We start from the raw sequence: 144,179 nt of genomic DNA on the forward strand, positions 1-144,179 counted from the left end.
TATATCCATAAGTTGTCGAACGAAGCCCCTAGTGGTATCTGCAGTACACAGTTAGGAACCACACCCTACAAAAGCACATGTTAGATCACAAAATCTTATAATGCTTACTAAGGAAGGTGATGAAATTTGTGGGTAGCTATATGCCTCCTTCTTTCAACTATTGGCTTGATGATGAGTGTAATGAATGACTTCATATGTTGTCATTGATGGAACATGTACACACACACATATGTTCACATTGTCTACCGATATTACTATAGATAGGAATTTGGAAATCATCAAAGCAATATAAAAATTAAACTAGCTCAATCACAAAACCAGATTGCAATGATAAGAATCCTAAAAACATTCAATAGAAAACATGAAGACAAGATATTTAAAATGAAATTAAAGCAAACCAAATGCAGATATCTCCTTCATAATTCTCCATTGTCCTTCTTTCTCCTTCAAATTTCTTTGTTTGTGGATCTCACCTACAAGTGCATAAGCATGAGATGAAAGCAAGATTGACAAGACAACATAAGGATACTAGAAGCGTGATTGATTGATCAGTCGGGGATCGATTCAAAAAAGTGATTAATTGGGATTGAAGAAATTCATCCAATTTATAGATAAATTGGAGAAAAGACAAGATTAGCATGAAGAGATTTGAAAGGAAATTTCAAATCAAGAATGACAAATATGACAAATTATGACAAAATTGACACTTTCTATGCGAAAATGAGTGATTGATAATTATGACAAATTATGACAAATTGCTATGTCAAAATTGATTGATTGACAATTATGACAAATTATGACAAATTTGCTATGTCATTCCCATGAAATTAGGAGAAATATTAGAGAAAATAGAAAATTAGATGAATTAGAAATTAGGAAATTAGAAAATTGATGAAAATTAGAAAATTAGGAATTAGGAGAAATTAGTAAATTGAAAAATTAGGTAAATTAATTAATAATTTTTCATTCATTAATTAATTCACAAAGAGAGGAGGAATTAGTTAGCCAATTAAATAAATATTTAATTGTGACAAGAAGACTTAGGATAAATAAATAAATTATTTAACCTAGAGGGAAAATGACAAACAAGGTTAAATGAATAAATCATAAAAACCCTAGAAGATGAATTAGAAATGCAAGGACGATAATTAGGTCTTGACAAAAGATAATTGATGTCGATTCGATCATGATCAGGACTAACAAAGGACCAATGCTGACAAATGATTTGATTGATAAATGCGCCAATTGATGAGGAACAATGACTAATTGATCCAAATTGACATGATTGAGAAGGACTATGATCGATGTCAAATCGATCGCAAAATGACAAGATTGAAAATGATAATGATCGATGACAAATCGATCGCAAAACGACAAGATTGAAAATGACAACGATCGATGACAAATCGATTGCAAGACAAAAAGATTGAAAATGACAACGATCGATGACAAATTGATCGCAAGACAACAAGATTGAAAATGACAATGATCGATGACAAATCGATCACAAAATGATAAGATTGATAAGAGGACAATGATTGACGACAAATCGATCACAAAATGATAAGATTGATAAGAGGACAAAACCCTAATTCCATCATCGATTAGGATTGATGATGTCCAAAATGAAATCAAATTGACGATGTCAAAATATGACAAATGAGAATGCACATTGATGCGACAGGATAAGATCGACCAAAATCATGACTGAAGATTGTTATCGACAAGACCAAATTTGAAAGCGAGACAAATGAAGAATGCAAAAGAAGGACTCGATCCTCACAAATGATAAAGACCAAGTGCACAACATAGAAGAAATGTTAATGTGATGCAAGAACCCTAAAATAAGGCAATGTGCCAATGTTAAAGTATGACTCCGCAAGCGTTGACCATTTTTAGACGTCTACATTTTGCCCCTCTTTGAGACAATGCGATTCTAAGCGTTGTTTCAAAGAACAATAATGAAAATGCCCTAGACACTGACAATGACATATGCATGCCCCCTCGAGGAATTGGCTGGAAACATCTAGAAAAGAGGCCAATTGATCGATAAGAATGATAGAAAATGATAGGAGCAAACAGGCTGCCAAGACTGACGGAAGAAATGCTAGTAAGAAGAAATTAGACAGAGGATAGTTAGAGATGAAGGAAAACTTGCCTTCACAAATGCACATAAGTAGGTAAGAACCTTTATTTAATGTAGCAAAGCAGATGTAGAGCATCATGGCATTGAAAGCCAGAGCTGGAACGCAACCCCTTTTGCAAAAGACAGACACATCGCACACAAAGAATGAGTGAAGCATCCTAGGGTGCATACATCAAGGGTCGAGGTATGTGCGGCGTTCACAAAGTGAACGTACTTATCACAGACACCCAATGATATAGTTGCCCCAGTTTGTGACAAACATTCAACAAACAACAAACATTAAAAAAAGGAAAGGGACCATGAACCATCCCGGTCACTCTAAATCACTCAGTGACATCCTCGAGCAACATAGGAACATGATCAAAGCCAAAAATAAATCAGTAAAAAGATAAGATGCACAAATTCAACCAAGTCAAACAAACAGTTTGATCACCATTATCAAAGGTGGAAAACAAGAATGATCATGCTGTCTGGTTTCAGGGAATGCGGTACCTCGTCTAAGACAGGACATAGTCTAGTTTCGAGTATACCACACCCTGTATAAGACCCATGATAATGTTGACAAGGACCAATGGTAATGATGTTGATGGATTGATATGACAATTTTAATCAGTTTAAATGTCTGGTTTGATTGAAAAGGTTCATCTGTGAATGCGTGATTTCATTAAAGCACAATGTGTGATTGCGTGTCATTGGAGGTATGCTCAACGATCTGCCTATGTACAAAGGGGATATTTTTGTTTTGTTTTTCGAGTTTTTTACAATTTTTTTTGTTCATTTTTTTCAAGACTTTATTTGACTTTTTAGGGATTTATTTCAGGACAGTTTTTGATTTTTAGGGATTATTTCATGACATTTTTTTGATTTTTTTTTGATTTTTTCAGGACATTATTTGATTTTTTTTGGATTTTTTCAGGACATTTTTCAATTTGAAAGTTCTAGTGATTGATCATGACAAGGGGCACGCACCCAATGCACATTTTAAAGACATATATAGAGACCAGGACTGAAACATATGCACAAGAAACCAGAGTATGCAAGACAATGATGTTTGACCAATCACAAGCCTGGAACAGAACATTGGGTCAGGACGAGGATAGGCACGATAAACTTGTAGAGAGAAAGCATAGCTAGAGGTCATGATAGATGACAGAGCAATGATCTTTTTACACATGTTGCCTATTTGTCAGGTTTTCACCATGGTGCTTGCCCAAAGCGCCTGTTTGCCAGGTTTTTACTAGAGGGCGAACCATTTTTCTTTACTTTTTGTTCTTTTTCTTTTTTTTCTTTTTCACTTTTTTTCTTGTATTTTTTGAGCTTTTTGATTTTTTTTGTAGTTTTTCAGGATCATATTTGAAGAACTGCTGATAGAAAATTATGCTGAGTACTTGCAAAGGTGCATACTATTGACTGGATCTGACAAAGGTTCACCTTCTGGGGTGGCAAGCTGATATGCCCCCGAGCCATAGGCTACAGTAACTATGAAAGGCCCAACCCAATTAGGTTCAAACTTGCCTTTGATGATGTCAGTAGATTGTGCATTCTTGGGGTTTGCCTTTAAAACCAGATCTCCCACTTTGAAGTGTCACCCTTTGACCTTCTTATTATAAGAGCGATGGAGACGGTTTTGATATGCTTGCAAATGTGTCAGGGCTGTCTGACGTTTCTCATCTAACATCTCAAGCTGATGCAAACGAGAGACTCTGTGCGTCTCATCATCAATCAGATGTTGCAAGGAAACATGCAAAGAAGGAATCTCCACTTCCAAGGGTAAAATGGCTTCCGTACCATACACCAAAGAATAAGGTGTTGCGCCAGTAGGTGTGCGGATAGAAGTGCGATAAGCCCATAGTGCTGGATTCAACTGTACATGCCAATCTCGACCAATGTTATTGACAACTTTTTTTAGGATCTTGATAATGGTTTTATTTGATGCTTCAGCTTGACCATTATCCTGTGGATAGTATGGACTGGAGAAATGGTGTTGGATGTGAAAATTTTCATAGAGTTCTTTGACATCTTTATTCTTGAATGGACGACCATTATCTGTGACTATGGCAAGGGGAACCCCATATCTACATATGATATAATTCAATAAGAATTTTGAAATTTGCACACCAGTGATATAGGTCATGGGGATAGCCTCGATCCATTTTGTAAAATACTCTGTGGCTATAATGATAAACTTGTGTCCATTTGCAGATGTCGGGTGAATCTTTCCAATAAGATCCAATCCCCATTGAGAAAAGGGCCACAGAGATATGACAGAATGAAGCTCTTGGGCTGGTGCATGAATGTAATTTCCATGGATTTGGCATTTGTAGCACTTCTTAACAAAATCATGAACATCCTTTTCCATAGTGGGCCAGTATTACCCAGCATGAATCAACTTTTTGGCTAAGCTCAGACCATTGAAATGGCCCCCACATATACCATCTTGAACCTCATGTAAAGCCATTTGTGCTTCGTCAGAATCCAAACACCTAAGGAGGGTATGGTCAAAGGAACGACGGTAAAGGGTGTCGTCAATGATGACATATTTGGCTATCTGTCAGATGAAGGCTCGACGTTGGTTAGCGAAAAGGTTAGGTGGTAAGGTTTGGGATTTCAAATATTGATAGACGTCATTATACCATGGGGAGTTAGGACCAACAAGAACACACATCACATCTATTGTCAAAATTTCAAAAGAAGGGACAAGCAACTATTCGACCAAAAATTCACATTTGTCCATATTGTGGGGCATATTTAACATGGAAGCAATCGTAGCCATCGCATCTGCCGACTTGTTTTGAATTCTTGGAACTTGACTAAAATGGATAGCCGTGAATTTTGTCTTGAAGAAATCTACCATATGCTTTTAGGGAATAAGCTTTTCATCTTTTTTTTCGTAGTCATCATTCACTTAACGGATGACTAACTGAGAATCTCCATAGACTTGTAAATGTGTGATGTTCCAGTGGACCACTACTCGGAGTCCTGTGACCAGAGCTTCATACTCTGCAATGTTATTGGTACAATGGAAAGTTATTCTGTAGGATTTGGGAATAGCATCACCTTGAGGGGTGACAAACAATATACCTGCTCCAGACCTGAATTTGTTATGGGATCCATCAAAATATAACTTCCATTCATTAGAAGAGGTGAGAGCAAAGACTGATTCATCTAGAAAATCCTTCAACATGGGATGGTCATCATAAATAGGAGCCTCTGCAAGTTGATCCGCTATGACTTGTCCTTTTATTGCCTTTCGCTCCATGTACTCAATATCAAACTCATTGAGGATCATAACCCACTTTGCTAGGCGACCCGTCAAAGCTGCCCTACTAAGCAAGTACTTCAAGGGATCAATTTTTGCAACTAGCAATGTCTGATGACTTAACATATAGTGTTGAAGCTTCTGTGTTGCAAAGACTACTGCTAAACATGCCCATTCAATAGTTGAATAATTCAGCTCATAGCCCACTAGTGTCCGATTGATATAATAAATAGCCCGCTCTTTGCCTTTCTCATCCTGTTGGGATAAGAGAACTCCTAGTGCCCTTTCGATTGCAGAAATATACAATATAAATGGCTTCCCTTCTATAGGAGGCATTAGAATAGGTGGCGACAACAGATAATCCTTGAGAGCTTGAAATGTTGATTGACATTGCTCAGTCCATTTAAAAGCGACACCTTTATGTAATAAATGCTGGAAAGGATGACATTTGTCTACTAATTAAGCTATAAACTGACAGATTGACTGTAGCTTTCCTTGTAGACTTCTTAGTTGACGGAGATTGGAAGGAGGAGGCATATCAATTATTGCTTTAACCTTGGCAGGGTCGACTTCGATGCCTCTATGAGAAGCAATGTACCCTAGTAATTTGCCGGCTCTGACACCAAAGACACACTTCTTTGGATTGAGTCTGAGCTTGTAGGTCTCCATTCGGTCAAAGATTGGGCCCAGGATGGCTAGATGACTATCTCTTGTGATAGATTTGCATAATAAGTCATCAACATAGTCCTCCATCAAAGTATGCATGAAATCATGGAAAATTGTCATCATAGCTCTTTGATATGTTGCTCCAGCATTTTTAAGACCAAAGGGCATCACATTCCAGCAGTAAGTACCCCAAGCACATGTGAATGCAGTCTTATGTTGATCTTCAGGAGCAATGTGAATTTGGTTATAGCCAGAGAAACCATCCATCAATGAGAGCATCTCATATCCAGCAGTCATGTCAACTATGATGTCTATATTTGGCAGTGGAAAATCATCTTTAGGGCATGCTTTATTGAGATCCCTAAAATCCATACAGATTCTGATGCCCCCAGTTACTTTGCTAACTAGTACCAAATTTGAAATCTAGTTTGCATAATCAATGGGTCTAATAAAGCCCACGTCTAGTAATTTTTTTAGTTCTACCTTGACCAAGAGAGCCACCTGGGGATGCATCTTTCTGAGTTTCTGTTTGATAGGCTTGGCATCTGCTTTTAATGGCAAGTGATGAAGGACTAATTCTGGATCAAGGCCAGGCATATCTGCATAGGACCACGAAAAACTGATCTTTTTCTCAAGAAAGAAATTGACAAAATCTATCTTTTCCTGTTTTGATAGAGAAGTAGTGAAATGAATGACCTTAGGGTTGTCAGGTGTACCCAAATTTATTTCTTCGGTCATTTCCAGAAGCAATGTTGATTTATCCTGACTTGATAGGGGTATGTCCAATCTTCCACCTTTGGGCGCCTCAGAGAGGTTTTCACCCGCAGGTACGTCTTTTATTTTTATTTTTTTATGATCAGAGACTACCTTATGGTTTTCACTCAAAGACCTATCTTTTTGATTTTGTACTTTTTCTTTTCTTTTTTCATTTTGATGACTGGAAGATGGAGTTGACTCCCCAAAATATGCTGTGGAATCCAGATCAATAGCAAATCCCGTGTTATGATCACCTTGTGGTTTGCCTTCTCGGAGTCCTAGAAATTCTGCAATTGCTTCGTCATTTTGAAAACAATCTAATGTGAGTGGTTCTTGTTGGTCATGTTGGATAAGCTGTGGATATACAAGGGGCATGTCATCATCGATTTTAAGGAGAGAGAGGGACGAGATGGTAAAGATGTAAATGTCCATGGTATCACTGTCCGAACTGCTTGCATTTGATTTGGAGCTTGGGTCCCAGAATGACTCTATCCAAGCATTAGGACATGTTTTAGGAGGGGGAGTTATTTCATGTTTGTCTTCCATGGGCAAATCATCAGGGTCAAGGAAAACATTGTCAAGGGCATAGGAGCTAGAAGAAAAAGAACTCCACTCCCATTCATTGGAATCAGTTTCAGGTCGAGTATCCTCAGGTGTTGTTTCATCATCAGAGTCATGCCCCTTTCTACACGTGGTCATTTTGGTAGACGAGGGTCCAATTCGCAATGGTACAAAACCTAACCCTAAAGTTGGAGGTTGCATCTTGGGTATAATAGGTTCTAGCCTTCCTTTCTTGTCAGGGCCTAAGCCACTGTAGCCGTCATATCCTTTCTTTTGCAGCATAGTAAATCCTTTGCCATACCACTCCACCGGCAACCTAACAGGTGGGGTCTCAGTTGGATCCTTATAAAGCCAATCTATGACATCATCATCCAAAGTTTCTTTGTCAAGTTCACCCCATCTTGTAAATGTAGTGGGGGGCTAATATTGAATGACCATCTTAGGTTCCTTTTGCAACAAATGTGGTTTGCCATATGATTTTGGAGATATTGGTAAATTCCCAATGAGGAATGTTTGAGCTATTGAATACTCTCCGCATCCTTGGTCCTGTATTTTCAATTTACCTTTGACAACTTCTAACAATTCATTAGGATCCACATAACTATGTGAGTGGGCCTCTCTATTAACTGGGACTTGCTGCTGCGGGGAATCCTTTAGGTTAGCACAAAATTGAAATGGATTAGGATCTCCTGGAATCGTTATCTCAGTTCCATTGTAAGGATATTTTAAACATTGATGATAAGTGGATGCAACTGCTTTCATTGCATGGATCCATGGACGGCCAAGAATCATATTGTAAGGGAGATCGAGGTCTAGGACCTATAGGAAATTATTTTCTGTCACTGGACCAACTCTGATAGGCAATGTAATTATCCCTTTAGATGGGCGCTCAACATCATCATATGCTTTGATTGTTATTCCTTTGGAAGAATCAATATCATTTTCTGTATAACCAAGACCAATGACCACTCTCAAGGTACAGATGTTAAGACCCACTCTGCCATCTATCAAGACTCATCGGATTTTGCAATTATGGAAAAATACTTCAAGATGTAAAGGATCATTATGAGGGAGCTTATTAGGTGAAATATCATTATCAGAAAATGCAATGTGTTGGGAAATAGCTAGATGTCCAATTCGGGCTTGAAACTGGTCAACATCAATGTCTGTCAGGACAGTGGACTCAATTAAAGCTTTATCTAGGACTGCGCGATGCATGGGGGACATTTTCAACAACTCAAGGATTGATATTTTTGCAGGTGTCTTTCCTAGATGATCTAGGAGATTATACTGACTTGTAGAAGTTGATTTGGGAGGAGTTGCAGGAGCTCCTTTCAGGACTATTTTGGATCGACAAGTGGTGACTGCGCAAGAAGGATCTTGTCCCTTTATTCTTAGGGTGGATACATACTCATTTGATGCTCAAAAACAATTGATGACATTGTTATAACTAGTATTTGCATAATTTTCTATTTGGGTACAGTTTGAAGAAGATGCTTTACCCTTGTCATGATCAAGCAAAGGAGTTTTGAAAATTGTATGATCAGTGTTAGAGGTCGCGTTGGGCGGATCTACCTCAATTACTCCTTGCTCTAACAAGTCTTGAATCATATGTTTCAATTGAAAACATGATGCAGTTTTATGTCCTTTTGACTGATGGTACTCACAATATGCATTATCATTCCACCAATGCGGCTTTACCAATGGTTCTGCCTTGATATCTAGTAACTTGATAAATTTTGCTTGTATTAATTGTTTCATTACTGACTCAATAGGCTCTCCCAATGGCATAAATTGTCGAGGAGGTCCATCCCTTGATTGGAGAGGTTTTCATTGCTGATTTTTCTCCATAGTTGATATATTAGGAGCACTCATTTTCTTGATTGTGAACGGGGGTTGATTTGCATTCACCGCTCTTGTGTTAACAACTCCATCATTAGTGACATTCTTGTTTTTGTACCAAAATCTATTTCTGTCCCTTGAATTGTTTGTGTTGTCACTATCTTTGTTGAGCTTAATGATTCCCTTAGCTACAAGAGCAGTTTCAATGTTCATCCCTTTCTTAATGAAATTCTCAATGGTACTGGGACTTTTCAATTTGAGTTCAAACATCATTTCTGGGACCAAATTTTGAATAAATAAGTTCACTTGTTGTTCTTTAGGTATATCTAGAGAAGAACGACTATACAAGCTTTGCCATCATTGCAAGAAAGTCACTAATGGTTCACCTTGCTTTTGCTTGGTGTTGTATAAATCTGACATGGTCACGTCATTGTCAATGTTGAATGCGAAGTGAGATATAAACTTTTGAGCCAATTCTGACCAAGTCTTTATATTCCCTGGCAAAAGCAAATACCAATCCATGGCTTGTCCCATGAGACTTCGTGCAAATAAGCGCATTAAATATGTTTCCTCATAACTCACTTCAGTACACGCCATGAAAAATGGTCAAATGTGATCTTTTGGATTGCCATTCCCTTTATATTTCTCAAAATTAGATGCCTCAAAATGCTTAGGGAAGGGAGGCATGTACAAGCTCTTGTCAAATGGATTAGGACATAAATCTTGATCTGTGTACAACTTCTTTGTTCCTTTGGTTTCCAAGGTGTTGACTTGTCATTGCAACTTCTCAAGCTCTTGTGCAAATGCGTTAGGTAGTGAAGATTTTCGAAGTTCATCATTTACTCTTGGGTGTATTCTTTGTCGATACATCCTATTTTCCATCAGTTGCTGATGCTCTGAAATTGCTGTCTTTGGTGTCTCTGGCATATAATGTTCTTGGTACACCTCTTGTTGTGGTGGTTGTGCCATGCCTTGATATTGACCTTGTTGCTATGCTTCTTGTGGTGGAACCATCATTTGTAACCTAGGTTGATATTGCAATTGAGGGTGTTGTTGATATTGCATAGACGTCAATTGCGGTTGTGAAGTATGATAACTTGTTTGTCTTGGCACATATTGAGGCATATGTTGTTGTTGATGCTGATGAATCAGAATTTTCTGACTTTGTGCCAATTGTTGTTGTCTCGGTGTAAATCCCATCATTTGCAAAAAACTTTGTTTGGGAGGTTTTTGTTGTTTCTCCTTAAGATGGGGTATGGCACTTGCATTGACTTGCTATGTTGTTTGTCAAATCCATTGTGGTGGTTGCAAGTTTGCATTAACTTGTAATGGGGCAGAAGGCGCTGCAACTTGTTGTCGAATGCGATATTGTTGTTGTTGTGCATTGTTTGTTTGCACATTCGATTGTACCTTTTGTGTATTACTCAATTGTTGCAACATTTGCTATTGGTGCAAACCACTATCTGTAGCTCTTTGTGTCACCAAAGGATCTGTCACAATAGTTTGCATAATAGGTACTTGAGTATTTGGCAAATATATTGAACTTAATGGGACATATGAACTTTGTTGCATTGTGGAATTATTTTGGACATTGGTGAGATCAGGCATTCCAGTCGTAAAGCTTTCTTGCATCTTAGATTTTGATCCAATTTTATGCATGCGAGGAACCACTTCTTGTTGAGGGACAACTCTCAATATTTGTGTGGTCCTCATTTGATCTTGTGTTACAGGTGTTGTGTTAAATAATGGATTATTTATTGTTTCAAATGGTGACTTTTGAGGAATAGTCACTGTCAATGCCTTTGAAGCACGTTTACTCATCAAGGTAGGTTGAGTTTCTTGTTGCACATTTTCTTCATTTCGATGCGGAGAGAAACTTAACAACTCACCACCTTGTTGTTTTTGCACATTGATTTTCTCACTTGAGGAGGTCAGATTGCTCACCATGTCAAGATATTTTGTGGGAACATCTTAAAGACCTTGTTCAAGAATTTATCCATCTTTTTCGTCAACTTTGGATCTTGAAGGAACATATCAACATCATCAGAAGCATCAAAATCTGATGAAGAATCTGGTAAAATATTTGGATTCATTTCTTGTTGAGTGCCTTGATCTGAACCAAATCCTTGTGAAAGAGTTTGTACCTCATATAATGTTTGAGTTTGAATGTCATGTTGCAGGTTTGGTTGATTCCAATCAAAAGGTGCATTTCCTCTTGGTGTTGGTGGAACACTCCCATGTCCAAGTTTCATGGGTACAAACACTGGTTCATATAATGGAGGTGGTCTGAGTTGAACCATTCCATATGGTGGTAATGATGTGCTTGATGAACCTTCAATTTGTACTATTTGACTAGTTTGAAACTGTGAGTCTGATATGTTGTCAATGGGTTGATACGTTGCTTCGCCCATCTTCTTAGATTTTGACCTTGTCTCAACAGGCATGTCACTATGCAAATGCAATATTTTTGGAATTTTTCAAAGATGATATATGATATGCAACTAAATGCAAACTAAAATAGATGAGAATGCAATCTATGGCAAGAATGCAACCTATGTTTTTGTTGTTTTTTCAAGATTTTAACAAACTTTTTAGAATGCAAATCTAAAAAGAGACCCTTAGGAAATTGAAATGGTGTCTAGACCTCAAAGGACAAAAGGACCAAGTGGCAAAAGGACAAAATGACAATGTCTCCCCTAATATGCTTGGATACTAAGCTAGGTTTGACCAAATGACAATGATGACAAAAAGACAAAAGTTTGATAAGGTCTAGACTTCCTAACAATAACTTAGGGTTTATCAAAGATATGGATTACTCAAGTATGACAAAACCTAGTTTTGAGACTATATGCAAAGAGACAATTACTATGCAAATGACCCTAATATGATATGATAATGACCTAAGCTTAATGAAGAGACCTAGGGTATGCAAATGTGACCTAATGTTATGTGGACAAAGATGCAAATGCAAATGTATGACAATGTCAACCAATGAAAAAACCTAAGGTTGAATTATGAAATGGTATTACTCTAATGCAAGAGGACACATGCAAATGGATGAACCTTATTGATATGCAAAGGATTATGACCTAGGTGAAACATAACCTTGGTAGTTGACAATGAATTTGCAAAATGCAAACCTAGGATGAACCTAAATCTAAGTGACATGAATGTTGAGACAAGATTTTGAAAAATGTTTGACAACCATGTTTGAAGGTGTTTTTAACTTTGTTGAATGAAATACTCTTGTGTTTAACCTTGTTTTGAATCAATTTGTCTTGTTTTTGAAATGAGACACAACTCAACTTTTGACAAGCAAAGAAGACAAGATATTTTAACTTAGGCTCAAGAGAATCATGCTCATTCACACATTTCTTATGGTAGGTAAGGATAGTAGGTACTTGAGAGGTAGACTCGTTATGAGATTCAAGGAGAATGCATAGATGCTTGACCCCACGGGCTCCCCTCCATGGCACTCACTTCTCAGGGCAGCTAAGCATCAGTCCCCATGGAAATCTCCCCATGGTGAACTTAGTATCTCTTCCAAGTATCTGAACTCCTCCTTCTCAAGCAACTAGAAGGATTTTTGGCCTCTAAATACAAGGTGTTTAGTAAGGATTTCTGTTAAGCGTTACTCCTTGGTGTCACGCAAGCATGATTGAGACATAAGTCCACCAAGATACCAAACAAATGTAGTCATGCAAGAATGATTTAGACCATGAGGCCCTACTTAGATGTTGATATGAGAAAGAGTCCAAGGGTCATCACTTCCCAAGTAACTACAATCCCCACGTAACCCTTCCTTCAAAGCTTTCGCCCATCAGGTATTTATTTATAGTGAGTTAGAATGCCAAGGTACTCTGGCTGTGCTCACTTTGGGTCGTTCCCTTCTCATGATTGTCACTTTCTTGCAAAAGAAAGCAAATGGTCGGGAAGGCAGGCCCTCTAAAGGTAACAAACAATCCAAGACATGAGAATGGTATCGAAGATCTGGATTTCTGATCACCCTAAGAAGGATGAGAGCATACTCGCCTACTCCAATGTCAAACTCGACAATCAAAGCAAACACATGTTCATTCCATCCTACTTAGCAAACATACTAGGTGCCTAATTATGAATCACAAACACAAAGTTCGGTTGGAATACAAGGCAAGCTGCAAAATCACTAAGTTAGAAGTTTGATTTGTTTGGTCTTTGACTAGCGAACCTGCATAAGATTTGTTAGTAGTTTCATTTTTGTCTTCTCCATGCGTAATGCCAAGGTGCTACACAGAGAATTAGTACCAAAGAAAACCAGAATACCAGAACAGAATGCAAAACAAAGTAATTTGCAAGTGAAAACACTGATTTTTACCTCTGTTTCTGGCCTTACATAGGCGCAAAATGTCTTGACACAGGCACAGAATGCATTGACACAGGTGCAGAATGCATTGACACAGGCACAGATCCCTTTGACATAGGCGTAGATCCCTTTGACATAGGTGCAAAATGCATTGACACAGGCGCAGATCCCTTGACACAGGCGTAGATCCCTCCTACACAAGCACAGAAGTGCCCAAAAAGCCCTGAATTGCCCTGTTTCTTGGGTTTTTCACCTGCAAATCAGCTCAAAAGGCACTCAAAACATGGTTAAATGGTTAGTTCATGTCAGGTTCACCAATTAATGTAGATAGGAATTTGGAAATCATCAAAGCAATATAAACATTAAACTAGCTCAATCACAAAACCAGATTGCAATGATAAGAATCCTAAAAACATTCAATAGAAAAAATGAAGACAAGATATTCAAAATGAAATTAAAGCAAACCAAATGTAGATATCTCCTTCATAATTCTCCATTGTCCTTCTTTCTCCTTCAAATTTCTTTGTTTGTGGATATCACCTAAAAGTGCATAAGCATGAGATGAAAGCAAGATTGACAAGACAACATAAGGATACTAGAAGTGTGATTGATTGATCGGTCGGGGATCGATTCGAAAAAGTGATTAATTGGGATTGAAGAAATTCATCCAATTTATAGATAAATTGGAGAAAAGACAAGATTAGCATGAAGAGATTTGAAAGGAAATTTCAAATCAAGAATGACAAATATGACAAATTATGACAAAATTGACACTTTCTATGCGAAATTGATTGATTGATAATTATGACAAATTATGACAAATTGCTATGTCAAAATTGATTGATTGACAATTATGGCAAATTATGACAAATTTTCTATGTCATTCCCATGAAATTAGGAGAAATATTAGAGAAAATAGAAAATTAGATGAATTAGAAATTAGGAAATTAGAAAATTGATGAAAATTAGAAAATTAGGAATTAGGAGAAATTAGTAAATTGAAAAATTAGGTAAATTAATTAATAATTTTTCATTCATTAATTAATTCACAAAGAGAGGAGGAACTAGTTAGCCAATTAAATAAATATTTAATTGTGACAAGAAGACTTAGGATAAATAAATAAATTATTTAACCTAGAGGGAAAATGACAAACAAGGTTAAATGAATAAATCATAAAAACCCTAGAAGATGAATTAGAAATGCAAGGACGATAATTAGGTCTTGACAAAAGATAATTGATGTCGATTCGATCATGATCACGACTAAAAAAGGACCAATGCTGACAAATGATTTGATTGATAAATGCGCCAATTGATGAGGAACAATGACTAATTGATCCAAATTGACATGATTGAGAAGGATGATGATCGATGTCAAATCGATCGCAAAATGACAACGATCGATGACAAATCGATCGCAAAATGACAAGATTGAAAATGACAACGATCGATGACAAATTGATCGCAAGACAACAAGATTTGAAATGACAACGATCGATGATAAATCATACGCAAGACAACAAGATTGAAAATGACAACGATCGATGACAAATCGATCGCAAAATGATAAGATTGATAAGAGGACAATGATCGACGACAAATCGATCACAAAATGATAAGATTGATAAGAGGACAAAACCCTAATTCCATCATCGATTAGGATTGATGATGTCCAAAATGAAATCAAATTGACGATGTCAAAATATGACAAATGAGCATGCACATTGATGCGACAGGATAAGATCGACCAAAATCATGACTGAAGATTGTTATCGACAAGACCAAATTCGAAAGTGAGACAAATGAAGAATGCAGAAGAAGGACTTGATGCTCACAAATGATAAAGACCAAGTGCGCAACATAGAAGAAATGTTAATGCGATTCAAGAACCCTTAAATAAGGCAATGCGCCAATGTTAAAGTATGACTCCACAAGCGTTGACCATTTTTAGACGTCTACAATTACTTTTCAAGTTACTTGCATTACAACTGGTTTTAGAAGTTTTGCTTATGATGGTTTAGAGAGTGTCAAACCGGTACATGGAGACAACTGATATATGCAGGAGATAACTTGACATCAACTTGAAGATCCAACAGAGGTTATCAAAGAAGGAATGGAGGACAATCGGTTTACATGTTGATATGGTTAGCTCTGACCGGTATCAGTGTTCTAACTGGTATTCATTGATTGTGTGATGAGTTATCACTGGTCATGATGAGTTATCCTAACCGACAAATTTTGGCGGTAATTTGTGATGAGTTTTGTTTGATTGTCCAGATACATTGTACCTAGGAAATTGTGATATAATTTCTAAGGCTGACTTGAAATCTAAATGTCTATATAATGGCATTATGATGAACTATTTTAGAGATATGATATGAGATGATTTGATGTGAAGATAGAAGTATTGCAGAGTATGTTGGTTATGCATTTTTGAGTGCACAAAAGAGGATGTACTCAAGAAAGTTGTGCTACTTCTAGATCACACCACCTGTTGTTTTCTAATCACTACAACAATCAAGTCCCCTAAATGGGTAAGCTCTAACGAGCTTCATTGTACAAATCCTTTAACAAGGTGATCCATTAGTTTGGATTCAGAAATACTCTACCAAGGTTACTCCTAATAGGATACTACCTTTAACAGGGTATAGCTCCTAATAGAGCTTTGGGATCTTTAACAGGATTCGCTCCTACCAGAGCACTTTTGTAGACCTTAACTGATCAGTTACCTATTACTGTATATAGTTAACTTGTGAGTCCCATCTCATTGGGGTTTTTCCCATTTGTGTTTTCCATGTATAAACACTTGTGTTATGGTGGATGTTTTACTTATTGTGGATTCTTTAATATCATTTTGGATTGCATGCATAGTGTTGAGTAAACTTGTTAAGTATATCTACCGGCTAGTGTTTAAAGTACTATTATTTTTGGTGTCATTGATTCATCCCCCCTCTCAGTTCTTTATAAGTCTATCAATTGGTATCAGAGCCTAACTATTTTAAGGCTTAATCTCTTGGAAGGGAACCCTAAAGCCACCATGGGGGATATGAGCTACTTTGAGATGGGTAGAGTGCTTGAAGCTACTAAGGATGAGCTTGAAAACCTAAGGGTTGGATTCAAAGCTTCACAAGTCAAAAGGAGAGAGCTAACTAAACAACTATTGGAAATATCTATTAATAGTTCTTTAGATGAAGCTAACATTGATGCATTAGCTAAAGAAGTTGAAAAACTGAATGGTGAAAAGTTAAATCTGAGAAGAGAGTTATAAGCCTTAACTATCTGCACGAGTCAAGAGCTGGAAGCTAGGAGGGTAGCTAAAGACCTTGTCAAAGAAAGAGATCATGAGATTACTAAGATCAAACGAGAGAATGCAACCTTGCATGAGCATGGCATGCAAAAAAGAAGAAAAAGAGGGCTTGCAGCTAGATCTTGAAATGGCATCATCTCTGAGAGAGACTCTTACAAAACACAATGAAGATCTTACCAAAGATCTCAGTGAGGATAATGGAAAGCTGGAAAAGTTTAACAAAAGTTCTACCATGCTATATGAGCAGATTCACTCACAAAGGATGAAAGGTGATACATTTGAGAAAGGAGAGTCTTCCGGTACAAAGATCAACATTCATAAGGAGAAAACTGCTCCTAAGGCTAACAAGCCTACCAGTAAGAAAGTTTTTAAACATGTTTTCTTTGTCTATCATAAACCTGGACATACTGCAAATGTGTGTAGAAACAAACCCAATGGGAATACAGGCTACAATGCAAATACTAGGTATGTATCTAAGAGATTTGAAGGTCATTGTTTCACATGCAAAATGTATGGACATAGATCAGTTGAATGCAGATATGGAGCAAATAATCTAGTACCTCACATAATCCAAGACCTAACGGTAACTAGATGAGAACCTATGACAACTGGGGTAACATGAACTGGAAAAGACCCTATGTCAACCGGTTTAGTCCATTTGAGATGGAAAAGGTAACTAATGTCATTTGCACCATTTGTAACAATTTTGGTCATGTGGCTATGAATTGCAGAAGAAGAACTGGAAGAGGCAATGCAGGACCTTGGAGATCATCTAAAATGGCTTGCTATAATTGTCATAAATCGGGACACATGGCAAAGTTCTGTAGATCTAGAAAGAACAAACTGGTTAATCATTCTGAAGATTAGAAAGGTAAGAAGAAGGTAAATGTTGAGGAAACCAACAAAGATATGAACCGAATCTAGAAAAAGAAGAGTGATGATATACCTGCAGAAGAATCTAATCCTTCACTTAGTGTTGAGAATCCTGCACCGGTGAACTGAGCCTTTTATAGGACTAAGGGGAGCATAGCGGTAAATCTACTTCCGGACCCTATGAAAGATGAGTGGTAAGAGAGTTTGAATTTTTGAGTTGTTATGTGTGAAACCTTGATATCTTTTGTCAATCGGTTTTTCAAAAGTTTATCAACCGGTTTTTACACCTGTTTATATTTTATGCATCGTTAAGTGGTGTATTAGGGTTTGTAACCCTAGTGGTCGAGCATTTAATGCAGTAGGTAAAAAGGATAAAAGCAAGTTTTACTATGTTATTTTTACCCTAAATTCATTTGAAAGAGAATTCTTGAGCACTTGCAGAGCGAAGAGAGAATTGCTAGCTAGTATTAGTCGTATTCATGCTCTGATTTGTGTGATTGAAGCCGATTCAAAGGTTAGTGAAGGTTGAACTGGTGTGCATTTGAGTAATCAACTGGTAATCGAGGCACCGAGTGAGAATTAAGGTATTTCTTTGTAAATCCCACTTTGAATCTGGTTTATTTGAATGGCTTCATCATCTAAGCAAGTAGAGAGGCTAATGATCACATCAGAACCTATGGAGGTTGTAGAATCAGAATGAATAGTGTATTATAATGCTTTGTCTCAAGTTCATGGTGGTGTCATTGTAAAAGGTGATTTGTCTAGCAACATTGATTGTAAAATTGAAGATTTAGGATCATTGTAAAATTTATTCTCATTTGAAATCCCTTTGCGATAAGAGTGGAAAGATTCAAACCCAGTATATTAGGGTTTATGAGAAGGGTTTTCATAATGCTGCTTATTTTCTCTTAGGATTTTGAAGAGGAACATATCCAAATCATTCTGAGTCATGTTCATGGTGAAAATATGTATTTGGAAAGGACACACACTATAACCAAGGAAGCTATCCAAGCCGTGACTGGTTTTTGGTCAACCGGTGAAGTTCCTAAGATGAGGTGAATTTCTAAAGAGACTGTAACCACTTTAACCTCATCTACCTCTGATGGGTGTGCATTTTCTGTTAATATTGTTAAGGACCCAATGGTTAAACTGACTACTATGGTTATAGGCTACCAAATCTTCTATTCTAGTAGAATGAATAATGTACCATCTGTAGTAGTGCATACTACCTATAAAATGATTATTGAGAATGTAGATTATGACCTTTGTGAGGGCATAAGGAGTCAATTGATGTTGAATCTAGAGTCAATCAAGAAGGACACCAGTCAAAAGTTCAAATTTGGTTAGTTATTGATTGGTTTATTCTTTTATTTTCAGAATTTCCTACCGGTTACTACTCATATCAAGAACAATATTAAGGGTGTTAAGAACACTTTCTCTACTGCAATGAACAAGTATTTCAATGAATTTCAGAAGAAAATGAGTATGAGGGTAAGGCTACCTAAGGATGTGGTGAAAAACTTTGCTAAGAACATCATTTTCATAGTCACCACTGATTTCTGTCTGATGGAAGCTATTGAGCCTAGAGAAGGTGGAATGGAAGACATGAGCTATGAAGTCAATTATGACTTATTGACTGGTTATGCCAATAACCTGTTGGCATCTCCAGTGGACAAGAAGAAGAAAAGACTAGATACTGTTGAGGAGCAAACTGCAAAAGCTGAAATGAGTAGTTCTCAACCCAGTAATGTGAAAGGAAAGAAGAAGAAAGTTGAGAAAGCACCTTCAACATTTTCTGTACCTACTAATATAAGAGTGACACAAAGTGTCCAAGTAAAAAAGGAACACGTACCCAAAGTAACTGCTACGAAGCAGACTGCAACCAAGAAGAGAGGTCAACAATTGATTCTCCAAGCAGAATATGATGATACTGATAATGAGGAGGAACCCAGGAAAATGAAAGCAACTGGTAAAGCAGCTAAACCAGTAAAAGAAGTACCAAAGGCAACTATTCCTATTAATGTTTTATCTTACAAACCCATGACTAATTTTGAGAAGACAATAAAAACATTGGGGAGAAACAAATTTGATAATGTCAAGAAATGTTTTGATTCATTTGATGAAAATCAGAAGGAACAAATTGTTCAATAGGTAATAAACTATTTATGTCAATATAATCAATTACCTTAGGATCTTAAAGATGATATTTCTGATTCTTTGTATTCCATTCTTGCAAATAAGTGGCAAATTATTGCTGACAAAGATCAAGAAATTATTGATAATGTATTTATTCAATATTTTCCTGACTTATCTAGAGATGAATTAGTTGCCTTACTTGATAATTACAAAGGATAGTTTATCTCTAAGGCAAGAAGATTTAAGTTAATGAATGGGAAAATTCAATCTATTGAAGTTGAGACTCATTAGATAGCTCAAAATGTTCAACACATGAATAAGCATTCAAAGTCTTATGATGATAAGCAATCTGAGCCCACAGAACAATCGAAAATGGATGAGGAAGAAATAGTGCAAGATGATGTTGTCTATCCTATCAAGAAGAAGGATGACACTACTTCCCCACTAGTAATTTTTTTTGATGACATACAAGATACTATAGATCTATCTGGAAACATTATTACACCCGATATGCAGCCACTGGAAATTACCGTTTCACAGGTTAATACAGTGTAGATACCAGCAACTCAACCAAGTGTGGATATTCCACCCCCATCGGTAAAATGATCAACAAGTAAAATCACAAATCCAATTGGTTTCACAGGCTACTTAGGAGGAACCTGGTGAAAAGGTTGCTGAACAGACCTTTGAACAAGAGAAGGAGAAAGAACAAAAGAAAATGAAAATTGAGAAGGAGAAATCTGCTGAACCGGAAAAGGCATTAGTCAAATAGTAGAATGTGTTAAGTCTCGGAGACAACTGGGAGGGGGGGGGGCTGAATCAGTTGTCAAATAAATTCGAACCAAAAAAAACTTAGCCAACCTTAATGCTTAATACCGGTAAACCAAACTTTATGTCGGTAGATAGTTTATCAGTTAATTACAGTACCGGTAAAGATTAATGCATTAAGCAGAAAGACAATAACATCCACAACACATAACACCAATATTTGTATGTGGAAACCTTGTAAGGGGAAAAATCAGGGTGGGAAACCTTACCCACAATCAGATGATACTACTACAGATAGTATGTGTATACAAATGGGGTCTGCACATGCAGAAAGGCCAAGCGCCTAGAGCTCACTGCTCAAACACAAATAGGAGTCACACTGACTACAACTGGATGGTTAAATCCAATAATGATGTACTGCTCAAAATAACACCTTCATATGCTGGATTCAGTACTGGTGTAGTTCTGATTGCCTTTAAAAAAACCTTCCTTCACCTTCAAATGATGTCTGCGTGTATAGCTCTACTTATTCTTGCAATTCCTTATCCTGATCGCATATCGATCTTACAAATAAGATCTTACATATATACCATAACCTAAGACCAATTTTAGTAGGTCGACTCTAAAAGATATTACAATAAAATAATTATAAGTAAATCAATAACCGATGCAATAGCTAATTCAACATGTCAGCGTAATGCATTTACAATAACAACAAAATCATCTCCAAAGTGTGCCGTGTTGATCTGGAATAGATAAGCCTGCCGGTGCTTATTCTGGACCTATTTGCCGGTAACAACAAATATGCAAATAAGAATATGCCAATGAATAAATCTCCAAGACAAGGTGACCAAACAATGTATTCAACATAACCAAGTGTTTTCGATGTCATTCCAAGTGCCAGTGAACAATATATCCTACTGGTGAACCAGATACCGGTGACTGTGCATAAAGTCACTTGCTTGCCTGTGAATATTGCCAATCCTCCAAAGTGCCAGAGTTGATAAGTGTTATAGGTGTTGACATAAATGACAAAACCATACCAAAATACCAACAATCTCCCCCTTTAGCATTGATGGCAACACAAGATGGAAAAACCATCAAAGTGCCAAAATAGAAATGCCAAAAACCAAAAACCAATAATCTCCCAAAAAAGATCATAACTAGAAATCAAAATTCAAATACAAAGAGTAATCAATCTCTCCCAAAGTAACAGTCTCTCCCCTTGAGAGTACATGTTTTCTCCTTGTGTTTTTCCATATCAATCTCTCCCCCTTTGACATCAAATGCCAAAGCCAATACAAAAGCCAGGTTCAAATACAAAATACCAACCAATTCAGTATGCCAACTACTCGCCCTGAGAAGTAGCTCTCCTCATCAAAGCCGGAGTAAAAGATTTCTCTATTAGTTCTGCCAGTTGATGACAAACATCAACTGTCTAAGTCTCTATCGGTGGGGGTATGACCCCAAAAAGTCTCCTTAGGCAAAGGCTTAGTATAAATATCTACAATCTGCTCTTTAGTATTCATATAAACCAGTTTTACTTCTTTTGATTCAACATTCTCTTTCAAAAAGTTCAATTTGATAGAAACATGTTTAGTTTTAGAATGTAGTACCGAATTCTTAGATATATCAATTGTTGTAGTGTTATCACAATAGATAGTTATAGGTTCCTTGCATTTTACCTTTATGTCCTTCAACATTTGCTTAAGCCATAATACCTGTGTATAGTTAGTTGCTGCTGCAACATATTCTAATTCTGTTGTTGATAAAGATGTACAACTTTGTTTCTTACTCAACTAAGAAATTAATCTGCTTCCAAGAAAAAATGCTCCGCCGGTGGTGCTTTTTCTGTCATCCACATCTCCTGCCCAATTTGCATCTATATATGCACATAATTCAAAGTTTTCATCTCTAGGATACCATAAACGAAGATTTGTAGTGCCTTGTAAGTACCGAAAAATCCTTTTTACTACTGATTCATGATTTTCTTTAGGATTACTCTGAAATTTTGAAACAATACATACTACATTCATAATATCAGGTCTTATTTGTGTCAAATACAGTAGGTTGCCTATCATAGACTTGTACCTAGTCGGATTAACAGGTGTAGATTCATCCCTTAGTGATAATTTGTCATTTGTAGTCATAGGTGTGCTTACTGGTTTAGAGTTCTCCATCCCAAATTTCTTTAGTAACTCCTTCAAGTACTTGGATTGAATTAAGAACATACCTTTATCAGCCTATGAAATATGCAATCCTAAAAAGAATTTTATCTTTCCAATCATAGACATTTCAAATTCATGTTGCATTTCAATAGAAAAGTCTTTACATAATCCATCTTCTCCTTCGAAGATTATATCATCAACAAAAACTTTGATAACCAAGATGTCATCATTTGTCACTTTATAGTATAAGTTGTTGTCAGCATTACCTTTAGAAAATCCAATCTTCAAAAGATATTTATCCAATCTAGCATACCAAGCTCTTGGAGCTTGCTTCAACCCATGCAAGGCCTTCCTTAACTTGCAAACCATATCTTTATTATCTGTCAAAGAAAATCCACCAGGTTGCTCAATGTAAACTTCTTCTTCAAGATCTCCATTCAAAAATACACATTTAATATCCATTTGATATACTTTGTAGTTCTAGTGTGCTACAAAAGCCAAGAATAATCCGACTGCCTCAATTCTAGCTACTGGTGCAAAGGTTTCATTATAATCAATTCCTTCTTTTTGAGAATATCTCTTACACACTAGTCTTTCTTTATTTCTGATTACCTTCCCATCTTCATTAAGTTTGTTCTGAATACCGATTTTGTTCCAATCACATTTTTGTCTTTAGGCCAGGGAACTAATGTCCATGTGTTATTCTTCTCAATTTGTTCTAGTTCCTCTTCCATAGCTTTAATCCAATGCTCCTCTTCACATGCCTCATTAATTGATGATGGTTCAATTTGAGAAATAAGGCATACCTCTTCATTTTCCAGTCTTCCTCTTGTCATAACTCCTTGATACTTGTTCCCAATTATCTGATTTTCAGAGTGGTTCAATCTTACATACCGGGGTGTCTTCATTTGCTATTGTTCCTCATTACAGTGGAATTTTCAGATGATACCGGTGTAACTAGATCTTTATTCTATACTAGTGGATTCAATGTAGGTTCATTTGTCAGTATCTCTGTTGCTGGTTCAGAGTCTATATACCTTGAAGTTCCTCTAAATTGTTCATCAATCTTCATATTTGTACTCTCAACAATTTTTTGCAATCTCTTGTTAAAACATCTATATGCTTTGCTCTTAGATGAATAACCAAGAAATATTCCTTCATCACTTCTAGGATCAAATTTTCCAATATACCCATCTCTTCTAATATAGCATTTACTTCCAAATATTCTAAAATATTTAAGAGTAGGAGTAATACCAAACCATAGTTCATGAGGGGTCTTACCAGTTTCTCCTTTGATGTGAACTTTGTTAAATGTATAGACCACTGTGCTTACTACCTCTCTCCAATATACATGTGGTAGATTTTCTTCAGATAACATACTTCTGGTTGCATCCAAGATAGTTCTGGTTTTCCTTTTTACAACTCCATTCTGCTGTGGTGTTTGGGGTGCTTATAACCGTCTTCTGATTCCATTCACTTCACAGAATGTATTAAATTCCTTAGATGTGAATTCACCTCCTTGATCTGATTTTAGACATTTGATTTTCTTATCGGTTTCATTTTCTACCATTGCTTTGAATAATTTGAACTTCCCAAGTGCTTCTGATTTTTCTCTAAGAAAAGTAACCCAACACATTCTAGAATAGTCATCAATGATTAGCATGAAATATCTATCACCTTGTAAGCTTTTAGTTCTAGCTGGACCACATAAATCACTGTGAATTAAGTCAAGAGCATTATTGGATTTTTCTGAAATACTTTTAAAAGATGCTCTAACTTGTTTTCCAAATTGACATTCCTTACATACCAGATTGTGAGGTTTAACAATCTTAGGTAAGTCTCTAACTGCCTTAGTAGTATTGATTTTTACCATGCAATCAAAATTTACATGACAAAGTCTCTTATGCCATAGCCAACTTTCATCAATGTGTGAAATCAAGCATGTCTTTTCACTATTATTTAAATGAAAGATATTACCTCTACTTTGATTACCGGTTGCAATTTCCAAACTAGTTCTGTTCATAATTTTGCATTTTCCATTCTTGACGTGTAACTAAAATCTGTTTTCAACCAATTGACCAACACTCAAAATATTATGCTTTAAACGTTCTATATAGTAAACATTGTCAGTATTATGCTTACCATCAAGAGATATAGTACCTTTTCCTTTGATCAAACAAGCTTTATCATCTCCAAATCTTACCAGACCTCCATTATATTCCTGAAAGTTCAAGAATTTACCTTTTTCACCAGTCATATGATGTGAACATCCTGAATCAATGATCCATTCAACCTTAATTTCAACGTTAGTTTCCATGGCCTCCTCTACCGGTTGAACAGTAGGTGCCAGTTGATCTTCTGTTATAGCAACAAAAACCCATCCATTGTCTGCTAGATCTTCATCAGAATCATTAGTGACTCCATCAACAAGATAACAAGATTTATCTTTATTCTTCTTAAATCTGTATCTCTGATATTCAGGGTTAGGCTTGTATGTTCTTCTAGCTTTTTCTCTTAGTCTAGCATGTCTATCAGGGCATCTTGAAGCCATATGACCAATCTTATTATAGTTAAAACATTTAAAGGGCGCTTTACCTTCATACTTACTTCCAACTGGACCTTTAGGCATTTTCCTTGCAAATAGTGCTTCAAGTTCTTCAAGTTCTTCATTTTCTCTCTTGCTTTCCTCAAGTTCTCTTGCATAAAAGGCTTTCCAATCAGATCTATCAAAAGATGGTGCAGATGATGTTGATGCTTTAAAGGCTAAATCTATCTTTATAGTAGCAATAGGACCAAATTCCTCAATTTCAAAAGCTAAAAGTTTTCCAATCAATGTATCCCTAGTTACTGATGTATTAGGCATTGTTCTCAATTCATTTATAGTAGTAACTTTCATTTTATATGCCGGTGGCAATCCTCTTAAAACTTTTGAAACAATTTCATCTTCACTTAAGGTTCCTCCACAAAATTTAATACCCAAAACAATTTCATTTATTCTTTCCATAAAAGCAGAAATCCTTTCATCTTCTTCCATTTTCAGATTTTCATACCTGACCCAGAAGCTTTCAAGTTTTGCAATTTTGATTGTGGAATCTTCTTCATTCAATGTTTCCAAATGATCCCAAATAGCTTTAGTAGTAGACCTATCTGATAATCCCATGATTTGCTGATCTGATAATGTGGTGAAAAGTGCTTCTCTTGCCTTGCAATCATTTTCTTCACCTTTTCATAAGGTAGGTGGATTAGGCTGACTTTGAGTAGGAGCAATATAGCCATTCTTTGTAACATCCTAGGTGTCCTTTCCAATGCAATTTAGATGTGTCTCCATTCTGATATTTCATATACCATAGTTGGTTCCATCATGTTTAGGACTGTCCTTCCTGAAATAGTTAGTAGACATTGGATCTCCTCAAGTTGTTAAACTTCTGCAAAAAGAGGACTAAGCTCTGATACCAATTGTTAGGTCCTAGAGACAACTGGGGGGGGGGGGTGAATCAGTTGTCAAATAAATTCAAACCAAAAAAAACTTAACCAACCTTAATGCTTAATACCGGTAAACCAAACTTTATGCCGGTAGACAGTTTATCAGTTAATTACAGTATCGATAAAGATTAATGCATGAAGCAGAAAGACAATAACATCCACAACACATAACACTAATATTTGTACATGGAAACCCTATAAGGGAAAAAACCACGGTGGCAAACCTTACCCACAATTAGATGATACCACTGCAGATAGTATGTGTATACAAATGGGGTCTGCACATGCAGAAAGGCCAAGCGCCTAGAGCTCACTGCTCAAACATAAATAGGAGTCACACTGACTACAGTTGGATGGTTAAATCCAATAATGATGTACTGCTCAAAATAGCATCTTGATATGCTTGATTCAATACCGATGTAGTTCTGATTGCCTTTACAAAAACCTTGCTTCACCTTCAAATGATGTCTGCGTGTATAGCTCTGCTTATTCTTGCAATTCCTTATCCTGATCGCATATCGATCTTACAAATAAGATCTTACATATATACCATAACCTATGACCAATTTTAGTAGGTCGGCTCTAAAAGATATTACAATAAAATATTTATAAGTAAATGAATAACTGATGCAATATTCGATTCAACATGTCGGCTTAATGCATTTACAATAACAACAAAATCATCTCCGAAGCGTATCGTGCTGATATGGAATAGATAAGCCTGTCGGTGCTTATTCTGGACCTATTTGCCAGTAACAACAAATATGCAAATACGAATATGCCAATGAACAAATCTCCAACACAAGGTGTCCAAATGATGTCTTCAACATAACCAAGTGTTTTCCATGTCATTCCAAGTGCCGGTGAACAATATATCCTGCCAGTGAACCAGATACCGGTGACTATGCATAAAGTCACATGCTTACCGGTGAATATTGCCAATCCTCCAAAGTGCCAGAGTTGATAAGTGTTATAGGTGTTAACATCAATGACAAAACCATACCAAAATAACAACAGAATGATGATGATGATGATGACTCATTTGGCATCAAAGGGCCTATAACTATTAATAATATGAGTGCATCGGAATTGTTGGAGTTTGCAAATGTGATGCAATCTAGAGCTTAGAAGAAGAGGCTTAAGGAACAAAAAATGGAAACTAAAATCATTCAAAATGCTATAGATATTCTGTCAAGCCTTCTACCAAAAACTGCTATAGGGAACTTGTCAACTCCCATTTTCAAGCTTGGCTAGTTGGTTGTTGATGCCTCTGACCAACTTAAGTCCCTTGAGGAAGCAACACAGACCTATGCAAAGAAGAGCTACATGAATAAGCGAGGAGAACAAATCATGAAGGATATTGATACAGGGAGAATTGCCCTATCCCTAAATAAAGATCTGTTAAGAAAAGACATTGAAATAGGGGGGAAAATTCTTGCACTTACATCCAATGTTTCATTCTTTTATCCTGATATCAATCAAAGTTGAATAGAGACCAAGAAAGAACTGCAAAAGATATGTAGTGCCTACATTCCTATACAAGATTCAATCTTAGCTTTTAGCAAATCTATGGATGATTTGCAAAACCGGTTAGATATCTATGATTGTGAACATGCAAAAAGACTCTGATCCCTGAAGGAGTTGAAGAATTTATTCAGACCAAAAGTGGACATGTTACAAAGAGCATACAAGAATGCAAAATCAATTTTGGCCACTCCAGAGATGTGTACACTTGATGCAATGGAAGAATTCTGTACATAGGTCATGACTACAATAGAGATCATTGAAACCTTGCTGGAGACATGGGAAAATGATTTTTCTCAATTGAAGCATACTTTTAGTCACATTTTTCTGAGAATTGCAATGAATACTCCTTGATTCAGATTTTCAAGTTTTTGTATATGTAAATATTTTGATACAAATTTTGCTATATACATATGTATTTGGCTTTTCAATTTGGCATTGTTGTCAAAGGGGGAGTAGAAATATGCATGTGTGGTGAAAATTTTGTATGTATTGTTAAGAGGGAGTAGGATTATATATATATATATGTGTGTGTGTGTGTGTGTGTGTGTGTGTGTGTACAATTTTTTCTTTTTTGTAAGCACACTTAGTTGTATAGTTGTAATTTTTTTTAAGTGTTTCCATCAATACCAAAGGGGGAGATTGTTGGCTTGATGATGAGTGTAATGAATGAATTCATATGTTGTCATTAATGGAACATGTACACACACATATATGTTCACATTGTCTACTAGTATTACTTCTAAAGTTACTTGTATTGCAACTGCTATTAGAAGTTTTGCTTATGATGGTTTAGAGAGTGTCAAACCGTTACATGGAGACAACCAATATATGCAGGAGATAACTTGACATCATCTTGAAGATCCAGTGGAGGTTATCAAAGAAGCAATGGAGGACTATCGGTTTACATGTTGATATGGTTAACTCTATCTGGTATCAGTGTTCCAACCGGTATTCATTGATTTTGTGATGAGTTATCCTAACTGACAAATTTTGGTGGTAATTTGTGATCAGTTATGTTTGACTGTCCAGATATACTACACCTAGGAAATTGTGATATAATTTCTAAGGCCGACATGAAATCTAAATGTCTATATAATGGCATTATGATGAACTATTTTAGAGATATGATATGAGATGATTTGATGCAAAGATAGAAGTATTGTAGAGTATGTTGGTTATGCGGTTTTGAGTACGTAGAAGAGGATCTACTCAAGCAAGTTGTGCTACTTCTAGATCACACCACCTGATGTTTTCTAATCACTACAACAATCAAATCGCCTAACTGGGTAAGCTCTAACAAGCTTCATTGTACAAATCCTTTAACAAGGTGATCCATTAGTTTGGATTCAAAAATCCTCTACCGAGGTTACTCCTAATAGGATACTACCTTTAATAGGGTATATCTCCTAACAGAGCTTTGGGATCTTTAATAGGATGTGCTCCTAGCAGAGCACTTTTGTAGACCTTAACCCGTTAGTTACCTATTACTACAGATAGTTAACTTGTGAGTCCCATCTCACCATGGTTTTTCCCATTTGGGTTTCCCACGTATAAACACTTGTGTTATGGTGGACGTTTTACTTATTGTGGATGCTTTAATATCATTTTGGATTGCATGCATAGTGTTGAGTAAACTTGTTAAGTACAATTACTGGTCAGTGTTTAAAGTAGTATTGTTTTTGGTGTCACTGATTCACCCTCCCCTCTTAGTGCTTTATAAGTCTATCATCAACTTTCTCATTAGTGAGGTGAAACAATGTATCATGTTTTCCACAATGATATGTTATAAAGATTTTGATGAAGCAAGTTCACAACAAGGCTTTATTACTTATCCAAGAATGATATGGAATTAATGCAGAGTGAGAGTGAAAACTCACGATTCCAACACCACCAATGGTGTGAGAATCAAAGATTCCTAGCTCAAGATATGATAGATTGAAGAAAATGTGCAGAAATTAGGGTTTTAACTTAAAAACATAAAGTGAAAAAGTGCATACCACATAAATATGAAAGTGACACCTTCATTTGTCACTTTCTACCTTTTTGGTACTATTCATTATAGACGAGCCCACATAAAAGCCATCATGCCTTGACGCTGACCTGAGCGACCTATGAGGATGGAGATCCTACACCAGTCTGTACTCACCGCTCGACCGCTCGATGAGGTGAGTTGACCTTCTATTGACTGCATTTGACTTTTTCATGTTTTCATAGTTTTTAGAAGTAATGATATCATCATCTAGTTTGGGCCCGGGCCCTCCCTTTGGACACCTAAGGGTCCTAGGGTGCCCTGGTCCTCCTAGGGCACCATGGTTCTAAGGGGGCACCATGGTTCCTTCTAGGAGCCATTGTCCCTTTTGGGCACCATGGTCCTAGTAGGGCACCCTGGTCCTCTTAGGGTGAGTTGTTTCATATTCGGGGTGACCAACGACAACACATGATCAGGTGATGAATGCTAGAACACATAGAATGATTGCATTGATTAGATGATGATTGATGATTGATCGATTATTGATGATAGATTTCTTTGCATTTTGCAGACTGTATCATATAGCTGTGAGTATACCGTCAGTCTCATCTTTTGGAGCCTTCGGGAGCAGATCCCGAGGCTGACAATGAGAGAGAGGGATTTGCTACATGTAGTGGGCTTGTGGGATGCAATGACCATGTTGACCATCCGATTCCATTCTCTGTTGCTAATGGTATTGATGGAGAGGTGGGATGCAGACACCTTGACATTCTTGCTACCTATGGGGGAGATGACAGTCACCCTTGAGGATATATACCACATTCTGTGCCTTCCCATTAGAGGAGAGACTGTGAGATATCAATCCAACTAGACAGAGGAGGATTATAGGAGAGAGCTGGTATATGCTCTGGGGAGAGTGATACACAGCAAGATGAGGGGCCACATCATGGTCAACTAGCTCCTACACCATACTCGTGAGGTTCCATTAGTGAGGAAACTCATGATTGCAACCCTTGCATTAGCTGTGTTCCCTAATGGGAACGACACACATATGCATGGAAGACTCATCTATGCCATATGAGATATGGAGAGACACATGAGAGTATAGTCTTAGGGTTAGAGCATGCTTGCGCATCTCTACCATGACCTTGGGGAGTATGTGTTTGGACAGGGATGTAGCCTGATGACATGCACACTACTACAGGTGTGGATGTTTGAGAATATTACCCGCATTAGGTCTGGTGGAGCCCCCATAGAGCTATTCCAGGAGAAACTTAGGGTATATGATTATCCTCTTACCCATGAGTGGTGATTCGATGATCTCCTGTAATGGAGGTTGAGCTTAGATATACTTACAGTGGAAAGGTCATATGGAAACCCTACCTCAGGATGAGACCCTACCTTAGGATGTACATGTGGGCAAGGATACATAGGCAAATGTTTAGCATGAAAATGAACCATCTACTAGAGTGACGATATAGCCACATAGTCATTCCCTTTTACTTTGACCAAGTTCGGCGGTAGTTCGCATTCGAGCAATGTGTTCCTACTGATGTGCCTATGTACATCCAACACTCATGCGTGATGTCAAGGCTAGGAGCCATTTCTAGGCCTACCTATGACGAGATCGATATCACAGATTCAGATAGGTTAGATTAGGACATAGCGATAGATTATAGAGATGATTCAGGTGGGTACCGATGGTAGATCACATGGTGGGGGAGGAAATACCCTGAAGCCATTTTACCAGTAGACTACCCCAGAGGGAACCCTGATCAATGGAGATAGTTAGGCGATGGAGAGGGATCTGATACATTTAAGGAGGGTTCAGATGATCAGGTTGACGACACAAAGGAGAAAGAGGCAGGCAGAGATGAAGACGATCCTGATACCAGAGAGGGAGATCAATATGGAGATGATGAGGAGGATGGAGAGGAGGAGGATGATGAGGATGACAAGGAGGAGGAGGACAAGGGGGAGGAAGATGAGGAGGAGGAGGAGGATGAGGAGGAGGAGGAGGAGGAGGAGGAGGATGAGTTAGATGCAGGGCCTCATCACTTTGGGGAGGATACCATAGCCCTAGATCAACCGAGTCTCCCACTATAGGCAGAGAGGGACCCGATAAGGGGTCCTAATCCTGGTCCTCATCGGCTCACACCTACTATACAAAGACAATAAAAGAACATAGAGCCTAGTGGGTCCCAGTCTCAGGCAGTGGTTGTCCACTATCCTTACTAGCAAGAGGAAGATCCAGGTAAGGTGTCCTATTATTGATTAATATATGTATCTTACATACTTAGATTTGATGATATAAGAATTGTATAACATGCTAGCACATATGAAATGTAAATCCATTACAATTTACATAAAAATAATCCAAGACAAACAATAAAGTAAGGAAACATGCTTGTCAAGAATGAAGTAATGTAGACCAAACAATATAACATCATTCCATCTTACATACTTTAATGAAGAAATGCTAACATATTACCCAATTTTGAAGAAAGAAAAGACATAGAAAGAGAATAGAAAATAGACTAGAAAGAAAGAGAGGGAAAGAAAAAAAGTAGAACTAGGCATAGTATCTACAAAGGTGCATAGCATTTATGGGTTCTTTGAGAGGCGTACCTTCCATATTTGCTATCCTGTAAGCACCCGATCCATAGACCTCCACAACAATGTATGGTCCAAGCCAATTAGGACTGAATTTTCCCTTCTCCTCAGGTAAGGCATTCACGTTGTACTGATTCTCATAAAGGACTAAATCCCCTATCGAGAAGGAACGTTGAATAACCTTATCATTGTAGCTTCGTTGCAAAGTTTTATGATACACTTGAATATGCTTCAGGGAATTTATACGCCATTTATTGAGAATCTCAGTTTGTTGAAGTCTTTGCTCTCTATAGGAATCATCATCCATTATACCCCTAAGAGAGACTCTCAAAGAAGGAATCTCTAACTCCAAAGCTGTAATTGCATCAGCACTATAAACAAGATTATAAGGAGTACAACCCGTAGCAACACATACACTCATGCGATAAGCCCACAGAGTGTAGGTTAATTGGGTATGCCAATCCTTACCATGCTTGTTTATAGTCTTTCAAAGAATTTGTTCAATTATCCTTTTAGAAGACTCAACTTGACCATTTGATTGGGGATAATAAGGTGTAGAAAATCTATGCTAAATATGATATTTCTCGAGAAACTTCTTCACATCCTTATTTTTGAATGACGTTCCATTATCTGAAACTAAGGAAGAAGGTATCCCAAATCGAGAAATAAGGTTTTACAAAATGAATTGACAAATTACTTCAGCGGTAGTAGATTGAAGAGGAACGATTTCCACCCACTTTGTAAAGTAATCAGTGGTAGTTATGATGAAGGTATGTCCTTGAGATGAAGGAGGAGATATTTTACTAACAAGATCCAAACCCCATGTAGAAAAAGGGCCAAGATTCTACCCGAGATCGAAACTCTTGGGCAAGGGCATGGATCAATTTGCTATGTTGTTGACACTGATGACATCTTTTAAGAAACACAAAGGAATCCTTTTCCATGGTTTGCCAATAATATCCCATTCAGAGCAATCTCTGAACTAAAGACCTACCCCCAAAATGCTCCCCGCAAGCACCTGAATGTGCCTCTTCAAGAGCAATAAGAACTTTAGCCTTGTTTAAGCATCAAAGAAGAAGACCATTACAACCCCTCCTATAAAGAACAATAGAAAGGATAATGTATCTAGCAAACAATTTACGAATCCTGGCCCTAACATTCTTATTCACAGAATCAGAAAAGGTACCATCACTCAAATATCTCATGATATGCGAGTACCATTCATTAGAATCTATAATGCAACAATATGCCACATCACTAGGATTATAAGTAATAGTCGGGGTAGTGAGGTTATGAATAGTGAATTTAAGATCTACCGTGGGTTTCTCTAGAGACACAAGAGAGGCAACACATGCCATCACGTCAATATGTCGATTATCTTTTTGAGGAACACGCTCCATGGTATAATAATTGAATTTTTGCAGCAAGGATAAAGTTAGATCTTTATATTGTGATAATTTGTCTTGCTTAGCTTGATAAACTCCTGTCACTTGTCTTATGATTAGTTGAGAATCTCCATAAATATGTATATGTTTGACACTCAACGCTTCATACTATAAGAGCTTCATACTCAACAATAGGCTTCTTTTTAGGAGAGATTAAGACCACCCCTGCCCTTGATCTTATATGACACTTAGAGCCATCAAAGTACAGTTCCCAAGTCTCATCAACCTCAATGGAAAGAAATAAGGTGGAGGAGCTCCTTAAGTCATTTTAGTTGTGTTGTGTTTTCTCTAGTTTTTCTGCTTTGCTGTTCCTTTCTTTTGCCGTCCTTTCGGTTGATTGGATTTTTGCTAGTCATTTTGTAAGCTGTTCCTAGTAGATCTGGATGCTTTTGATGAACTATTATATGCTCCTTTGTTATAGGTTTTGGGTCCTTAAAACTTATTTTTCTTATTAATCAGAACCTCAATGGAAAGAATATATTCATCTAGAAAAGACTCTAGATTAGGTAGGGAGAAGGGTGAAGGAGTATCAACTAAGTGATCAGTCAATACTTGACCCTTTATTGCCTTTTGTGAAATAAACTTAAGGTCAAACTCAGTCAACATCATAACCCACTTAGCTAAGCATCCGAAAAGGTTAGTTTTGGAGAAAAGATGTTTAAGAGGGTCAAATTTAATGATAACATAGATCTCAACATTTAAGAGATAATGCCTCAACTTTTGAGTTGCAAAAAATAAAGCAAGGCACTGTCTTTCTATCGCAAAACATCAGACTTCGTAATTGAGTAGAGTCTGACTTATGTAATAAACCGGCCATTCTCTACCATCCTTATCACATTGTGCCAATAAGGCCACAAGAGCTTGAGGGGAAGTAGTGGTGTATAGAAGAAAAGGCTTAGTAGGATCAACATGTTGAAGAATGGGAGGATTGGACAAATAGGTCTTTAGGTCTTTGAATGCTTGACAAAAATCCTCATTCCATTGGAAAGTGATATTCTTTTTAAGAAATTATGTGAAGGGAAAGGTACAATCCACAAGTTGAGAGACAAACCTAAGAATATCTTGGATCTTTCTTTGCAAACTTTTTAGTCGGGAAACATTCTTAGGAGGTGGCATGGTAACAATAGAATCTATCTTCTTCGCATCCACCTCAACACCACAATGTGAAACTATGAATCCTAATAGTTTTCCACTATCCACACCAATTTTTTTTTCGGGGGACTCAAATGCATGTCACACTTACAAATTCTCTCAAATATTTGACGAAGGATCTTAACATGATCTGTATGAAGAGTGGAATTGGCTAAGATTTCATCAATATAATATTCTAAAGTCTTATGCATATAATCATGGAAGATGAGAGTCATAGCACGCTGATAGGTTGCGCCTACGTTTTTCAATCCAAAAGGCATCACAATCCAACAAAATGTACCCCAAGGAGTGGTGAAAGAAGTTTTATATTGATCTTGAGGATTAATGAAGATACGATTATATCCTAAGAAACCACCCATAAAGGATAATAAAGCATGCCTAGCTACTGAATCCACTATCATATCGATATTTGGGAGAGGAAAGTCATCCTTTAAAGAGGCCTTGTTTAAATCATGAAAAATATGTACTCATCCTAATCTTGTTCTTAGCTTTAGCCACAACTACAATGTTTGAAATCCATGGGGAATAATCGATAGGACAAATGAATCCAGTATCCAACAATTTTTCAATTTCAGCTTTAAAAAGTAATGCCACTTTAGGGTGAATCTTTCGAATATTTTGCTTCATAGGTTTAGCATTAGGAATTAGGACAATATTATGAGTGATAATCTTAGTATATATGCCAGGCATGTCAAAATATATCCAAGCAAAGATCTCAAGGAATTCATGTAACAACTCAGCATACTATTTTTGCTCTTCTTCGTCAAGACATTTCCCTATCTTAATGATCTTATCTTGAACACAAGGATCCATCTTGATATCAATGGTGTCATTTTTTAGGAGATTGCTTTGTTGAGGAACATCTTTCAATTGAGGAAATTCTTTAACTATCTCATCATTACTTATTTCTTTCCCAAAGTAAGCTTCCACATTTAGACAATAGGGAAAACTACGATTATGGTGATAATGAGGAAGGTTGTCATAAGCTCCCAAGAATTCAGCTAAGGAATCATCGGTAGAAAAAAAATCCAAAGAAAATACACAAGAAGGGTCACAGTCAATATATTCTGGATATTTTAGTGAAAGAGAAGCAAAAATAACCTATACCTGAAGCTAAAAAAGAGGGTTTGGGGTGGCTATGTAGGGTTTTACCTTAGTCAAACTCCCGTGTTGGTGATTTCCACCTCCATGAATAGCCAACAATGTACTGAAAATGTGTGTGCAAGATCCTAAGAATGAAAGTAAACAACCTAGAGCAATCCTAAAGAGTAAACCCTAATTGCTTATAATTGATAAAGTAAATGCTCTAAATTCACAATGCAAAGTGATCTAAAGCATGAATATGAATCAAAATGAATCTTAAAAAAAGACATGAAAACAACATGAAACCATACCCAACCCCAAGGGAGAGGTACAAGCCAATCGTCAATCACTGATCTCCTATTGTTCTTCTACATCTTCAAAAGCTCCCAATTGATAAAATGATGCTTGATGAATATTTGATGGTGAATATTATTGATCACTTCAAAGATATACTCTTTCACTACAAAGAAGGCTCTAATGTTCCAAAAACCTGCTCCTAGATTCTTAGAAGAAGACCCCTTCCAATGAAGAAAGAGAGCTCTTAAGTATGAAACCCTAGATCTTAATTTCATGTTTAGGTTGACCTAGGATTTGAATTTCCTGTTGATATTTTGGGGTTAAGAATTATTATATCATAGGATTGTTCTCTCCAAATTTCGGGAAAAAGTCGCAGACCATGTGCATTTCCGCCACGGTCCGACCATCTTTTCACTAAATTTTTCAGGGCCGTTAGATATGATGATATTAAAAGGCATCCCAAAGTTACAACTGATTTTGAGATGTTTTGATATGCGAAATCAGACCTAAATGGTCAAAATAGGACATAATTAGGGTTTATGATTAAATGATTCATTGGAGGAATAAAATGAAAAGGGGCACGCTTAGGGTAAAGGGCCCAACTTTATGATATGTAAAGTGATGAGACATGACCTTATATTTAATTAAATTAATTAATTAAATTCTTAAGGGGGAAGGAGAAATGCAAGATGCAAGACACACTAAGGCAGGTGCTAACCTAAGTGTGAAATTGTACCACCCTAGCAAGGGTGTACAATTTACGACACTACATTATTAAAGTTTCAATTTCCTGAAAAATAAAAAAAATTCTTCCAAGTCAATTTTGAGGCATTAAATAGTGTCGAACAGGCCTAAAAAATGGCAAAAATCAGAAAAGCAAACTCTTACAATATTCTTTGCTCAGAGAGCTTTCTGATACTTCAAACGATTTATCAATCCGATTTCTGGATCAAAAGTTATGGCTGGTGGAAGTTGGACAATTCTTTGGAAAGTTTCAATTTCCGAATCTGGCTATATTTTCATATTTCCAATTTAATGTTTTGGCATTTTTTTGCCAAATGGTAAGTTACTATATTGTAATTTTGGCTCCAAGATGGGGAAAGGCTATTTAGGACTCATTGAGGAAACTCGTGAGTTAGTTTTTGGGATGTGAGTTTTTGAAGAGTGAGTTTGGGAGTTGTGTTTTTTATTGTAAGGGTTTTCCAGAAAACTTTGTAAGCTATTATATTGCAGCTTGTGAGGATTATTCCTATTATTTTCATGTATGCATGTATTGTAGATAGTTTTTAGATAATAATAATATCTCTTGTCTCTCTTTTATTTCAATTTGTTGTGTTTGTCTGTTTCTCGGGTTGTGGCCTCACCATACTCAAGGCAGGGGGAATGAGATAATTGACTTGGTTGACAATGCCACAAATGATGATGATGATGGTGATGAATGAAAGGGGAAAATAAAATCCAAATAAAAATCGGGTTTGGAGTGGGAGATGGCGAGGCATTTTCAAATTGATTGGGTATCAAAGTATCCATTCATTGAACCAGTGGAGAATCGAAAGAAAGGTGACCCTCTAATAGAATGCATGTGTAAGATTTGTAGTTGGAAATATAAAAAGGAGAAGAGGTTGTAGGTGGAGATTCACACCATAGAAAACCATATCGACAAATTTTACAAAAAATAAATCATAGATGAAATTGAAAAATCAGTGATAAGATGGAAAATAAAGGAGAAATATCAACATGCTAAGTGTGCTTTACAGTATGACACACATTTGAAAATATAGGCAAAACTTGCTAAATGTGGAGGTTCTCTTGAAGCTATTTTTGGAAAGGCAATGGAAGTGGCACAATTGGAAAAATTTGTTCAGTCAAGCGTTGTTTTTTATATTTTGACTAGAGGGCATCCCATGAAAGACTACCCATAAATTAGTACTTTATTATACATTTTGGGCATTCCTAACTTTCCTAATAGTCATTGGCTAGTAAATAGTGGATGTGAATGGGCGAGTTGTCTTGCTAAGGTTGAAAAATGAGATATAAGGGAAAAAATAATAGAGTCAGACTTTATTGCATTGTCTTTGGATGAAGTTACGACAATAGACAATATGTCTTGGGTATGTATGCAAGTTTATATAGGATATAATCATGTCCGCCAACCACATCTACTATATATTTTTAAATTGAAGCAGAGTACAACAACAAAACTCTATTTCAACTAGTTAAGAATTCTTATATTGAATATGGAGGTATTCATGACTTGAAAATTGCAAAAAAGTTGGGATGTGTAGGAGAGGATGGAGATTCAGAAATCCAAGGTCAAAGAAATGGTCTTTGCATAATGCTACGAACTTCATGTTCACCCTACATGACTGAAATTCATTGCATGGCCCAGAAAATGAATCTAGCTTTTAAAATTGCGAGAAAGTATCCCCTAATAACAAATGTTGAAGATTAGTCAGAGAGCTTTACTCATACTTCTATCAAAGTCCCAAACGGTTTTTAAAATTTCAAAATTTTATCGATGGAATAACTGATGAGAACAAGGTTCTTAAGGATGTTGATACCAGATGGATCTCCTTGTATGGACAATCAAATCAAGTTTATTTATTTAGAATATCGATCCTTGATTGGAGTAATGTACGCACATCGCCACACAACAGACAAAGCTCCTGACCTAGTTCATAGGTTAAGTGATATAGAGATAATCTTAACTTTAGTAGGTCTTCTCCCCATGCTAGAGGAAATGAATCTTCTTGCAAATAAAGCCTAAGAAAGAGCTATATATATTGTATAATATGCTAAGCTACGTAAAATGACATGCATGACCCTCAATAATCTGTATCAATCACAACAAACATTTGTAAATGAAGAATTTGCTAGCTAGAAGACAATGACAAATTTGAACAATCCTAACAATTTTTTTTAGTTTAATGTAAATGGGGAGTTATGTTTAAGTGCATGTCGATTTGAGATACCAATGCACTACGTTTCCACACTTAGAGAACCCAGAAAGTACCCTAAGAAGCAAGAAGTGTCACAAGGGAAATTTTTAGCAAGATCGTTGAGTCTATAACTACTAGTCTAAAGAAAATTGCCTCTTGTATTTTCTAAAAAACTAGAAAACAATTCCCTCATGATGAATTACTTGAAGCCATTTCTATTGTGTTTCCTCAGTATTGGGAATTCAACAATCCAACTGATTATCGTCAGAGGCTACTGAATTTGATAGGCCAATTTTGGAAATCTGTAGAATTCCATGGATAAAATATAGATGAAAATTTAAATGAAACTATTCTTAGAGAGCAATCAGCTCATTTTGCAATAACTATGAGGCACCATTTGGAACAATTGAAAAAAATGGATAACCCTTTGGAAGAGGTCAGTAACAAAGGTTTGAACAAACCTAGGTTAGAGAGAACTTTTGTTTGATTCAATATAAGAAATTTTTAAATTTTTTGATTTATGTCAAAACATGATATTGGGTTCGATGGAGGATGAGAGATTTTCTAGTGTTTTGGGGGTTTCAAAATCAAAGACAAGAAACAAACTAGACAAGAATTTGGAAAATTGCTTGCAGTTGTATACATCTAGGTATGATGTCCAAAGTTTTCCTTATGAAGGGCACTAGGAATCTAGAAGTCCAAATGTGAAATAAGAGAGTTGGGAAACACTTCAAACCAAAGTGGGACAATTGGCAGTGACATAATGAATGACATTCACACATGCACTAGTAGTTTTGAGATGCAGTTAAGCGTAGGTATGCAGAGTGAAGAAAACACAAATAGAATCAATGAATCTCTCAATTTGATGATCACAATGATGAGATGATTTGGAAAATTTCAGAGATTTAGCACTAGTAGTTACTGGGTATTTATTACACTTTTTCTGTATAATGTATTTCATCATTCATATTACAAAGTCCTAAATGTGGTTGATGATATTTTATGTTTTTGTCCATGCCATTTAATATTGATATGCAATTGCATTTTTTGAATTTCTATTTACAAGTTAATAAATTAATGTACTACTATTTTTTAGTGTTCAAGAATAAGGTTGCATTAGTAATTACATCATGGAGACATTAATAGTAATTACACATTCATAAAACAAAGTTAATTCAAGAGATGACAAACTACAATATGCTTTAAATTACAAACAAAGTAAAGTAGAAAACTTGAACGAATTTGGGAATACAAACTATACAATACATATTATGAAATCATTGTATCATCTTTTGTAGCATGCTCCACTCTCCATTTGATGGAAGTCCAATTTATTGTAACATATATTAAGTGACTTGCAAATTTATCAGCAATTCATAATTGGAAGTGGAACTTGACATCATTGTTTCATCCAAAGTTGCATTCAAGGTTATCAATGGTTTGGTGAAGCTCAAAAAATCAGCCTCATTTGTGTTCTTAGGAAACATGTTCAAATCAAACTTCATTTTCTCCTCCATCTTATCTTTGAAAGAAGAATTTCAAATGTATTTTTGTGTTGTGTCGAAACATTTTGGCAAACAAAGAGCTATCAATCTCTGTACCTTTCCATGTAGCTTCATCTTTTTTTGCAGCTTTACCCAGACATTCCTGTGCTCCCATAGTTTCATACATTTTGAATGATAGAAGATGCCTTTACTAAGGCATCAATGCATTTGTAAATTCTATTGGATGCCAAATATTTATCATTGTCTTTGTAGTCTATTTGTAAAATCTGTTTTGTAATTTTCTCTCTTGAATTCACGTTTTTGTTCTAAGCAAAATATTCAGAGGTAGATTTTTTTATCCTTTCTCTATAATTCACTACTCTTGTTATCTTCTTCTTTCCTCTTTTCTTTCTCATTTTCTAGATCTACCCGTAACTTTTGTATTTGTCTCTCCAAATTATTTCTATCTCTCTCTTTCTTGAGAAATGATGTATACATGACTTCTTTGGTCTTTCTTGACACATTAATTTTGTGCATATTTTTAACTTTAGAACAATCCATTTGGATGGTGGTAACATAAAATTGAGAGGGGTCCATCTGATTCTCTAATTTATTTTGATTTATAATTGGGGGCATAACAACCATGTACCCCATTTCTTTATTTGTGTCATATGTGGGAAGTACCTCGTTCAATGCAGGTTGTTCCTCTAAAGTTGTAGTACCTGGAAACTTCATCATTAGCTTCCTATTTTTATTTTATTTTATCTTCTCTCCCTCTAAATTGATCAACGAAAGTATTGTAATCAAATCTGGGGTTGCTGACACAATTGAATGTTTGAATGGTGAAATAGCACTTGCAATGATGTAGGCACCTCCACCTATTCCTGTGGCTCTAACTATTTCATTTTGAGGTTTAACAAAAACTACAAAATCCATTCCTAATCTTCTCCCACTCTCAATTATAGCTAGGGTTATTGGACTCGTTCGAGGGGTTTTCTCTAAAGCTAGAAACAACACCTTCATGGTGGAACTTGATGGAGTTGGACTTGTACTCATCATTGTTGTCATAACCTTTTTCTTCTTCAAAATGCCTTGATCATTGGGAATTCGTATAGAATCTTCTACTATTGGCCTCTTGTGAGTGATTTTTTGTTGTTTCACTTGTTGACCACAACTAGTACTAGTACCCATACCATCCCCACCAGTGGAAATAGTACTTGATTCACCACCATGTTCTAGTTGTGATTGAATCTAAGTGTCAAGATTTGAAGCTCTAACAAAATAAGGTTCAGGTGTATAAGTATTACCTTTCCCTATCTATTCAACTCTAATGCCTTGATGATCTGTAGTTTTTCTTGGTTCTACATCTAGTGGCATCCAAGGGCCTTGTCTTTTGGACCCCAGACCACCACCTTGATAACCCATTTTCTCTAGTATGGATTCTCCTAAAGTATATGTTTGTTTCATGGTCTCACTCAAAATAGATTTTTTGCAAAGTCCATAGTTGTTGTTGGAGTGGGGCCTGAGGGTATCCCATTATCAATATCAATATCTCTATCATTATCGCTATTAGTATATGCTTCAGAGGGGTTCTCTATATTTGACAATTCGCTAAACTCAAAATCCTCTGGGATATATTCAAAATCTGCAATAGTCTTTGTTTCACCTAGATTCTTCCTCATAGACCAAAAACCATTGATTTTGTTTCATGTCCAATTTTCCTCTACACAAGCTTTTAATAGAGAATTCAGGATACTTTTTTCTAGTAGTTGGAACATCAACTCTTTTACAAAAGTTGTCGAACCTCCTGATTTGGATCTATTTCTCTGTTGTTCTCTATGAGTGTAATGCCAGTATTTGTGTTGACAATTGTTCTAGAAAAATACTTTTTTTAGTAGTAGTTTCCTCCACCACTTTTTGACCTCATTCCAAGAATCCTTGTTTTTCAACATTTCTATCAAGGGTTTACTTTCAAAGTTCCTATTCGCCACAACCATTGTTTTGATGGTGTTGCATGGATCATATTGCTAGTAATTGTCACCATCAAAATTAATTTTATTCAAAAATTTTTGTAGCACACTGAATGCTTTTCTCTTAAATGTGAACCCTCCACATGAAAAAGGTAACGAAGGAAATATGCTCTTCTTTTGCTGACCAACAAAGTAGAGTTGATTTGTACTCCATCTGTTGTACATATTCCATTGCAAAAATCCTTGTTGTCACATGTATTGGAAGTTTGTAGGGTTCTACTTCCAATCCATAAAACCTTAACATAGTATATTATTCCACGAGGAACCAGTCAACCAATTGTATTTTGGGTCCGACATGAATGCAATCTCTACAAGACTCAGGCAATCTAGGCATTGGAGTGTTTATAATTGCATGATACATTGAAGCCAAAAAGAAGTCTACAAAATGGTTGTAGTTCCTTCTCTTATAATGCATCCTTATCTTAGTGGTCTATCATATATTAGACACATTGTTCTCATCTCATCATCCTTATACACCTGAATCTGAAGCTTGTTGGTCTTGAATGTTCCACGATATTTCACTACAAGAAGATGAAACAAGTAGGTTGTGAACCTACATGTCTCAGAGGAACCTCTTTTAATCATTATAAATTGTTAGTGCATGGATTGAACAACATGCTCAATGAAATTATATCTAATAGGTTGAATAACACAATGGGTATTATATACCATTTCAAGGAGGCTTCCACCCACTTCCCTATTATTTTCCAATCCGAGGCAAAATGTTAGCATGGCAATAGTATCCTCAACCCATGACACAAAATTATCAACTTTATAAGGAGGCTTATGATTTAGATCTAATTGGATACCATCCCTTGCTATAACTTTGAGATAATTAATTTATCCTCTTCATTGATTGCTTCATAATTACAGGAAAGATTTTTTAAGTCAATGTGGACGTTTGAGTTTCCAAAATCTTCTGCTCCAAAAACTAAGTCCAACTAACTTTTAAATTCTTCTTTGGTAATGGATAAAATTTTCTTTTGGATATTTTTATTAACAATTGATTTTCTATTTTCATCATAATTTTGGGCGTAGATCATGACAATTTTCAAGCAAGGTAAAACCTCATGTAACATCATGCATCCCAATCCAACATCCCACACTGCAGTTTTATTTATGTTTTGTCTTAATATTTTACTATAGAAAAATTTTCGTGCCCTGCCCCTTGCGACCTTATTCTCACATGAAAATATTTGTTTTATGCTTCGTCTACAATGGATTACAGGATCATAAATATCATGGTAGTCATCAGCGAAACCTAGGGTTTTAACCAGTTGGGCATAGTGTATTTTTTGTTTCTCTTTGTATTTCCCCATTGATGGTAGTCTTGTATAGTAGTGGTGATAGACAAGAAAGCAAATGTAAACCCTCAACCCTTGGTCCCCTAATTATAAAATCTAAACCACAAGATTGAAAAAATTAAAAACATGGATGTAGGTTTTATGTATTTCTGTCAGGAGCTTACCCGAAATTTGAATTTGAAAAGATGAATAAATAGACTGGTATGGATAGAATTTGTTGCATCCACAAATTTGGATTCTAAATCTCCCTAGTTAACTGGTTATTCCAAAGTCCAATCTTTCTTAATTTCAAGAGCTTCCTCAAAGGGAAAATCTGTGGTTATCTGTGGGTCCCATAAGCTATTTTGCCTCGTGGATGTTATTAAAAAATTTCATTCCTGACATGTGTCTCTATTCCAAAGAGTTTTTGTAGAACCTTGTGTCCTTCAAAACTTTGGCCCAAAATAGAGCTTATACCATTGATTTATGATCATCCAACGATCACTAAATTGATTATAATTAATTAAGTATACAATTTAGTATAGTTAATTAATCCTCCATATGGAGAGAGTCCTTTCAACCATTACCTCCAATCACCTCATTCCTCTCAATTTTTGAAGTTGGGGAATTCAAGTCATTTGCCACATCATTCTTGACACGTGTCTCTATTCTAGAGACTTTTTGTAGAACCTTGTGTCTTTCAAAACTTCGGCCCGAAATAGAGCTTGTGCAATTGATTTGAGATCATCCATCTATCATTAAATTGATTATATTTAATTAAGTATACAATTAAGTATAGTTAATTAATCCTTCATATGAAGATAGTCGTTTGAACTTTCAACCATTGCCTCTCGTTACCTCATTCCTCTTGATTTTTGAAGTTTGGGAATTTAAGTCATTTGCCACCTCATTCCTAACACATGTCTCTATTCTGGGGTTAGATTTAGAGTTATTATTAGTGTTAACAAACATAGGAGTGAGGTTACTGGGTCAAAATTATATGCATATTACTAACAATTATGTAACTCCATAGGTAATTTGGATGATCAATGAGATCAAATATGTGCAAGACATAAATTCAGAGGAACCAAAACCAAAATTGGGAAGGCTAATGAAAGGGACTAGTCAAAACAATGATATAAGTGTACATAGGTTATTATTAAAAAATTGGCAACCTGCTATAGGAAGTCAACACAATTTTTTTCTTTGATAGATAAGGAGAAATAACCAAGAAATTTTATTAATAAAAAATGTTTACATAACGTGGTTCAAAAGAGCATATCGACATGAAAGAATTGAGAAGAAAAACTTTGGTTGTAGCTCAAAAAACCTCAAATTAAATATAATTCCATCAAGCTGACATAGCCAAGCCTTGAACAAATGAGAATATGGATCCAATTGGACAAAGCAGCCCAAGACTAGGAGCCAAAACTCATACACATGTTACAAGAAACAAAGGCTATCATACTATTTTTCTAATTGACAATACATCTTCTTGAAGCTGTTTAGAACATTAAACATCATCCCTGATCCATGAGCTCCTATAATAAGTTCAACACACATCTAGAAATCATAGGTTAGTTAAGCATTAGTATAATTCAAAGCCTTAAGTAGCACCTTCCCCATCTGCAGAACCATCCATTACATCTTGGTACTAGATAAGAGAGATATGCACATACTGCTATAGGGATAGCTTTAAGACTTCTATACATTTAACTTCCAGATCCAAAATAAAGAAAAATACTGAGAATTTACAAATATCCCTACATCCTAGTCAATAGATAAATATTTGATGGAACCTCAAATAATGAACAAAATCATACCAAAATCTTAAACAACCAATTGCTATCATGATAGAAAGAACTAAACTGAAAGATAATGAGAACATCTTAGCCGGAATTTTTTAAAGAATGTCATACGAATTGATGTTGGAAATCAATAATTAAAAAACATAATATCAACTTCTAAAACCACCTAATTGCCCAAGGACTAACAAAAATACTTACTACAATCCCCACTTCAGACCAAGCAAAATGCCACCATTAGAGTAAAATAGTCCAGTTGTCAAAATAGAATAAGAATATGACCTCTGTTTATATATAAACCATTCATCCATGATCAAGAAAAACTAGGCGAATAAAGAAACTAAAAAGAAATAGAGGCAAACAATGATAAACCATAGAGAACCTCAGAAACAAAATACCATGCTAACAACCAAAACAAAGAATAGCTATATATATATATATATATATATATATAAAACAAAAAGGAGCGAAAAAAAGAAAATATATATATTAAAAAATAAAAGAAAATAAAAAAGAGAACAAAAAAAGAGAAAAAGGAAAACAACCATATGGAAGTGTGTAATGCCCCGCCAGGAACCCTAAAGGAAAACAACACAACTAGGCAACTAAAGAGTGTAATAATTTTTTTTTTGTTAAGACTAAGTGTACTAACTATAATCATTGCACGTTTAACAACACAACAGAAGTCTATCATAAGTTTTCCTAAGGGTAACCAACAAAGATTAATTTCATAGATTATATTAACACCACAGTTAATCCATTTAATTGGATAATTTGAATACTTAAGTTTAAAACTACACATACATCCAAATTTCACAATAAAGAAATAAAAGTATTCCAATGTATCCAATTTTCATAAACCATTTAAACACAAGATCAAAACAATAACATTCATTTCACTGACATAATAATATTACAATATCCATAAATACATGGCTTCCAATAATACCACTGGTTACAAAGATACAATATCAAGGTTACATAAAAATCTGATACAATGACCACAAGGTCTCAACTGAACAATGATCTCGAACAAGAGCTGGTACATAAACCACGATCCAAGAAACACTAGTGAAGCCTTTCCTTGCCTGAAGATACAATCCAGAACATCCGATGGGAAGTGGCACTACCACCTGACCATGTGATCCCGAAATGGAACCACCCCACCATGCTAGGAGATAGTAGAAAACCCTCAAGCAAGCAAAGCAAGACAAGTACAAAAGGACTACAAGACTCTGCAACCATCCATGTAACACAACTCACAAAACACTAGTGACTCTAAGAAGAGAGTGTCATTGCATAGCTTGATGGTTACCATGGTACAGCCTCCATAGGTCCCGGCCCCCATACTCGGGTTTCTCCTGGTAACCTCTCCCAAGCCTCTGGTTCCAACTAAGTCTCATGCGAACCCTACCAATCCTTTCGTGAAGACAAGGTGGTAAGTTTGCCATTCTAGGCCTTCTCGTAACATCATGAGCCCTGTACAAGCACTCATCTATGCACGAGGCACATTTATCTTAATTAGTATTTAAATCTACCCACCCCCTAATCAATTATTAGGTTATCACTTTTTAACTAACTTTCAATGGGTTATCCTGTCATCCACTTTGGGCACGGCCCCCGCTTGAAAGCCACTCTCTCTCTTAGGACACTAACAGGAAATGTTTCTCTCTACGAGAACTCTATGGTGAAACAGGCAACCATAAACAATCCTGACAAACACAGGTGATGGATACACAAATACCAACCCAAGAATGACCATTTGGACAAAGACACACAATGGCTCATATCAAATAGGTTATACAACAACACCTGGTCTAGGAGAAATAATAACATAGGACACAATGACAATTTAACCAAAATTGCAATGAAATAAAACTTGACTGAGTACACCATATATGCAAGATCCTATTACAGGCAATCTTTTATTAAAACAATCAAAGCATATATTAATTGCAAATATAGATTTTCCAAATAATAAGGAACTACAACCATTTAATACAAAAACATCCATCTTGTCATTTGTCCAATAAAGTTAAATAAATTCACACATGAATTAAACTCCTAATATATTTTCAATATGAATATTGAATTTTAAATTATAAGTTTTTTTTTTTTTAAATTACAAAATTCTAAATTCTTTATTCATATAACAAAAATATTTAAATTGACAAATAATCATTAAACAACTATATATATATATATATACATAAATATCTATTTAAATATATATATATATATATATATATATATATATATATATATATATATTAACACATTATAATTATTATAATATTATTTATTTATTATTTTTTTTTATATTAAAAAGAAACTAAATAACAAAAATAATAAATAAAATTTAAACTAAAATAACATTCAACACTAAATTACTACCCTAAGGTAGCGTTGCTGCCATATGGCAGTCAACGCTACCCTTGGGTAGCGCTGTTGCCCTATGGCAGCACATGCTACCTATGGGTAGTGCTGCTGCCCTAAGGCAACAGTCGCTACCCTTGGGTAGCGCTGCTGCCTTATGGCAGCAGCCACTACTATGGGTAGTGTGTGTGCGCGTGGGTAGACGCAATGCCTCCCCACTAAATAAATTATTAATTTTTTTTAAAATTTTTTATTTATTTAATTTTTATTTATTTATTTATTTTATTAAATTTTCATTTAAAACCTTAAAATTACTATTTATAAAAAAAACTGTTTCAACAGCATAAATACCCAGACTCAGAATTTTATTCAAACATTTTTATTATTTTAAAAAAAAAATTAGATACTCATAAATTTAATTCAAAATTAAATTTATTCCTTAAGTGATCAACAACTCTCACATAGGTACCATTATTTGAAAAACTATCATAACAAATCCAACAAGAGAGGATAATTTTCTCAGGTAAAATACCCTTTTTCCTAAATCGTGCAATTTCCATGCATTCTAAAATCCGACAAATTTTCTATAACAATTTTTCTAATTTCACAAATTACATTCTTTCCACAAACAAGAATACACATCAGGCATGAGTTTTCAAACAAAACTCGAATTCACCAGAAGAGAGTTTTGGATTTGAGAATTATTTTACACACACATCAAGCAGAGAAAAAATAGAAATATTTTTAATAAAACACAAAACTAAGAATTCATCCAACCTGGTATAGCTTTCCAGGAAGAATTTTGTAGAAGAGACCTAATCCCTTCAATAACTTCCAATAAATTTTCTTCACCTAAATTCTTGACCTGTTCCTGTGTGTTCCTGTCTGTGTTTCTAAAATAAATACCTAACCCCTATTTAAACTAAAATTCTAGGTTCAATAGCTTTTTCACAAAAAACCTAAATTTAGAATAATAGTAATGTATTTATTTTATTTTCTAAATTTATCACATGCAAAAATTTAAAACATTATTCTTTCATTACTTTTCTCATGCACATTAATTAATTTTCTAAATAAAAAATTAATACAATATTTTAATTCCAATTAATTAATTTTCTAAATAAAGAATTAAAACAATACTTTTAAGTCCAATTAATTAATTTTCTAAATAAAGAATTAAAACAATACTTTAATTCTAATTAATCCTTTTATTCATTTATTTAATTATAACTTTAGAATACAATTAATCTAATTTATTTTTAAAATAAAAATATATATATTTTTAATACCATGCAGCTTAATTTAATAATTTCTTTAATTAACTAAATTTATAATCTCAATGCATAAACAATACAATAATGAGATAATTTCATAAACTTAATTAATTAATTAATTAAATCCACTAAAACACTCAAATTAAACAATCTCAAGCAATTACCCATAAAAGATAAAATGACAAAACACGAAGACCGAACTAACTGGCAAAACGACTAATTGATGAAACTCATACGAGTGTAACTGAGTAAAAATAGGGTCAACTACTATCTCCTGCACTTCCATCGGAAAATATAAGGCACGCTCAAACCTATGAAGCTAGGTGGAGACGATACCCCGTACCTACCTGATACTTGTACCTGCAATATCCTGCATCACCGAACCACACATGCATACATATATATAATATAGGAAACACGACAAACACACCGATGAAGGAGAATCACGACGTTCCTTGTCTTACCGAAATGAGTGAAGGAAAATCATCCCCTTGCATCCAATACACTCGCAAACACACAACATATAATTCCACATTGCATAATTAAAGTAAAATGTCAGTACATAGCAATAATACATAAAATGCCATAAATCACAAGTACTGAAATACTGCAAATAAATTATACATCTCATCTCCAAATAAAGCATAATGTCATAAAAATCTGAATAATATGTCATGGTAATGTATCCACTGAAAAACAACCAATAATAAAATATGAGTCTAATGAGTTCAACTAGTAAGGGTACTACAAAGTGTATATATATATATATATATAGAGGAACAATAATAGCCAACGCAAATCAAAATAAGATCAACAATGAATATAAACTCAAACTAGCCATATTGATATCAAAATATAAGTCCCATAGATCACAAAGTCATTAAGATACCATATAGAGGTATATATTTGTCCCATGGAAAATATAAATAGCTATGATACCGACAACATAGCACTAAAGTACACCCCATATCTACATCACAACAACTCAAAATGAGGTGGCACTAGACCAGAACTGGCCAAACCCCAAATGTCTATATCTAAAAACAAGGGTGTGTAAATATTCTATTACATAACCTGAAAACACCCCATCTCACCCAAACTTGGTGATTTCCAAGACAAAAATCTTTGAAACAGTAAATACAATAACAAAAACAAGGAAAGGCAAATTATACTAATCTACAATTTTGACTCTCTTGCCTTTCCTGGTCCATAGGATTTCCCTGAGGCTTCTCTGCTGGGCGCTCCTCATCCAAGAAAGAAGCATTAGCAAATTCCATGTCACCTTCCTCCTCATCCACCCCTTCATCTTGCAGATATTTCCCAAACCATTCCTTTCAGTCTGACCTTTTTACATGCATCAACCACATGAGAAAATTCAAATTATGGGAAATAATGGGCTTCCTTTGCTCAAATCCCTCCCAATCTTCCACCTCTAGAATTGGGAACCTAGGAACCGACTTGTTTTTTGAGATTTTCCGGTCATAGTGATGCAACTTGGGAATGGTTAATTCATCATCAATATTAACCAAAACTCTATCTAAATTTACTAATATTGCATGTATAAAGATGCTCCTATTGAGCTTAGCCACAAACTCCCTATTACCCTCAAAATGCAAAGCTACTACTACAAACATTGAAGCTATGTCAGAATTATCCCTAGTTTGGTCATCATTGAAAATATATTCATCCTCAAGGATTCTCATCATGACCCTAATTACTAAATCGTGGGGAAAATTTATAATTCCCTACAACCTATCGACCTTGACTTCTCCGGAAATGGCGATTTGTCTTTTCTTTCCTCTCAATCTTATATGAGTATCCATTGCAACCCAAAATTAAGAGCTTGAAACCATAGACAATAATGGTGAAGACAAACAAAATAGAAATAAGACAAACTTTTGAGTGCTAGAACATTCCTACAGGATAATTAATAGTACCAATAGAGTTAAATTAACTCTAGCAATCACCAATTAATAATAAAAGAGGCATAATCTACAACCTTAACCAATCCATCATAGAAAAGCTCGAGATATAATCAATCATTAATAAATACTGCACAAGCCATCAACACATTTGGCAAAAAGAAAAACCATCATTACTAAGGCACTTTTCCCACAATGCCGCCAAATACAAATGAAGCCTTTATTCAGAGACAACCTAGCAAGCATGAGACAAAGGACACAAGGGAATATAGAACACCTTAAGAAAACAAAATCAATAAGGGGGAAAACCAAAACAACACACACACACACACACACACACACACACACACACACATACATATATATACATACACACATATATATATATACATATATATACACACACACAGATATATATATATATATATATATATACACATACATACATATATATATATACATATAGATATACATATACATATATATATATATACATATATATACATACATATATATATATATATACATATATATACATACACACACATATATATACATATATATACATATACATACATATACATATATACATATGTATATGTATATATATATACATATGTATATATGTATATAGATATATATATATATATATACACACACATATACATATATGTATATGTATGCGGGAAAAGTGGTCAAGTAAAACTAAACATGTGAAAATTATGTTATAATACTAGTCCACACATACACACAGGACTTCTTGATGCAAGCTATGGAGTAACGTAGTGTTACTCAGCTTCCCAAGGAGGGTCCCATGGTTCTCTATCTCACAATGTCCCTCAAACCAACGTTTTTGCTCTCAGATTACTGAGCAAAATGGTTTAGGGATGGCAAATATGAGAACGAGAGATGCTTTTGATTGATTTTAGTATGAGATGTGGTGTAAGCTATGTATGATGCTTAAAATGCAATAAACTAACTATAAGATGACAAGGTTAGTAAATAAACTATCCTAGCATACTATATTTAGTCTATGATTGAACTAAAATGATAAAGAAATTATTCTAAACATGCATATTTGATCTAAAAGAGGCTAAATGATGAGCATATATGAAATGAAAGCTTGAAAGAATTTGAGCATAAATGTGATGCTTCAAATTTGAAAGATGATTGTTTTGAATGGAGGAATGAGAGCTCTATTTATAGCAAAAACAGGGCAATGGATGGTCAGGATTGAAAGGTTTAATCAAGGGCCAGGTTTGAAAGTTGGGGATCCATGTGCACAATTGGCACCAATGAAATGGTGACAAGTGTCAACATAGGGTTGGGTTGAGAGAAGAAGTTGGAGGCATTAAAGGCCTGAGAAGACCTCATGGTTATCTAAAGGCTAAGGGTCAAGTCTAAGTTAGGCTTACCCACTGGATTAAGAGTTAATCCAAGGATAAACCTTTGTGCAAATGATTAAGAGATAATCATGGTCAAAGCATTAAAGGCCTGATGAGACCCTTGGGTTGGATAGAGGTTGAGTCAAAACAAATGTTTTAACCATGTGGGAAGGTTTGAATTAACCATTAATGGTTATTGGAGACTTTGGGGATTAAGTGGTTGAAGATTGGAAGCCTTTAATGGTTTTCAAAGACTTTAAGGGTTTTAGTGGTTGAAGGTTGAAAACCTTCAATGGTTATCAAAGACTTTAAGGTTTTTGAGAAGTGACTTCCCTTTGCTTAGGGATGTGACAAAATTTAGAGGAGGGTTAGGTTAATTAGAAGTAATTAGAAGATTCTAGAAGGGATTAGAAAGGGGTTTGGGATTTTGCAAGTGGATGGAGGGATAATAGGATTTAATTGAATTAAATGATTTTCATTCAATTTGGTTGCAATTTGGAGGAATTAAATAAATTAGATTTATTCAATTTGGGATAACTATTTAATTAAATTTGAATTTAATTAAAAGTGGCTAGGGGGATTTAATTGAATAAAATGATTTATTCATTAAATAGGTATAGTGAATTTAATTTAAATAAATTGAATAATTTATTTAATTAAATAGAAGAGTGTGGATAATTTAATTAAATTGAATTTAATCAAATAGAAAAATGAACATAAAATATTCATTTAGAAATGTGGTCATTTTTATATGTCTACATTTTGCCCCTCTTTGAAGTGACGTGTGTGCACATGTTATTTCAAAGAAAATGATGTGTTTTTGTGATTTTATGATCAAATGCAATTTTTGTGTCGCTTTTTTTATTTGCCAGTTGTGCCCTAGATTTAATGTGATGTGTGATGCCCCAGATTCGATATTTGTGTCGTGCTGTAGTTGTCCAATATGAGTGTCGGTATAACTTGTTTTGATGTGAGATATTTCAAGTTATGTAGATATCAATGTGTTGTTCTGATCAAAATATGATTTATTTGCGTGTTCTATTTCAAGTTCGATGTGGGAAGCCTGATGTGTATTACAAGCCGATATGGGTTGGAAACTTGAGTTGTTTTACAAGTTTATGTGATTTTGGTACTTGAGTTGTTTTACAAGTTTTGATATGGTTTTTGAGAACTTGAGTTGTTTTACAAGTTGATATGAAATGATAGGTTTTTGAACTTGATGTAGATGAACAAATTTGTTTCATGTTGTTGATGTGAGTTTGATTTTGATATCTTTGTTTTGATGTGGAAACTGATATTGGATTTGTTTTGAGATTTGATATGATAATGCCCCCTCGGGAGATCGTTCGTGCACACAAAGCATGAATGATCTCTCGAAAGAAGAAGAATGTTTTTTGAAAGATGGAAGAGTAGATAGTGATGGCATGCATGGGTTTGATAAGATTGATTAGATTGATTGGAATGAGAGCAAGTCTTGTTTCAGGTATGACACCTCCTGTATAAGACATGGATGATCGAGCATCTGGTTTCAGGAATGATACCGCCTGTATAAGACATGGATGATTGAGCATCTGGTTTCAAGAATGATACTACCTGTATAAGACATGGATGATCGAGTGTCTGGTTTCAAGAATGATACTGCCTGTATAAGAGCTGATCAAAACATCTGGTTTCAGGAACGATATATCTTGTATAAGACATGATAGAAGATAGTTTGGAAGAATGATGAAGATAGTTTAGAAGAATGATAGAAGATAGTTTGGAAGAATGATGAAGATAGTTTAGAAGAATGATAGAAGATAGTTTGGAAGAATGATGAAGATAGTTTAGAAGAATGATAGAAGATAGTTTAGAAGAATGATGGAAGATAGTTTGGAAGAATGATAGAATATATGAAAGTGAAGAAAGATTCCATGATGATGTGATAGATATGCATGCGAGGGATGCAATGATGAATGATATTTTGAAAATTAGATGTATGATATGATATGCAACTAATTGTAAAATGATATGCAACTATTTTTTTTATTTTTATTTTTATTTTTATTTTTTATTTTTTTTGGTTTTGATTTTTATTTTATTTTTGTCGATTTTTAGTTTTTGGATATTTTGATTTTTTTGAGTTTTTTTGGATATTTTGATTTTTTTGAGTTTTGGGATTAGAAGAAAGATGTATTTGGTTGCCCCAATGTATATCAAGATAAGGAATGGATGAATGAATGACTGAACCATTGAGGTGGAAATAGATTTGTTGTCCATAGTTTTGATCAAGATCAAGGATGAAAAAGGGGATATGGATAGAGATAGGATATAGATAGCACTGGATGATAGAAGAAATGAATATATAGGATAAGGGATATAGATTAGAGGATTTGGGAGATATGGTAGGAAGAATAGAGTAGATGAACTTTGCCCCCAAGCATAGAGGTTTTCATTTGAAAAAAGGTGATATGTAAGATTGTCATAGTATTTAGCACCATCTGAATAAGTGTTCTCAAACTTTTCAAAGATAGAGACCCAACCCACACTTAGAGCCTCTGGAAAATTCAACTGAACATTTCTAGCAACTAGGAAGCAGACTCAAAATGGAATAAGAATCTCAAACTGGATCAAGGTACTTAGTTCTTTGATTACCCATGTGTGTGCAAGTGGGTTCATTCTGGCTCATATGATCATTGTAATCTTCAGAATCCAACATGGCTAGCTACATGAGTTACCTTAACTTCAAAAGCATCCTGGATAGAGCCTCACTGCCAGCGAGCGTCCATAGCCCCGATGAAGTTATCGCTGTAATTTCACAAATATTGCTCCATTGCCAGCCAGGCGTCCATAGCCCCTGATGGAGTTACTTGCATGTTCCCATAGCCAATCATTTTGATATTGCATTTCATTGCATTTTGCTTTTCTTGATATTCATTTTCTTGCTCATGCTTTTGATATATATATATATATATTTTTCTCTTTATTTTTCTTGCATTGGCTTGTAAGTGATGAAACTTACATGGGTGTGATAATTACAGTGGCATTGAAGCAAGATTTTAGATTTTTCACTAGCCATGTCTTCAATTTAAGAGATCACAATGATTTTTAGAGCAATCGATTAAGTGTATGAGATATAGTAATCAAAAGATGTCGGTACCAAGATATGATAAGTGGTTCTTTTCTGGATTGAGTGTGTATCCCAACCAAAAGAAAAATGTTAAAGAGGAACAACCTCGGATTCTGAAGCATTTCATGAATAGATATCTAGGAAAAGGACTAAACATGAGATTCGAGCATGGGCAAGTATGTGACAAAACGACACAAATGCCTATTTCACAGATGAAAGATTTTATGTGAAGGATTGAATGAAAGGGATGGAAGGATAGAAAAGAGGTGTTGGATAATAGATAGAATGTTTGAAGATTTGTGCAAGGATAGATAGAAATGTTTTCAGGATGAGTGTTGGTACTTGAGAAGTGATGAAGAGATGGAGGAAAATTGAATTTTGGGACAGAAGGACCCAAAATAGATAGAGGAAATGATAGAAGAAGTTTTGGAAATATGTTTAGATAGAGGATTGAAAGAATTTCAAAGATGTGCTCCTCATTGATCTTTCTTATGGATCATTTGAGGTGATGGATTTGTGGATGGAGGGAAGTAAGGACCCAAGATGGATGGAAGGGATGGAGAATTCGATTGAGGAATGAAAGGACCTAAGATAGATTTGGAGGATGAAGAGATTCCTTGATCTTGATCTTGACTTGGAGTAGGATCATTTGAGTTTGTTCTTTTCTCTTGATTTTGAATTAGAATAGTGGAGGATATGGAAGGCCATCTCAAAAGATGTTTTGTTGGATATGGAAATCTTCTCCACTTTATGATTTTTCCTTGTTTGAACTGACTTTTGAGTTTGATTGTTGGATACTTTGCAAGATATTTTAACATTTGTGACAAGAATACATAGCACACATGAAGACAATGATCATCCTAATGCTAAACATTGAGTGTATGTTCTTTTGAGGATGTGTTCAAATCCTTGATGTTATCACTGGTTTGATTTACAACAAAAGACACATCAGATAAACTCCTTATTTAAAGGTCATTGACAATATCATAGCCCACTAGTCTCGATACTCCGTCAGCTCAAACAGCCTTGTCACCCCCTAGAGGGCGCCCGTTTTTTTGCCTTTTGCCAGAAATTAACTCAAAGTGAATTGCTTCACAATTGAGTAGTTATCTTGGGAGATATATGGTGAGTAATCTTGGGGGCGGATTCTTCCCCACCCTTGCACTATGATATTGCCAATGTTTGGCGACTGACTCGGTTCAAGGTTTCTATTTCTAAGGTTCGTAATCAGGCTTCCCATTCGGCTGTCAGTGATAAACTCCCTCAAGATGCTTCCCAACCTTTAGAACAAAGGCTTTACGTATCGTAAAGATACTGGGGGAAGGCTAATCGCTGCGCATAACCGTTGAAAGGGACTTTCGTCACTTTCCACTTTTGATTATAGTGGGTTGGAATACTTGGCGTCAAAGTCGTTCCCCACTTAGGTCATTCCCTTCACACCGGCTAAAGAATGGCTTTAAGAGTTTTTCAACCCCTCGGGAAGGCAGGCCTGCTAAAGGATTTAAATGCTTGAAGTATAGAAAGCTTAAGAGTGGCTTGGCTTTTTGGTCACCCAGTTATGGGGAGAGCATATACCTTCCACTTTCGAGACAAGGCAATCAATTTGTTCTTTTTAGCCTCCAAGACAATGATTTGCTAACTTCTATTTGGAGATGTTGCTCCAACAAGCATGATGTTCTTTTTAACCCTTCGTAGCAAAGTGTGTATTTTCAAAACTTTTGTAAAACAAGCTTGGTCAACAAAGTAAATCGTGATGTTTGGTCAACAAAATTAAAGTCGATAGGGGAAATTTTTCCCTCTTTGCCTTGCACAAAATGAAGATGAAGTTCTTTTACTTTGCAAAATGAAGTGGATCCTTTTAAACACCAAAGGATGATGAGGTTCATTTTAAAACTTTTGCCAAAGTAAAGATTGTTTGTCTTGTTCTTTTTAGAGCTTCCAAAATGAAGTGTTTTTCCTAACTTGCAGGAATGAAAGGTTTGTTTTGTTGTTCTTTTTACCATGCAATAAAGAAAAGATGAAGTTTCTTTTAAAACACCAAAAAGGAAGGCATGAAGTTCATTTTATGCATCCAAATGAAATGATGAGGTTTATTTTAACTTGTGCAAAAAAATGAGAGTGAGTTCTTTTTAACCAATTTTTGTTGAAAGAAAGTAAAAAAAAGAGACTTAAACCCTCTAAACTAACTCCTTCCCCTGCACAAAAAAGATTAGAACCTGCACACAGTCAGTGATCAAGTGTTAGTGTGGGCTTACACAAGCCTAAATTCTGATCTTGGTTACAAATTTTACAATCCTGATCCTGAAATGCCTTGAAATTTGACTAAGTCTGAAATTTGGAAGATCTTCCAAAAACTAGATTTTGCATTACAACTCCTAGAGGTCTGAAACCCCTCTCAAACATCCTGAAAGTATATATGGAATATAACTTAAAGTATAAGAAAGAGAAAAGAGAAGAGGAAATGTTATATTCCATATATATTATGCCTTTCACAAGCCTAATTTTTGACTCTGTCATAAATTTTTGGCTCTGCCAACTCTATGCGCTAAGAAATGATGTCTATGCGCTAAGAAAAAGCCCCTACGTGCTATTATGTGCCCCCAATGCGCTAAGCTATTTTCCTGATGCGCTATTCTATTTTTCTCCCGCGTTGATACCTACAGGAAAATAATAGTGTTTTGATGCGCTAAAAGATTGACTTCACGCGCTGGATGATAGACTCCATGCGCTAAACAGTGGACTAGATGCGCTAGGCTGTTAACCGGATGCGCTACTCTATTTTTTTTTGCCGCGTTGAGACCTATAGGAAAAACTTAGTGGAGGCCATGCGCTAATGTTTTAACTGCACGCGCTAGAGGATGGTCTCCACGCGTTGAACAGTGGATTGGATGCGCTAATCTGTTGGGTCGATGCGCTACTCTGTGTTATGCCCGCGTCGAGACCTACAGGAAAAATTGTTAAACAAAATCATGCGCCAAGAAAAGGTCTTCATGCGCTAAAACAGAGAGCCCACGCGCTAAACAGTAGGCTAGAAGCGCTAAACTGTTAAGCGGATGCGCCAATGTATGTTTTTGACACGCTGATTCCTGTTTCCTGCGGACCTGCAAAAGCCATCAATTTCAAAAAATGATGTGTTATTGGGGGTCGTGCCCCACGGTGGGCGCCAGAAATGTATGCGGGAAAAGTGGGCGAATAAAACTTAATATATGAAAATATGTTAGAATACTAGTCCACACACACACACAGAACTTCTTGATGCAAGCTATGTAGTAACGTAGTGTTACTCAGCTTCCCAAGGAGGGTCCCATGGTTCTCTATCTCACAATGTCCCTCAAACCAACGTTTTTGCTCTCAGATTACTGAGCAAAATGGTTTAGGGATGGCAAATATGAGAACAAGAGATGCTTTTGATTGATTTTAGTATGAGATGTGGTGTAAGCTATGTATGATGCTTAAAATGCAATAAACTAACTATAAGATGACAAGGTTAGTAAATAAACTATCCTAGCATACTATATTTAGTCTATGATTGAACTAAAATGATAAAGAAATTATTCTAAACATGCATATTTGATCTAAAAGAGGCTAAATGATGAGCATATATGAAATGAAAGCTTGAAAGAATTTGAGCATAAGTGTGATGCTTCAAATTTGAAAGATGATTGTTTTGAATGGAGGAATGAGAGCTCTATTTATAGGAAAAACAGGGCAATGGATGGTCAGGATTGAAAGGTTTAATCAAGGGCCAGGTTTGAAAGTTGGGGATCCATGTGCACAATTGACACCAATGAAATGGTGACAAGTGTCAACATAGGGTTGGTTTGAGAGAAGAAGTTGGAGGCATTAAAGGCCTGAGAAGACCTCATGGTTATCTAAAGGCTAAGGGTCAAGTCTAAGTTAGGCTTACCCACTGGATTAAGAGTTAATCCAAGGATAAACCTTTATGCAAATGATTAAGAGATAATCATGGTCAAAGCATTAAAGGCCTGATGAGACCCTTGGGTTGGATAGAGGTTGAGTCAAAACAAATGTTTTAACCATGTGAGAAGGTTTGAATTAACCATTAATGGTTATTGGAGACTTTGGGGATTAAGTGGTTGAAGATTGGAAGCCTTTAATGGTTTTCAAAGACTTTAAGGGTTTTAGTGGTTGAAGGTTGAAAACCTTCAATGGTTATCAAAGACTTTAAGGTTTTTGAGAAGTGACTTCCCTTTTCTTAGGGATGTGACAAAATTTAGAGGAGGGTTAGGTTAATTAGAAGTAATTAGAAGATTCTAGAAGGGATTAGAAAGGGGTTTGGGATTTTGCAAGTGGATGGAGGGATATAGGATTTAATTGAATTAAATGATTTTCATTCAATTTGGTTGCAATTTGGAGGAATTAAATAAATTAGATTTATTCAATTTGGGATAACTATTTAATTAAATTTGAATTTAATTAAAAGTGGCTAGGGGGATTTAATTGAATAAAATGATTTATTCATTAAATAGGTATAGTGAATTTAATTTAAATAAATTGAATAATTTATTTAATTAAATAGAAGAGTGTGGATAATTTAATTAAATTGAATTTAATCAAATAGAAAAATAAACATAAAATATTCATTTAGAAATGTGGTCATTTTTATACGTCTACAGTATATATATATACACGTATATATATAAGTGTATGCATATATGTATATGTATATATGTGTGTGCGCATACATACATACATACATACATACATACATACATACATACATACATACATACATACATACATACATACATACATACATATATATATATATATATATATATATATATATATTTGTGTGTGTGTGTGAGGCCCTACCCTGACTCATCCTAGCATTTTAGTGATTTTCATGTTGAGACTATTATGGATGCTTTATTTTTATGTATTATGGATTTAGAACTTATATGATTCCATGATTTGGATAACATTGATGTATATTGATGCTTCACTTCTATGCATTATAGATATAGAACTCTATATGATTCTAGAATAGGATAACTTTGAGATGATGTATGCCATTATTGGATTTGTAGGACTTTACTATGATGATAGAAATATAATGCATGTCTTATGTATGGATAAAAATTATGAGGATTATGATAATTACTTATGTGGATTTATTTGGATATATGAGATATTGATTTGTTTAATGTCAATTGTATGCAGAGTGTTTGATGTGTATTCTTATTCATGTGTTTAATATTTTATGAGGTTATTTGGAAGTACTTATGTGTAATTGAGTTGCGTAGGAAAATTATCCATGTGACCATGGAAATACTATGGAGAACCAAATCTAGACCTATGTACGTTCGTAAAACCAGGGGTTGTTTATTTGGAGAGACAACACCCCGTATGTATCATATTTTGTTTGTGAAAGTAAATGTTGCATGTGTGTTAAATTGAATTTATTAATTTGTGTAAATCCAACAAGAGACAAATTCCATGTGTAATTTTGTAATGTATTTTATTGCGTCACTTGACACGTGCTGATTTGTGTCTTGATTTTTGACTTGTCTCTTGGAGGGAGTTGTTTTAACCATAGCCTTTTCAAATATTTGAATGTGGTCTCAAATTTTCCTTGGGTAGAGAGTCTTTGGAGTGGTCAACTCAGATTTGACTCGAAAATTAACTTCAAATGGGTTTCTAAGGGGTCAAATGGACTCCTAGGGGTAGTTTAAAGGTTTTTCCTAAAGTCCATAAGGTATACCTATGGGTTAGGAGTATTTTTAGGCATGTGACTACTCCCATGTGACTGTTTAGTCACCTCAAAAAGTGGGTTTCCTAAGGTGAGCGAAAATTCAATTTAGAAGGTTCTATCTAGGTTAGATAACCTTCCTTTTTTGATGTGAGATCCTTTTTCCCACTTTCTCTTACTTTTTCCTTTTTCAGTTTTAGTAACCTGGTGAGAACTCTCACTGAGGTCTTTTTAGGTAAGGATTGGAGACTTTGTGGGTAATCACCCACTCTCCATTTTTGGAGATCATGCAATTTTGAAAAGGATAGTTTTGGGATAGAAATTTGGCTAAGTGTAGAAGAAAGGATTATGGAATTGGGCTGCTCATCCTCAAACTAGTTCTAGCAAACCTTTGGGCAGGTTGAAGGTTGGTTCATCTTCTCTCTTTCACGTTGCATGTTTATGTTGGAAAGATTGTTTGTATGTAAAAGTTGTTTTCTTGTATTTTTCTTTGTGAAATTATTATGTGACCTATCTGTTATTTCCTTTATTCATTTTCTTGTGATTTGGGAGTAACCAAGGCCTTCTACTCTTGGGAGAGTAGGATGGTCTTGTGGGTGGAAGGAGTTTGACAACCCTCGAGTGAGAGGCTCTCATTATGAGAGTGATCTCAAGGGTTGTAAATGTGACCCTTGCTACATAGCCTTGTTTATGCATTTGGGGGTCATAAGGAGAGAAAGTATGGCATGAATGCCTTGGGGGGCATAAATATGTGGGGTTAATGAACTTATGATATATCTTTGTTTTCCATGAGGTGGCTTTGTGATCTACCATTCTTGCAGTCTCCTCAGGGTATTTGGTCCACTTCCACCGATGTAAAAACATCACATTTTGTGATGAAGTGTAACCTTGGTTGGGAAAGTGTTTGTTGTATGTTTGTCCCTTGCTTGTTGTGTTTGCCTGAGTGTAGCCTGTCTAGGGCTTGGTTCTCCAAGCTCGGGGGTGGCTTCTAGTAAGCCTAGGCTGGGAGGTGAGCACTCCATGGTCAAAATCTTATGATTTATTTGTAGGTTGCTTGGAAAGAAAAGAAAAAAAACAAGCTAGGAGTTGTTGTTTGTACTTGATTTGCAGAAAGAGAATAAGAAATGGGATGCTATATTTTAGTTACAGAAATGTAAATGAAAAGTTGCATGTTGTATTTATTTTGGAAGAGAAATGTATTCATTTTGAAGTCCCCATTTAATAGGGATGAGGGACTAGTTGGGTATCGCACCCCTATGTAATGTTGACTATTTTGTATTCTAAATATTCTTTGAAAGAAAAGTATTATTTTGTCACAAAATGAAATATTTATTTTGGGTTTAAGTTATGTATTGTTCTTGAAATAATATTGGTTGTATACATGTTATTTTGAAAATAAAAGTTCATTTTATCTCCTTATGCATATTAAAATAATGGAAATGAGTAAAGTAATAAACTTGCAAGTTAGTAAGAAAATATTAAGCATTTAGTACTAATTATTTATTCCCAAATACAAATCATGCCTTAATAGATTTAACATGTCTATCTCTAAGGTTAATTTAAATGATTTTAAGACTATTATGTTGCTGCTGTAGTTTAAGTAAATCTGTCATTTTTTTTCCTTTATTTATTGCAGAATTAAAATCTAATATTTGCACTATACATTTATGCCTAGATTTAAAAGAAGAAATACAAATATTTGGCTAATGCTATGTTGCCATTTATTTTATTAATTTCCTGCAAGTAAAAATAAAATAAAATATTTAGCTATAAAAAAAAATCCATATTAAACCTACCCATGATTTAACCAATGATAGATTATATATATATATATATATATATGATTGTATATATATAAATAAATATAAATATATACATATATGTATATATATATACACTTATATAGAATCATATATATATATATATAAATATATATTTATATTTTTTTTATAACAAAAAAAGGAATTTTTTAATATTTAAAAAAAAAATATCGAGGGTTTCAAGGAAGGCCGAACCATTGTGTAAGCACACAGTGGTCGGCGTGGCTCAAGCTACCACTGTGGCTACCCATAGTGGACGGCACGGGGGCCGCCACTATGGGCAACCACAGTGGTTGGCATGGGGCCTCCCACTATGGGTAACCACAGTGGAAAGGCACTTGACTGCCACTGTATTTACCCACAGTGGGCAGCACCCGGCCGCCACTGTGGGGAAACATAGTGGCGTCCGGGGATGCCCCTCATCCGACGCCCATTCAACCCTCCTCCGCTCCTCCCTCCATGGCTGCCGCCGATAACCATGGCCACCGCCTCCCTTGCCCTGCAAACACACACACACACACACACACACACACATACACACACCCCACACACACATAAAAAAAAGAATATCATAGTTAAGCCCTAGCTCGAAAATAGGGTTAGAGCAAGACAATAATATGGAAGAGAAAAATAGGGTTGTGGGTGGGGGGTAATTTTATAACATTTTAGTTAGGGCACATGGGGTATTCTTATAATAAAATTTGTCTAGAAAATAAATATCCACATATGCAAATATATATGTGTTTAATGAATATATATATATATATATATATATATATATATATAGTTAAAAATATGAATGTATAAATTCAACTTTAATTTAATTAGTTTATTTAAACATTCATATTTTATAAATGATTATATAAACATTGAATATGATGTTTTAAATTCTAATTATTTTGGAGTTTAATCTTTAATTGAATTTTAATGGCTTTGTAAGTTATTTTGGCTATAGGGGGGTTATTGTAGTCCACCTAAATTTAGGCTTGCCGAGATTAAACTTTATAGGGCAATTTTTATTATGAATTTATTTAGCCCTTTAGTTGAATTTTAAACACATTATAATTATTGTTAAAATAAATCATGGAATTTAAAATGATCCAATTGCTAGAGTTGATTTAATTAATTCTTACAATGGTTAAAAGATTAATTGAGATTAATAATATCTCTTGTCAATTAATTTAGAGGTTTTTGCTTAAATGAATTTACTATTTAATTAAATAATGAGAATTATAATTCTTTTGGAGAGTTAATATTCCGCATTTAATTTAAATTATTTTCACTTACTTAAGTTAGTGGTTAGAGTTAACTCAAACATAGTTAAGACAAAACTTGTTATTGCGTTTCATATTAGCAAATTTAGTGTTATTAGGTTATGTTTAAAAAAAAAAAAAAAATTTCTGTTCGTGCCCAAAAGTTTGGGCATGACAATATATATATATATATATATATATATATATATATATATATATATATATATATATATATATATATATATATGTATATATATATATGTATATATATATATATGTATATATATATGTGTGTGTGTGTGTGTGTGTATATATATGTATATGTGTATATATGTGTGTGTATATATGTGTGTGTATATATGTGTGTATATGTGTGTGTGTATATATATATGGATATACATGTATATATGTATATATGTATATATATGTGTTGCCCCACATTTAGAATACCCAAAATTTGAACTTTGAATTGGTCCTAATATTGTATGAAGGCTCAAATATGTGTCTCTGCAAAATGAGTGAGCATGCGATCTAACGTTGTCAATTTTAATTCACATTTGTGATCAATCATAAATATGCTGGTCAAAATGTGAAAAATTGATGAGTTTTGAAAATTATAAAGAATTGAAGAAAATCGCTTTGTGAACATGTCCTAAGCATAGTTTTGTGTCATATGACCAATTTTTGCTCGAACCCAGTTCACAGTTTGCCATATTTTAAATTTTCAAATTTTGATGTTCCTCACTCTAAAAAAATTAAAATCCTTCACCCTAGGTATCATCATGAGGAATAATGATGGTATACGTTCATTCTCCTACCTTGAAGGAGTGTTTCAAATTTTGGAGCCTAACTCCTTACCAATTGAATGTTGTGGTCATATTTCCTAAATCAAGGCATTAAAAACTAATGAGAAATATTTGAATTATTCTTTTGAAAATAATTCAAATATTTTAAATTATTTTCAATATATTTCCCATTTTTCTCTTTTTGAGAGGAAGAGAAATCAAAAGGCTTTATGTAGGTTCTGATAGAGTAGTTGCAAGTGATCCTTTGCTCAATGCCCTTTGTTGCTAAAAAATTTCATATTTCTATCCTCAAAGGTTAAAAATGCTCAAAAAGTGAGCAATCCTAACCTGTTGCTTTGAAAAGTCAAAATCCTAACCTTGGGAGGTTAGAAATGCTAAAAAATTGAGCAATCCTAACCTAATATGCTCAGTTGCTCAAAAATCCTAACTTTCTAACCTCTATTCGAGCATTGAAAGAAAATTAGTTTGCTGATCCATTAAGTAGAAGTAATATAGGGCTTTATCGGATGGGTTGCTGTTGTGCTGGAAAACAAAGCTAATGGTTTGAACAAATAATTTAAAGAGATGTAAAATCATGGACAATGATGATTGCAGTTGCCATGTCAACATATATGCAAAATATGGAAGTATAGAATTTGCATGTGAATATATGACTGAATGCCTAAAGAAACGTGGTCATTAAAAAGATCATGAAGTATTCGATTCAATGCAATAGCCATTTTGTTGTGCTGATCAAATCATTGACAGTATTGTTTTTTTTTATACAAGGAGGTTTTAACTCTTTTTGGCGTCGGTTTACACCCACCTATGGAATCAAGTGAGACCAACTTGTAAAATGTATTCATCACAAGTAATTGGCCAAAAAAGGCCAAATTTCACATAGGACCCAAGGTCTCTCTCAAGGAGTAAAACCAATCTCTACACTCTCTACTAGCATATGCTTGCAAAATTTGGAACCATAGACAAAGCACTTGAAAACTGTTTGATAGTCTGCCTCAATGAAATGTCGATTTATGAACTGTAATGATTAAAAGATAGAAATTGGTTTGTTGAAATGGATTTAGAAGTTTCCAAACAAGCTTGATTGCAGGCTTAAGCCCATGATGAACATGTATGCAAACTATGGGAGCTGCTATCAAGGCACATGAAATGCTAGACAAGATGCCTCGATGAGAAGTGATCTCATAACTACCCACACAGTTACATGCATTCAAATTGTGAAAGCATAGATGAAGCACATGAACTCTCCAAAAAAATGCCTTATAGATGTCATCTCATAGAAACAAATGATTGTAGGATGTGCCCAAAATTTGTGTGTTGAAAATGACTTTAAGGACCCTCATGGCTTCTGCAAAATATGGTTTCATAGCCAACGTGCATGAATTGTTTGACAAAATTCCTCAAAGAGATGTCATTCTGAAATGAAATGATTGTAGATTATACAAAAAAATGGATTTCAGGAGGAATGAGCATTGCCGGTACGCCAACAAGTTGAATGCATTGCATATATAGTTGGTCAATGGATATTCTTGGTTGGCTTTTGTGCCCATGGTGGCTACCTTGAGGACAAAATAAATCTTGTGATTATGATGCCTGTCAAGTTTGTCGATACTATGTGGGTGTGTGTTCTTGGTGCATGCAGACGTAACAAAAAAATATAGTTTTATCAAACATTGAAGCTCCAAATGCCCACGAATATAAATTTAGAACCATGGATGATGCACATAAATTCTTTGCTAAAACATTTCAAAGGGATGTCATCAAATGGAATGATTAGAGAGTTTTCCTTGAATGTAAGGTAGATTGAAAGATAAGAACTCTTTCATGAAATGCAATTCACAGTGACAAAACCAAATTCACCACCTTTTTCAACATCCTCACAACTTGCGAAATGTAGAAGCATATACAAGGATGTGGATTGTTTAACAATTTCGTCTCACGAAATGAGATGACTGTAGAATGTGTGTGCACAAAATAGATTTTGCAAGGAAGATTTCAAAGTTCTTAAATTAATGTAGCAATCTCTGAATGCATCCAAAACATTAAATGGAACATTAAGCGGGCATGTTGAGTGAGATTTAAATAGTAAGGACATAAATATTGAATCGACAACAATTCCTAACTTCATAGCTTCACTCCAAACTCTGAACAAAGGTTAAAGGTCACATTTGAAATGCTAACAATTAAAGCTTATCGAGTGTTTTCAATAGGTTAATGATAATAGAAAATCATAAGTTAGCATCTTAGAAGATTTGTGAAAAGAATTTAAAGTGCCGACAAGGAGAGTAAATGTTCATGAAGAAAGATGATACAGTGATGAATTGAAATTGACTATTCAGGAATGCAAGTGTGGGGAAATTCATGGATACATATTCATTCATTTGATGATTGACTCTCACTTTGTTCCTATAAATATATCATTTGTGTGTATTGTGGATTTTGTACCTATGGTTATAAAATGCACTTACATGCTTGATGGACCTGTAACATCCTTATTTGTTAATGTATAGTTTATGTGCCAATGGCCAACATACCAACCTATTGACATGTTGCAAGGATTAAGCATTTTCATCTGTATGCAGGACTCCGAGACTATCTATTCATTTCAACAAAAAGACTTTTGAGTTTTACATTCTCAACTACCTAGATGTCACAAGCATCAAAGATGAAGTAGATGAAGATGGAGAAATACATCAGAATAATGCCAATGAGTTGAAAGCCACAAGTTTCAAGTTATCTTTTTGTAAAAGTGACTTATGTCACGAATTGTAATTAATTTAGATTTTTGTCTTAGTTTTGTAAAATTTAGGTAAATCCTAACTTGTCTTTAAAAAGGTAGTTTTCCTAAGTAGTTAGGCTAGGTGGTTATGAAGTAGGTATTCTCTCAAGCCTATAAATACAAGGCTTTTTCAATTTTGAAGGAGAGACTTTTTTTTACAGAGGGAAAACTCTGCTGAAATTCTAGGAGAAACTTGTAATGACATTTTGATTTGCACTATGTATAGAAATGATTTTGGTATTGTATATTTCTAAAAGGATAATGAAGAATATATCTTAGTTCATGTGTTCTAAATATATTCATGTGTTATCATTGTTGATTTCTTGTATGTCAATTGGTAGTCTTTTTATGCATATGTGATTTGTACAATTGATGCGATGATACACAAGCAACCTTTGGTATCTTTGTTTGAATGTGTTGAAGTATCTTATCTTTGCGTATGTTGAGATTTGTCATTGTTCTTTATTGTCATCTCATGGCTAAGAATATTATGTTATAAAATCCCCTTGTAATTTGTTGCGAATGTTGAGAAATCATAGTTGATGTTCGTATGTCTATTGTTGGGGTTTCTATCTTTTATTTCTTTTTAGTTTTATGTTTTCTCCTTTATGTACTTTTAGGTTAAAATTACACAAAAATACCAAAATACCCCCATCATACGAGGGAGATGGCCCTCTCAAACACAGAGGAAGATTGCAATTTGATTGCAATCTCTCCAATTGTTGGAATGGTTGTCACTACTCTTTGGGAAAATAGGGTCAATTTTGAAGGAGAATTCACAATGACAAATCTGTTTACCAATATATTTTTGGTGACTCTGCTGGGGAGCGAAATACTAGTATGTTTTGTTCATTAGAAATTTTAAGGTACCTTTTTTAGAATGAAGGTTGGCAACTTTGTTTGAAATATCAAATTCAAAACAATGGTTTGGTACAAAGGAAAGTTAGAAAGTGACAGTGAAAGTGACGATGAAGACTACTCATATCAAAAGAAGCAAGTTCCTAATGAGCCCATACAAGTTGAGTTCTTGAAGAGCTTCTATGGTGGCATGCAGTTTACTCCTGATAAGATTCACCCTACCTTATGTGAAGTGTTGCAAAAGATTGAAGAAAATGATGGAAAGGAGATTGGTTTTCTTGCTTGTGATTATTTACCCAAATCAACAAAAAATAAGAAAGATGAAGATAAAAGTGATCTTTCTCCTATACCAGTTGCTCAACATAATCAAAGTCTTGATGATCCTGAACAAGTCAACTTCTTGAACAACTTCTATGATGGAAAGATACTTGATCCTAACAAAGATTATCCTTCTCTACTGCAAGCTTTGTAAAAGATTGAAGAAAAAAATGGAAGAGGGAATGAGTTTCTTGCTCATGATAAAAAATATTTATCAAAAAGAGGTCACATATTTGAAGGTGAAGAAGATTCAGAATTAATGTCAGACAACAATAAAAATATCTCTTGTACACTTGTTGCTCGACATAATGGTATTTTCAAGAATTCACAGATTGAGTTTTTAAAAAGTTTCTATGGTAATAGGCAACTTGATCCCTGGGAAAGTGCATCTTTTGTTGCTTGAAAAATTACAAAGGATTGAAGAAAATGACAAGAGTCAAAATTATTTTCTCACTAAAAAATATCTTGCAATCAAAGGGTTGAAATAAGCTCACTTGAATATACATGTCAAGAGGATTACCAAGAAAAAGTGATAGGGATAGAAATAGGAGATTCCATTTCTTCATGCAATAATAAAGACAATTGTACAAAATATGGTGAGGAATCATTGAAAGTTCTCTCAATTTACCCCAAATAAGAAAAGATGATGAAGAAAGAGCATCCCAAAAAGAATCTCATGTAGTCTTTATTCCTGATTGGTGTCTTGAAACTTCTGATGATGACTTTCTATGTGGAGAAGATATTCCTATTCATACATTACCAATTGTTGAAGTGGAAAGACCTGTTGATGAAATTAGAGGTATAACATCTAGTGGACAACTTTGTACTACTTTAATCAGTGGAGAGGCAACCACAAATGAAACTTTGTAGATATCTTCTTTTCCTTCAGAAATGGAGATATTTACATTTGAAGATAATGATAAACTTCCAGATCAGACCCAAGTGAAAGAAGATGAATCACCAAGCATCCACTCTTTATCATACATGAAACTTGAGTATGAAGCTTTCAGATTTCATGAAGAGTTTCATATAGAAGAATCATTGAGTCAAGAGAATATAGAAAGCTATATGGATATTGTTGATAAATCTAAAAGTGAAATCTATGTAGGTGTATCAACCTCGGTGGAAGTGCAATCTATGCCTTATGGAGCATTCAAATTTCACAAAAATCCACTTTTTGAATATTTAGATCAAGTGTTTGAATCTATATTGAAAGATATTTTTGGGAATTGTGCCAACAATGAAGAAAGGAATGAGCTAATGGATGATCTGATGAAGGAATTCAATGATGTAAAGCCTCATGATATCCATAGCATAGGTGGGTGATTCTCTCTATGGTGAAGATGTCTACCATAATCCTCTATTTTCATGTGAATGTGTTTCTACAGGTGATTCTAAAGCTCCTTCTTCATTTTCCTATCCCATGGAGAAAGAATTTTGTAAGATTCTTATAACTAAAGAAGAAGAAGATATCCTAATAAAGGATGAATCTATGCTCCTGGAAGTTGATTTTCAAAATTCAAATTCAACATTTGCAATGACAAAAGTTTCTTCATGTCACAAGATATATGAAGGTTGTCCAATTTGTGGGTTAATTTGTTGCAAACTAGACTATCAGAGAAATCTTCAAATAGAGGATAGGGGTATGCTTGAGAATATTCCAGACTTAGCCAATAATGTTCAAGGTGGTACCAATTTGATTCAAGAGAGCCCGTAGATTTATGATGAGACATGGTTGTTTGGTTCATTGCTCAAAGATATTTCTCATCCTATACATGTTAACCTACTCAACCTAAGCAGCTTGCAGGTGTCACACAGATGCATGTCACTTTTTTGCAAAGGTGCTTATTTATCTCAACCCGTGAATGGTTTTGTATGACAATCCTGAAGAAGTTTGAGGTAGGATTTGCCTACCATGTACATATTTAGGTAGAAGTTTCTATTGTGTTCATCCCATTTTTGGTTTGTGTTTGGTATCTCTAGTTAGTCCCTTTTGTAGTCCCCTCATTTTGTGACTCTGTTCCCAATGGATAGTACACTAGCCTACTAAACCAAAGATTTTTGGTTCATCCTCCATCCTTTGCAGTCCTTGTCCCAAGTCAGAGCCAGCTGTTGTCCCACATTTGGAATACCCAAAATTCAAACTTTGAATTGGTCCTAATAATGTATGAAGGCTCAAATATGTGTCTCTACAAAATGAGTGAGCATGGGATCTAATGTTGTCAATTTTAATTCACATTTGTGATCAATCATAAATATGCCGATCAAAATGTGAAAAATGGATGAGTTTTGAAAATTAAAAAATATTTGAGGAAAATCACTTTGTGAACATGTCCTAAGCATCGTTTTGTGTCATATGACCAATTTTTGCCTGAACCTAGTTCACAGTTTGCCATATTTTAAATTTTCAAATTTTTATGTTCCTCGCTTTAAAATAATTAAAATCCTTCACCCTAGGTATCTTCATGAGGAATAAATGATGGTATATTCTCATTCTCCTACCTTGAAGGCATGTTTTGAATTTCAAAGCCTAACTCCTTACCAATTGAAAGTTGTGGTCATATTTCCTAAATCAAGGCATTAAAGTCTAATGGGAAATATTTGAATTATTGTTTTGAAAATAATTCAAATATTTTAAATTGTTTTCAATATATTTCCCATTTTTCTCTTTTTGAGAGGAAGAACAATCAAAAGTATTTATGTAGGTTTTGATGGAGTAGTTGCAAGTGATCCTTTGCTCAATGCCCTTTGTTGCTCAAATTTTTTATATTTCTAACCTCAAAGGTTAGAAATTCTCAAAAAGTGAGCAATCCTAACATGTTACTTTGAAAAGTCAAAATACTAACTTTCGGAGGTTAGAAATGTTAAAAAATTGAACAATTCTAAAATAATATTCTCAATTGCTCAAAAATCCTAACTTTCTAACCTCTATTAGAGCATTGAAAGAAAGTTAGTTATGTTCATCCATTAAGTAGAAGTAATACAGGGCTTTATCAGATGGGTTGCTGCTGTGCTGGCAAACAAAGCTACTGGTTTGAACAAATCCTTTAAAGAGATGTAAAATCATGGACAACGATGATTGCAGTTGCCATGTCAACATATATACAAAATATGGAAGTATAGAATTTGCATGTGAATATATGACCGAATGCCTAAAGAAATGTGGTCATTAAAAATATCATGAAGTATTTGATTCAATGCAATAGCCATTTTGGTATGCTGAACAAATCATTGATAGTAGTTTTTTTTTTTTACAAGGATGTTGTAACTCTTTTTGGCCCCAGTTTACACCCACCTATGGCATCAATTGAGACCAGCTTGTAAAATGTATTCATCGCAGGTAATTGGCCAAACAAGGCCAAATTTCACATAGGACTCGAGGTCTCTCTCAAGGAGTAAATCTGATCTCTACACTCTTTGCTAGCATATGCTTGCAAAATGTGGAATCGTAGACAATGAACTTGAAAACTATTTGACAGTCTGCCTCAATGAAATGTCGATTTATGGACTGTAATGATTAAAAGATAGAAATTGGTATGTCAAAATGGATTTAGAAGTTTCCAAAGAAGCTCAATTACAAGCTTAAGCCCATAGAGGACATGCATGCAAACTATGGGAGCCACTATCAAGGCATGTGAAATGCTTGACAGGATGCCTCGGTGAGACATGATCTGATAACTACCCACACAGTTACGTGCATTCAAATTGTGAAAGAATAGATGAAGCACATGAAATCTAAGACAAAATGCCTTAGAGATGCCATCTCATAGAAAGAAATGATTGCAGGATGTGCCCAAAATTTGTGTGTTGAAAATGGCTTTAAGGATCCTCGTAGCTTCTGCAAAATATGGAGTCATAGCCAATGTGCATGAATTGTTTGACAAAATTATTCAAATAGATGTCATTCTGAAATGAAATGATTATAGATTATACAAAAAAATGGATTTTAGGAGGAATGAGCATTGCCGGTACGCCAACCAGTTGAATGAATTGCATATATAGTTGGTCAATGGATATTCTTGGTTGGCCTTCGTGCCCATGACGACTACCTGGAGGACACAATAAATCTTGTGATTATGATGCCTGTCAACTTCGTGGGTACTTTGTTGGTATGTGTTCTTGGTGCATGCAAATGTAACAAAACAATATAATTTTTTTATATATTGAAGCTGCAAATGCCCACAAATATAAATTTAGAACCATGGATGAGGCACACAAATTGTTTGCTAAAATGCTTCAAAGAGATGTCATCAAATGGAATGCATAGATAATTGTCCTCTAATGGAAGGTAGACTGAAAGACATGAACTCTTTCATGAAATCCAGTTGGCAGTGACAAAACCAAATTCACCACCTTTTTCAACATCCTCACAACCTGCGAAACGCAGAAGCATATACAAGGATGTGGATTGTTTAACAATATCGTCTCACAAAATGAGATGGTTGTAGAATTCATGTGCATAAAATAGATTTTGCAAGGAAGCTTTCAAAGTTCTTAAATTAATGTAGCACTCTCTGAATACATCCAAAACATTAAATGGAACATTAAGTAGGAATGTTGAGTGAGATTGAAATGGTAAGGACATAAATATTGAATCGGCAACAATTCCTAACTTCATAACTTCACTCCAAACTCTGAACAAAGGTTAAAGGTCATTCAAAATGCTAACAATGAAATATTATCGAGTGTTTTCAATAGGTTAATGATAATAGAAAATCATAAGTTAGCATCTTAGAAGATTTGTGAAAAGCAGTTAAAGTGCCGACAAGGAGAGTAAATGTTCATGAAGAAAGATGATACAGTGATGAATTGAAATTCACTATTTAGGAATTCGAGTGTGGCAAAATTCATGGATATATATTCATTCATTTGATGACTGACTCTCACTTTGTTCCTATAAATATATCATTATGTGGGTATTATGGATTTCATACCTATGGTGATCAAGTGCACTTACATGCGTGATGGATCTGTAACATCTTTGTGTGTTAATGTATAGTTTATGTGCCAATGGTCAACATACCAACCTATCAACATGTTGGAAGGATTAAGCATTTTCATCTATATACAGGACTCCAAGATTATCTATTCATTTAAACAAAAAGACTTTGAGTTTTAAATTCTCAACTACCTAGATGGTGAGATGGTTACAATCATCAAACATGAAGTGGTTGAAGATGGAGAAATACATTAGCATAATGCAAATTAGTTGAAAGCCACAAGTTTCAAGTTATCTTTTTGTAAAAGTGACTTATGTCACCAATTGTAATTAATTTAGATTTTTGGCTTACTTTCGTAAAAGTTAGGTAAATCCTAACTTGTCTTCAAAAAGGTAGTTTTCCTAAGTAGTTAGGCTAGGTGGTTATGAAGTAGTTATTCTCTCAAGCCTATAAATACAAGGCTTTTTCAATTTTGAAGGAGAGACATTTTTTACAGAGGGGAAACTCTATTGAAATTCTAGGAGAAACTTGTAATGAGATTTTGATTTGCACTATGTATAGAAAGTGTTTTGGTCTTGTAAATTTTCAAAAGGATAATGAAGAATACATCTTAGTTCATGTGTTCTAAATGTATTCATTTGTTATCATTGCTGATTTCTCATATGTAAAATTGGTAGTATTTTTATGCATATGTGATTTGTACAATTGATGTGATGATACACAAGCAACCTTTGGTATCTTAGTTTGAATGTGTTGAAGTATCTTATCTCTACGTATGTTGAGATTTTTCATTCTTCTTTATCATCATCTCATGGCTAAGAATATTATGTTATAAACTCCCCTTGTAATTTGCTGCGAATGTTGAGAAATCTTAGTTGATGTTCGTATGTCTATTGTTATCTTTTATTTCTTTTTAGTTTTAGTTTTTCTCCTTTATGTACTTAAGTTAAAAGTACACAAAAATCCCAAAATACCCCCATCATACGAGGGAGCTACCCCTCTGAAATGCAGAGGAAGATTATAGTTTGATTGCAATCTCTCCAACTGTTGGAATGGTTGTCACTGCTCTTTGGGCAAATAGGGTCAATTTTGAATGAGAATTTGTTAGGATTCCCAAAGATACTAAGAGGTGGGGGGGGGGGGTGAATCAGTATCTTGCCGGTTAACAAATTTTCTGACCTTATTAAATAAATTGTATTCCAAAATAGTGTGTCGGTAAACAAGAATTAATGTAGTAAATATGAACAATAAACACAACATAGAAAGCACACCATAACACAAGATTTTTAACAAGGAAAACCTGGTGTGGGAAAAACCTCAGTGGGATTTGTGACCCACAATATTCACTCACTGGCCAATGAATGGATATTACTTACAATAGGGGCATGCACATGCAGAAAGGCCAACTGCCTAAAGCTCACTACTTAATTACAAAAGGAAGTCTCACTAACTTACAAAATGGATTATAAAAATCCAATATAATGTATTGCTTTACTTCAGCATCTGGTATGCCAGGTTCAGTATCGCTTTAAGAACATACAATAACCATAAACCTTACTCCAAAATCTGCCTTAATATTCGCATATTACTTCTACAATAATCTAACCATGTCCGCACCTTTTAAATGATCTACAAGATCTCATACTTATATATGAGTCTTATTACAATACACCTTGCCAGCTTACAAAAAGATATTATAATTAAATACAAAATAGAATAATCAAAATCCTATCGGCTGGGGTGCCAGTAATCATCTTTGCCGTTGCTGGTGCCTGCCAGTGCCATAGGATTGCAAGGTTACCATCAATGACAATACCTTCAATCGCCTAAAATTTCTCATTGGAGTGTGCAATGCCAAAAATATCCCCCTTTGGCATTGATGGCAACACTAATGAGAAAAATCCAAAAATGTGTCCAAAATTTGAAGTCCAAAAATCTTACCAAAAACTGTGTGCTCCCCTTGAGCAGATGATCTCTTCCGTCCATCATTTTTCTCATCTCTACCACTCCCCCTTTGGCATCAATGACAAAGGTTGTCAGAAATGTCAACTGAACCCTGTAACCGGTTGGTTAGAATCTGAAATATATCTACCAATGCAAAATTTAGGGTCTGAGTGAATCTTTCACTATCCTTCAATGCTGCGTCAGTCCTTTGAATTGTACCAGTGAGGATGTGCATTTGCTCTTTTGGTGTCATTAGTCCTAGAACAAGTGCCTCTGAGATCTCTTTTCTCAAAGAGATGAGGTTGTCAAGTTTAGGACCAAGTCTACATTTAAGCTCTTTTGCCTTGAACTTTATTCTCTCTTTTTCTTTTTCAAATTTTCCCATTTTCTCCTCAAAACCTGCTATTTCCTGCTCTATAACCGATATGGGTTCTGATGAACCGATGAGATTATCAGCTATATAATTTATTTCTTTCTGCACAATACTGATCTTCTTGTCTATATCCACTATCAAAGTATCAGTCTTACATGTGTCTCTGTACATCTCCTTAAATTCCATTATTGTTTTGCTTAGTGCCGGTAGGAGCGTGTCAATGTGTTTTGTGCACATCTTTATTGTCTCATCAAAGAATTTCTCTTTTTTCTTATTCATTTTCTCACTGAATGTCTCCTCATTAATCTGATCAACTGTTAATAGGTTGCCAGTGATATATTTAGACAATGTGTCTAATTGACTTAAAGAGTCTTTATTTTCCACATTACACTTGGGTGCAATTAATTTTAGAATAGGTATGGTATCATAAATAGCCTTATAAGCTAGTGCATTACACTCTATGATTTTCTTAATCGAATCTAATAATACCTCTGTTACATTAGTTGGTCTAAATTCTATCATGGAAGAACCAGATGATTGTCCAACTCCCTTAACAATCTACATTTCATCGGTGTGAGTAACCTCTTTGCTTGTGTTGACCTCTGATAGGTTAGTTTGTGTCTGCATCTCAACTAGCAAAGGCTTGGGTTTCTCAGCTGTTGCCGATGGCACTATCTTAGTTTGAACCTGTACCTCAACCTTTTTCTTATCCTGTTTCTCAGTGTGTACCTCAGTTTGTTTCTCTATGTTATCATCAACCAGTTTTTCTAACTCAGTGGGTTTTTCAATGTGTGCATCGGTGGTATCAGTCACCATTCCAGAAGCGAGGGGATCAATTGATTATTTAGTTTGTGTCTCAACCCCAATTTCAACATTTCCAACTGTATGCTTAACATGTGTTTCCACTGCAATATTCTCAGCCGGTGGCTCAGTAGCCACATCTTTGTTTTCACCAGTGGTTTCCTTATCAACCACAATATTTACCTCTTGTGTATCAATATTCATAGTATATAAAACTTTTGAATCAGGATTGGTGTCCTCATGTGTTGATTCCAACTCAACATTATCAGTAGCTGATGGTGAATCAACAGTCTCAATCGATGGAGTATCAGAAGAATGTGGGGGCAAATTATCTATTACTTTTATGCTTGAAGGTCCACCTACCTTGCCTTTACCTTTTTCCTTTTCCTTTTGATATACCTTAAAAGTTATGGGTCATTTGAGCTCTTCTTTCTTTTCTTTCTCCACAAAGAAGATATCCCATTTATCCGCTGTCTCTTCAGTGATTACATTCACTCTTCCAGCCATTAAACCTACATGCCGGTGACCACTGGAAAATACTGTCCTGTTTGCCTCACTTATCAATTCATCAATTTCTTCTACTGATTTAACTGGATGAACTGCAAGTAATTTTTCTATCTTTATCTTCTTATCCAATTCCATAATAGCTAGTCTTTTTGCATCAATTCTCCTATACAAGTCACTAGGTAAATCATCTACAACTTCTATCAAAAATTTCTTGTAAATGTCTAAGTGTAGAATGATACTGTTTTCTATGCTTTCCTTTTCTTCATTAGTAAAAGCATCATACAATTTACTGACATTAGACAAGTTCCTTTTATCTATTATTTCATTTAAAAGATTGTCTAAAGGAAGAATAACTTGTTTTTCCTTCTTCTTCCTTGGTGTCATTTTCTTTGTTGGGGGCCTTACTGCCTGTTGTTTCCTTCTTGTTCTCTTTGGTGTAGGAGAGGGTGTTGGTGAAGGTTTTCTTTTCCTTTATACTCTCTTAAACTCAGCTAGGATTTCACTGTCAGATGAAGTTCAAACTGGTGAGAGGTGAGCTTCCAGTTGTAATCCTTCCAAGTCACTTTCCTTAATACCGGTGATATTCAATATGTTTTCCTTGATCTCTTTGGCCTATTTTGTTGCTTTTCGGATAGTTTTCTCTCTTTTCTTCCTTCGTTTTAGTGTTTGCACTTTGCTTTCAATGGTTTCAGCACTACCAAATATTTCCTCTTCAGGTTCTCTAGGGGCTTCAAGTAGGGCTTTAGCATATGTCTCAATTATGTTTTCATCTGCCTCATAACCCATTTCTGTCACCCAAATAGTTCTAGGAACCACTGCCTCCATCCAAATTTCATCTTTCTTTATAACAAAACATATCTCTTTCTGATATTTGTCAACTATGCTTTGAGATAGTCTTTCGCTTGTTTTCATTCTAGCCTTAAATGCTTGGAAGTGTTCAATTATGTTGTTTTCCCTATCATCTCCCATGTTGGTAAAGATATCCAAAAGTTGTTTACCTATCGGTATGTCAAAACCAAATTCTTTTCTACGTATACCGGGAACTTCCTTAGTAATGTATAACATTAGGCATAGAAGTAAATTACCAAATCTGAAAGTACCTTTCTTGTCACCTTTAATTTTCTTTAGGTTGTCAATTAGTTCATCCTTTAACCATTCACATATGTCAATCTTAGTGTTACTATTCACCATGCCATAAGCACTCTTGATACATAAACTAGAAACAAAGTTTAATCTGTTAGCATAAGTAGTTTTGTATCCTAGTATCATGCTAATGAATCTAAAATTTATATCTTTCACATCATTGGCTCTCAAGGATCTGCTGTCATGGGTTGCACTAGTTAGTGTCATCACAGTGTTGTTTGAAACTTTCTTAGTTTTGTCAGGCCTGCTACCGGTGGAAGGTAACCCTGTCATTGCCTTTACTGCTTCTCTAGTGATCTTATGGATGGAATCTGTATACAACTAAAAATGGTATGAAGATAATTAAATAAATAAGCAATTATTTAATTAATATCCCCTCCCCAATTTAATTGAATTCACTAAGCAATTTGATTAAATTTCCCCTTTTATCTACTTATTAATAAATCTAAGGATTTATTTAATAGGTTCATTTCAACCCTTTAATTAATTAATTCAAATTAATTAATTCTCCCCATCAAAATCATTTCTAATCCTAATTAATTAAAACAAATCAAAATCATGAGTTGTTGAGATTAATTACCTTTTTCTATTATTTGAATTTTTAAATTCAAATTCTCCTAACTTCTACCACTCCTAAACCTAACCATTCCTAAACCTAACCCATTCTACCTACCCACATGTCCCTTTTCATCCAACATCTTCTAGAACCTTGTGACACTTGTCACTAAGTGTTCCCTTTCATCCAACCCCTTTGCCAACCTCCTCCAATTTAACCATTGATATCTTCAAATCAATCTTGACCATTGATTCTTGTCACCTCACCCCTAGCCTTGGGAAATCCTATAAATAGACCTCATTTTGAGCAATATGGATCCCATCTCATTTTCATCTTATGCATTGTTATTATAGGCATCTAGCTTCTAGTTTATCATTCTTAGCAATGTTATCATGTTTAATTTTAGCTTAATTGCATCTTAATCTTAGTTCATTTTCTAGATCAATCATGAACTCATATAGCTTAATCATGCTATTCTTGCTAGATCATGCATTTTCATCATTCAAATCCTCCATCTAAGTGTATTCGAGTCACTAGAGTATGCATAATAAGATCTGAGAGCTTTTTTCATACCCGCATTTACTAGGAGACAATAAGTCGATTAGCTATGGTTTTGTCTTTCATTATTTCAATTTAATAACCATTGCTTGTAATGATTTATTGAGTGCATTATGGTTGCAGGTACAGGTACAATTCCTAGATAATAACATTTTGGTGCCCACCGTGGGGCCGGAATCATCACTTTTGGCCTCTTAATCTTCAACAAACTTCATCTCTATCCAGATCTGGTTCAGATATTCATACGAGTTGCCTTTTCAAATCATACGAACTTCCTTTTAGTCTAGGATGAAACCTCATCTTGACTCGTACTAGGTATAATTCTGTGTTGTACGAGCTTTTATGTTGCACATTCTTTATTCGTACTTGGTCTAAAGTTGTGTCCTATGAGTCTATTTCTTGTAAATTCTTTACTCGTACTAACCATAATTTTGTGTCGTACGAGCTGGTTTTGGCTTGTGTCAGAGATCTAAATTTGTGTCGTACTAACTGGAAATCTGTGTCGTATGAGTCTCTAGCTCTATGATTTTTAACAAACTGCATTTTAGGGTTTTTAGATTCTAATCCAAAATTTTCTAACACTAACTCCGATCTTTTTATGAGATGTTTGCAACCTAACTCTTTTTTGCAGGACGCTTGTCAAAGACAAATTCAAAACACAATCATGACTACTAATGGATCTATTTTGCAGGTTGCCTATGAATCCAATTAAAATTTGTGTATTCTTTAATATTCTAGGCACACTTCAATTTGGTCTTAAAGAAATGAACAACTATCATGTCTTATGTGTCTTTGATGATAGGCGAGTATGCTCTCACCTTTCTTAGGTGATCAAAAAGCTAGACTCATCTTTTTCTTTCATTAGTGCATCTCTTTAGCAGGCCTTCCCTCCTGAGGAGTTATTAACTCTTATCCCTTAAGGCCGATAAGAGGGGAACGACCTAAGTGGGAATGGCTAATGCCAAGTAATCCAGCCCACTATAAAATAAATGTGTTTTTGATGAAAATCAAAGCAGTGGTAGTGCTTGAGAATAGCTCTCCTTCGTACCTTCAGGTATATCAAACCTTGGTTTTCAAGGCTGGGAGACCTCTTAATTGAGTTTATACTTTGATGTGCTGAACGAATCCCTTACTAGTGCCGGTTAAAATAGAAGCTATTCGATTCACCTCCAAAAGGGTGATAATCTTTGTGCAAGAGAGATAGTAACTCTCCCAAGACACTTGCCATATCGTGCCCCCATTAGCATTTGGAGTCAAATAATACAGCGTTAAGAATCCATTACATGATGCTCAGTGGCCGTATTCTGATTAGCCATTGGGTGTGTACCTAAGTCAGCAAGCAAAGGTTTTCATTCTCTCCTAGCTTCCTTAGGGTTTAGCATGCTTGGAGTCACTTATCATATCATGTGTTTGCTGTGTATTCATCCCTAAATTGACAAATCAGACATCCAAAAACTGGAAGACATAAGCAAAACATTAAACTTCAATTATAAAAAATTCAACCAAACAAACATTTTTATCTCTCTCAGGTTATCTATCATACGAGTTAGGATCTCTATCATACGAACCTATTTGCATAAAATCTTGTGTCGTGCTACACATAATTTTGTGTCGTACGAGTCAACTGTTTTGTCGTATGGTTCAGAAAAGTGTGTCGTACGAGCCTCTAGTTTTTACATGAAAACTTTAGCTTTTTTGTACGGACTCATATCTTGTGTCATCCTAAGCTGAATCTTATGTTGTAGAAAACTCTGCATCTGTCAGTCCAAAGTTGTGTCTTGCATGCCTGTTTCAGATTTATCATTTCTGCCTGATCAATTTGCAGTAAGTATAAACACCTTTTATCTATCAATCCATGCTTAGATTGTTTGCTTGGTTCACTTGGTCAAGTTATCATCCATCAAAATCAGACTTTAGAAAATACACACCTCAAGATTTTCAAGTGCTCACCCTCAACAAGTTCAAGATCTAAACATTTCAAAGTGCATTATCACCCTCTTTGGTAAACTGATCACTCAAAAATAGTTTCTCATTAGGATCAATCATCCTTTATCATGAAATTGAAATGTTTGGTCAGGATAATCTTGTCCCACATCGTAGGATATATCATTCCTACTGGACTTGGTTCTTATCAAATCACCATCATTGCACTCCTAAACTGAAGATCAAAAAACTTGCAAACTTTTAAACACTTGAATCCTCTTTTAGTGTCACATCACTCTATTGCCTTGACATTAACAGCTGATCACTTATCAAAACAACTTTTAGACAATCAAACCCCTAAAACGGAAACATAAACATTTGAATTAGTTGAAGATCATATCAACATGACATACCAAAGAAAAATACAAGTAACAAGACAACATATCAGAGAAATCAAACAAGTTCAAAATCAAAATCCAACTATGTTAAAACCTCACAAGGATTTAAATACATCTCAAAATAAAGGTGGCTCTTTTATGCACCTCTTAAAGAGATCCCTAAAGGATTTGGCTAAAGAAGATAAAAATCATGCACCCATGTCTAACAATGATCCATCCATCCATAAGCAAATTGACTCTCCAAAGGCATCTATTCCTACACCTCTTGAAATCTTGCAAGATCCTTCCATAGCATCCTTGCCAAATAATGCATCCAGAGCTGAAGTTCCCCAAGGGATATCCATAATTGCCATCAAACCTATTTCAGAGGATCCTATTCAAAGCCCATGTACTTCATATCCAAGCATTAATTCATTGAAGCATCCCCATAATGCTCTCTTGCAAATTGAAGTCCTCATTCATAGAACACTTGTTCAACATGTCCTAATAGATGGGAGAGTTGTCTTGAACATTTTCTCTATGAATCTTGTTTGTGCTCTAGGATATTTAGAAGATGTAGTTGATCCCCGAAAAAAGATAAAAATCAAAGCCTCTAATGAAGAAGAGCATTCATCTAAAGGAATGGTGACATTACCCCTCATAGTGGGACCTTTGCAGAAGGACATAGCATGCCAAGTTCTAGACGTGGACCTACCATACAATATACTCTTGGGGAGATCATGGATTTAGGACTTGCAAGCTATTACATCAAGATGTCATCAATGCTTAAAATTTCCATACAATGGACAGGAAACCACTATCTCAGTAGTCTCAAATTCATTGCAATGTTGTAATAATCTGAAATCAGCTCAAGAGGTCATTGTTTCAGATAACAGAGAGGTAGCAGCTTCAAGCACACAATCCAAGGAACAATCATTTGCATCAATTTTGTCAAACATGGAAAAACAAATATAGCTAAGAGATCAAGGGACAGGAAAATATTTTCTATCATGGAAAAAAAAACAAGAGCAACTTCAAATTGAGAGGAATGAAGAAGTAGATGTAGAAGTCGATGTAGTTCACACGTATGCAAGACAAACATTAGGAACTAGCCCACTTGAATCAGAATCACATTCGACTGACATGGAGTTAACCAAGGACGATCAAGATTTTCTTATATGAGGTCATTTTGATGAGAGTATCGTTATAGACATGGAAATACATACTGAAAGCTCTAACATCTCTATCATGACCCCTAATATCTTTGAAACTATTCAACTTGAAGATCCTTTATCCTTAAGCTATCCTAAACCTATGGACTAGGAAAATGAAGAACATACTAACATTAATACCTTACCTAATGACCATGCCATTTCATTATTATTGGCATATGCACACTCCAATGAGACATTGTATGTGATTGAAGGTTTTGTCATTGATGGCAACCTTAGAATCTTATGGCACCGGCAAAGGCATTATACCGGCATCAGTAGATCACACTCTACACTGGCACTCAGGACACCGGCACCGGCACAGAAGAAAGGAAGTATACCGGCACAAAGGCTGATAGGATTTTGTTATATTATATTTTGTTTATTATTGTAAAAATATGTAAGCCGACTTGGCAAATTGTAAAATGATTCTTATATATAAAAGAGATCATTGTAGACATTTTGTAAGGGATGAGTAGAAGCATATAGGAAAATATTAGGTAGACCTATTGTGCGTAACATAGGTCAAGGGGTATATGTAAAGAACAGAGTAGGAACCGATACTAAATCAGGCATTGAAGATGCTATTGTAAAGGAGTACAAGATATTGGATTTGTATAATCCTTATTGTAAGTCAGTGAGACTTCCCATTGAGCAGTGAGCTCTAGGCAGTTGGCCTTCCTGCATGTGCAGGCCCTAATTGTAAGTAATATTCTCTTATTGGCCAGTGAGTGAATATTGTGGGTCACAAATCCCACCAAGGTTTTTCCCACACTGGGTTTCCTCATTAAAATCTTGTGTTATGGTGTGCTTTTCATGTGGATGTTCTTGATTCTGTTTATTGCATTATTTCTTGCATACTGGTACACTGTTATATTATGTTCTGCATGTTTTAAGTTAAGAAAATCTAATCACCGGTTAAATACTGATTCACCCCCCCTCTCATTATCTGTGGGACCCCTAACAGTTATATCTTGATGAAATCAAACCCACAACAACTTTCACTAGGGATTCTGCTAATGTATCTTTGAGTCAAGAGGGTGTTAAATCTCCTAGTCGCAAAATTGAAAATAAAGAAAACAATATCGGGTCTAATGCTGAAAACCATTTATTGGCAACATTAGATCAGGAAAAAGTAGAAATAAAGGACACATCTAATGGTGAAAACCTCCTAGAGGTGTCGGAAGATGGGAGATTTGACACTTTACCTAAATTTTATCAAGAAAGGTCATCCTTTTTGATAGAACCAACAGAGGCAGTTATCATTGGCACAACTGATCTACATCTAGCAATCTCTCTATCAGAACTAGCAAGAAAAAAATACTTGAAACCATTCAAAAGATGGCAAGTCAATTTTACTTGTTCATATATAGACATTCCAGGGTTCGATCCATATCTTATAATACATCACCTGAATATCAGTCCAGGAGTAGACATCAATAATAGAACACAACATGGATCAGGAGAAGGCATTCTATTCATCACACCACAAGGTCATACCATCCCAAAAGCATACAAATTAAGCTTTCCATGTACAAACAATATAGCAGAGTATGAAGCATTGGTAACAGGTGTCAAAATGGCTGTAGAATGGAACATTAAACAACTTCAGGTCTTTGGAGACTCTCAGCTTGTCATTATTCAAATCAAGGATGACTATCAAACAAAAGATGACAAACTCATGCCTTACAAAAAGATGGTGGATGATTTCAAGAAGTACTTTGTAGAAATAAATTTTGAATAGATTCCAAGAAATGACAATAAAGCAATAGATGCCATGGCTACACTTGCTTCTCTATTGCAGACACAGGAAAATCAACAGCATTATGAATTCCTGGTTGAAGAGTTGTTTCATCCCACCCATAATTGTCCTGATTCCCAAACCATCTGTCAACTTATTGGAAACAATTCCTCCCGCTATGGCCAAACTTACACATACCTGAAAGACAACATCTTACCTCCTGACTTATCGAAAAACCAAAACAGAAACTTTATTCGCCAATCCTCTCATTTTACTCTCGTCACAAATACTCTGTATAAATGAGGTCTAGACGATACTCTCTTAAGGTGTCTCAAACAGGAAGAATCTGAGAAGGCCTTACATGAAGTCCATAACAACATTTGTGGCACTCATTCAAGTGGTCTTACCCTTTCGAAAAAACTCATATGCTTGGGTTATTATTGGCTGACTATGGAACATGATTCTTTTAAGATAGCAAGAACATGTAAACAATGTCAAATCCATGGGAATTTGTTCCATGCACCAACATAAGAACTTCATGCTTTAGCAACATCTTGGCCTTTTTGTCAATGGGGTCTTGATCTGGTAGGAAAGATAAATCCTTCTTTCTTTAATGGACACAAATTCATCCTTGTAGCTACAAAATATTTTACAAAATGGATTGAGGCGGTACCTCTCATAAACATCACAGGAAAACAAATTGCTGCATTTATCTTGGATTATATCGTCTATCGCTATGGAATACCAATGACCATTATCACTAATAATGGGTGACCATTCAAGAATAAAGATTAAAAGAGCTATGTGAGAAGTTCAAAATCTAGCACAAATTATCCACACCATATTATCCATAGGGAAATGGGCAGGCAAAAGTATCTAACAAAACTATTATGAAAATCCTCAAAAAGATAGTGAACGATGTTGGAAGAGATTGACATATTCAACTAAACCCTGCTCTTTGGGCCTACCCAACTAGTATCTGAACACCGACAGGTGCCACACCTTTCTCTCTTATATATGGATCAGAAGCCATATTGCCAATCGAAGTAGAGATACCCTCTCTACGTGTGTCACTAAAAGGTCTCATCCTAGATGAAGAACAAAGAGTATCTATACTGCAAGAGTTAGAACTAATCCATGAATGAAGACAAAATGCCTTCGATCATCTAAAGGTATATCAGTAAAGAATATGCCAGAGCTATAATCACAAGGTCAAACCATGAGTCTTTCAAGTAGGAGAACTAGTATTAAAGGAAAATCCACACAAACAGGTAGATCGAGAAAAGAAAGGAAAATTTAAACCAAACTAGTTAGGTCCATTTGTGGTCACAACAATATTTGGGTCAGGAGCATATCATCTATCAACACAAGATAGAGATCAGCTTGAAGAACCTATCAATAGCATGCACCTAAAGGAATTCTATGTCTGAAAAATCAGAAAAATAAAAAACAGTGAAAAAATCAGAAAAATAAAAAACAACGAAAAATCAGAAAAAAATAAAAAAAAGTGAAAAAGCAGAAAGAAAAAAAATTCAAATATCAGAAAAAGTACATTAAAAACAGATGGTGAAAACCTGGCAAATAGGTGCTATCTGTCAGCTAGCTCTTCCATCTATTAATTCATGCATTCTTTCTGCTTGCATTTGCTTTCCATCAGTGCTGACCATATTAAGCATTTGTACATACTCAGGCATCACAACTGCTCTGTCACCATGGTTTGGATCATTGGATATTGTTGGCATTTGGCATTATAACAGACAATGGGAGATTGTTGGCATTTCAATAAGGATATTGAGAAGGTTGTTGATGATTATGGATATAAATGATTAAGGATGTTTACTGTCTTAATATTATTATTTTGTCATTAATGTCAAGAAATTGATTTTCTAATTCAGTATGATGTTGCCATATCTTGAGAAGTATGATTTGATGAGTATAAAGATGTCGGTAAAAGACACAGAAAGAATCTGATGGATAAGGGGAGAAATAAGTTATTCAATGGGCAACTATTATTGAGTTAGACAATGATGAGATCATGATGTTTAGATTGTTTTGATATCCTACATATGTTATTGATTGAAAGGTTAATACTATACTATGTTACCGAGCAAAGAACCTAGTCGGTAAACCCTAAGGAACCTAGTCGGTAAACCCTAAGGTTATCACTATCAGTTAATGAAGGCAGAATGTCTACCGAGTAAATTTTAGTATTCACCGAGTTGTAATCGAGCTGTAATAGAATGCATTAAATGATTACAAGCTTTATTTAATGAAGGAAGCTGATGAGCTGGCCATGATTAAATGATTGGTATGTCATGAATGAAGTTTGTTAAAAGATCTATGGCAAAGGAAAATCGGCAGGAAGATCTACAACTTAGATTGAACTACAATACCCTAGCACAAGTTCCAAGAAATGTATGCAAGTTCCAAGGCAGGGTAAAACATTTTCAGATCGAAGGATACATTGAACCTGGTCAAAGTTTGAAGATCTGATGGCTATGATTGATCATGGGAAATGTGATCAAGGAGATTAAGTGGTTGGAAAATTGTTTATAAATAGGGAACTATTGATAAACAATGTATGCGGGCAAGTGTATGCACATGGATGCTACATAGTGATTACCGAGCACAAAATCTTGAAGACCTATTTTGAATAAACAGAGTATAGAGCCCAGCAGATGGACAAGATTAGTTTTATGTCTATATTGTATTGAGCAAATAAGAATCTGCTCTATCATTTTAGATGCAAAGTTGCAGATAGATTTTTATTACTATTATTTTGTGAAAGTGATAGAAAATATCTTAACCGAGTGGACTTAATAGTCTTATTTGTAAAACCCTCTAGCAAGGTGACATTCTGATTGAGTGTTTGAAATCCTTTAACAAGGTCACTTCTAACAAGGTGAAGATCCTAACAGATCTAAGGGAAATCCCTTAACTGGGTCACATCTAGCAATGTGTTTGTAATCTTTAACAAGATTTGCTTTTAACTGAGCATACTCTAGAAGAGTATATTTCTTAGTGGGTCCGATATCCCACAGTGGTTTTTCCCTATTTTGGTTTCCACATTAAATCTAGTGTTATGAGTGTTATGATGTTCATATGCTTTTGAGTTTGCATGTTTAGCAGTTTTGGTTATATTACTGAAGTATATGATTACTGAGGTTGAATCTAATGTTTTTATGAAAGATTAAGTTTGTATGATTCACCCCCCCCTCTCATCTTATTAGCTTGGCATCTGTAGTTATCTGTAAGTATCAGAACTATCAATTGGTATCAGAGCTTTGGACTCTGGAAGAAAAAGTTTAAAGGTACTTGAGGCAAAGATCCAAGGATGTATAAGAGGGATGCATCGAAGCTGAACAAGTCAAGTTTCTCTACATGGCAGAAAAGGATGAAGCTGCACCTATCAGGAATTAGAGAATATGTTGTATATTATTTAGAGAATGATTTCATCACACCGAGCACCTATCCATTGACAATGGAAGAGATAAAAGCAAAGCAAGAACATATCCAAGCAATGATTGAAATAACATCTGCATTGACCGATTCAGAGTTTAATGATCTAGAAGGCTGCAATGATGCGAAGGCTATGTGGGACAAGCTCATATCTATGTATGGAGGAGATGAACATGTTCAAAGAGAAAAAGTGGATAGTCTAAGAGGACAACTTGAATCTATGAGGATGAATGAACATGAGAACATAACATAGTATAGTACAAGACTAAAGGAGATTGTCAATCAAATCAAAGGAGTAGGTGGAACTATTGAAGAAAAGGACATAACAAGTAAGTTGTTAAGAACCCTTCTATCGGCTTATGCAATCCGATTCTCTGCAATCAATCAAATGAGGTCTGTACCTAATATGCCAGTTTCTTTAGATGCTACTATTGGTAAGCTACATGCATTTGAGTTAAGTAACCTTGATAGCAGTGGGTCATCGGTAAATAAAGTTGAATCTACATTCAGTTCTTTTCATCTTGATGAATCTAATGATTACAATGAAAGAAAGTATAAGTACTCTGAAGGAGATCACAGTGGAGCAAGTGAAATATTTCGCAAGAACATGGAGGAAGTACACAAATTGTATGAGGAAATCAGAAAACAAGAAGAGTTTGAAGCACTATTAGCTAGAAGGTTACTGAGAGGAAAAGGTAAGTATAAAGGAAAACTACCTTTGAAATGTTTTAATTGTGATAAGATAGGACATATGGCTTCTAACTATCCTGAAAAAGATTCTACTGAAAATAAAGATTACCGAGATGATAGATAGAAAGATAATCATTACAGAAGACACCGAGACTTTAGAAGAAGAGATAAAAAGTCATGCTTAATAGCCGATAAGGAATCCAATGATGACAAATTAGATGAAACTAATTCAGAGGAAGTAGTTTATGTGGCTATCAAAGATGGATCAGATGAAAAAAGGTATGAATAAAAAGCCCTTATATCTCACATAAATACTAATGATTCTTGGATCATAGATAGTGGATGCTCACATAACATGACAGGTGATAAACACAAGTTTGTTATGCTAGAAGACTATGATGGAGGCTATGTAAGATTTGGTAATGATGCACCATGTCTGGTAAGAGGTAAAGGATCCATAACACTTCTTGACAATGCAAGATGCAATGATGTTTATTGGGTTGAAGGTTTGAAATACAATTTGTTGAGTGTAGCACAACTAAACAATATAGGATACCAAATAGAATTTCAGAAAGGAATTGTCAAAGTTCATGACAAGCATGGAAAGTTATCTACTACCGGGACACAAACAAAAGGTAACGCATTTCACCTTGACTCAACTTTGAATAAATGTTTGTATGCAAAGATAGATGGTACCCGGTTATGGCATAAAAGGTTTCGTCATGTAAATTTTGATAATCTGATCAAAATAAGCAAGAAGCACAGAGTAAGAGGTCTATGGAGTCTTGAAAAACTTGAAAATGCTATGTGCCGAGGATTATAGATGGGTAAAATGACAAGATCAAGCTTTACAAGTAAGTCTTACACCTCTAAGAGAATTTTAGATCTTGTGCGTACTGATCTTTGTGGTCCTATGAAAGTTCAAAGTTATTATGGTGATAAATATTTCATATTATTTGTGGATGATTACTCAAGGATGATGTCAGTAATGTTTTTAAAAGAAAAATCAGAAGCTTTTCAAATGTTTAAATGGTACAAGGCAAGAGTTGAAAATGAAATAGGAAGACAATTGAAATGTCTTAGATCAGATAGAGGAGGAGAGTTCACATCTGATGAGTTCAACTTATTCTACAATGATCATGGTATTAAAAGACAAGTCTCTGCACTGAGAACTCCACAAAAAAATGGAATTTCTAAGAAAAGAAATAGATCTATTGTGGATTGTGCCAGAACCCTGATGATTGAAAAGAAAGTGTCACAAACATTTTGGAGAGAAGCAATAAGCACAACAGTTTACACCTTGAACCGAGTACAACTAAAGAAAGGTACTTTAAAGACACCATATAAAATTTGGTATGACAAGAAACCTAATGTAAGTTATTTTAAAATCTTTGGAAGTAGATGCTATGTACACAAGGATGATAGAAATGGCAAGTTTGATCAGAAAAGTGAAGAAGGAACATTTCTTAGTTATTCTTCTAGAAGTAAAGCATTTAAATGTCTGATCAAATCATCTAACAAAATAGTAGAAAGTGCAAATGTGAAAATTGATGAATTTGCAGAAAGAAATGATAAAGGAAATTCCAAGGAACCAGAAGATTATGATGAATTTGTCTATGTTCAACCGACAAGTCCTACTGAGAAAACTGCAGAAGGAAATGAATAGAATATCCAGTTACTGAGTGATGAAGAAGATCATACAAAGCCTACCGAGCCTGTATTAGCCAAGTATGTCAGAAGACATCATGCACCAAGTCAGATTATAGGAGATAAGGATGATCCAGTGATGACAAGGAACAAATTGAGACAAAACACATGTTTGATATTTGAATTTGAACCGAGAATAGTGAAAGATGCATTTAACAGTGAAGATTGGATAAATGCTATGATAGAAGAGATTGATCAAATAGAGAAGAATGACACATGGACACTAGTACCAAGACCGAAGGACAAAAATGTAATCGGTACAAAATGGATTTTGAAAAACAAGTTGAATGAAAAAGGAGAGGTCATTCGAAATAAAGCAAGACTAGTTTGCAAAGGTTATGCCCAAGAAGAAGGAATTGATTATGGTGAGACTTTTGCACCTGTGGCTAGACTTGAAGGAGTAAGAACATTGTTGGCATATGTTGCTTATAATAATTTCAAGGTATATCAAATGGATGTCAAATCTGCATTCCTGAATGGAGTATTAGAAGAAGAAGTTTTTATTGAACAACCCGAAGGATTTGCTAAAGACAATAATAAAGATCAGGTATGTAAATTGAAAAAAGATTTATATGGTCTGAAACAAGCACCTAGAGCATGGTATGAAAGATTGCACTCTTATTTGATTAAGATTGGTTTTATAAGGACAAGTGAGAACAACAATATTTACATGAAGAATGATGAAAATGGAATACTGATCTCAGCCATATTTGTTGATGATATTATATTTTGTGGAAATGACTCTCTATGTAAGAAATTTGGAAATGAAATGAGCAAAGAATTTGAAATGTCATTAATTGGTGAGATAAAGTATTTTATAGGCTTACATATACTGCAAAAGAAAGATGAAATTTTCATTACTCAATCCAAGTACATAAAGGAAATCTTGAAGAAATTTGGAATGGAGGATTCAAAACTAGTAAGTACTCCTATGACTACCAACTGCAAATTATCAAAGAATGATGAATCTGCATCTGTTGATGAGACACTTTACCGATCCATGATTGGAAAGTTGCAATATGTTGTTCACAACAGGCCATACATAGCACATGCAGTAGGTATAGTTGCAAGGTTCTCTGCATATCCTAAGGAAACACACATGACAACAATCAAGAGAATTTTTAGATACTTGAAAGGCACTAAAGATTATGGCTTAGTATATCAGAAAAGAAATGATTTTGATTTAAAATTTTATACTGATGCTAATTGGGCAGGCAACATTGATGATAGAAAAAGCACAAGTGGAGGAGATTTCTTTTTAGGAGAAAGACTAGTGAGTTGGCTTAGCAAGAAACAAGGATGTGTTTCACAGTCAATAGCAAAAGCTGAATACGTTGCTGCAACATTGAATTGTACCAACATAGCATGGATCAAACAACTGTTGGAAGGTATATATGAGAAAGTTACCAAGCCAGTAACTATATTCTGTGACAATACTAGTGTCATTAACATTTCAAAGAATCCTGTTATGCACTCTAAGACAAAGCACATCTCTATCAAATATCATTATCTTAGAGAAGAAGCTCAAGAGAAGAAAATGGTGTTGGAGTATGTTAGCACAAAGGAACAAATAGCAGACATCTTCACCAAGCCACTGCCAAGGGACACTTTTGAGTATCTCAGAAGTAAGTTAGGGGTCCTACCCCTATCTTCTACTCACTGACTGAGTTTGGTGAAAGCATCAATTTGATGACTCTATCGAATATCTTTTAAGAGTTGATGCTGCTTTACACACTTTAGGATGTTTTCTAAAGGTGTACAGGAAACAATACAGGAAATAATACAGGGCAGAGGAATTGAAAACAAAATGCTCTGACCGAGACTAAAGTTGACACATAACAGTAGGAAATCACTTCATACAGGAAGAAATTATGCCTTAGTTCTTTACTTTTTGGCATTTTTGTCAAAGGGGGAGAAGACTGGAGAAGACAGGAGAAAAGCAGAAAAGATAGACTAAGAAAAGAGGAGAAGACTAATGTATGGGGGAGAATTCTGATGACAGAAGGAGAGCATTTCAGCACAACAATCCAAATCAATTAGGTTAAATCAATTGGTTTTGCCATCAATGCCAAAGGGGGAGATTGTTGGCATTTGGCATTATAACAGACAGTGGGAGATTGTTGGCATTTGGCATTATAACAGATAGTGGGAGATTGTTGGCATTTCAATAAGGATATTGAGAAGGTTGTTGATGATTATGGATATAATTGATTAAGGATGTTTATTGTCTTAATATTATTATTTTGTCATTAATGTCAAGAAATTGATTTTCTAATTCAGTATGATGTTGTCATATCTTGAGAAGTATGATTTGATGAGTATAAAGATGTCGGTGAAAGACAGAGAAAGAATATGATGTATAAGGGGAGAAATAAGTTATTCAATGGGAAACTATTCCCGAGTTAGACAATGATGAGATCATGATGTTTAGATTGTTTTGATATCCTACATATGTTATTGATTGAAAGGTTAATACTATACTACGTTACCAAGCAAAGAACCTAGTCGGTAAACCCTAAGGAACCTAGTCGGTAAACCCTAAGGTTATCACTATCGGTTAATGAAGGTAGAATGTCTACCGAGTAAAGTTTAGTATTCACCGAGTTGTAACCGAGCTGTAACAAAATGCATTAAATGATTACAAGCATTATTTAATGAAGGAAGCTGATGAGCTGGCCATGATTAAATGATTGGTATGCCGTGAATGAAGTTTGTTAAAAGATCTATGGCAAAGGAAAATCGGTAGGAAGATCTACAACTTAGATTGAACCGCAATACCCTAGCACAAGTTCCAAGAAATGTATGCAAGTTCCAAGGCTAGGTAAAACATGTTCAGATTGAAGGATACATTGAACCTGGTCAAAGTTTGAAGATCTGATGGCTATGATTGATCATGGGAAATGTGATCAAGGAGATTAAGCGGTCGGCGAATTGTTTATAAATAGGGAACTATTGATAAACAATATATGCAGACAAGTGTATGGACATGGATGCTACATAGTGATTACCGAGCACAGAAGCTTGAAGACCTATTTTGAATAAACAAAGTATAGAGCCCAACAGATGGACAAGATTAGTTTTATGTCTATATTGTATTGAACAAATAAGAATCTGCTTTATCATTTTAGATGTGAAGTTGCGAATAGATTTTTATTACTGTTATTTTGTGAAAGTGACAGAAAATCTCTTAACCGAGTGGACTTAATAGTCTTATTTGTAAAACCCTCTAGTAAGGTGACATTCTGATTGATTGTTTCAAATCTTTTAACAAGGTCACTTCTAACAAGGTGAAGATCCTAACAGATCTAAGGGAAATCCCTTAACTGGGTCACATCTAGCAATGTGTTTGTAATCTTTAACAAGATTTGCTTTTAACTGAGCATACTCTAGAAGAGTATAGTTCTTAGCGGGTCTGAAATCCCATAGTGGTTTTTCCCTATTTGGGCTTCCACATTAAATCTGGTGTTATGAGTGTTATGATGTTCATATGCTTTTGAGTTTGCATGTTTAGCAGTTTTGGTTATATTACTGAAGTATATGATTACCGAGGTTGAATCTGATGTTTTTATGAAAGATTAAGTTTGTATGATTCACCCCCCCTCTCATCTTATTAGCTTGGCATTTGTACTTATCTTTAAGTATCAGAACTATCAGATATATCATAACAACTTTGTTTCTAGGCTTGGGGCAAAATCCTACACTTAGTTGGGGGAAAAATCTTAATCATTTTGAGTTAAATCAAATAGGTAGAACAACAGTTAGACAACTCTTATCAAGCGAAAACTAAGACACATCCAACATTAAACACAAGATCAAACTATCAACTATCAAGCTATCACAAAATCAATCTAAGCACATCACACACTTTTCAGTGGATAATATATTTTTGGATAATGATTGTAACATGATTATTCTGTTGGCATATGCACACTCCAATGAGACATTGTATGTGATTGAAGGTATTGTCATTGATGGCAACCTTACAATTCTATGGCACCGACAAGGCACTATGCTAGCAAGGCATTACACCGGCAAGGCATTACACCGACAAGGCATTACACCGATCACACTTCACACCAACACTCAAACCACCGGCACCGACATAGAGAAAGGAAGCATACTGGCACAAAGGCCGACATGATTTTTGTAATATTATATTTTATTTATTATTGTAAAAACTTTGTAAGCCGACTTGGTAAGTTGTAAGATGACTCTTATATATAAGAGAGATCATTGTAGACATTTATGAAGTAATGGAAGTGAAGAAAAAGAAGATATTAGGCAAACCTATTATGCGAAATATAGGTTAAAGTTTTTATGTAAAGAACAGAGCAGAAACCAGTACTGGATCAGGCATTATAGATGCTATTGTAAAGCAGTACAAGATATTGGATTTGTATAATCCATATTGTAAGTCAGTGAGACTTCCCATTGAGCAGTGAGCTCTAGGCAATTGGCCTTCCTGCATGTAAAGGCCCCCTTTTGTAAGTAATATTCTCTTATTGGCCAGTAAGTGGATATTGTGGGTCACAAATTCCACCAAGGTTTTTCCCACACCGAGTTTCCTCATTAAATCCTTGTGTCATGGTGTGCTTTTCATGTGGATGTTTTTAATTCTGTTTATTACATTATTTCTTGCATACTGGTACACTATTATAATATGTTCTACATGTTTTAAGTTGAGAAATTTTAATTACCGGTTAGATATTGATTCACCCCCCCTCTCATTATCTGTGGGATTCCTAACATATTCAACTTTTCTATATTGCTTTTCGCTATCATGATTTTTGAGTGACTCCAAGATGTCATTGACTAGAGGAACAAGGAAGAAACATGATATTTTTCTTGTCTGCTGTCTGAAAATTAATCATTAATATGTGCAAATTTGTCTCAGGACATGATCATCAGAGTATCATTGAAGACATTTCCGATTTGCATATATTGAAATGATTAATACTGACTATTTTATGCAAGCAACACTTAGGTCATCGTGGTTCAATTATACCTCGATGCTTGTGCTAACTTGCTATATCAAAATCCAAGAAAGAAATGCTTAGGTCATCATGGTTTAATTATACCATCGATGTATGTACTCACTTCCCACATTTCAAAAGCTCAATGATGACAAAAACACAAAATAATCCAGTGACTAGTCTGGTCATAACTTTGCATTTCATTTACATTTTAGCTTGCATTTCATTCTTGCATGGGATCATAAAAGCTCCTTTTATCCAAGGTTAAATCTATTGTAGGAATCATCAAAGTATCATCACAAGTGTATACACAATTAGAATAATGAATCCTATCTCTCTCATGATATTATCAACCCAGCAAAAATACTATGCTATCTCTCTCAACAGAATTAACAATCAGCATATCGAAATATTTCAGCAACTTGATATCAATAAACTGTTAGTTCTTTATCTAATCAACCTTATCAAATCAAACAAATCAATCAATCAAACCTAATCAATTCTATCACGTCTTATAAAGAATGAATTCTTCCTGAAACCAGATGATCTGATTTCAATTCACGTCTTATACATGATGAATCCTTCCTAAAACCATACGTTCTGATCATGTCTTATACAGGATGAATCCTTCCTGAAACCAAATGCTTTGATCATCATTGTCTTATACAGGATGAATCCTTCCTGAAACTAGACGCTTTGATCATCGTTGTCTTATACAGGATGAATCCTTCCTAAAACCAAATTGAATCTTGATCTTATCAATCTAATCAATCAAGATTTTTTAATCTTATCAATCAAAGCAATCAAGCTAATCGAAGACCTCGCGCTTTCATCAAACCACAGTTGTAGAAATCAAATTAAATCTATCAGGATATCAATCTCGCAAAACTCCAAAGATCAATTATCTCAATTGATCTCCCGAGGGGGCATCATCATACCAGAATTTAGCAATCAAGAGCTGGGGCATCCTATCAAACTAATGTCATCAAAATGAGATTATTATTTGAATCAACGCATCATCACACCTCGCTTCAAAGAGGGGCAAAATGTATACACCTAAAAATGATCTAAAGATAATTAATTAAATAAGCAATTATTTAATTAATCTCCCCTCCCCAATTTAATTGAATTCACTAAGCAATTTGATTAAATTTCCCCTTTTATCTACTTATTAATAAATCTAAGGATTTATTTAATAGGTTCATTTCAACCCTTTAATTAATTAATTCAAATTAATTAATTCTCCCCATCAAAATCATTTCTAATCCTAATTAATTAAAACAAATCAAAATCATGAGTTGTTGAGATTAAATAGCCTTTTTTCTATTATTTGAATTTTTAAATTCAAATTCTCCTAACTTCTACCACTCCTAAACCTAACCATTCCTAAACCTAACCCATTCTACCTATCCACATCTCCCCTTTCATCCAACATCTTCTAGAACCTTGTGACACTTGTCACTAAGTGTTCCCTTTCATCCAACCCCTTTTCCAACCTCCTCCAATTTAACCATTGATATCTTCAAATCTATCTTGACCGTTGATTCTTGCCACCTCACCCCTAGCCTTGGGAAATCCTATAAATAGACCTCATTTTGAGTAATATGGATCCCATCTCATTTTTCATCTTATGCATTGTTATTATAGGCATCTAGCTTCTAGTTTATCATTCTTAGCAATGTTATCATGTTTAATTTTAGCTTAATTGCATCTTAATCTTAGTTCATTTTATAGATCAATCATGAACTCATATAGCTTAATCATGCTATTCTTGCTAGATCATGCATTTTCATCATTCAAATCCTGCATCTAAGTGTAGTCAAGTCACTGGAGTATGCATAATCAGATCTGAGAGCATTTTTCATACTCACATTTACTAGGAGGCAATAAGTTGATTAGCTATGGTTTTGTCTTTCATTGTTTCAATTTACTAACCATTGCTTGTAATGATTTATTGAGTGCATTGTGGTTGTAGGTACAGGTACACTTCATAGAGCATGATAGAATCAAGCCAAAAGAATTCTCCATGAACTCTACTGAGTACAATTCTCATAACTTCCTTAGGAAAATCCGGAATATCAAGTATTTCCACAGAACCTAGGGTTTATATGATTTTATATTCTGATTTCACAATACCATTCTCATCACAAATTATAGTCCTATACATGTTCATAATTTCATTAGGACCTAGTTCCTCAATATGACAATGTATGTGTATCCTAGGGTCTTCTGCATATGCAACTCCTTTAGGGATTTTAGAGAATGCACCTAGGGTATCATCTTGCTTCGCTACTTCTGGTATGATTTTAAATGCGAGCCTAGGGCATTTAACCACTTCAACAACAATAGGATTTGCAATGAATTCAGGTGTAGAGGAGGAAGCCATTTGATAAATACCTTACTCTACCTTTAGATTTGAATGCTTGAAAGATTTTTCTTCACTTCTTGTTGTGGATGCCTTCACTCGGGTTTTTCGCACTCTAGGAAATTTGAATGCTCGGTGAGTGAAAAAGAGTGAAAAAACACTTGCTTTATAATGTCATTTCCTTCAACTACCATAATAAATGTCTGTCGGTTAAGTGAAACTTAACTCATTTGCCGGTAAAGAAGCATTTCATCTTCTTACCATCAACCGAGGGTAAACTAGCATGATTTTCAATTAGTTGCCATACCCCAAAAAGTTTCTTCTCAATTAGATGAACAATCTCATGCTGGTGGAGTAATACTATGTTCTACCGGTGAAGGAATAGTCTCATCAACATTCTGATCTCTCTTTCTAATCCTTTGTTTTGAAAATTCTTCATTTACCTCTTCAACCTTCTCTTTACCTTTCAAGATGGGTCCTTTGTTATTTGTCAGTGATGCCTTACTTCTACAAAATTTTGCAATATGTCCAATCTTGTTACAAGCATAATAAGTCACATTGTTTTTCTGAATAACTTTTCTATATCCTATGCCGGTATGTGTTTTGCATTGATTAGATAAGTGTCCAAATCTTCCACAAATATAACATCTTACATTCATTCTATAGTTTTCTGAATTATGACCAATTTTGTTGCATTTAGAATATTGACCGGTGGGTGCATTAGTGTTCTGATAGTTTCTAGATCTGCACTAATTTTCTCTATGACCATACTTGTTACAGTTAAAGCATTTTCCATTAAATTTGTAGGCGTTAGTTTGTCTTACCAGTTTACTATGATCATGATTGTTTGAAGTACCAGAGCTTTCACCAACTTCAAAGCCAAGACCATTAGTGTCTCCATTAGGTTTATGATTTTTCAGCATGTCATCAAGTTCTTCTAAACTTTTCTTGAATTTTTCTTTGTGTTGATTTGCAGTAGCCAACTCATTTTCCAAGAAATCCTTCTATCTCATGAGTTCAGTTTTATCATGTTCCAAGTGAATTAGATCTGTCTTTAACATATCATTTTCATGACTGAGTCTTAGATTTTCAGTTCCAGCATCATTGAGTCTTCTAGTCAAGTCATCTTCATTCTTCTTTCTGTCTTTAATGTCTTTACAAAATCTCATAGTCATATCTTGCATCTCATTCCTCAAGGTCATGTTTTCTTGCTTTATCTTGCTTACAAGATCATTAAGAGTTTCCTTTTCATCATCATCATTCTGTATCTTCTGATGAAGTTCTCTTCTTTTGTTTCTAGCAATAGTAAGTTTATCCTGAAGTCCTTGAATGATTTCCTGTGCAGCCTTCAGATCATCTTCAAGTTTGATATTTTTCAACTTTTCTGCATCATAATTTGCAAGAGCTATTTCTAATTTCTTTCTCAAGTTTTCCATTTGTACCAGTGTCAGAATCTCCCTCAAGATGTTAGGCTTTTGAAAAAAGAGGACCAGGCTCTGATACCAATTGTTAGGATTCCCAAAGATACTGAGGGGGGGGGGGGGGCGGTGGGTGAATTAGTATCTTTTCAGTTAACAGATTTTTTGACCTTATTAAATAAATTGTGTTCCAAAATAGTGTGCCGATAAATAAGAATTAATGCAGTAAATATGAGCAATAAACACAACATAGAAAGCACACTATAACACAAGATTTTTAACGAGGAAAACCTGGTGTGGGAAAACCTCGGTGGGATTTGTGACCCACAATATTCACTCACTGGCCAATGAATTGATATTACTTACAATAGGGGCCTGCACATGCGAAGACCAATTGCCTAAAGCTCACTACTTAATTACAAAAGGAAGTCTCACTGACTTACAAAATGAATTATACAAATCCAATATAATGTACTGCTTTAGTTCAGCATCTGTTATGCCAGGTTTAGTACCGGTTTAAGCTCATACAATAACCATAAACCTTACTCCAAAATCTGCCTTAATATTCACATATTACTTCTGCAATAATCTAACCATGTCCGCATCTTTTAAATGATCTACAAGATCTCATACTTATATATGAGTCTTATTACAATATGTCTTGTCGGATTACAAAAAGATACTACAATTAAATACAAAATACAATAATCAAAATCCTGTCGGCTGGGGTGCCGGTAATCATCTTTGCCGGTGTAGAGTCTGCCAGTGTCGATGCCTCCCGGTGCCATAGGATTGCAAGGTTGCCATCAATGACAATACCTTCAATCACCTATAATTTCTCATTGGAGTGTACAATGCCAACAAAGTTCACAGTGACAAATCTATTTACCAACAATATGTATGTATATATATGTATACATATGTATATATGTATACATATGTATATATATGTATATATATGTATATATATATATATGTATATGTATATGTATTTATATATATGTATATGTATATATAGATATATATGTATATACATATACATATATATCTATATATACATATATATCTACACACACACACACACACAAATAAATATATAAATATAAATATAAATATATATATATATATATATATATATATATATATATATATATATATATATATATATATATATATATATATATATATATATCTGTGTGTGTGTGTGTGTGTGTGTGTCCCACTTTCTCCTACCAAATCCCATCAACACATAGATTAGCAAGGGTGTTTTCTTTATTATTACCTTCCTTGTAAATATGATTTGCGGTGAATGATTTGAAGTATTTTAATAACTCTAAGGCTCTACTAACCAAATTCTTAACCTCCAATTCTGTGTTTTGCCTAACCTTAGAGCATTAATGATCAATGCAGAATCACTCTCAATTTCCAATTTTCTAATCCCTAGATCTTTACATAATAAGAGACCTTCTATTAGAGCTCTTATTTTTGCAACATTACTAGTTTCTTCCCCAATAGGTCTAGCCATTCTAAAGACCTCTGCTCCATCCCAAAAATGAATAACACAACCTATCCCTACTTTCCAAGGGAGACCACGTACACTCTTTCCTTTATCTTTTGATGCGTGTCCTCCTTTGCCATTGAAAAGAGGGATTTTGAGCCCCACCCATTTCTTCCTAATTATCTCATCTTTGATTGTGAAGGAATATTCCATATGTTGGATATTACTCAACTTGCTATTAGTTATTTCTATAATTGAAGCCTCCATCTTGTTTAAGAGGTTTGCCAAAGCTAATTGTTTCCCTTTAAATATCCTCCTATTTGTTTCCTTCCAAATTTCCCATAGTAATATAGGTGTAATTATCCAAAGCATACCATAAAGACTGCATTTGAGGTGGATAGGCCACTCTTGAAGGAGGCTTAGAAGGTCTTTGGGAAAGGCTGTATACTAACTAAGTTTACCCACTAGCCAAATCCAATACTGACTTGTAAATTCACAATTTAGTAGCAAATGATCCAAAGTTTCTTTGTCTTTTTCATAGAGAGGACACCTAATAGGGCCTTCATATCCATACTTCCTAAAGTAATCCATAGTTAGGATTCTATTTTGCATTGCCGCCCATAGGAACAATCCTTCCTTGGGCAAGCACATCTTATCCCAGCATAGAGAAATTAGAAATTTTGTTTTATGATATTGTTAGTTATTATTAAGATACTAATAACCTTCTTTCAAATTATATTCACCAAACTTAGCCTTATTCCATATCAGTCTATCCTCACCTCTACTAATAGCTATTCTCCTTTTCTTTAATACATCTATAAGCTAATTGATATCACTATCTGGTAAATTCAACTTTTTCAAAGGCTTCCATCTCCACCCAAGGGCCATATAGTTATTGTCTAAAGATACATAATCCTTGACATACTTGCCTATTTTAGTCTCCAGTGCCTCCTTCAAGACTTTGTTATTTAGAAGGTCATGGATAGGAGGAAAACCCCCCCAAGAGTCACTCAAAAAGAGTGCTTTATTACCTTTTGCTACATTCTAGGACAATTGTTTTGATATTATGCTTCTACAATCCATTAAAGAATTCTGAATTCTGGATCCCTCTGGATGGTTTGCAGTTCTAAATATACTAACTAGGTTGTTGGCATTTAAATATTTATGATTCAAGATTCTAACCCACTTTAGATGGGGTTCCTTATACATTTTCTGAATCAATTTTTCCCCTAAGGCCTTGTTTTATTTTGACTGATTTCTTAAGCTAAGGCTACCTTCTATCTTAGGTTTACACATTTTGTCCCATACAATGAGAGAAAACTTCTTCTCTGACAACCCCTACCAAAAGAAGGTCCTGAGTTTTTTATTCAACTTATCTCTAACACTTCTAGTTAATGGGAGACAAGACATCTGGTATTGAGGTATTGCAGATCATACTGATTTTAGCATAATAACCCTCCCTGCCACTGACAACCATTTCCCTTTACATGACTGAAGTCTCTTATCTAATTTGGATAACACATTATCCCACATATTTGTGGATTTAATACCCTTTTCCAAAGGAAGACCTAGGTAATTATAGGGGAGAGCACCTCTACTGAACCCTAATATATTTTGAACTTATCTTTCCTTCATTTGGTTCATTTGAAAGAATATTTTTTTTTATTTGTCTTTATTTACTAATTGACCAGAAGCCCTTGAGTACCAATATAGAATGAGTTTAATATTTTTAGCTTCATGCTTGCTACTTTACCCAAATAGCAATGTGTCATCTGCAAACTGCTAGTGGGTAACAGAAGGGAGGTTACTAGTAATCTTAATACCAACAATATTTCCCAACTCCTACAACTTTGATACTATCCTACCTAATGCTTCTGCCATAATAATGAATAAAAAAGGAGAGCTTGGGTCTCCTTGTCCTAATCCTCTAGAAATATTGAAGAAACCTTTTGGGGTATGATTTACTAATGTAGATATCATTGGAGTTGAGATGCATTTAAAAATTAAATTAATCCATTGTTTGGAAAATCTAAAGGCCTCTAAACATTTACAAAGAAATCTCCAATCCACCTTGACGTAGGCCTTTTTAATGTCAAGCTTGACCAACATACAAGAATTAAGATTTTGTTGACTAGAATGGATGGCTTCTTGAGCTATAATTACCCCGTCATAGATAGACCTGTCAAGGAAAATTAATGTATATTCTTATACTATAATGGAGGGTAATAATACTTTCAGTCTATTTTCTAGGGCCTTAGCCAATACATTATATACTGTATTACATAGAGAAATGGGTCTAAACTCATCTAAGCTTACCAACTTTTCTATCATAAGAATAAGTGTAATAAAGGTATTGTTAATTTCTCTCAGAAATCTCTCTAAGTTTCTAGCACTCTCCAAATCCTCTACCAATCCATCTGTAATGCCTCGTCAGAAACCCTAAAGGAAAACAATACAATCTATGCAACTAAGGGTGAAATAATTTTTTTTTTCTTTAAAAAGAACAAGTGCACTAATAATAACTATTGCAAGCCTAATAATAGCAGAAGTCTAACTCCTGAATTTCCTAAGGGTTACCAATGAAGATTACTTCGTAAATTATATTAACACCATGGAAAAACCTACTGTTCAGCTTTATAGGAAAATTAAATGTTTAAGATAAAAATTTCCACAATGAAAGAATTCAAAGTACTCCAAAGCAATCATTTAATATATACAAAAGAATTAAGTAACTAAAATAACATGCCTTCCAATGTTTCTCTATTTTACAATATTCGAAAATACATGTTTACAAAAATTACACCATGAATTAAAATGTTACAAAATGAAGGTTACATAAAAGTTTCGATACAAGACCTCAAGATTTCAACTGAACAATGGTCACGAACAAGAGCTGGTACATGAACCATAAACCAAGAACACTAGCGAAGCCCTTCCTCACCTGAAGATACATTCCAGAACATCCAATGGGAAGTGACACTACCACCCGACCATGTGATCCCAAAATGGGACCACCCCACCGTGCTAGGAGATAGTAGAAAACCCTCAAGCAAGAAAAATAAGACAAGTACGAAAGAAATACATGACTCCCCAAACATTCATGTGACTCAACTCACAACCACTAGTGACTCTAAGGAGAGAGTGTCATCACATAGCTTAAGATGGATACCATGGTACAACCTCCTAGGTCTCGGCTCTCTCTATCCTAGTAACCTCTCCTGGCTTTTGGCTCCAACTAAGTCTCATGCGGACCTTGCTAATCCTTTCATGAAGACAAGGTGGTTAGTTTATCATTCTAGGCCTTCTCGTAGCATTATGAGCCCTGTACAAGTACTACACCTATGCACGAGGCACATTATCTTAATTAATGTTTATTTCACCCATATCAATTTTTAGGTTATCACTTTTTAACTAACTTCTGATGGGTTATCCTGTCATCCACTTTGGGCACGACCCCCGCTTGAAAGCCACTCTCTCTCATAGGACACTATAGGAAAAGTCTCTCTACAAGAACTCTATGGCGAAACAGACAACCATACCTAATTCTGACAAACCATAGGTGAAGGATACACAATTTACTAACCAAAGGTTGACCATTTGGACAAAACACACAATGGCTCACATCCATAAAGTTATACCTCAACACTTGACCAAGGAAACATAATAACATAGGACACAATGATAATGCAAACAAGAATTGGAATTTAAACTTGATAGAAGACACCATTTACACATGATCCTAACACAGGCAATCTTCCCTTAAAATAGTCAAAATGCATAAACAACTTGCAAATAAAGACTTCTAGAAAATAAGAATCACAACTATATTAATACACTATTTAATAAGTCGTAAACCTAATGTTTCAACAATGTCATTACTCCCCAAACTCTCCTAGAGAAGCAACTAATAATTCCTAATACCTAGGTTCTGAATGCAAGCATAAATTTCTATATAATAAAAAAGTGTGCAATATGTTCTTAAACAAAATTTCACTATGATTTCCATTCCTCTATTTTAAATGACTAATGATTATATTTTTAATTAACAATGATATAAGCATAATCATATAAATAACCATAACCTATGTCTAAAATACAAATTCCACCCTTCCTTAAATAATAAATAAAATCAAATTAAACCCTGACCTCTTTGCAAGCTTGAATCTGACTTGTGAAACTTATGACGATCTTCCACCAATTAGCTCTATGCCTTGCTTGTCAATCTCAAACTTTCTATTCTCCTATTCCATTCTTTATTCCTTCATTGCATCTCCATCCCATTCTCTTCCCACTCAATGGTTATATATAGTGTAGTCATCTACCCACTTTCCTACTTTTGGGCTATCTCTACTAGAGGTGGATTGATTCCAAGTGACACCACTCAAGATCTAATTACAACATAACATTCCTAATCGTAATTGAACACCTATGTGTTCATCATGTAAATTTTTTCATTAACCATTCCATGACACCACACCACTAAAGTGGTTAAATCCTTATTTATAGATAATACATGTGGCTTTTGACTTCAATACTAAATTGACTTTACTAAAAATAACTTCCTAAAAATAAGCAAATTAAATAACTATCTAATACACATTGATAATGGTGGATATGGGTGGGTTTACGTGGGTTGGTAAACCACATTATTCTCCAAGTTACTCCCTACATTACCTCCTAACCCTTCATTAATTCCTTCCACCACATACCTTAATGGATATGGTTGCATATAAATCGGTGCCTCAACCATATTTTCTTGTTGCCGTGGGGTATGCATATTGCAAAGGGAGGAGGGGCACGTATAATAAAAAGGGAGAAGGGTGGTCGGTGGTAATACCGACCCCTCCCTTTATTAAGGGGGGTGGTCGATATTACTATCGGCCACCCTAGCTATTACTTTAAAAAACTTTATTAACACTAAACCACCACCCTATTTATTTAATTTGTTTTATTTTTATATTATATATATATATATATTTTTAATTTATTTTAATTTCCATTTTTTTTATTATATGTTTAATATATAGTTAATAACCCTTTCACTAATATATATTTTTAAACATTAATCATTTTTTAACAAATTAAATATATATGTAAATATATATATTTCAGTTCTTCATTAAAGTAATATTTATAATTTTTAAAAAATATATATATTTTTATATATCATAATTACATATTTATATATTTGTATATGATCGATTCATACATGTATATGGTCGATTCATATACATATATATAATACGTACATATATATTTATTCTCAAATGATTACATAGACATATACAAAATTCATGAAATAATCATATTTCACGATAATTGTTTATATATATATATATATATATATATATATATGGTACGGTATATTATAAACTCTAATTTATTCAACTTCCAATTAATCCTATTAAGATAATCAACATAATTAAACATGACTCCTAATTACCTACATGTATATTTATATGTATGTGTTCAAATCCGAATCTACATATTAAATATGTATAATGATAGTATAAATTGAAAACCATTCATCGAACATAGTTTCGATAATTCACCTACTTCTACATGAAGGACGTTAAATCCTAGCATCACTATTTAATTCTCATTATTAACAATTTTTCACCCTTCATAGACAAATCAAACATAACATGCAATAATTAAAATCACTTAAACACGCAAACTGAGCAAACATAAAGCGAATTCTCATAAAAGGTCAATCAACAAAATACAAAGGTCAATGACTGACAAGACGACTGACTGATGACACTCACCGGAGTGTAACTGAACAAAATAGGGTCAACTACTATCTCCTCCACTTCCATCAAAAAATATAAGGCACGCTCAGACCTGTGAAGCCAGGTGGAGACGATACCTCGTACCTACCCGGTACTTGTACCTGCAATTATCCTGCATCATCGAACCACTCATGCAAATATACAATATAGAAAACATGACATACACACCGATGTAGGAGAATCACGACGTTCCCTATCTCACCGAAATGAGTGAAGGAAAATCATCCCCTTGCATCCAATACACTCGTAGACACACAACATATAATTCCACATTGCATAGATAAAGTAAAGTGTCAGTACATAGGAATAATCCATAAAGTGCTATAAACCACAAGGACTAAAATACTACAAATAAATTATGCATTCCATATCCAGATAAAACATGAAATAATGTCATATAAGTCTGAATAATAAAACATGGTAATGTATCCATTGGAAACAACCAAAATAAAATACGAGTTCCATGAGTTCAAATGAGTAGGGGTACTACACCATCTCCTAAGAAGTACCAACATGCTTGGAAGAAGCTTGTTGGAAAACCATCTAGACTCAGGGCCTTATCCAGATGGATTTTTTTCAGGGTTGATTCTATTTCTTCTTTAGAGAATTTACTCAACAATTTTTTGTTCTAATCTTTAGTAGCCAACTTGGGGATATTGTCAAGAAGGCTGAACAGGGCTTCTAGGTTAGAGCCTTCATAATTATTTTAAATTTTCTAAAAGAAGCCTACTATATCTTTAGCAATATCCTTTGGATCTTCTAGTGTTCTCCTTGTAGCATCCTTTAACTTAGTTATCATATTGATATTGTTCCTATTCTTGGAGTTGTTATGGAAAAACTTTGTATTTTTATCTCCCTCCAAAAGCCAAGTTTCTCTTGACCTCTGTCACCAAAAAATTTCCTCTTTGGATAAAATCTCCTCATATCTTTGTAGCAACTCCTTTTCTTTAAGATCACTACTTTTATTCATACCCTCCTTAATTACTTTTCCATTTAATTTCTCCAGATCTAGCTCTATTTGTTCTCTGGTAGCAAAGATGTTGCCAAAGTGTTCCTTGTTCCATTTTTTGCAGTTTATTTTTAATTTTTTTTTAGTTTAGCCATAAAATAGTAGAGTTTTGATCCTATAATATTTTCCTCCTTCCACCACTGCTTAACCATCTCTACAAACTTATCTTCTTTCATCCACATCTTCTTAAATTTGAAAGGGCATCTTTTAGGTCTATGTTCCTCAAAGAGTGTTAGGTGAACTGGATAGTGATCTGATCTTGAAATGGGAAGGATCGATGCTTTAAGGATGTGGTGAAAATTTGTCATGTTACCTTTAAAAAGAAATCTGTCTAATTTTTTTTCTTTCAAAAGCCAATTCTCCTATTACTCTACGTATAAATCCCATTATCCATTTTTATATCCATTAAATTATATTGGTGTGTCCATTCTTTGAAGTCAATTAAGGATCGAGGTTCTCTCTTTATACCCCCCATATTTCTCTGATAAGTAAGATAGCATTGAAGTATGCCCCTAAAATACTATTCCAATTAGGGTTCGAGGTTAACTACTCCCCTATTTCATCCCATACTTCTCTTTTCTTGAGATTAGGAATGGATCCATAAATATTGAATAATATAAATGATAGATTACAACTTAAGATCTTTACTAAGGAGCAGATCCAACTTTTATATTTAATAACTACTTCAATAGAAATCTTCCAAAGGTTCCAAATTATCCCCAATCCACCTAATTCTCCTTCAATAGGTATCGCCTCCCATTTCCAGCACCCTATCCTCTTCCTAAATTCATCTGAATCTATATCATTCAATTTCATTTCTTGGAACATAAGAATTTCTACCTTGACTGAAAAAATGCAGTTTTAGAATACGTTGCTTGTTAGGGGCATTCATGCCCCTAACACTCCACGTTATTATTTTCATGGCAACGTAGGAAGGAACTTAACCTTCCCTACATTCAATAAAGATGTTATTTTAGTTTGAACTATTACCGCCCCGACTTTATTTCTTAGTTTTGAAAGGGATTTTCTACTTGTTTTCTTAGGAGTTTTTTTACAATTAGGTCTAGACCTTTTGGGGCTGTAGTGACAGGTGTCTAGTGTAGACACCTAAAATTGTCCTGTCTAATTGAATAATTTTTTTTTTTATTTAATTATTTTATCCTAAGTCTTCTATTAATTAAATAAATTCTTATTTATTTAATTAATTCATTAATCCTCTTCTAAGCCTTTCCCCATTTAAATAAATACTTTTATTTATTTAAATTGTTCCTTAAATATTTATTTAATTGATCCCACTTCCTCTATTAATTAAATAGATCTTTATTTATTTAATTAATTCATTAGCCTTTTCTACCCATGACACATGTGATTTATCTCTTAATTCTTCTCTTACCTACCCCCTTTATCATTTAATTATTTCCTCTACCTGTAATACCCTAAAAATGGTCACCTAAACCATGGGCCCCTAATCTCAACAACATCACCAAGGTCCTAACCAAAGGCAATTAAATCAACCTTGAGCATCTAATTAATTAATTCTTCAATCATTAATATTAGATGGCAATAAATCACTCTATATTAATTAAATATTTATTTAATTAATTAAATCATTCCAAGTAAATCATTTTGATCAATTAACCTATTTATTTAATAAATATCCTATTATATTTAATTAATAAATAAAATTGCCATTTAATCACAAAAAAAAGGAATTAATTTAAATAATGAAAAGAGGAATTAATTTATAAAAAAAGATTTATCACAAAAAGAGGAATTAATCTACAAAAGAAAGAGTTAAATTGAAAACAAAAGAGAAGAATTAAATTGAAAGAAATAAATCAAACTTAAGATGTTTCTTTTTCTAAAATTGAGATAACTTGAGAAATCAGAAAAAAAAATTAAATTGAATTAATCATTTTCTCTAAAATTAAAAGTCAAAGATTTTGAGGAAAGAAGTTCAGTTATATTGAAAAGCCTTTTTCTAAATAAAAATCTTGAGAAAATTAAAGAAAAGTGCATGGAATCGACTATTTTTATCTCAAGTGCATGGAATCAACTAAATTTTATCTCCAATGCAGACTTAGACTTATAATCTAAATGCATTCAATCAAACTATAATTGGAATCTATCTCAAGATTAACTTAATCTGATCTATCAATTATTTCAATTATCTTAAAATGTGCTTTTTATTGAGGAATCTCAACCGCTCATTGTTAATCGATCTTGACCGTTGGTCTCTCTTTTGAGTCCCTATAAATTTAGCCTTCATCTCTCATTCAAAACACCTTGGAGATTTATTGTTATTGTGCAGTTTTTGCTCTGGAGTCATTGAAGATATTATGCTTTGAGATTATTGCATCTTAATTTATCTTTTTGCATACTTAGTTTAATCATGATTGTTTGAATTCATCTAGCTTAAATCTTCCATATCTAGTTTAATATTCATTCATCTAGCTTAATCTTGCATATCTAGCTTAATCTTGCATACATTTAGCTTATTCTTGTGCTCATATAGATTAAATCCTTCATTTCAGTGTATTCTAGTAACTGGTATTGCTTAGACAAATATGAGAGCAAGTCTATACTCGCATCTTTTAGAAGACAATAGGTCAATTTGTTATGGTTTTTATATTCATGATTATATCTGTCTAACCATGCATGCAATGACTTAATTGAAGTGTTGTGTCTTACAGCTTGCAGACTTTTTCCACTTTTCACACACATTTTTGGCACCCACCGTGGGGTAGAAGACTACATCTTTCGGCCTCGCAGATTAGCTTACTTTTATTTTTTAGATTTATTTTTTGGATTTTTTCCATACAGTTTCAGCAAAAAATCATATGAGTTTTCACAAACTGCAAATTATCATACGAGTCAGTGAGAATACTCATACAATATTCTAGTTTTGGTATTAAAACAGATTGCTTTTTTAAGGGTTTTTCTTGTTGAATTGTTTTGGTACTAATGCTGACCCTGGCTTGTTCTGTTTGCCTTAGAGATTTTGACAGCCTAACCAATTTTTGCAGAATGTGTGTTGAAGAACACACCTGTTACACAAAAATAACATGTCTATTGATTCATTGTTTTTGGAGGTTGCCTAAGGAGATTCAACTGAACATCATCTATTCTTTAAATTAATTTTTAGGAACTTAAATTGCTATCTGGTTAATGAACAAATCTATCTTTTGTGTTTTAATTCTAAGAGGTAGGAGAGTATGCTCTTGTCTGCACAAACAATTAGAAATCTAGACCCTTGAATCTTTTTCTAAGTTTGAGATTTGTGTACCTTTAGCGAGTCTGTCACAGTGGGAAAAAGTAATCACCCTGTGAGAATGACCCAAGTGAGTACAGCTGGACCTGAGCATTCCAACTCACTATAATAAATAGGCCTTTGGTGATTAAAGTCTCAGAGGATGAGATTATTTGAGTTTTCTCTTTGAGATCTCTCATATCAAACATTTTGTAGGGCCTCACGATCTCAATCACGTTTATGTGACTACAACTTGTTTCAGTACCTTGTCGGGCTATAGGCCTCAATCACACTTTCATGACTTCAAGGGGTAATTTCGAATGAAATTCCTGACTAAGAACTATAAGATAGAGTCTACCCAATTCACCTCCAAAAAGGGGATAATCTTTATGCAAGAGAGATAATAACTCTCCCAAGATACTTGCCATTTCATGCCCCCATTAGCATTTGGAGTAGGATAATACGACGTTGAGAATCCATTGCGTGAGACTCAATGATCATATTTTGATTAGCTATTGGGTGTGTACCTAAGTCTGCAAGCAAAGGTTTTCTTCTCTTAGCCAACTTCTGTAGGGTTAGTGTGCTATGCTTGAAGTCATTATACATCTTACATGTTTTTTGTGTTTTCATCCCTGAAACTAAAACTAAAATACCAAAACTGGAGAAAACAATCAACAACTTAGTCATCAAAACTATGTTCATGTCAAAAACTAGTCTTTGTCAGTCATCAAAACTATGTCCTAGTCAAAATCTAGTTTTTGTCAGTCATTAAAACTCTGTCCGTGTCAGAATCTCATCTCTATCCAGTCCACTATCATATGAGTTTACTAAATTATCATCTGGCTATATACATTCTGTCGTATGAGTTCTAATTGGTCTTACCAAAATTGTTGTTCGGGTTTATAGAATTGTCATTTTGTTACTAGAGAATTGTCGTATGGCCTTTAGTCTATTGTCGTACGAATAATCATCATCCTCATCAGATTTTCATATGTAGAGAATTAAACTGTCATGCAAGTTTAGGCAGCAACTTGTACGAGAAACTGTTTGTGTCATCTGGGAACTGTTAAATTGTCGTTTGGGTCTGAAAACTCTCTCTTACAAATTCCTGATTTTGTTAGTCCAAAAACTTGTCTATTTGCACAATTTTCTAGAACTGTCATACTTGCCTAATTAGTCTACAATGAGCATAAATTTGGTCATCATAATTCTACGCATAAACAATCTTGATAGTGTACCCCTACCATTGTGTTGCACAATTTTGTCGATCATCTTTTAGCTAGTTCAATCAATTACTTATCAAAATAAATCAAACTAAGTTACTTAGATCATGTTTTATACAGGATAGATTGTTCTTGAAACTAGACTAAGTCTTAGTCACTTCTCTCAAATCACTACGTTAAATGAACAAGTAGCTTCAATTTGATCTTGACTTTTGTATCACATCTAACTCTCGGTCACATCAGTCATAAATGGCTGCTCAAACCAAAAGTTCTTGTAAGAAAGTTGCAAAAGGTAAAGGATTGTCCTATTCATTACAAGATAATCCATTCTTTGTAGAGGACCCCGTCTCTAATAACCTTCATCTTCAAATATACCAATTTTTGGTCAATCCTTATCTCCCACCATGTCTGGAGAAATGCAAGAAAGACAAGCTGTTAAACACGATACTTATGACAATATCAACACCCATGCTAATGATAGTGATTCGTCATCTAGCGATTCTGAAGCCTCTGAACCTACAAAAGCTGTTATAAATAGCTATCAAAAAGATAAAGATATTTGAAAAATGATGAAGATTATCATGGCTAGAGAAAAAGAAGATTATTTTCTAGAGCTAGCAAAACAAGGTGCTAAACTTCCTACTGATTATAACATTGAAAACCTTATCACTAAAGAGGAAGAGACACCCTTAGCACTGGTAAACAAATAATTGCAAGCGTTATAGACTGAAATCACAGAAATGAAAAACAAGGATAAATCATCAAAGCGATATTCTCTAGACACGATATGCCCGTTCCCATTTGACAAAAACCTTTACATGCCTCCATTTCCTTCAAGAGTGGAGATTCCTAAGTTTGACAAATATGATGGTAATGCAGATTCTCAAGACCATGTCAGATAATTTTGTGCTTTATATATGGATTCAATGCACGAACAAACATATTTCATGTGCCTTTTCCCGAGGAGTTTAGGAGGACAAGCTATGGAATGGTTTTCAAGCCTACATATGGGAATTAAAACTTTTGAGGAATTAATCAAATTGTTTCTCCAATAATACTCCTATAACATTCATCATCCAGTCACTATGATCGAGCTTTGCAATACCAAATAGAAAACAGAAGAACCTTTTCTCACTTTTCTTCAACGTTGGAGAAAGATGTTCTCTAGATATTCACGACCTATTCCAGATTCTGAGAAGATGGACATTTTTATCAATAATCTAATCCCTGAATTGAAATACAATATAATGCAAGTGTACCCTTCATTCAACAAAATGGTAGATAGTGCCCTCAAAATGGAAGATGTGCTTACAAAGAAAGGAGATATATCACTTTGGAAAGAAACACAACAAGGCTCTAGTTCCAAAGAAAAGAATAAATACTGGAAATACGACAAATATAACAACAGAAACATTGTTAATGATGGAGTGGTGGACACTGTTAAAACAAAATTAAAACCCACAATATTTAATCTAGCTAGCGGCACACAAGCACTCAAAGCAGCTGAAGCTGTGGTGAAAAATCCTCCAAAGAAATCAAAAGAGTGGTTTAAAGAGAAACCTTGGCTTTCAAAGCCTAAACATGATTAAAACTTTATTGGCAAATGATCTAAACATTGCCAGATAACTCTAGACTATATGATCTAGTAACTTAAACCCAAATGGTGGAGGGAAAATGAGTACTGTGAATATCATCGAAACAAACGTCATACAACAAATAACTGCAAGAAACTCATACATGAGATTTAAGACCTCATCGATGCTGGCAAAATTTTTGTTGGAAATCATACGACCAATGCTGATCACAAAGCTTTTAAATATCCCTTGCCTTCTTATGAACAAGGTGATTCCTCAAAATCCAAGGGAGGTGCCAAAGTCAATTATACCTAGGCTAACAATGACAATGTGATCAACATGATTGAATCTACCCAATCTAAATATTGCAACATGATCATAATCAAAGATAATAAAAATAAAACACAAACTGCAAATGTTGTAACCCACGCTCAAAAAAAGGTTACTCTCAAAGGAGCTAGTTCCTCAACTCCTAATCAAACAACATCAAACCTACTGACTTCTTCAAACAGACAACTAGATACGATCATGGCTAAATCTAAGCAGCTGGCTTCATCATCCTCTCCTAGTTATAGCATTGTTGAACAATTGAAACATACTACCACTCAAATCTCCATTTTTGAACTACTTAAAATCTCTTATGCTCATATAGAGATTCTGAACAAATATTTGCTCACTACTAATATCCCCAAAGATTTAGATATAGATCGGTTTCAATATAGTGGGTCACCTAACTTCACCTCATTACCTCACATTATCTGAAGAAGATGACAATTCATTGAATCACCCACATAACCAACCATTACACATTGAAGCTATGATCCATAAACACCGAGTCAAATGTGTTTTGATAAATGGAGGCATTGGGTTGAATATCTGTACCTACAATTTACTGACACAGTTGGGATTTTCTAAACATGTCATTGATCCAACAAAGAAAATAACAATCAAAGCTTATGATGAAGAAGAAAGAACCTCTAAAGGTCTGGTACTATTACTAATCAGGGTAGGACCTATGGAAAGAGATGTTATTTTTTTAGATGCTTGATCTTCCTCTTTCATACAACATCTTGCTGAGTAGGCCATGGATTCACAAAATGCAAGTAGTACCATCTACCTATCATCAGTTCTTGAAATTTATAATGGAGTTGAAGTCATTATTCCTACTGATACAAGTTACACTTGTAATGCATTAAAATAGTGTACCGATACCTTTGTTCCTCATAAAAGAGCAGCCTCTATAGCTGAAAGTTTAGAAACTTTGATGAAAGATTTAGAAAAGAAATTGAAAATCACATATACTGGCATGGATGGATATAAGATAGAACCTGTACTTTCACTAATGTCTCTTCCTCCATCGCCAAGATAGTCTAGAAAACCATCAAAGGCTATGAAGCCACAAACTTAAACTCCAAATGTCATTTATGGTGGTATTTTTGTACAGTCCTCTACTTCCCTTACCGATGAAACATAAGAGGAGGTTGTTCTCAAATGGCTTTTCAAAGAATATAGTGAAAACAAAGAAGTGCAACACTGTGAGATTTCCCCTGAACAATATGGTCTAGGCTATAAGATGATTCAATGCATGGGATATTCAGGTACCTGTCCTCTAGGAAAGTGTCAAGAAGGTATTGTTGAACCTATTGAGCTACAAAGTAAGTCTACAAATAATAAAGCTGGACTTGGAAACCATTTAGAGGAGTCATAAAATCCAAAACATACTTCTCATCATCAGTCTAAGTGGAGGAAAAAGATACTACCTTCAACATCATAGGAAGTAAATACTCAACAAACTCAGGAAGAGTATGAAAAAGAACAAGACAAATTGGCAATCAAGAGAGAAGAAGCATCTTGTAATCAAGTTCCAACTATATCAACAATAACACTACAAGGAGTAGAAATCCCACAAGATATGAAAGAAGAAATGGAAATAATTAAAGAGTTGTTTGCACGACTGAACATTTTGGTCACATACACAGGTAGAATACAAATAGATAATTCAGAAACTAACTTGAATGAGTATGAATGGGGTCTAGATCCTCTCTTAGATGCATCAACTGAATAAACTCTTGAAAAACCTATTGATATCATAGATGAAGCACAAGAGATAGTGCGCTTAAAACTACAAAAGGAAATAGAGGAAATCAGACTAAAAAGACAAGAAGACTATGAACAACAACTGAAAGAAGAAAGAAGACAAGACAATTCTTCACCTACTAAATCTCCCTCTAATGAGATAGATCCATTCAGGTATGGAACTACAAATAAAGAATTGGAGGCTACAGAAGTAGGGCCAGTCATTAGTCTAGAGGAAGTTGAATGGAAAAGATGACAGAGACTAACAGAGTCATCAAGGTTATGTCAACATGTATGTCAAATACAAGTGATCATTGAACCAAATCACAAAGGAACTTGCATCATCAAAAATGTATATATTGACACTATACATACTTTCACTAAGCCACTTGAAGAAGAGTCAACAACTTCATATTCTGACTCTAATCACTCTGACATAAGCTCTATTTATGATATTACCTACTTGATAGAAAACTACGAATACTTTGTAATGAATGTCAAAACTCTGTCTACTGAACCTGTTACTGTTGAACCATGATATATAGTCCAATATGATGTAGAAGATGGTGCTAGTGGTAGGTTTGTTGGGTTAGGTCCCCTACATACTAGCATAAAATTCAATAATCATGTTCTAACTCTTCCCGGTCTCAATGCTTACGCAAGGTAGTCTTTTTAGCACTCGACTTGTCGGTCTGAGTTTGTGATGATAATACTGTGAATTCCATTGAACCTATTAAATATTTATCCCTAGTACATTTTGAGCTTATGGACTCTTGGTGCAGGAGCACCCAATTTTGGTTGCATTTTCAAAGTTTTCAACAATTTTGGTGTGCTTAGGTTCAAATGTGTGTTTTCTCTATTTGAAATAGAATCCCATAAGTGCATTGGGATAACCTATTTTGATGGGTTGTTTATTTTTGAGTCATTGGGTATTAGAAGGAGCCGGTTCAAGTTACCCCGATGACCCGATGAGTTAGCATTGGTTTGGAGCGGAGCCATCGGGTATTGACGATAGTGGTTTCAAGCTACCTTGATGACCCGATGAGCTAGCATTGGCTTGGAGCAGAGCCATTAGGTATCAAGGAGAGTGGTTTCAAGCTACCCTGATGACCCGATGAGAAAAAAGTGGTGCGGAGTATTGTCATTGGCTATCGGGGAGAGTGGTTTCAAGCTATCCTGCGGACCCGATAGAAAAGTGGATGGAGTTTCAAGCTATCCTGTGGACCTGATAGGAAATTTCTAGTTGAGGAAAGAGTTATTAGGTATTGGGAGGAGTGTTTTCTTATTACCCTGATAACCCGATAACAAGGTGCAAGTGGAGGAGGTTGATTTTGCAGACATCGACCATTGAAAAAGCACAATGTCATGCTACTCGATGACCTGATGGAAAGTGCCAAGTAGAAGTATGAAGACCTCGGTCAGTTGTAGCCAGTTTGATGTTATGCCAAAGACCCGACAGGAAGTGTGGAGTGCAGAAATTCGACATCGACTATTAGATGAAGGGATTTCTTTCTATCCTGACGCCTGAAGGGAAAAGTGCGAACTTTGCAATGGCCATCTGAAGCCAAGTTCTGAGGCTACGTCAATGACTATTTTGAAACTATTTTTCAACTTGTAACCGTTTGTGTTTCATGATGGATGGAATGTTTAGAAGACCAATGGGCATTGGTAAAAGGTTGGATGTTGGATGGTTGAATACTATAGGAAATACATACAATTTGTTTTCTTGGTTTCTTTGGCTATGTGTTGTACTATCTTGTTTTTTTAAGTTTTCATTACAATTTTGTAATTTAAGTTTCCTTTTTGTTATTCATTTTGGTATTTTGAATCCACAGTGTAAATATGGCTCTATCTTGAACCTCCACCATGGTATCCGCGTGGCCATTGGAGTTCTTCAAGAAGAGCCAAAAATGTACAGTAAGAGAAAAGAAGTAGCAGGGGGAAACTAGAAAATGGCAATCACCATTTTTGCAAACTGGCCCTAGGCGAGCTTGGTGATAGTCCAGGTAGGTGTCAATAGTGTGAAGGAGATAACTTGCAGGGGAGGAATCTATTGAGAACTGGAAGAAGATCCAAAAGGCTATAAGCCCTGGAACTTAGTCATTTTGTAACCAAAAGAAGAGAGTTTTCCAAACCAAACATGAAGGGTGGTTTTGTAGAGAGCGAAAGCAAGTGTTGGTTGTCCTGCACCCCTGCAAGGATATAGTGAGAAAGATTACCTTGTGAGCTTGAGGAAGGTGAAACAAGAAAACTATTGGTAGGGGAGTACATAGGAGAAGACTATGGGCCCTAATAGAGAATAGGATTACACAATCAAAGAACTCCAGTTGGTGGTAAACTAAGACTCTCCCTATCAAAGTGGTATCAGAGAAAGTGAAGACTTGGAAAGAAACTTGTTGATGACAGACACTGAATCCGTAGGAGAAAATAGTCTCAAAATGGTGACCAATGCAGAGTTAGCCAAGAAGGTAGAAGATTAGGAGGAAGAGAATAAACTCCTAAGAGAAATATTGCTACAATTGGAGAGTGAACTAGACGTATTTGAGGATAAAACTGAGAAGGTAACAATTAAGGTCAATGAAGGGAAGGGAAAAGAATCAGTAGAAGAGGTTAGGAGACCTAAACCAGATCCTGTACTACCTAAAGAACTTTCCTTAAAGCAATTAAAGCCTTAGGGGGAATATCCTTGGAAGGAGTGCCACTTTTTTATGGGAAAATGGAGCCTAAAGTAGTTATGGAATGGATTGAAGGATTGGAGAATCACTTTGAGTATGATGGAATTAGTGAAGCCCAAAAGGTGAAGGTAGCCAAGTCTAGATTGTGAGGAGCAGCCTTGACTTGGTGGAAGTTTATCCAAGAAGAAAGGCAAAAAGAGGGTAAAAACCAAATATCCAATTAGAAAGGAATGGTAGCCAAGGTGAGGGAAGCCTATATCCCCAAAGATTATGAGATCCAATTGCACAAAAGGAGACAAAACTTGAGGCAAAGAGACTTGGATGTGAGAAGCTACATTGAGGAATTTCAGAAGTCGTGTCTGAGATCCAAGGTGGTAGAGGATGAGAGCATCAAGGTAGCCAGGTACTTGAATGGCTTGAGATGGAATATTCAAGAGGAGTTAAGTTTGTTATGTCCTAAAACCATGCATAAGTTCTTTCAATTGGCATTGAAGGTGGAGGAAAAGAGTAAGAAGAAACAAGAACAAAGAAACAAAGGCAGAGGTAGAGGAAGAGATGGCAAAGGTCATAGAGGTAGCTATGGTGGTAGAGGTGTAGACCAAAGATCCCAAGAGGAATCCAAGTTGGTAGAGAAAAGTGGGGATTCCAATAGAAAGAGAAGCTATAGAGGAAAGGGATCTAGCAACTCTAATAGAGGGAGGTCTAGTGGATCAGGAAGAGGGTCCTATTTTTCCACAATGAAGTGCTACAACTGCTATCAGCTTGAACACCCACCTTATAGATGTCTTGAGAAGTATTCTTCATCCCAAGGAGATGAAAGGAGAGTAAATTATATTCAAGAAGATGCAGCAAATGTGAAGGCATAAGAAGTGAGTTTAGATTATGAGAGTGGAGAGAATCTTATGATGAGAAGAGTCTTGATCAAAGAACCGGTTAAGGAGGAACCTAGCCAAAGAAGAATCTTGTTTAGGATAAAATGCAAGATTATGGGTAAAGTGTGTAAAGTGGTGGTAGATTCAGGTTCCACTGATAATATTGTGTCAGAAAAAGCAATAAGTAAACTTAACCTACAAATAATTTCACATAGCGATCCTTATAGGGTTACTTGGCTCAATAAGGAGCAACATGTTCTAGTGAATGAACAAACTTGGGTGAAGTTCACTATAGAAAGTTACAAAGACATGATTTTGTGTGATACCTTTCCAATGGATGCATGCCACCTACTCTTAGGTAGACCCTAACAATTTGACAGGAAAGCAGTACACCATGGAGAAAAGAATTCTTATACTTTCCAAAAAGATGGAATTACATACAAAATTCAGTCCTCAAAAGATGAAGAAGGAAGCAATCCTAAGGGTTCCAATATGCTGCTAGTTGGTGAGAAGGATTTCATTAACACCCTCAAGGAAGGAGAAGGAGTGGGGTTTGCAATTGTAGTGAAACCTAAGGAAGAAAGCAAGGAAAAGAAAGTATGCATTCCCAATGAAGTGCAACAGAAACTAAACTAGTTCAAGGAGATTATTAGTGATGGAACACCTGCAATATTGCCTCCTCAACGTGCCATCAGTCACCAAATTAACTTCATACATGGAGCTTCTTTGCCTAATAAGGCATCCTATAAGATGACACCAGAGCAAAATCAGGAGGTAGCTAAACAAATACAAGAGCTTTTGGACAATGGTCTGATAAGTAAAAGCATCAGCCCATGTGTAGTGCCCACTGTGTTGGCACCAAAGAAGGGAGGTACTTGGAGACTGTGCACTAATTTGAGAGCCATCAATCGGATTACAATCAGGTATAGATTTCGTATTCCCAGAATTGAAGATTTGATGGATTATTTGGGGGTGCTAAGTATTTTACCAAGATAGATCTCAAGAGTGGTTACCACCAAATCTGAATCAAGGAGGGAGATAAATGGAAGACAACCTTCAAGTCTACAAAAGGAATTTATGAATGGCTTGTTATGCCATTTGGACTTACCAATACCCCTAGCACATTCATGAGGCTCATGAATGAATTACTCAAGGACCACATTGGTAAATTTGTTGTTGTGTACCTAGATGACATCTTAATTTTTAGCAAGTTTAAAGATGGGCATCTTAAGCATATCTAAATTGTCTTAGAAAAACTATATGATGAACAACTAACCATCAATTTGGAGAAATGTGAGTTTATGAAACATGAATTAGTGTATCTTGGGTTTGTAATCTCAAGTGGTGATTTGAAAATGGACACTTCAAAGGTGGAAGCAATAACCAATTGGCCTACTCCTAAAACAACAAGCGAAGTAAGTAGTTTTCACGATTTGGCTCAGTTTTACAGAAAGTTCATCAGAGGGTTCAGTGAGATATGTGCACCTATGCTAGAGACAATCAAGGGAGGTGTGAGAACCAAGTTTGTATGGACAAAAGAAGCACAAAAAGGTTTTGATCTCTTGAAGACAAAGGTGGCTACACAACTGGTACTAATCCTACCAAGCTTTGACAAGCTTTTCATAATTGAATGCGATGCCAACAACATAGCAGTTGGAGCAGTTTTGAGTCAAGACAATAGACCAGTTGCATTTTTCAAAGAGAAAATCAATGATGCAAGGAAAAGGTATTCTTCCTATGATTTGGAATTGTATGCACTTGTCTAGTCACTTAGGAAATGGAGGCATTATTTGCTACCTAAGGAATTTGTGGTTTATACTGATAATCAAGCTCTTAGCTTTCTTAATTCTCAAGAAAAGTTAAACCATAGGCATATCAAATGGGTAGAGTATTTGTAATCATATACTTTTACCATGAAACACAAGAAAAGACAATGTAATAAGGTAGCTGATGCATTGAGTAGGAGGTTACTAATAGTGTAGGAAGTGCAACTCAAAAGCATTGGAGTGGATAGTTTCAAGAATTTGTATGCAAAAGATGAAGATTTTTCTGCTACCTACAAGGTTTGCCAAGAGTTTAGGAATCATTTTCATAGTGAATATGCAGATTTCACTTTGCAGGATGGACTTTTGTTCAAAGGAGGACAACTTTGTGTACCTAGAGGGTCTATGGGAGAAAATTTGATGCAAGAAAAGCACAATGGATGCTTGAGTGGACATTTTGGTTTGAATTAGACTTTGGAACTTGTGAAAATATTCTACTATTGGCCAAAGATGCAAAGGGATATTAGAAGATATGTGGAGCAATGTGTAATTTGTGAAAGAGCTAAGGGAACTTCTTCTAATGCTGGACTATATCAGTCTTTACCTATCCCAAACAGGCCATGGGAGTGTGTAAGTATGGACTTTCTTGTTGGTTTACCCAAGACCAAATCTAGATTTAATAGCATCTATTTTGTCGTAGATAGATTCAGTAAAATGGCCCATTTTATTCTTTGTAAGGTGACTCATGATGCTAGTCATATTTCTCATTTGTTTTCCAAAGAAGTCATTAGGATTCATGGTCTACCCATCAGTATAGTGTCAGATAGAGATACAAAATTCATTGGACATTTCTGGAGAACTTTATGGCACAGATTGGGAACTAACTTGTCTTTCAGCTCAACTTACCATCCCCAAACAAATGGCCAAATAAAGGTGGTAAATAGAATGCTGGGGAACCTTCTCAGATGTTTGACAAAGGAGTATGGCCAAGCTTGGGATTAGATCATTCATCAAGCTGAATTTTCTTACAATGACAGTGTGAATAGATCAATCAGTAAGAGTCCTTTTGAAGTAGTTTATAGCCTTCATCCTAGAGGTGTTTTGGATCTCAGAGAAATTGAGAAGATGGGACAATAGAGTGGACATGCTGTTGACATGGCTCAGTCCATGAAGGAGATTCATGAGCAAGTTAGGCAAACTTTACTAGACAACTCACAAAAAATCAAGGACAAAGTAGATGAAAAGAGAAGAGATGCACAATTTGCTATTGGGGACTTGGTAATGGTTCACTTGAACAAAGAAAGGCTTCAAAAAGGTGTCCCTAGCAAAATTCAAATGAGGAGAATTAGACCTTGTAAGATTTTGGCCAAGTATGGAAACAATACCTAAAAACTTGACCTACCCGGAGACATAGCTTTATCTCCTATTTTAAATGTTGCAGACTTGGTGCTGTATAAGGGTACACTTCCAAAAGAATGTCAGTGATTTTTAGAGGTCTCACAGGCACTTTCAGATCTACCTTTACTATCGGCAAACAAGCTACAAGATGATAGGGTGTTGGATTCCTGAGTCCTCAAGAAGACCAGGCATACCACCTATATGGAGCATTTAGCTAAATGGTAGCATCTTCCTGAATCTGAGGCCACTTGGGTCCCTGAGGTAGACTTTTCAAAGCTCAAAATTACCTCCTCTGTGTTGCCCCAGGGAGTCACTTGACTTCTTTGTCATTGGGGGAGTATGGTGCAGGAGCACCCAGTTTTGGTTGCATTTTCAAAGTTTTCAACAATTTTGGTGTGATTGGGTCAATTTTGGTGTGATTAGGTTCAAATGTGTGTGTGATAACCTATTCTGATGGGTTGTTTATTGTTGAGTCATCGGGTATCGAAAGGAGCCAGTTCAAGTTACCCCGATGACCCGATGAGTTAGCATTGGCTTAGAGTGGAGCCATTGGGTATCAGCAGTAGTGGTTTCAAGCTACCCCAATGACCTGATGAGTTAGCATTGGCTTGGAGTGGAGCCATCGGGTATCAGGGAGAGTGGTTTCAAGCTACCCCAATGACCCGATGAGAAAACAAAGGTGCAGAGTATTGTCATCGGCTATCAGGGAGAGTGGTTTCAAGCTATCCCATAGACTCGATAGAAAAGTGGATGAAGTTTCAAGCTATCCCGTGGACCCGATAGAAAAGTGGATAGAGTTTCAAGCTATCTCGCAGACCCGATAGAAAAGTGGATGGAGTTTCAAGCTATCCCATGGACCTGATGGGAAAGTGCTAGTTAAGGAAAGAGTTATCAAGTATTGGGAGGAGTGTTTTCTTATTACCCCGATAGCCTGATAACAAGGCACAAGCGGAGGAAGTCAATTTTGCAGACCTCAGCCATCAGAAAAGCACAATGTCATGCTACTTGATGACCTGATGGAAAGTACAAAGTGGAAGTGTGAAGACGTTGGTCAGTGGTAGCCATTCGAATGTTACGCCGAAGACCTGACAGGAAGTGCGGAGCGTAGAAAGTTGACATCGGCTATCGGATGATGGGATTTCTTTCTATCCCAACGTCCGAAGGGAAAAGTGCAAACTTTGCAATGGGCATCTAAAGCCAGGTTTTGAGGCTACGCTGATGACCGTTTTGAAACTATTTTTCAGCTTGTAACTATATGTGTTTCACGATGGATGGAATGTTTAAAAGACCCAATGGGCATTGGTAAAAGGTTGGATGTTGGATGATTTAATACTACAGGAAATACATACAGTCTATTTTCTGGTTATCTTTGGCTGTGTGTTGTACTGTCTTATTTTGTTAAGTTTTCATTACAGTTTTGTAATTTAAGTTTCCTTTTTGTTGTTTGTTTCAATGTTTTGAATCCACAGTGTAAATATGGCTCTGTCTTGAACCTCCACCATGGTATCTGCATGGCCATTGGAGTTCTTTAGGAAGAGCCAAAAATGTACAGTAAGAGAAGAGAAGTAGCAGGGGGAAACTAGAAAATGGCAATCACCATATCTGCAAACTGGCCCTAGGTAAGCTTGTTGATAGTCTGGCTATGTATCAGTAGTGTGAAGGAGATAACATGCAGGGGAGGAATCTATTGAGAATGGGAAGAAGATCCAGAAGTCTATAAGCCCTAGAACTTAGTCATTTTGTAATTGAAAGAAGAGAGTTTGCCAAACCAAACATGAAGGGTGGTTTTGCAGAGAGAGAAAGCAAGTGTTGGTTGTCCTGCACCCCTGTAAGGATATAGTGAGCAAGCTTACCTTGTGAGCTTGAGGAAGGTGAAACAAGCAAACTATTGGTAGGGGAGTACATAGGAGAATATTGTAGGCCCTAATAGAGAATAGGATTACACTATCAAAGAACTCTAGTTGGTGGTAAACTAAGACTCTCCCTATCAACTGTTCTCTCCAAGATCAACCTTTGAATATACCTACCTTTGCCAATGACTATACATTAGCTTGTTATCTTAATACAGTTGAACCAATGGACTCTTCCACTAGTGAAAAAAGTGAGAACATGATAGCAGTAAATGTCAAGTATCTTAGTCACAAAAATCAAAAAACAAAAATAAGAGTTTTGATGGTGAAAAACACACTGTGGCTGTGTCAGAATAAAAAAAAGTAAAAATAAAGGACGTACCTAATAGTGAAAACCTCTCTAAGGCACTTGAAGGTGAGATAATTGACATTTTGCCTGATCACTTTCAAGAGCAATCATCAGTGCTAATTGAACCTACATAGCGAGTAAACATTGGAACAAAAGAAGCTCAACACACCATACATGTAGCTCAATCCTTGTCAGCTGAAGAACTAAAAGAATTTGCTGATTTCTTCACCAAAAAGAAGATCAATTTCACATGGACATATGCTGATATGTCGGGTCTAGATCTTGACCTCATAATGCATCATCTTTCTATCACTCCCAGACTTAAACCTGTTAAGTAAAACCTCTAAAAAATGCATCCTCATTTTGCATTACTTGTTAAGGATGAGTTAGAAAAATTACTAAAAGATGGATTCATCAGAGAAATTGATTATGCCGAGTGGATATCTAATATTGTACCTATTTCCAAACCTGACAAATCAATACGTGTTTGCACAGATTTCAGAGATTTAAACAAAGCTTGTCCAAAAGATGATTTTCCACTACCCAACATAGACATGATCGTGGACATGACTGCTAGCTATGAAATGTACTCTTTGATGGATGGTTTTTCTGGATACAATCAGATCAAAATTGCACCCAAGGATCAAGAGAAAACAACATTTACTTGTGCATGGGGAAATATTTGATGGAATGTAATGCCCTTCAGTTTAAAGAATACACGCGCTACTTATTAAAGAGATGTAACAACAATTTTTCATGATATTATGCACAAAAACATGGAGGATTATATTGATGATACTCTAGTTAAATCTATGAAAATATCAACACATCTATCAAAACTAGGTCCAATATTAGACAGGATGGAAAAATTCAAACTTAGATTAAATCCTAAGAAATGTACATTTGGGGTTACATCTAGTTGTTGGCTTGATGATGATTGTAATGAATGACTTCATATGTTGTCATTGATGGAACATGTACATACACACATATGTTTGTCTACCGATGTTACTTTAAAGTTATTTGTATTATATTGCTATCAGTATTAGAATTTTTTCTTATGATGGTGTCAAACCGGTACATGTCATCAACCAGTATATACAAGAATGTTCCGACACCAACTTGGAGATCCAACAAGGATTATCAAAGAAGCAATGGAGGGAAATTGGTTTATATGTTGATAGAGGTTAACTCCGATCGGTATTGGTGTTCCAACCAATATTCATTGATTGTGTGATGAGTTATCCTAGTCGACAAATTTTGGCGGTATTTTGTGATGAGTTATGTTTGATTGTCCAGATACACTGCACTGAGGAAATTGTGATATAATTCCTAAGGCCGACATGAAATTTAAATGTCTATATAATGACATTATGATGAACTATTTTGTATGTATGATGAGATATGATATGGGATGATTTGATGCAATGATAGAAAAGTTAAGTCGCAGAGTTTGTTGGAAATGCAGTTTTGAGTGCGCAGAAGAGGATCTATTCACCTAAGTTGTGCTACTTCTAGATCACACCACCTATTGTTTTCTAATTACTACAATAGTCAAATCCCCTAATCAGGTAAGCTCTAACAAGCTTCATTGTACAAATCCTTTAACAAGGTGATCCATTAGTTTGGATTCAGAATTCCTCTATTGAGGTTACTCCTAACTGGGTACTACCTTTAATAGGGTATCGCTCCTAATAGAGCTTTGGGATCTTTAACAGGATTCACTCCTAGCAGAGCATGTTTATAGACCTTAACGAGTTAGTTACCTATTACTACAGATAGTTAACTTGTGAGTCCCATCTCACCGTGGTTTTTCCCATTTGGGTTTTCCACATATAAACATTTGTGTTATGGTGGGTGTTTTACTTATTATGGATGCACTAATATCATTTTGGATTACATGCATAGTGTTTAACAAAATTGTTAAGTATATCTACCGGTCAATGTTTAAAGTAGTATTATTTTTGGTGTCATTGATTCACCCCCGCTCTCAATGCTTTATAAGTCTATCACTGGTAAGATCCTAGGCTACATTGTTTCAGTGAAAGGAATTGAAGTGGATCCATACAAATTTAAGGTTATCATGGAAATGTCACCTCCAAAGAATGTCGGTCAAATGAGAAGTTTACAAGGACACCTCCAATCAATAAGATGCTTTAATTCTCAGCTAGCAGATAAGGCTCAACCATTCACAAAGTCATTATGGAAAGGAGTTACATACAACTGGGATAAAGATTGTGAACAACATCTAAAGAAAATCAAGGAATATCTTTCTAATCCACCTATATTAATGCCACCAATTCAAGGCAAGCCATTGATTCTCTACATATCAGCTACTAATACATCACTAGGGGCACTTTTGGCACAACAGGATGAGAATAAAAAGGAAAGAGCTATATATTATATCAGTAGGACCTTGGTGTCCTATGAGATGAAGTATACTATCATAGAAAAATCTTGTTTGGCATTGGTCTTTGCATCATAGAAATTAAGACATTACATGCTAGCACATTCTATCAAACTGGTGGCTAATATTGATCCGCTCAAATACCTTCTTAGCAAAGCAACACTTACAAGGAGATTGGCTAAACAGGTTATGGTTCTCACATAATTTGATATTGAATATATAGAACACAAAGCTATCAAAGGATAGTTCATTGCAAATCAACTTGTTGATGCTCCACTTGAATACAATCAACCTTTGTACATAGCATTTCCAGATGAATCCATCATGCATTCTACTCAGCGATCATGAAAAATGTTCTTTGATGGGTCTTTCACTCAACAAGGTTCTGATGTTGGAATACTTTTTATCAATCCTCAAAGATATTCAATCCCAAAGGCTTACAAAATTCTCTTTCCATGCACAAACAATATTGTAGAATATGAAGCCTTGGTAAATGGAATCAAGCTATCTATTGAATGGAATGTTCTTGAGTTATACATGTATGGAGACCCTCGACTGATTATCAACCAAATCAATGATATATATTAGAGTTGAGATGAGAAACTGATGCCTTATAAAAGAATGGTTGATGACCTCAAGAAATAATTTACCTTTGTATCATTTCAGTAGATTCCTAGATTAGTAAATAGAGCAGCAGATGCTATGGCTACTTTGGCATCTATACAATAGCAACAAGAATCTAAGTTTTGCTATAAATTTCTGGTGGAAGAGTTACATTATCTTGCTTATGATTCCCTTGAGTCCCAGATGGTCTGTTCTATTATTGGACATGACTCATCTTGCTATAGCCACATTTACTCTTACTTGCATGACCACATCATCTCTTCTAATCTTACTCGTAATGAGAAAAGAAACCTTTTTTGAAATGTTTCACGGTATATCATCATCGCTAACTATCTATACAAGTGAAATTTGGATAGTACTTTGCTTAGGTGTCTAGAAACTGAAGAATCCCAATGTACATTATCTAAAGTGCATGAAAGTATTTGTGGATCTCATTCAAACAGTATAAATTTAGCTTGAAAATTGCTAAGGGATGGCTACTACTGGCTAGATATGAAAAAATATGCTATAAAATTTGCTAAAACTTGTGAGAAGTGTCAGCTACATGGGAACCTCATACATGCTCCAACAAGGGATCTAATACCTTTCATCACACATTGGCCTCTTCAATAATGGGCATTTGACCTCATTGGCCAAATCTATCATGCATCATCTAATGGACACAAGTTTATCATAACTGCTACTGAGTACTTGACTAAGTGGGTTGAAGTGGTTCCACTAATCAAAGCAACTGGTAAACAAGTAGCTCTATTCATTCTTAACTATATCATTTGCAAGTATGGGATACCTTCTTCAATTATGACTAACAATGGAGGGTAGTTCAAAAACAAAGATCTAGATGAGCTCTATGAAAAGTTCAAAATCAAACAACAATGGCCATCCATATATTACCATCAAGGTAATGGACAAGCTGAAGCATCTAACAAAAATCTTCTAACTATCTTACACAAAACAGTAAATAAATCTAGAAAGGATTGGCATCTGCAGCTCAACCCTACACTATGGGCTTCTAGAACAAGTATCAGAACACCTATTGGGGCTACACCTTTTTCTTTTGTGTATGGATCTAAAGTAGTCTTGCCTATTGAGGTTGAAATACCTTCTTTGAGAGTTTCTTTGCAAGGTCTTGTTACTGATGAAGACTACAAAATATCTAGATTGCAAGAAATTGAGTTGCTAGATGAATATCGATAAGTGGCATTTGATCATCTAAGAGCGTACCAAAAGAGAATGTCTAGAGGTTATAACAAGAAATTTTGACAAAGAGAATTTCAGGTTGGTGACCTTGATTTGAGAGAAAATCCTAAAAATCAATAGTTTCGAGACAAAAAAGGGAAGTTTGAACCCAACTGGTTGGGTCCCTACATTGTTATTGCAGTCTTTGGCTCTGGTACCTATCAACTCTCAACATCGAAAGGAGAACAACTCCATGAACCAATAAACACCATTCACTTGAAGAAATTATTCACTTAGTATTCTTTGCTCTAGCAACCTATACAGCTAAAAAGTCCTTAAAAAAAAGAAAAATCAAATGCCTCGGTGAAAACCTAGTAAACAGGCACCTTCGTAAAAAAAAAAGGGATCTTTGCCAAGCAGGTGAAAACCTATTAAACAAGTGCCTCTTGTACTCAAGCGCTCCATCTATCAACGCAAATTTGGCATTTCCTATTTTCATTCCCACTTTCGTGCATCTTTTCTTTCACTTGTACAAATCTTTCAGTTGCTTTTGTGACATCTAGTTCTTTTGGAACCCTCGTGGCTTGAAACCGATCAATGTCCTAGTCTTAGGGTAATTGACTGATCAATTTACATGTCCTAAGTAGTATCAACCAAGTCATCTTTTTATTAGTAGTACTAGGTCATCCGCTCCTAGTCAGTCACCTGTCTCCAAACTACTGAAGAGTTTTATCATTGAGTAAACAAGCAAAACAAGACTACTGAAAACAATCACTAAAATATTTGAGATATGATTGAAATTTTCTTTGTGTGATTTCTTTTAAATTGTTTTTTGATTATTATTCCTTCTGAGTAACTCGAAGAAGTCTATTTTGACTAAGAGGAGCAAGGATTGGGGGCATAATACTTTTCTTTGTTTTCCGCTTATAGGAATGATTCCAATGTTCTGGAAATATCTAATTAGCTGGGTGTCTGTGATAAGTGCCTTCACATCAAGGTGAAATTGCCACACATACCTTGAATCCACTTATTTGTATGCTATAGGGAGGTTGGAGTCATTTCATTGTCTGTTTGAGGGAATTTCTTTAATGTGCAATCTAGATGCATGTGTAATCTGTCCAAGGATATGAATGATAAAAGGGTCATTGTGGACAAGATAATTAGTTTTGCATATATAAAGGAAGGAACTCTATTTTGCCTACTATGTTTGTAAAAAGCTTAGTGATGAAAATTAAGCATACCAAATCTAGTGAATAGGTTTAGGTTGCATTGATTCTAAATTTTATGCATTTTAAGTGATTTTGGCGTGATAATAATGATCTCTTTATCTTTTGAATGAGAGTCTGAAGTAATCATCATTTCTTAGCTAAGTGGTATCTTTTTCATCATCATTTCTACGATCGAGTACTTGTGTATTGAGATGTTAGTTGCATACATGAGCATCTTATATAGATCCATACATTTCATTATATATTTATTTGCATTCATATTATTTTATGAAAAATAGACATTTGCATTACTAGTTATTCATTTTCATCATTTATTGCATATGAAAAGAAAAAAACAGAAAAAAACAAATATCCATATTCATTTGCATTACATATATCCATACTGAAAAGATATGCATACATATAGAATAAAGCATATATAAAGACATCTCATAATCAATCAACACAAGTATGATGAAATCAAATCAAGAGCTCTTATATCTCGGTATAATCTCGGTGTCCAAGAGTACAAATGATATCAACTATCAAATATAATGTCTCATCAGAGCAAGAATCGTATAGGCTACAAAAATGGGGTATATAACAAAATCTAGGAGATATAACAAATCTATCTCTCTACCTCTCCCTCATTTTTGGGTGGAGGAGGTGGTGCCTATTGACCGACATCCTATCTGGGTGCCCTAGCTCCCTTAGATCAAGCCATATATTAAGAATATGGAACAACCTGCTGCAATATTAGGACCACTACACTATAGGCTGCAACGTAATAAGCTGCACGAATCACCTGATGCAAAACCTCTCACTGAAGAGAATCTTTCTCTTCTCTCACCTTTGCAAGATGTTGATCTTGCTCTGCAAGCTACATGTGTGCCACTGTCAATTGTGACTACAAACCTGTCTACCTAGTCCTCAAAGACCATACTACATATGGTACTCCTTTCTCTCTCCCAACATCCCCCTCTCTGCCTCCTTGCTCATCTCTCTGCTTCCTAACCTTCCTAGGATCCACTCTCTCCTCCTCACCTCCAACCTTTGCCACCCTAAAACCTCCAGCCTCCACCCCAACAGCTCCTAAGGATCCACCCTCCCCTCTCTATCACTATCTACCTCCCACTACTTCCCTGCTACTACTAGAACCAGGATCACCTCCTATGCACCTAGGTGCATCCGCTCTTTGTCCCTGTACTTGACCTAGTACTTGTACCTATGCTGGTGCATCCTCCTCAACCTCCTCTATAAGAGGTGCATGCTCTTTGGGATTTGTAAATCGAGGAAATGGATGTCTCTGAAACCAATCTCTATACTGGGGCAATGCCCCCACATCTGCTACATCCTTTAGATAATCCCATTTCCGTAGCTGTAAACTCGCTAACTCCTGCATGCTCAGTGCATATGACAGTCTCGGTTGCCATCCTCGTCTCTCCTCCTCCCTATATCGATCATATGCTATGAACACTAGGGATATACTCTGCGGTCTCCCATAGTGTCTCATCACCCTAGATACTACAAATCACTCAATGATAGACACCAATCTACCAATAAGAGGTCAAGTCATGAACACATCCTTCATTTGCACTCTCCAATCATCCCACAACTCTAAACCCCTATACAATCTCCATACTACAACAACGAAATCATCTAATTGCCTCCTCCACTAGTCAATCTTGACCTGGTGGGGCTGAGTAACATAACCCAAATAAAAACATATAATAGGTTGGTGCACCTTTCTAGAATCATCTACAATAGGTCTGCATACTGGGATGTGCTCCCATGCCCATTTCTGTAAAACTAATATACCCGTTGCCATTCTCTTCCCCTCACGATACACAATCTCATGCATCTCATGATACGTATGAGCGAGTAAGCATGATCCCCACCCTAATTTCACTGGATGAGTCAACAACCTCTTAAGCATTCTGCCCCAACCACATAGAAATCCTTGTTGTCCCCTATTAGGCATCACAAAACAACCAATCATACTTGCCAAAATGCAAGCCAGAGGGTACTGTGCACCATATCTACTCATCAAATCATCCCACGTAATAGCATGATCAAGGATAGTCTCATCATGGAATATCCATCTCAATGCCAAAATACCTAGTTGTGGAGTAGCATCATAATCAACCTTATCTCCAACAAATGAAATCCTCAATATCCTATATATATCCTCTGGCGTGATAGTCATCTCTCCAATTGGTAAATGAAAGGTGTTATGCTCCAAATGAAAATACTCAACTAAAGAAATCATCATACCATGATTCACACAGATATCAAGCATTTGTAATAGGTATCCGGATCCACACAAACCAATATGACCTCTCTCTGCATTTGATAACTCACGAACCAACCTCATCATCAATGAAAATGTACACCAAAATTGAATATCAGGAAATTGAATTTGCAAAATCGAACATATACATCATCAGTACATGATCAAATTTGCACAAAGAATGTGATAAAAATGCTATAGAATCCAAATATACAACATTCAAAATAAAAAATTGTTGTTTACACTAAAAAATGCTTGCTGTTTTTATACGAGTTTCCACAGACAAGCAGAAACTCGTACGAGTGAAAATAATATGCCGAACGATTAAACACTAGCATACAACAAATAATAATATATCGCATGACAAAATGGTCTATCAAGAACACTATCGTACGATTCACAGGTGACCATCAAATGACAAAACACAAAAGAACAGATACTCATACGAGTAACAATATAACACTGCATGACAAAACAATAACAAAACAATAAAAATGACTTTAAATGAAATTAAAATGCAAAATTTAAGAAATGTAAAGGCTAAAGATTGATCACTTACTGCTGGGGTGTAGTTCCGTGGTTGATTATGTCATTGTTGGCGCTCGAATCGATGCTCCAGAATCAGAATTGCCATTTTTCTTCACAGGATATTTTTCAAATTTTAAACTTTGAGAGGTGAAAATGAATTGAAAATGACACATTGAACCCCTTATATAGCCTAAACCCTAATTTTTAAACTTGCTCCGATGGACGTAAAACTTGTACCCTAAGCTAAATTGACTATCCTGAGTCCATTTTTCGGGATCAAAATCAAAATCTGACATCAATTTTCTAGTCAAAATTTCATGACGTTGACCACTTAGCACTTTCATCCTCAAGTCAATTTTCAAATCATTTTGTGCTTAATTCAATTCTAAATCTCAATTTCAATTCTCAAATCAACTCTGATTTTAATCTTCAACATCAATCTTCGTGCTCAAATAATTATCATCGCTAAAAATTGCCTAAAATCATTATACCCTCGTTATCTTTCGATTTCACTCCCAAGGGGGCATACTCATTACATCTTTTCAGTGATTATCATCATCAAAAGTTGAGAATTTTTTAAAATCTTCCTCTGAAGTCGAGCAAAAATCCTTTCAATCAAAGAAAATCAGCAAAACCTTGTTACTAGGGGCATCTTAACTAAATCATGTCTATCAAGTTAATATTCCTTGATGTCAAATAAAGCAATCTCTAGGGGCATATCAATTTTTGTCCTTATCTGAATCAATCTTCAAATCAATGTTTAGTTTCATCACATCAAATCAAGTTGAAAATCTTGCTCTTCATCAGCTCGATTTGCTTAGTTGATTCTTGTTCAATCAAGTTCAGAATTGGTTGCATCTCTCGCTTAATCTAGTTCAATCAAGTTCTAGATCGACGCTCGTTTCTTGATCAATCAAGTTCAAGAAAATTATCTCACTCTTTTTCGATTCTTGTTCAATCAAGTTCAGGATCGGTATCACTTTAATCAAATTTATTCAATTTCATCGCTTCAAATCAAGCTAAAAATCTTTCTCTTCATTGGTTTGTGATCCATCAAGTTCAGAACTGATATCTATTTGACATCAACTATTCTTTAAACCAATGCGCTTCTCGCACATTAATTCAAAGAGGGGCAAATGTAATACCCTAAAAGTGGTCACCTAAACCATGGGCCCCTAATCTCGACAACATCACCAAGGGTCCTAACCAAAGGCAATTAAATCAACCTTGAGCATCTAATTAATTAATTCTTTAATCATTAATGTTAGATGGCAATAAATCACTCTATATTAATTTAATATTTCTTTAATTAATTAAATCATTCCAAGTAAATCATTTTGATCAATTATCCTATTTATTTAATTAAATATCCTAGCATATTTAATTAATAAATAAATTTTCCATTTAATCACAAAAAAAGGAATTAATTTAAAGAATGAAAAGAGGAATTAATTTACAAAAAGAGATTTATCACAAAAAGAGGAATTAATCTGCAAAAGAAAGAGTTAAATTGAAAACAAAAGAAAATAATTAAATTGAAAGAAGTAAATCAAACTTAAGATGTTTCTTTTTCTAAAATTGAGATAACTTGAGAAATCAGAAAAATAATTAAATTGAATTAATCATTTTCTCTAAAATTAAAACTCAAATGTTTTGAGGAAAGAAGTTCAGTTATATTGAAAAGCCTTTTAGTAAATAAATATCTTGAGAAAACTAAAGAAAAGTGCATGGAATCGACTATTTTTATCTCAAGTGCATGGAATCAACTAAATTTTATCTCTAATGCAGACCTAGACTTATAATTTGAATTCATTCAATAAAACTACAATTGGAATCTATCTCAAGATTAACTTAATCTAATCTCTCAATTATTTCAATTATCCTGAAATGTGTTTTTTCTTGAGGAATCTCAACCGCTCATTGTTAATCGATCTTGACCGTTGGTCTCTCTTTTGAGTCCCTATAAATTTAGCCTTCATCTCTCATTCAAAACACCCTAGAGATTTATGGTTATTGTGGAGTTTTTTCTCTGGAGTCATTGAAGTTATTGTGCTTTGAGATTATTGCATCTTAGTTCAACTTTTTGCATACTTAGTTTAACTATGATTGCTTGAATTCATCTAGCTTAATCTTGCATGTCTAGTTTAATATTCATTCATCTAGCTTAATCTTGCATGTCTAGTTTAATATTCATTCATCTAGCTTAATCTTGCATATCTAGCTTAATCTTGCATACGTTTAGCTTATTCTCATGCTCATATAGATGAAATCCTTCATCTTGGTGTAGTCTAGTCATTGGTATTGCTTAGACAAATTTGAGAGCAAGTCTATACTCGCATCTTTTAGAATGCAATAGGTCATTTTTTATGGTTTTTTTATTCATGATTATATCTGTCTAACCATGCATGCAATGACTTAATTGAAGTGTTGTGTCTTACAACTTGTAGACTTTATCCACTTTTCACACACACACACACACACACTACCTACCCTTTAATCCTACCTGACCATTTATCTTTACACCTCTTAATCTTATCCTTCCATTTCTTAAAGTGTCTTCTATATAAGAGGATACTCTCCTTCATTATTAACCCTAATCATTTAATCGTCAAATCTCTTATGCAACCAAGCCTTCTTGCAATCAAGCTATCAACCACATTTCTATTATTTGTTGAGCTCTTGTGCACACATAAAATCAGAGAGAAAATATATCAAACAAGATTAATGGAGATAGGAAGAAATTGAGATCGAAACCCTACTTGACATGTGAATGGTATATCTTGTTTTATTTTGTTTATTTGCATGGTTTAAGGTATCTTCATTTGTGTATGGTGGATCATTTTCATTGTTAGGCTAGGGTTTTATGGTTGATCCTTGTTAGTCTTTCAATATTGATGTTTCCATTAATCCATTTCATCATATACATTTTGGCATGCCCAGTGGGACTCTTGTCCCTTTTATTTAGACATCTTTGTTTGCAGATTTTATGTGTTTAAAAGTTGCAGGTTCGACATTGCGATGATTCTGCATTTTTTTGCATCTGTGATGGATCTAATTGCATCTATGTTTTCTTTTCACATCTACGACTACTCTTTCTATGTTTTTGATTTCCTGTTGTTTTTTGCAGATCCATTATCTCCAAGTTGTGCATGTGACACATCTAATCATGTTTTTAATTTCTTTCTGCGTCTGTTTTGCCTTTTTGTCATGTTTTTGTTTTGCAGGTTTTTTAGTCAGCTTTACAGGTTGCAGGTTTTTGGGATTGTGTCTGTGAGTTCTCTTTTCACGTTTGTGCCCAGATCTCACATTTGTGCAGGTTCCTATCGTGTCTATGCTTTTTCATTAAATTTGCAGGGTCTGATCTCCTAAAAAGTGTTTTTGCATCCTTTCTTTTGGCATTTGTGATCTATTTCTGCGTCTATGTCTGGTATAGTTGCATCTGTGTTTTTTAGTTTTGCATTTTTCACTTTCATTTAGGGTTTTCAGATTTGGTTTTTGGAGCTAACCTCTTTTGATCTGATTTATGAAGTGGTGTATCTTTTTAGTAAGGAGAAAAACGTCTTGTCGAAGGCCCCTATTTGACAAAGTCTTGGGGATTTTTAAAATTTACCTAAGTTGTGTGCTTGTAGGAGGGGTATTATTTAAAAACTATTAATAAGTTTGGTGCAGGACCTTTGGCAAAGATTTGATTTTAAAATTGCTTGCTTTGTCCTCTTTAGTCTAGAAAAACACTTCAATTAGTGCTCTAAAATTAACAAGTGTCTTTTGTGTCTTGAGCAATAGGCTCTTTTTGTTTTGCCTTTTAGAGGGCTTGCCTCCTGAGTAGTTGATAAGGCCAAGTGAGAGGGAATGACCCAAGTGGTAACAAGTTAAAGCCAAGCTCTTCCAAGTCACTATAAATAAAAGTGTTTGTGATGAAAGTTGCAAGCAATAGGTGTTACATGTTTCTATAACAACGTTATGACTCCCCATAAACCCTATAGAGTGTAACCTCTATAGGATGGGAGACCTTCCATTTAATGGAGCGTAACATGTGTTGGCATTTGGAGGAATTGATTATGTGTTACATTGATGTTTTGTCATTGATGGCAACATCAGTTGTTTTGGTTGTTTATCAGTTTTCGGTTGGTTCCGGTAGAGTGGCTGGATTATGGTATTGATCTGGTATGATCTGGTATGCTTTGGTTTGTGGTATTATTTTAGATCTCTCATTCATGCTATTCAGATGCGTATCATGATTAGTTGGTTCAATATTTGATGTCTCAGGAGTTATCATTTGTTCTAGTAAGCCTTTTGGTCATCGGTAAGGGTTTTACCGACAGAGATTTGTTGAAGATCTTTTGACGCATGTGATAAGTGGTGTTGGTGCAACTTCTAGATGGTTCTCGAGATGCTATTGGTTATCTTGTTCATGTTCTTGTTGATTGATGGTGTTGGATTTGGTTTATGGCGATCTATTTTGGGTTTGGTGTTATCTAGGTTATGGACCGGTTTATGTAACATGTTAGAGGATGTTCCTGATGCATTACCAATGGGATTTAATAATTAGTTTACATTTTTTTTGTCCTAAGATAGCTTGGTTGATCATTGGATTGTGGGTTTATGTTATGAATTCATTGTATTATCTTTTAGGTGGCTGACCTAATTGTTTAGGTCCCGGGTTGGTATAAATATAATGTAAGATCTCTTTGTAGATGATAGGTCAAGGTTATGGGATGATCTCTGTACGAATAATATTGTAATCATATGTAGAAGGTTTGGTCGATCATAGGTGATTGAATTGGGTTTGTGTAAGAGGTTTAAGACCTCTAGTATTGAGCTTAACTAGAACTATACTCAGACATAGGAGATGATATACTTGCAGTTCAATCTTCTTTTCAGATTGTAATATAGATTTATTTTGTAGTTAGTGAGGCTCCTTTAGTAATGAGAAGTGCACTCTAGGTTGTTGGCCTTCCTGCATGTGCAGGCTCCTCATATTGTAATCACATACTTACTGCAAAAGTATTATCTGATTGTGGGTAGGTTTTCCATAGTAGTTTTTCCTTTTACCGGGTTTTCCACGTATAAATCTTGGTGTCATGTGTTCTGGATGGATGGTAACTATTCTGTGATTTAAGTTTATGTTTAATTTCTTTATCAGTCATTCTAGTATTTGGTTTATGCATTCCAATATTGATTTTATGTGTTTTGGTATTAAGGATTTGAATTCTTAAAGTTTTATAGTCTGGTGACAACTAATTCACTACCCCCTTCTTAGTTGTCCTTTGGTTGTCTGAGTTGTCTAACAATTGGTATCAAAGATTGGTCCTCTCTGCAAAATATTAAGTGCTTGAGGAAGATCCTATGGCATCTAGTAGTTCAAGTTCATCAAATACATCTGTAGATATTTTTCAAAGAGAAATTCCTAGGCTTGATGGAACAAATTACAGGGTATGGAAGATTCGAATGGAGACTCACCTCAGATGTCTTGGAAAGGAAATTTGGGAGATCACTAAGAAATGTGTAACATCATTTAATCCAGCATCTACCAATCCTCCTCCAACTAGTCTAGATAAAGAGCTTGAGAATGATTGTAGAGCTAGAGAAGCCCTTTTGTCTACACTTTCTAATCAACAAATAATGGGACTAACTGACAAATCAACTGTAAAGGCTATATGGGACAAATTGGAGACTCTGAATGAAGGTGACCCTACTGTTAAAATTGCTAAACTTGATGGTTACCAGTGAGGTATGAGAATCTGAAGATGGAAGAAGATGAAAGGATTACTGCTTTTATGGAGAGAGTTAATGAGATTATTTTGGGAATTCAATGTTGTGGTGGATCTCTAAGCAAAGATGAAATAGTTTATAAAGTACTGAGAGCTTTTCCACCAGCTTATAAGATGAAGGCTACTATAATTAATGAGCTGAGAACTATGGAAAACACCTCTGTTAATAGGGATACCTTGGTTGGTAAATTATCTTCTTTTGAACTTGAGGAATTTGGACCTTCTAGAGCTATTAAATCTGAACCTACTTTTCATGCATCTACATCATCTACCAGAAAGAGTGATTGGAAATCTTTATATGCGAAGGAACTAGACGATATGAAGAAGGAAGATGAAGAGTTTGAGCAACTTGTAGCCTTATTTGCTAGAAGAGTACCTAAAGGACCGTCAGGAAGTAAGTATGAAGGAAAATCACCTTTTAAATGCTTTGCATGTAATAAGAGAGGTCATTTTGCATCTAGATGTCCTGAAAGGAATTCAAGATTTGAAGAAAGAGATAGAAGATCTTTTAGGCCTAACCATGATTATCTGAACAAGCATAAATATAGGAGGAACAAAGAAAAATCATGCTACTATGTTGATGAGGAAGGTGTGATTGATTCTGATGATGAACTGACACAAGATTCAACTAGTGCTTCCGGTAATGGAAAGGAATGGGTATTTTTGGCTATCAAGGAAGATGATCTGGTACCTGATGAGAAGGTCCTTGGTTCTTAAATTTAAGACAAGGATGAATGGGTAATTGACACTGGATGTTCACATCATATGACTAGAGATAAAAGGAAGTTCTTATCTATGCAAGAACTTGATGGTGGTCTGGTTAGATTTGGAGATGAAAAATCATGCATGATCAAGGGAAGAGGAACAATATCACTAGATGACAAGCATAACACTGATAATGTTTATTATGTTGAAGGTTTAAGGCATAATATTTTGAGTGTAGGACAATTGGTGGATAAGGGATTTCAATTACAGTTCAAGGATGGAAAATGCAAGATTATCAACAGATCTGGATTGGAGATTGCAACCACTACACAAACTAAAGGTAACATATTTCATTTTAACTTTGGTGAGAAGACATGTTTGATTGCACAAATTGATGAGAGTTGGCTATGGCATAAGAGGTTGTGTCATGTGAATTTTGATTGCATTGTAAAAATTAGTTCTACTAAGGCAGTTAGAGATTTACCTAAGATTGTAAAGCCATATAATGGAGTATGTAAGGAATGTCAAATGGGAAAGAAAGTCAAAACTTCTTTTAAGAATATACAAGACAAATCTAATGATGCTCTTGATCCTATTCATACTAATTTTTGTGGTCCTGCTAGAATCAAAATTTTTCATGGTTATAGATATTTCATGCTAATCATTGATGTCTATTCAAGAATGATGTGGGTTACTTTTCTAAGGGAGAAGTCTAAAGAATTTGAAAATTTTAAAATATTTAAAGCTAAAGTTGAGACAGAGACAAGATTGAAGATTAAATGCTTAAGTTTAGATCAGGGTGAAGAATTCACATCGAATGAGTTTAACAACTATTGTGAGAAGAATGGGATAAGGAGATAGTTGTCTACACCCTGGATGCCTCAACATAATGGAGTTGTGGAAAGGAAGAACATGATGAATAAATGATGAACAATTAGTACCAAACCGATATTGAGAGGGGGGGGTGAATCAGTATAGGCAAAAGCACTTTTCTTGAACCGGTTTGACTACAAAACACTACACTTTGACTGGAAAGCACTAACACCGGTCTAAACCAGATTACTACCGGTAAAACACAATGAGAATGTGAAAGACATAAACCAGTAACCCTTTACTTTCCATACAATCTAATACCTCATTTCCATTTCACCCTTATGCATAAACAGGTAATCTATCATAAAAAATATAATGACTGCTAGTTCAACATATTTTACCAGTTTGACATAAAACACTAAACCATCACATGAAAGGCATCACACATGACACACTAATTTTTCATGTGGAAACCCAACTGGAAAAAACCATGGTGGGGATGAATACCCACAAGTTGTTCTTTAACTCTTTTGAAGTCCGCTCTGTTAGGAGCCTAGTCCGGTTAGAGACTTTTACAATAGGTTCTGCTAGGAACCGATCCTACTAGGGATCACTTGGTTAAGGGATGGCTAAATGCCCGGTTAAAGGTTAGAACCCTGTTAAAGGTTACCTCACAAGAGGATTTGAAGAACTCATTGAATTGAGTCACCCTTTTAAAGGATTTACAAAAAATCTTGTTAAAGCTACTCGGTTAAGGGATTTTCCAACTACTAAAATGGTTAGAAGTCAATAGGTAATACACTGATATGATAACAACACTCAATACCAAGGTAGATCCACTTTAGCTCCTTTTCATCTGTAATCACACTCTGCAGGTATCAACACACTTCTCCAGTTTGGCAAGAATCAAGTATCACTCACTGGGATACACACATACCATTTGCTAATAACTTCAACATGAAAAACATCATTGACCTTATAGGAAATAGATAGGTCGGTAGCATAAACCCTAAACCCTAAACATTTAGGTTTTACAATCCAATCGGTTCAATCCTGACCATTAATCACACTACATCAAATACAATAGTCTTGAACAGATCTCAAGATGTTCTCCAACATTCATTCTTTGCCGCTTCAGGAAGTTGATAACTCATCATGCGCTCTCCACTGTTTACAGAGACTTCACACATTCCCAAGGTAGATAGGATCAATCTCCATGCAAGATCCTCAAGGAAATCCTTCATGCACATAAGGATGACGTGGTAATGGTATCTGGTCTTCATTACAATGTAACTCATCATAATATTTCATCGGTTGAATCACACAAGCTTGGAATACATCAACCAGAAACCCTGAAGCTGAGACTACCAATCGGTAGTCATGCCAAATGAAACCCCAATACAAAGCTTCCATTTACCGGTTCTCATTCCATCATACCGATTCACCAATACAAAACTTCCATTTACCAGTTCTCATTCCATCATACTGGTTCATCTTGAGCAAACATACTGCTTCACTTTTTCACAAATATCAGTTTACATCATCATACCGGTTCTCTTGCCAATTTGCTTACTACAACATACCGGTTCATACTTCAGCATATTGACATCAATGACAACATACAAGGTCATCATGCTGTACACATATGCCAACAATATCCCCCTTTGGCATTGATGGAAATATACAAAGATATCTTTTTGCTTCTATTTCACATCTTCTCCCCAATATTGTAGATATCTTCTCTGCTTCACATCTTCTCCCCCATTGACAACAATGCCAAAGTGGAGGCATACACATCTATGTTCCACTATGCTACTCCCCCTAAGGAGTAGCATCCTTCAACACACCAATCCTCAAAAATATATATCAATGTAAGACCTGACTGATGTGGAGCACACACCTTTAGTTCACCTCTTAAAGGGACAACACACCTAATTCACCTCTCAAATAGGTAAAGGTAGCCTTCGGTAGAGGCTTGGTGAATATGTCTACTAACTGCTCCTTACTGGAAACATGTTCTAGTACAACCTCTTTGTTCTGAACCTTTTCCCTTAAGAAATGATACTTGAGCTCGAAGTTATTGGTTCTAGCATGTAAAACTAGATTCTTGGAGATGTTAATTGCACTTGTGTTGTCACAAAATATACTTATCGGTTCAGATACAAGAACTTTGAAGCCATTTAATACAAGCTTCATCCAAATTGTCTGGGTGCAGTTCATAAATGCTACAACATACTCTGCTTCTACTATAGACTGAGAGATACAACTCTACTTCTTACTCATCCATGAGACTAGTCTACCACCAAGAAAGAATGCACCACCGGTTGTGCTCTTCCGGTCATCCACATTACAAGCCCAATCAGTATCTGTAAACACTTTCAGGTTGAAATCATTACTATATGGATACCATAATCCATAGTCAATAGTTCCCTTCAGATATATAAGAATCTACTTGACTGCTACCAAGTGGGATTCTCTTGGGCTTTTCTGGAACTGTGTAGTAATGCCCACTACATGTGCAATGTCCAGTCTACTATGTACTACATAGTGCAACTTACCAATTATTGATTGGTATTCCTTCTCATTTACCAACACCGAGTCATCCTCCTTTGATAGTTTACAACCGGTCACCATCGGTGTACTGACAGGTTTACTGTCTTCCATGCCAAAGGTCTTCAATACCTCTTTGACATACTTGGACTGAGTGATAAATATTCCATCTTTCATTTGTTGAATCTGTAGTCCAATGAAGAACTTAATCTCCCTTATAAGTGAAATCTCAAATTCCTTTTTCATCTCATCTACAAAATCATGACTCATCTTGTCATCTCTTCCAAAAATTATGTCATCAACAAATACCTCAGAGATTAGAATCTAATCTCCTTCTCACTTTAGATAGATATTTCTATCTTCACTTGTTCTCTCAAATCCAATCTTCAGAAGATGGGAGTGCAAGCATTCATACCATGCTCTAGGTGCCTGCTTTAGTCCATACAAGGCTTTATGTAGCCTACACACCATGTCACTATCTGATAGGGCAAACACATATGGTTGCTCTATATACACCTCCTCTTCAAGTATTCCATTTAGGAATG

This window comes from Cryptomeria japonica, chromosome 5 (genome assembly GCF_030272615.1).
Source record: "Cryptomeria japonica chromosome 5, Sugi_1.0, whole genome shotgun sequence".
Lineage (NCBI taxonomy): Eukaryota > Viridiplantae > Streptophyta > Pinopsida > Cupressales > Cupressaceae > Cryptomeria > Cryptomeria japonica.